Consider the following 144,179-nt stretch of genomic DNA (forward strand, 5'->3'; position numbering starts at 1 on the left):
GCCTTTGATTGGCCTGATGCCAATGGCACCCCATCTCACCTCTGGCTCTCGGCCTCTGTCTTGGCTCGGCTCCTGCTTCATCCAGGGATTTCCCTTGACCTCTATCCTGGCAGGTCCTGCCCTCTGCCTGTGGCAGGCCTGGTAGGGAATTCCCCATGGGACAGCTCCTTGCTGCCCCCTCCTGGTTCTCAGGACATTGACTGGTTGCATGGAAAATTAACCCTTTGTAGTCTGTCAGTCCCGCCCTTAATCTTACATTCTAGCTGGGGAGATAAAACCAATTCTTCACGAAAAGCCTTAAAAATTTTTTTTGCAAATCTCTAGATCAACAAACTCAAATTAGTCAATTAATTCTAGAGACAATTCACAAACGGCCGATCTGGGGCTGTGAATGGCTCCTAATACTTTAGTGTTCAGTTTGGCTCTGTTCCCAAGCAGTCAGCGATCTTCCCAAATGGGCCAAGCCAAGGTGAGACCTGGGTAAGGGAGTGTTGTGCAAACTGCGCGGTCCCCAGGCTAGCCCATTAAGGCCGACTGACCTCATCTGCCACAGGAAACCTGCAGAAGCAATGCGGTTATTCTATTAGTCATTTTAAGAGATCCAGGAAAACAGCATGGAATAAGAAATGTTTTTTGTCTGGTGCTGCTTGAGGAAAAAAAGAGTTCAATTCCTGACGGGTGAGACGGTTAGCACAGACTTGTGTGAGATTCTGAAGGGATCTCGGGGGCTTCGGGGCTGTGGCACTGAGTCTTCAGTGTGTCTCTTTTCCTCCAGGAGTTACAACTTGTATTTACCTGAGCAGGAGCGTGTCCAGGCACTGTGCCTACATTCAGCTGCTGAGACAGGAAATCTGGCATTTGCGGGTGGACCTGGGTGGGGCATGAGGGAGAGTGGGAGGGGGACCTGAAGAAGAGCTGGGGGAGAGATTAGAGAGGGGCGTGGTCTTCTCCAGTGACTCAGATGGTGAAGAAGCCGCCTGCCAATGCAGGAGACCCGGGTTTGATCACTAGGTCAGACGATCCCCTGGAGGAGGGCATGGCTACCCCTTCCAAGATTCTTGCCTGGAGAATCCCATGGACAGAGGAGCCTGGTGGGCTACAGTCCATGGAGTCAGACATGACTGAGCGACTCAACACTTAACACTTGGAGTGGTGTGTGGCTGAAAGCAAGAGGCAGAAAGAGAAAAGGAAAGTGGGGATCAGGGCCTGGGAAGGGGTCTAGAGGGAGAGGGAGGGAATGGTAATGGGGAGGATGGTGACACCCTTCCTCACCCAGGACTTACACCTGAGAAATGGGGTAATGCACTAAAAGCGTGTACCTTCTTCAGGGGGCTGCACAGAAAAAAGACTGTGGGGCAAAGATGAGGTAAAACCACTGGGATCAAATCACACTGCACATCCAAACAGCTGTGGAAACTCAGCGCCTCTGTGCTGGAGGTCCAGAGGTGGAAGTGGAAACAGGGGGGTCTCAGTTGGATTTTCTGCCTTTAGCAGCTCACAGGTTACTAAGATCCTCCCTGTCCTCCCCGCAGATAACCCCCTTTCCCAGACTCTGCACCCTCCCACCAAAAGGTATAAATCTGTGGAATTAAATTCCAGCTCAAGACAGTACCAGGAAGAAGTAAGGCTCCTACGGCCCAGTTCTAATCAAACCCACACCCTGCTGCTGCTACTGCTAAGTCGCTTCAGTTGTGTCCGACTCTGTGCAACCCCATAGATGGCAGCCCACCAGGCTCCCCCGTTCCTGGGATTCTCCAGGCAAGAACACTGGAGTGGGTTGCCATTTCCTTCTCCAATGCATGAAAGTGAAAAGTGAAAGTGAAGTCGCTCAGTCGTGTCTGACTCTTCACGACCCCATGGACTGCAGCCCACCAGGCTCCTCGGTCCATGGGATTTTCCAGGCAAGAGTACTGGAGTGGGGTGCCATCGCCTTCTCCAAAAACCCACACCCTACCCTCTTCCAAAAGCTTCTGTGGCTCCCCTGTCTGCCGAGGTAGTATGAGGGCCCCCACCTGACTCTGGGGGCTGCACAGCCCATGGACTTCTAAACTTGACTGATTTGATTCCCCACCCAGCCCCAGGGCCCACCTCTAAGCCACATTCCCACCTCCTCGTGGCTCTTCCTCCCCAAGACTGTCCTTAGACTGGGCAAGGACTCCCTGCTTCAGGGGCCAGCACTCCAGCCTCATCCAGTCATGCCTTCTCCATAGGGCATGGTTTTCACAGAGTCAAGGGAATGTGCCCACTGGAACTCCCATCCCACTTCTAAACCCGTGCTCCACTGCTATTCTTGCCCATGAGGCCCGAGCCAATTCCCAGCCCTTACTCCTGAGGGCAGACTGTACCCCCAAGCTGCGCACCCAGGCTCAGGGCACGAAAGGGCCACTGTTGCAGAAGTCTGGACAAAGCCTGCTGAGCTGGTGTTCCAGACACAGAAGGCCCCTCGCTGTGTGGGATGCAGGAGAGGGTGGGCGAGGGGGGCCACACTGGGGCCCAGGGCCAGCAGTAGATACTTCTTGTAATAACATGTTTGACGCAGAACTTCAAGAAGTAGAAAAGTTCCGGATTCACACCTGGCCTTCCAGGGCTTTCTGAAGGTTTATTTGTCAAGGCAGGAGGACAGACTGTGTTTTGTATGACAGTGAGTTAGCTGATGTTTAACTCTTGAATATGTAAGCATACGATATAAGGCCCCCTTTGACTCCTGCCCAAGCCCTGCAAATGCTGAGCGGGCCTGTCCAACTCCAAACGTTTTTTGTCAGAGAGATTTTTCTGAAGCTTTCAGAGGAACAGGGGTAAGATGACATTACATACCACAAAGCACAACTTGCTGACATTTCCATTGAATCAGGGGCTTCCCTGGTAGCTCAGGTGGTAAAGAATCTGCCTGTAATGCAGGAGACCTGGGTTCGATCCTTGGGCCAGAAAGATCCCCTGAAGAAGGGAATGGCAACCCACTCCAGTATTCTTGCCTGAAAAATTCCATGGAGAGAGGAGCCTGGTGGGAGTCAGTAGCGTTGCAAAGAGTCGGACATGACTGAGCGACTAACACACACAGCTCTTCCCGCACATGTCCTCCCCTTAACTCAGCCAGCTCATCTCTCCTTTCTCCCTAGGGCCCATCTCCTTGGCTAGCCTCTCCAGCTTGACCAGATCCACCTCCTCACTGCCCATCACCTAGATTTCTCAAGGTCCCCTCACCTCCCACTCCCCCAACTCTGATCAAAATCCCTGTGCCTGACAAATAGTTTTCAGGAAAGAGAAAATCTGTCCTCTGTTGAAACAGTCTCATCTCCCCCATTTGTCCACTTCGTGTTATCACAATCTACTCTCCACCACAGCTGTGTCTTTGAGTCATCTCTCCCACTAGACAGTGAGCAACTCGAGGCCAGAGATCGTGTCTGGTCCAGCACCATGACTCGATCAGCACCTTATATTTTGAGAGCATTTATTCAAGCTTTCATAGATGAATTTACAGAGGAGTTTAGAATCAGGGTGAGGCCTGAAGGGCAGATAGAAGGTGAAAAATGAAGTCAGGAGAGGAAAGGAGTAGAGGGAACAGGAGGAGCAGTGGATTCTTCATATCCTCTGGGCAACAGTGAGCCACTGGAGATTCTTGAACGAGGGCATGACAACATGTTAGGAGGATCCATCTGCACAGGATTTACTGAAGCCAGGGTCTGCAGAGATTCAGGGAAGAGAAAATTTTGGCTCTGGGATGCCAGAGGGCAGGAGTGCGAAGGCAGGACAAGGGGATGCAGGAAGCCATACACTGGGCTCAGCAAAACAGCTCACGGAGGCCACACAGCTCAGCCAGAACTAGAATTCAGGACCCTATTTCCAAACTGTACAATTTCCTCCATACTGAGTCTCAGAGAAGATGGGGCCAAGTCCCAAAGGCCGCTGAGAGGGAAGGTTTGCCCAGCGGGCATGGCACGAGGTACTCTAGCCAGGTGCTCCCCAGGGCTGCTGGCAACGTCCAATGTCACAGATTTGTGCGGGAGATATGGGCCTTTCCACTTGGGAGGGAGGCACAGGCCCGGCTCAGGCAAGGATGAGGGATACCCCATGTGGAAGGGATTCCTGTTAGCTACTGATTAAGCTCGCAGTGCCTCACTCTAAGGGGGTGGGCAGATGGTGATGCTTCCACCCAGCCCCCTGGAGGACTGGGTGGGGGCTGAAGGGAGACAGGAAACTCCTGACATCTGTACAGTGCTCCATGACTTCCAAAGCTTTATTCATGACCACCTCCCTTTCCGCTCTCTCTACGTAGTGAATCATATCCATCCTTCAAGGCTCTTCTTCCATGAAGACTTCAATCCTCAGATTTCCCTCCTCTGTAACCTTACAGCCCTGTGATTAGGCTCCACTTGCTTACCCTCTGCCAATAACAGCTGTGTGACTTCGACCAACTCACTTAAATTCTCTGTGCCCCAAGTTCGTCATTTGTAAAAGGAGGGTGATGAAAGAACTGTCCATAGGGATTTTTTAAAGATTTATTCATTCATTTATTGGCTGTGGTGGAGTCTTTGTTGTTACACACGGGCTTTCTCTAGTTGTGGTGCAATGGGTTTCTCATTGCCATGGCTTCTCCTGTTGCAGATTACAGGCTCTAGGCATGCAGGCTTCAGTATTTATGGCACATGGACTCCGTAGTTGAAGTACACAGGCTTAGCTGCTTCGCAGCATGTGGGATCTTCCCAGACAAGGGATTAAACCAGTGCCCCCTGCATTGCAAGGCAGAAGATTCTCAGCCCCTGGACCACCAGGGAAGCTGTGTCCATAGGAATTGTAAGATTAAATAAGATGATACACGGAAAAACTGCTCCACACCTGCTGGCTGTTATGATGACACTGATGATGCCTCATCTGTTGAGTGTGTGTCTGTCTCTACCATCCCTCTGCAAATTCCTTGAGGACAGGGACCTCACATCCAGCTTGTCTGCCTCTCCCCAGCTCTGGCTCAAGAACCAGCCCAAAGCCAGCCTATTTATCCAGTCCACCAGGACTTATTGAGCCCTTGCTATGGATGCCAAGCCCTGTGATAGAAGCTGGGTTTATAGATAAATAAGAGACTCGAGGGAGCCCCAGAGTCGAGGGGGACACAGACCTGTATACCAAGAGTGCAGTAGAGGGTCTCGGCTGAGGCTGTGAGCACAGTTAGGTACAAAGGAGGGAGCGGGCTGTCTCCATCAAGTCAAAGCTTACTGAGATGAACTGAACTGTCCCATTGACCCCCAGAGCAATAGCATTTAAGGACAAGGAGACGGCCACTCAGCTGAGACAATCTCACCACTAGTAAGTAATGGAGCTGGGCCAGGGACCCAAGTCCCTTGCTTCTCAAGGAGGGGGCTCACAGTGATCCCTGGGAAGTCCTTCCTTCCCCTGCTCCCCAACCTCAGCCTCTGCCCAGAGACTTGTAGGTTAAGGGACTTCCGGGAAACATCCATTCATTCTCTGGGCTCCAGACCAGGCCAGCCTCTGGCCTCCAGGGTATTTTTAGTTCTGGGCGGCCAGGTCTGGAGGGTGATTGGCAGCACATGGAGCCCATGTTTTCTGAGCTTTCCGTGTTGTTCCTGGCTCCGCATGAGAGGTGGCTAGGCATGGGGAGGGGGCCAGGGCATACCTGGCACTCCAGCCCACAGCTGCCTCATTGTCCCTGGGGGAGGGGTTGGCCCGCTACTGCTGCCACTGACCCAAGACTGGGAACATTCTTTCCTGTTGATTCATCACAGGGAATTCTTTGGGCCCAGTTGGGGTGGGGCAGGGCCATTGGGGGGACATCTGGGGCTGGGGTAGCCAGGGGTGAACAGTAGTCCTCCAGTGGCCAGGTTGGTGTGACCTGGATGTCACCCAGAAATCAAATAAGTCTACCTCCCCAACCTAGCCCTTATCACAATCTGCCTTATAGCAGTGTTTGTTTACACATCTGCCTCCCAGACCAGACTGGAAAGCCCCTCCCATCCACCCCCAGCAATGTCTAACACTCTGGCCCCATGTCTAGAAAGTAGGAGAAAATCAATAAAGATTTGCTGAATGAATGAGCCTTTGGAAGATAGTCAGGCAAAGTTGTAGGGTGGGGAGTTGCAGGATCAGGCTGTACTGATCTGGCCTTGGGAGGAAGCTGGGAGGTTGGAACTCTGCCTGTTTTACAGACGGGGCGACAGGGGAGGACAGACGAGGCACGGGGAGGAACCAGAACTGGGGGAAAGAAATTGGGACGAAAGGGCCTATGAGTCAGGTATCTGGGTACCCAAGGAGGCTTATGGGACTCCCCTCTGTTGACCTCTCCTACTTTTGTCTTATTTCACAGACTCCCCCGACCCCACCCTCCACACACGCTCCCCCCGTTCCCCAAGGGCCAGAACATCCTCATTCAACTCTGTAAGGGGTTGTAATGGAGAACTGAAGTTTTCTCCATTACAGTTTACTATGCTAGGGAGCAAGTCCTATCTCTTGGGGCTCAGTATTCCCAACTGTACAATGGGGAGAACAGAGGCCTCATGCCCCGGTAGTACTCAATAAACTCAGAGGGTGCAGGGCAATGAAGAGGACCGCCTGTTACTCCAAAGACAGCATACCTGCACCACACCATCCCGGACCTAATTAGCACTGAGTCGCCTGGGCCCCTTGCTGGTCCCTGCAGAAGGGAATCTGCGTTGTCCTAAGTAACCAAGCTGGCAGGACTCGGCCCTTCGAAATCCACTGAACATAATTCCCAGGTCAGCCCTGGGGTTGTGTGTACCACCCGGTTTGCAGAGAAGGAAGCTGTGAGTCCTCCGACGGGGACTCACGAGGCCACAGCGGGATTCGGCCGCCCGCTGGCGCTGCGCCACCGTCCTTCCCCGGGAACTCCGATCCTCCCACAGTCTCTCCTGCTGCAGCGTGCCAGTTCCCTCCACGGAAAACAGCTGCCCCTCGACCCCCTCAACTTTCGCGACCCCGGGCTTTCCCAGGCCAGCGGGCGCCGGGCCGCCCTGGATCGCGTCCGGGGTCGGGACTCGCCGAGCCCTCGGAGGGGCCGACCGGCCGGGCGGGGCTCCCGCAGAGCCCAGGTCCGCCCGGGGGCGGGGCCTGCGGGCCTCCTCCGCGGCGGGCGGGGTGGGGGCGCCGCGGGCCGCAGCCGGATAAAAGGGCCCCCAGGCGCCCAGGAGGCGGGTTAGCGCTGCTTGGCCGCGGAGTCCAGGTCCCAGCCCCACAACTTCGCGCTCCAGCCGGTGAGCCCCTGCCTGGTGCCTGGCCAGGTCTGTCTCTAGCTGTCCTGTCTGCCTGACTTCTGTCTCTCTGGGGGGTCTGCAAGTCTCTGAGGGTTCCTGAAAGCTGGGAATGGGAGGAATGGGGGTCCCCTGGACAGTGAGCCTAGCCCCCTAGTCGCTCACCAACCTGTTGTCAGTGGAAGTGTCCAAGTTGGGGAGCTTGGCCCAAGGCCCTCCCTGGGTGGTGCATTGCGGCCTCGGGTGCCTGCGTGTCTTGTTTGTGGACACGCTGCGTGTAGTCCAAGCATTTCTCTGGCCTTCTCTCCCCGGTTTGGGGGCGGGGCAGGAGAAGGGGCAGGTGGGCTCAGATGTCTCTCCTGTGACTTAGGGGACACAGAGGCAGAGTGCAGCCGGACTCTGGGAGGAAACAGACCAAAACTGAGTGTGCTGGGGTGGCCCAGGGGTTTGCCCAGGGCTGGAGATTGGAAGGGAGAGGTGAAAGGTAGCAGAGGGCTTCAAACTCACAGGCCCTATGCCGGAACACGTGGACATTCCTCTGCACTGTGTCAGGCTGCCACAGCCAGTGGTCCCAGGGAGGATATCAGGGCTGGGGCAGGGGAGTGGGGAGGGGGGCTCACCCCCTCCCCAGAGAGCTAGAGAAGAAGCTTCTAGTGATTCCCAAGGCTGGTTCCCACCAGGATACCACCCCAGTGCTCTCTCCTCAATACCCTCGGACACTTTCAGTCCCCCTAGCAGGGCCAGGTCAAGCCAGGTGCCAGGGGTCCCTGGCAGCACCTGGTTCAGGTGCCTGTCTCCTTCAAGCTGGCAGGATCCTGGATCTGTCACTTGGTTGCACTCAGCACTGGCAACCAGCCCAGTGCCCTCACACCACGGCTGGATCATAAATCAACCAGCAGCCGGGTGGAATTTCATTCATCTCCCTGCCTCCTTTCCCTCCTCTGCCTCCTTCCATGTTCATCCTTCTCTGAGAGCCCAGCTCTGGAACCATGATGCCTGGGTTTGAATCCTGCCTGAGCAAGTTACTTAGCATCCCAGGGTCTCATCTTCTCATCTGTCAAGTGGAGATGTGTTCAATAAATACTTTTTAATGTATAATAATCATGATAGCTTATTGTTAACCTCCTCTCCTTCTCAGCCTTCCTTCTCCTCCTTCTGACCCTCTCTCTCCTTCACTTGGGAAAAGCACTGCCACTTTGGAGGCTGCTTCCTTCTCTGAAGAGGCTTCTCAGCCTGGTCCTCTTCTCTGTGCTCAGCGCTGGGGGAACAGCTGTGGGGAGACAGTCCCTCTGGGTTGTGGGGACAGGAAGCAAAGACACCGAGTGCTAGGAAGTTTTGGGGTCTGGGCAGGGTGGGGCGCTTAATGGAGGGGTAGCCTTTGAACCGGGTATGGAAAGATGTGTAGGAATTTAACAATCGAGCTAGAGGGAAAGGGTACTCCAGGGAGAAGGAACAATGAGAGCAAAAGCTTGGAGACTGGGAAACAGAGGATGTGTTTCGGGGAACGTGAGTAGACAAGTGTGATGTGAGCAAAAGCTGCAGAGGCAACTGCAGTGGGCAGGAAGGCTGGACTCTCCCTTTTTTGACTCAGTTCCTGCTACTGCCCATCCACCTCCTGGGGGGCTTTCATGGGAGGGAGCTGCTCTAGCACCCAGGGTCCTTCAGCAGAGGCCCACCCCTTTTCCCGCAGAGGCTCCTTGGAGGGGAGGGAGCCTGTTGGCCCAGGGCTGCCCACAGCCTTTCATTCGGCCTCTAGTACTCTAGGGATGTCAGTCACACAACAGGCCTGCCCAGCCCACCGCTGGCCCACAGCATGTCCAGTGCCTCCCTGTCATTTTAGAGGGGCTGCACCTGCATCTCAGAGAGAAGAGAGCCTCTGATTCGTGTCACATGATTTGGTGGCAAAATGAGGCAATCCTGACTCCTGCTGTCGGGGAGCATGGTCATCTTTTAGGCCAGACCCAGTGTGACCTCTGGGACGTAACAGCTGGAGGGCCCGGAGCTCAATTCTCCCATGGTGATTTTGGTTTGGCTCAGTCCCTAGCTGGCCACCTCCTCCTTAGGGGTACACGGACGAGGGAGTGGGGCATCCCAGGCAGCAGAGAGCACTCTGCATGTGGTGACAGCCAATGGGGACCCCCCCCTGCTCCTGAGTGAAGAAAAAGGTGCTCAAGTCTGTGTCGGAAGACGTATGGAAAAGAAGGGTATCGGTACTGGGGACTCGCTGTGGAGTTGGGGCCACCCCCTCCAGTCCTTCTTTGTCCAGGGAGGGGCTGGGACCAACCTGGACAAGGGTTCTATAGTATAGCTGTTTCAGTTGCTGTTAATAATAGCTAACTAACCATTGAGAGTTGCTCTTCTAAGGGTTTGACATGTACTCATGCATTTGATCTTCACAAGAATCCCATCCCCATTTTACAGAGGGGGAAGTTGTGGCATGGAGGAACTAAATAATTTGCCCAGGACCACCCAGAAACCAGCCAGTGGAGGTGGGATGTGAACACAGGCACCTCACCCCCAGTCTGCTTACCTAAGCACTGTGCTATGCCGCCTACTGCTGCTGCTAAGTCGCTTCAGTCGTGTCCGACTCTGTGCAACCCCATAGACGGCAGCCCACCAGCCTCCCCCATCCCTGGGATTCTCCAGGCAAGAACACTGGAGTGGGTTGCCATTTCCTTCTCCAATGTATGAAAGTGAAAAGTGAAAGGGAAGTTGCTTAGTCGTGTCCAACTCTTAGCGATCCCATGGGCTGCAGCCTACCAGGCTCCTCTGTCCATGAGATTTTCCAGGCTAGAGTACTGGAGTGGGGTGCCATTGCCTTCTCCTTGCTATGCCACCTTGCATCCTCAAATCTGCAGATACTTACAGGGTGCCAGCTACATACCTGGCACTATTCTGGGCCCTGGGGGTGCAACACAAAGTCCCCGTTCCTGTGGAGCTTCATTCTTGAGCTCTTTTGTGCATTTCTAGGTGCCTACTGCCCCCGACACTGGGCTGGCCAAAGCAGGAGGCTTGGTGGCTAAAGGAGATGGGGCTGGGTGCAGGAAGGAATAAGGACTGATTCTCAGCCAGAAACTAGCTTGTGGGGAAGGAAGGGGCAGGAGGCCCCGTAAGACCCTCCCTACTGAGAATTCCCAGCTATGGAATTCCACCCCCAAGAAGAGCAGTGGCCATGGAAGAAGGGGGACTCTCCCCAGAAAGAGCCCCTTTAAGACTCAAGCACTAAAGAAGTGGCCAAGGACCCAAACTTTGTCCATCCGCTCCTCTGGGCCGGCCTTGGCTGCCCATCAGCGATAGAGCTGGCCGTGCAGGAGCTTCAACACTGGTGGCTGCAGACTGTGACAGCTGCAGCTGGGCATAACTGTTCTCTGTGCTCCTCCCAACCTTGCTACTAGGACCGAGGCTGCTAACATATGAGGCGGGGAGGACCAGCCCCCGATTCCTCCCCTGTGGGGACCCAAAGAACATCTGACCATAGCCTCCTGGGCATGGGGGCCCTCTCCCATGTCTGCTCACTGCCTCAAATGCTCCCATGACCCCTCACTTCCTACTGGATGAAGGGCAGATGCTCCACATGGTGCACACAGCCCTTGATCTTCTGGCCCCAGCATGTCCCTCCACCTTGGTCCCCTCCAAGTCACTGATACTGCAGTACAGGATTAAGAAAGGTCACTCCCTGCTCTTGCACAGACTCACCTCTTTCCCTCTTTCTTCCCTATTCTTTCCCCTTTCCCATGGAGGAGAACTCTTATTCATCCAGCAAGGCCCTGTTTAAATGTCCCTTCTCTGAAAGCCTTCCCTGACTCCTCATCTCTGAGCTTCATTAGGGCAGAGAGTAGTGTTTGACACGACTTCTTTGTCCCAGCACCTGGCCTGATCATTGGCCTGAAGCAAATATTCCAAAAATGTTTGTTGACTCAGTGTACAAATCATGCGCCTCCTAGAGGTGGAGCTTGCTGTGTGGTTTGGGCAAGTCTCTTAAACTCTCTAGGTCCTAATTCCTTATTTCTGGAGTCAGGAGGTTGAACCAAATATCCTATACCTCCTCCAGCTTGAATAGTCTAGCCCTTACGGACCCCCCTTGCTACATGCATATGCTCAGTCGCTCAATTGTGTCCAAGTCTTTGTGGCCCCGTGGACTGAAGCCTGCCAGGCTCCTCTGTCCCTGGGATTCTCCAGGCAAGAATACTGGAGTGGGTAGCCATTCCTTTCTCCAGGGGATCTTACCGACCCAGGGACTGAACCCACATCTCTTACATCTCCTGCACTGGTAGGCTTTACCACTAGTGCCATCTGGGAAGCCCCTTCCTCCATAGGAGACTACATCAAAAACAGCTCTTTTTTGAGTACTTACCATGTGGTAGGCTCATGATAAGCCCTTTATCAGTGTTTTATTCAACACTCAAAACAACACTGGGAGGTAAGGATTACTACCCTCACCTTACAGATGAGGAGACTGAGATTCAGGAAAACTAAATTTACAGCCAAGGAATGCTGGGTTTGAGCCAGATGGACTAATCTCAGAGCCCAGACTCAATCTGTGCCACCACACACACACACACCCCAACACCCCAACACACACACACACACACACACACACACACACATACACACACTTGGAAGGGCCCAGGCTGTCCTTTGTCTCTGCCAGCAGAAGAGGCCTGAGGTCAGAGGTGATGACTGTCATGTTTACTTGTCCCCCAGGTGCCGTGACTCCAGCTGCCCTTGAAGTCACCATAATGTGGTTCCTACCAGCCGCCCTCCCCCTGCTCCCTTTGCTCCTGCTGCTGGGCCAGGCCCCTCCCAGCAGGCCACAGTCACTGGGCACCGTGAAGCTACGGCTGGTGGGTCCTGGCAGCGGGCCGGAGGAGGGCCGCCTGGAGGTGCTGCACCAGGGCCAGTGGGGCACCGTGTGTGATGACGACTTCGCGCTTCAGGAGGCCACAGTGGCCTGCCGCCAGCTAGGCTTTGAGGGTGCCTTGACCTGGGCCCACAGCGCCAAGTATGGCTCAGGGGAGGGTGAGTAACTGCTGCTGCCCTGCAGAATGACAGGGGGATGGCCATGGGCTTCTCTCGGGGGTGGGCTCCCTTAGACTCCAACAGAGCAGATGAGACCCCCACTTATCCTTTAGTACCCAGCTCACACGACCTGCCCTACCCTGGCATTCTCATTTGCAGCGAGGCCACCACCACTGCCACCATCACTAGCACTCAACTCTAAGCTCTTTGAACATAGCGATTACATGTGTGCATGCATTCATTCCAGTCATGTTTATTGAGCACTTACCATGCGGTAGACTCATGATAAAATGTGTGCGGTCATTTCAGTCGTGTCCGACTCTCTGTGACCCTATGGACTGTAGCCCCCCAGGCCCCTCTATCCATGGGGATTCTCCAGGTAAGAATACTGAAGTGGGTTGCTATGCCCTCCTCCAGGGGATCTTCCTGACCCAGGGATGGAACCCACGTCTCCTGCGTCTCTTGCATTACAAGCAGATTCTTTACTGCTGAGCCACCAAGGAAGCCAATCACACACAATAGGTGCTCAGCAAATGCTGATGGGTGAAGACTAGATAGATGAATGAGGGAACAGATAGACCTAATTGCTAGACCTCTACCTGGCATTTTCCTAAAGCAGATTCATTGGGATCTGATTCTGAGAGGAGGCAGTAGGCAGGGTTGTAGATACCAAGCTCCCAGGAGAACTAACTCCTCTCTCCCACCCCCATTTCCCACTCAGATTTTGGGAGAGGAAAGTGGGGTCCTATCCAGGAGGCAGAGCCCATGACTTAGCTCTCTGTGCCAGTCCCCAAGCATCACTCATCCTCCCCCCACAGGACCCATCTGGCTGGACAATGTGCACTGTGTGGGCACCGAGAGCTCCCTGGACCAGTGCGGGTCTAACGGCTGGGGTGTCAGTGACTGCACTCACTCAGAGGACGTTGGGGTGGTATGCAATCCCCAGCGCCACCGTGGCTACGTTTCTGAGAGGGTCTCCAATGCCCTCGGGCCCCAGGTGAGGAGGCTGTTCAGGCCCTTGCCTGAGCTGAGGGCGTGGTCAGGGAATGGAGGGCCTCCAGGTGATGAGCCGGGAGGAGGAGGGAGAGGAAAGGGAGCAGAGGGCAGGCTGGGAAGTGCCCCTGGGGCCCCGACACCTGCTTGTGGCTTGGAGCAGGTGCACGGACAGGGCCCCAGCCTGAGGCGGGCGGGCAGGGACTCGAGGCTGGGCCTGCCGGGAATCACTGAAGCTGCTCCCCATGAGAGGGTAGGGGGTTGCCTCACCCACAAGGCCCGGCCACAATTGCTGTGTCTTCCGGGCACAAACAAACCGGAGCTAAAAACAGCTCAAGCCAAACAACAGGGGCAGGCAGGGCAGGTCTCTGACTCTTACCCTCTGCTGCCGGGTAGACTCAGCTTGAGGACAGCTGGCCCAGGCCCACTGACTGGGGCAGCCATGACAGGCGGCTCCGCACTGGTCTAAGTCATTCAGGGCTAGGGTGGGGGGGCTCAAGGACCAAAGGATCCTGCTGTGGTCTCAAGCAGCCAGTCGGTGTCCATCCTCTGTCCTCCCTAGGGTGCTATGAAGAAGGTCCCCCTGTGCCCGATGGAAGCCTCCCAAACTCCAAAGGCTCCCATCCTGAGCCCAGGGAGGGTGTGGATCTGCTTGGTCCTCTCTGGGGTTCAGGAAAGGACCCTAAACAAACCGAGCTTCTGCCTCAAACCCACTGTGTGGCCCTCGGCCCCTGCCTCCCCATCTCTGAGCCTCCGTTTCCAGCCCGTCCAATGAGGGTGCTGGGTGGCATGATCTCTAAGTGCTCCGAGCCCCAGCTTTCCCATGTGAAGACCTGCAGCAGGCTCAGCAGGAGCAGGACTCCTGGGGCCCATGGAGACTGCACATCCCACAGGACCGGCGGCTGGAGGAGGTGCGGCTCAAGCCCATCCTCGCCAGCACCAAGCGGCAGAGCCCGGTGACCGAGGGAGCCGTGGAGGTGAAGTACGAGGGCCACTGGCGGCAGGTGTGTGACCAGGGCTGGACCAGGAACAACAGCAGGGTGGTGTGCGGCATGCTGGGCTTCCCCAGCGAGGCACCTGTCGACAGCCACCACTACAGGTAGGAGGCACCACCACAGGTAGGAGGGCTGTGCAGGAGGCGGGGTTGTGGGGCAGGGGCTGAGTGTGTGTGCACATGCATGCGCATGTATGTGTATGTGCGCCCGCGTATTTCTGTGCACGTGTGTACATGCGTGTGTGTGCACATGCATGTGTGTGTGTGTGTGTGCATATGTTTGGGACCTTGCAGACTGCAGTGAGACTGGCAGGAGTGGGGTCTATAGGAGGACATTCAGTGGGTGTTGGGATTGGGAGGGAAAGAGGCCCAGCCAAGGAATGTCCCTGGATTTCTGGGATTATAGATCTCTCAATAATTAAGAGTGAAGATGAATTTTCAGCCCCTGGGAAACTCCTAGAAAAAGTCAGAAAATAAACATTGTACTTGCGAATCAGATAGAAAGAATTGACTGTAGCACAGAATACTCCCAAAATGAAATGTGCTGCTGCTGCTGCTAAGTCGCGTCAGTCGTGTCCGACTCTGTGCGACCCCATAGACGGCAGCCCACCAGGCTCCCCCGTCCCTGGGATTCTCCAGGCAAGAACACTGGAGTGGGTTGCCATTTCCTTCTCCAATGCATGAAAGTGAAAAGTGAAAGTGAAGTCACTCAGTCGTGTCCGACCCTCAGCGACCCCATGGACTGCAATCTATCAGGCTTCTCGGTCCATGGGATTCTCCAGGCAAGAGTACTGGAGTGGGGTATGTAAAACCGTGTTCCTGATTAGAAAATTAGACCTGAGTAATGGCACCCCACTCCAGTAGTCTTGCCTGGAAAATCCCATGGGTGGAGGAGCCTGGTAGGCTGCAGTCCATGGGGTCGCTAAGAGTCAGACACGACTGAGCGACTTCACTTTCACTTTTCACTTTCATGCATTGGAGAAGGAAATGGCAACCCACTCCAGTGTTCTTGCCTGGAGAATCCCAGGGACAGTGGAGCCTGGTGGGCTGCCGTCTATGGGGTTGCACAGAGTCGGACACGACTGAAGCGACTTAGCAGCAGTAAAGATACAGTGCTGCCCACAAGGACAGATGGTGCGGGTTCCAGTCTAAGCTTTGCTGATAACAGGCTTCAGGTCCTTGGTAGGGCATCCAGGCCTCAGTCATCCAATCCGCAGGGAATTCTCTGAACCCTGACCCAGCGAATTTCCTCAATTCGGATCTAAGCCAGGTTCTGATTGGGTTGCGTGTAAGCCAGGCATGGGGTGGGGAGGCATTTGGGAGAGGAGACATAAAAAAATTCTGTCAGAAATGTGACAGAGCTGTCACAAGATTGCATCAGCCTGTAAATGATTACCAGTCAGGGTTCTACCCGCTCTGATCAGTGAGCGCTTCGTATGTTTCTCATCTCCCACAGGACATGAGTCATCTACCCTTACCCATCCCCAGTCAGTTGTTCTTCTCTGTGTCTCTGGCTTAGCTGACCCTAGTTTCCAAGACCAGCCACGTGGCTCTATCCTTGGGCATGACTGGGGTCTGGGTCCCTGACTCCCTGCTGCCTGATAATTGCACATCTGGGCCTGGCTGACTTGCCTACCACCCATGAAGAAGGCAGCCCTGATTATAGCCTCAGTATCTCTGGGTGGGCAGCCCCCAGCAGAAAGGCCTTCAACTTCCACTTGTCCCCAGAGGACTATTGCCTGGGCCCCTTATCGTGGGGTTGCTCCCTAAAGGCTGCCCTTCAAATAGACTGGGGAAAGGGCAAGCTTGGAGCCTCCTGCCCTGGGCAGCCCAGTGCAGAGAGGACCCAACTTTGGGTTTAGTCAAGGGACCTTGCTGGGCCCTGCTTTCCCTCGCTAAGAAGTGGAGATTGTCTTTATCTGTGGAGCAGCCACCCTCTCAGACTGTGGCGAAGCTCAGCATTGAAATAAGATTTGTGAACAAGTGTGCCAACTGGGAAGTCTAGTGCAAAGTCAAGCACAGCTCTGAGGAGCCAGGGTGACAGGGCTGGGACTTCTGCACTCACTCCACTCCCCACCTGTTTGCTCCCCTCCAGGAAAGTCTGGGATTCAAAGATGAAGGACCCCAACTCTAGGTAAGGAGTAGTGCCCTCATGGGAGGGTGCAAACGAGGTGGCATGAAGGGCCTCCTTCCTCCCCCTTCCCCTCCTCCAGGCCCCTCTCCCCTCCCCGGTGCCTTGCCTCCCAGAGTCCTGAGCACCCCTTCTCCGCCCTCAGTCTAGCTTGTCTTCCAGACTGAAGAGCCTAACGAAGAAGAATTCCTTCTGGATCCACCGTGTCAACTGCCTGGGCACAGAGCCCCACATGGCCAACTGCCAGGTGCAGGTGGCGCCAGCCCAGGGCAAGCTGCGGCCGGCCTGCCCGGGTGGCATGCATGCTGTGGTCAGCTGTGTGGCAGGGCCCCGCTTCCGTCCTCTGAAGGCGAAGCCAGGGCGCAAGGAGTCCAGGGCAGAGGTGGGTCCCCAGGGCCCTGCCCGCAGGCCTGGAGGCCCAGGCCCCACTCACAGGACCCTGCTCCATGGGGAGGGACTGACTGGTGGGAGGGGACTCTCCAGGAGAGTCAGGGGAGAAGGGGGGTGAACCCCTCATCAAGGGGACATTGGTTCAGACCAGGAGGAGAGCAAGTCCCAGAATGGTTGAACTTTGGGATTTATTTAAAAGGGCCCATTTATAACCCTACCATAAATGGAAAGCTGACATCACTGGCCAGGAATAGAAGGTAACTATAAAAAGTGTAATTACACTGTAGCTGCATCCCATTGAGGGTCTAAGGTATTGAGCCCGAGCCTGGCCCTCGTTATAAAAAGCAAAGACCAAGAGCTCGGGAGGCGTTGCAGGCCGACGTCTGCACGTGAGAGGGTCTCCTCACGGTGCAGGAAGGGATGGGAGAGAATTAACGGAAATGACTTCCCCACCAAGCGTTTCATTAACACCACGCGCCTGCAGGTCTCTAAAATCATTTCACAGATCTGCTGGGGAAGTGTTGCTGTAGGTTCAGCCCCGAAGGACAGAGCATCAGTGAGGCTGGGTGAGAGGAAGGGACTTGTCTAGTGATTAGGTGGCAGGTTGTGAAGCCCAGGAACCCCAACTCCCGAGGCTGGAATTTGTTATTACATTTATTGTTACTGTTATTACGTAACAATTTATGAATTTGTTATTACTATTATTATTGTGGTGGTTCTTTGTTACTGAGGAAGGGGGAGAGCATTGAGGAGAACGACTTATTCAAGGCAATGGCTGCAGGAGTCAGAGATGAGACTAGGACGCCAGTCCTCGGCCTTGCCTGAACTGAAGGGGCGCAGCCCCTATGCCCGCCTCCTCCTCACCCTCCCTGAAGCCGGGTGTTCTCCCAGCAGGAGATGAAGGTGCGCCTCCGCTCGGGGGCCCAGGTGGGCGAGGGCCGGGTGGAGGTGCTCATGAACCGCCAGTGGGGCACCGTCTGTGACCACGGATGGAACCTCATCTCCGCCAGCGTCGTGTGCCGCCAACTCGGCTTCGGCTCTGCTCGGGAGGCCCTCTTTGGGGCCCAGCTGGGCCAGGGTGAGTGAGGAGGCCTGGGGTGGGGTGGGAGAGCCTGGGTGTGCCGCTGGTCCATGCCCTGGAGGTCCCAGGGTGCTGGGGGCCAGGGCAGCTGCCGTAGGGGTGAGGCTGCCAAGATGGAGCCTCACACGGCCTTTCTCCCTGCTTGTAGCGCTGGGGCCCATCCACCTGAGTGAAGTACGCTGTAGGGGATATGAGCGGACCCTCAGCGATTGCCCTTCCCTGGAAGGCTCCCAGAATGGTTGCCAACATGACAATGATGCTGCCGTGAGATGCAACATCCCTAACATGGGCTTCCAGGACCAGGTGAGCCCAGGGCTGGGCAGCCCTGAGATAGCCCCGGACACTGCATTCAGCCGGTGGGGAGGGTTTGTGAGAGGCCACTAGAGCTCTGGGCCCCAGAGCCTGCCTGGAGCCAGCCTGGACCTCCCTCTCCTCTGTGAGTCTCCCCTGGCCTGGCCTGCTTCCCCTTAGGGCCAGGCTTTGGCCTTCAGAGATGGCAGAGGCTCAAGGGGACTGACTCTTCAGGCAGATGGGCTCGCCTGCCCCACCCCCTCAGGTCCCCCATGAAGTTGAGAGAGAAGCGGCCCATGGGCAGAGGGCCGCAGGGTGTCAGCACCAGGGAGTGGTCAGAGTTCAAGCATCATGCTAACGTGGATTGCGGGCAAGTCTCTCTTGTCTCTGACCTTGTTGTCTTCTGTAAAATGGGGTCAGCTGTCCCGGAGGGTCACTGTGAATGTGACGACAGATATGAAAGCGCTTGGCAGTTGGTGAGTCGTCATCAGTGGCAGGATTGCAGGTGGATGGAAGGCAAGGCCTGGGTGCAGGCGCTCTGAGTCCACTTTCTCAAGCGGGCAGGGACTTTAGGGACTATCCAGTAAAATGTCCTCACTTTACAGAGGAGAGCAATCCAGAGAAGGGGAGTGTCATGTCCAGGGCTGCGTGGCGAGCTGGCCTGGACAGGTCTCCCAGCCAGCAGCCCCACGCTCTCCCCCTCCTAAACTGGCCCTGCTCCTCACACACCCCTGACCATTGCAGGTGCGTCTGGCTGGTGGGCGCAGCCCCGAGGAGGGGGTGGTGGAGGTGCAGGTGGAGGTGAACGGCGTCCAGCGCTGGGGGGCCGTGTGCAGTGACCACTGGGGCCTCAGCGAAGCCATGGTGGCCTGTCGACAGCTTGGCCTGGGCTTTGCCAGCCATGCCATCAAGGTAGGTCTCTGCCATGCTAAAGCTGCTGACCCTTCATTCATTCATTCAACAGTTAGTTATGAGTGGAACTATGCACCAGTGAATGCTGGGTGCTGGCGATCCTGTGGTGAACAAGACACAGTTCCTGCCTCGTGGAGCAATCCGTCCCCACACAGTCACGTGGGGGAGGCGGTTTTTCCTGAAGTGTTCATACAACGGGCACACAGCTGTATCTGCAGGAGAGATGAGCAGACATAAGCCAGATGAGGTGGGGGAGGAGTAAAGAGCCCATGTGAAGACCCTGTGGCCAGAGGACAGTTGACTTGGTTGAGGAAATCAGGGGTGGAGTGCGGCTTCTAGAGTGATCGATCGGTGTGAAGTGCGAGGGTGGAAGAGGAGGCAGGAGCAAGACCATTCAAAGCCCGCAAGGCAGATTTTTTTTAAAGATTTCTTCTTGCTATTTGGCAAACTGTTGGGGTGGGGATTACTGTGAATACAGAGGAGCACACTATTGCAGGTGCCCAGCTGAGAATGTTGCTGGCTTGGACGGGGCTAGTGGCAGTCCTGGGGGAGACAGGTGGATAGATTCAAAAGATATCAAGGAAACGAAATCAAGAGGCCTGGGGCAAGGCTGCTACGGAGAAACTGCTTCAGCTTCGCCCACAGTGGCCTGCCTGGCAGTACTGGGCACCCTTCACCTGGAGAACTGGGCTCAACCCTGAGCACAACCGGCCATGTAGGGTTGTATGAAGAACAGCTAAGGAAATGGGACAGGTCTGAGCGGACAGGCATGGACCAGCACCATCGTCTTCAAACAGCTGAGGGCTGCAGTCAGGGAGAGTGATGGGAACAAGGCCAGTGGTGGAAGCCACAGCAGTGGATTTTGCCCTCATACATGGAAGGCGTTTCTAATACCAGGGGGGTCCAAAGTGGCACCACTAAAGATTTTCAGGCCGAGGCTGAGCACAGCTGGGTGAGCGTGGTTGGCCGGGGTCCAAGCCTCAAATGGAGTCAGGTGACTCTAAGAGCACGTCTCAGCCCTGACTGGGGGATGCTGGCTGTTTTCTTAGGACACCTGGTACTGGCAGGGGACGCCGGGAGCCAGAGAAGTGGTCATGAGCGGGGTGCGTTGCTCAGGCACAGAGCTGGCCCTGCAGCAGTGTCAGAGGCACGGGCCAGTGCACTGCTCCCACGGCACGGGGCGCTTCTCAGCCGGAGTCTCCTGCACAGACAGTGAGTCACGGGAGGGGCCCGTGGATGGGTGGACGTGGCTTCTCTGGGTTGCCAAGCCTGCAACTCCCATCCCATCTCAGGGAGGGCCCTGAGAGCTGGTTCCAGTTCCAAGGCCCCAGGGTTGGGAGTGGAGGGAGGGCTGGATGTGGAGCACCAGCTCTGTCATTGCCACGTGTGGCCAGGTCACCTGCCACGTGGGGAAACAAGCTGTGCCCCGCTCATGGAGTTAATGTAAGAATTAAGACAGTACCTGCAATGTGAGGATACACAACGGTGTTTTTCAGTGTTTGTGTCATGACCAAACAACAGCAACAACATGTTACATTTAGTAAGGATAGTATTTTTCTCTTGATATTATGTCTGTGTGTCACAACCTAGGGCTTCCCAGGTGGCTCAGTGGTAAAGAATCCACCTGCCAGTACAGTGGGAGACTCGAGTCCAGTCCCTGGGTCAGGAAGATCCAGCAAGGATCTTTCTTCCTAGAGAAGGGCATGGCAACTCACCCCAGTATTTTTGCCTGGGAAATCTCATGGACAGAGGAGCCTGGCGGGCTACAGTCCAGGGGTTTCAAAGAGTCAGATGCAACTGAGCGACTAAGCATGCATGCACATCACAACATAAAATATTAACATGTTTCTTACTGTAGTTTGTAGTAAGAAAATAATTTGAAAGCTGTTGTAGAGAGTATAGAAATGTGAGGACACGTGGGCCTTACAATGAGCTGTGGGATTTACCCAAAAGGCTTTATTTTAGGTCAAGACCGTTTTGAGGCATCCATCTACCCACACCCCCAGATTCTTATGGTAGCAGCCTTTGTGTGACATATGCCAACCAGGTCTGGGCCAAGAACTCTATCCAGTCCAGAGGCTGCAGGCTGCCACCAACCCAAGTGGCCGCATGACCTTCTTCCCAGCCAGGCTGCAATGCCAAGACATCCTTCAGCTCTGTCAGCAAGCTTAGGGCTTTCACTCTGATCAGCGCCCATTGGAAGAGCACCAGCCTTTACAGCACATCCTCCCCTGCAGGGTGATGGGGTTTCCAAGTGGGCCTCCAGCCACAGCTCCCAGCATACTGGGGGCCGGCTCCCCCCTCTCTCCTCTCCTGGGACCCTGTGCCCCTCGATGGAGGGGCAGCTTTCCTTCTGAATTCACTTGATACTTCACAACGGCTGAGCACAAGCAGCCAATGCACCATCCCTGTGGTCATCCCCATCTCTCCTCTGTGATTTTTCTCATTTCTTTCTTGCCTTTACCGTCTCTTCTTCTCTCTGAAAGCACTCCTTTCCCTCAGAAATTCTAGGGTGTGCCCATGGGCATACCCTTGTCCGTCTCCAAAATATACCTCAGGCATTCCAAGAGCATTTAGTGATAGTGCAGACATCATCCAGCAAACCAGCTCCCACCCTGATGCCCATTCACTGAAAATAAACCCGTGTTCCTGTCTCACCATTGTCAGCGATGGCTCTGCCCCAAATCTAAACTGTAACCCAGTTTTTGCATGAACGAGCATTGAGAATTGGCAGTTTTCTCTCTCGATGGTACAAGGCAAAAGCTGTGGATCTCCACATTTCTGCACTCACACACAAGGGACCGCGGTGACGGCACAGTGGCTTCCCTGTGACAGGAAGGGAACTGGAGAGGCTCTGAGCAGCCTGTGGAGACGCAGGCTCCAGCACGGTGGACTCCACGCACCAGGGCATGCAGTGTCCCGGTGTGAACACCCACGGTGGCCATCAGGGTAGAAGAGGAGCCCTGGAGGAAGTACGGTCTCAGAAAATGTAGTAGAATGGCCCAGAACACCAGAGCCCAGGAGCAGGTTCAGAGATGAACTCTTGCAATCTCCAGCCCTCTCCCTCTCACACTGCAAGAACTGAGGCTCAGAAAAAGAACTGAGGTGACAAGCCTGGCATCCGCAGAGCTTCTGAGAGGTTATATGAGCCAGGCTTATAGGCAAAGGTATACTCTACAAAAGTAATGCTAGCTTACATCACTGTGTGCTTGCCACGGCCACACCATGATCTCAGCATGTTACAGGTACTATCACACTCATATTATTCATTATTTGCATCTTACACATGCGGAAAATGATAGACGAAAGGATAAGCAATTCCCCTTAGTGGTGCAGACAGAAATTAAGCCAAGACAGGAACCCAGGTAGTCTAGCTATGAAGCCAGCAAGCTCCACTGTGACGCTAGCAGCCTCCCAGCTTAACGTGATAGATCTCTCCTGTTAGGAGAACTCACATCTCCTGACTCCTAATGCGTGCTTCGTGCTAAGTCGCTTCAGTTGTGCCCAACTCTTCGAGACCCCATGAACTGTAGCCCACCAGGCTTCTCTGTCTGTGAAATTTCCCAAGCAAGAATACCACATAGGTTGCCATTCCCTTCTCCAGGGGATCTACCCAGGGATCAAACTCAGGTCTTCTGCATTGCAGACAGACACTTTACCGTCTGAGTCACCAGGGAAATCTTCTGACTCCTAAACCGCCCTACTCTCCTGGTTCCTCCAAAAGCACTCAATCTGGAGGCAAGCCTGTCCCCTAGGCCGGAGAGCAAAACCGGCTACCTCCCTCACCTTGGTGTCTCCACGGTGCCCAGGTGCCCCAGACCTCGTGATGAACGCCCAGCTGGTACAGGAGACGGCCTACCTGGAGGACCGCCCGCTCAGCCTGCTGTACTGCGCCCACGAAGAGAACTGCCTGTCTCAGTCCGCTGACCGCATGGACTGGCCCTACGGACACCGGCGTCTGCTGCGCTTCTCCTCACAGATCCACAACCTGGGCCGGGCCGACTTCCGTCCCAAGATGGGGCGCCACGGCTGGATTTGGCACCAGTGCCACAGGTGAGCGCCTGCTCGGGCCTCCGCCCTTAGGGGGCCAAAACCAGGGTGCGGAGACCCAACCAGTCTGGCCCTTCCTGGGAGGGGTGGGTGTGAGCTCAGGGAAAGAGCCTTCCTTCCTAGACACGCTGCCAGCCCTGCCTCCAGGAGGCAGTGAGGAATCCTGAGCATCACCTGGCCTTTCCATTGCTCTCTTACCTGCCCTGTGGTATCCTATGGAGTGGTCCTCACCAGCAGAGCTGGTCTCTGTTAGAAGGATATTTCTCTGGGGGCCTTAAGCCTTGTCTTTAACGGCCAGGTGAAATGGGGACTCCTAGAAACGTGGAGACCCAAAATAACCATCCCGTCCAGGATGCTAGCTCTGCAGAAAAAGCTGGTTGATTTCTGCAGCAGCAAAGCGAGGCCCCCAAGGAGGAGCAAGGAAACGCCTCTGGTGCTGGAAGGGGACAATGAGCATTCTTTCCTATCAGCAGCTTCCAGCCCGGACAGGAGAAACGTTGTCTACAACAAAGGCAGAATGGAAAAGGGTGTTTTTGTTTTTTTTTTTTCTTCATATAGCCGTGGGTGGGGAAAGCTGAGAGGAGCGGGCAGTGACTTTGGGACTCGACTTCGCTGAGATAATAAGCATCTTTCCCTGTAGCATGGACGGAGTTGTCATTAGAACTGGACTGGAAACAATGGTAGCCATCTGGGCCCAGGCTGGCAGGGAGCAGCATTAGCGTCCCTCCACGCTCCGCAGCTCCGCTCCTGGGCTAGTCTCTGGTCGTGTCCCTTCCTTCCACCTGCAGGACTCTGGCCTCGTAGTCAGGCAGCATCTCCTGGAGCTTTGACCTCTCCTCACCTGGCTGAGACCCTGCGGGATGGGGGCGCTGTGTCTGGGTGCCTGGCAGGAGTGCCAGGAGAGTAGGGTCATACTAATCTTGGGTTTGGGAGGGAGAAGGGCACTGCCCTGCTGTTATAACGCTCCTCTCTGGGTAATGATGGGGCCTGGTGCCTCCGTCCTCCCTGCCGGCTCCTCTCCTGCTGCTGCCATGCTGACAGCCCTGCCTCTTCCGCAGGCACTACCACAGCATTGAGGTCTTCACCCACTACGACCTCCTCACTCTCAACGGCTCCAAGGTGGCCGAGGGGCACAAGGCCAGCTTCTGCCTAGAGGACACAAATTGCCCCACAGGTACGTGGTCCCCTGTCTGCATATCCTCCCCTGGCCCCCCTGGGGTCAGGACCCCTCTGTCCTGCTCAACAGCCTTAGGCATCTGGAGGCTGGGGCTTGGCAACAGTCAGCACTCGAGGCAATTCAAAAAGACAAATTTCCAGGAATTCCCAAGGTGTCCAGTGGTTAGGACTCTGTACTTTCATTCCTGGCTTCAGTCCCTGGTTGGGGAACTAAGATCCTACAAGCTGCGTTGCACAGCCAAAAAACAAATAAAGATGAATTTCTTACCTTCTCTACTTCCTCTGCATTCCCAGCATATTGTATATTATTGTTTAGTCATGAAGTGGTGTCAGACTATTTCCATGGACTGTAGCCCACCAGCCTCCTCTGTCCATAGGATTTCCCAGGCAAGAATACTGGAGTGGGTTGCTGTTTCCTTCTCCAGGGGATCTTCTCCAGCCAGGAATCAAACTCACATCTTCTGTATTGGAAGGCAGATTCTTTACTACCGAGCCGCCTGGGAAGCCCAGTGTACTATGTACCACTTTTAAAATACTTAACGCTTTTTTTGGATAATAGTTGCTGACCTGTTTCACTTCAGCTGATCCTTTGAGGAGATGGATTGTTTGATTCCTATTTGCATATCCATAGTTCATAGCCCTTAGAAAGGGCATGGTGAAACACCAGGTTGGATGGACAAGTGAATTAGCATAGAGGGCTGCAATCTTCCATTCACATTTCCTAGGCCAACAGGAATTTTCACTAGAGCATCCAAATAAATGATCTCTGTCACAGATGGACTTTGGTACAGTGCTGGATTCGTGGTTAGTAGGACTCCTGGCTCTGATAGGCAGGATCTTTAGGAAGCTCAGGTCCCTAGTCTGACTGCAGTCAATTGGCAAGGCTGGTATGAGGATTAAACGTTGAAGGGTGTGAAAGACCTAACAGGTACTTTGTCCCGAGCGCCTATTGAGAGCCTCAGTCACCACCAGTACCCTCCCTTACAGGACTGCAAAGGCGCTATGCGTGTGCCAACTTTGGGGAACAGGGAGTGACCGTTGGCTGCTGGGACACCTACCGACATGACATTGATTGCCAGTGGGTGGATATCACCGATGTGGGCCCTGGGGATTACATCTTCCAGGTAAGGGGGCTTCTCCATTTCTTTCGGATGTTCTGAAAGCTCTCTGAGGTCAAATAAAGGAAGAGCTTTATAAATAGAATCTCTGACATGTCTGGCACTTGAAGGGGCTACGCTGTAGAGGAAAAAAAATCAGGATCCAGGACCTAGGTTTGAGTCCTGAGTCAAGGAACAATGGGCAAGTCAAAACTCAGTCCCCATCTGTAAAAAAAAAAAAAAAAAGACATTAATGCCTACTTCCTGGAGTGATTATAAGGATTAATGAGGAATACCAACACACCTCGCCAAGACTGCATGAAATGTAAAGGTTATCATCACAGAAGCCAAATTGCCTGTTTTTAGCCCATGCTTCTCTCACTCCAGGTGGTCGTGAACCCCAAGTTCGAGGTGGCAGAGTCAGATTTCTCAAACAACATGATGCGGTGCCGCTGCAAGTACGACGGGCAACGGGTCTGGCTGCACAACTGCCACACAGGTACCTGCGGGCCACTGTGTGGCCATCCCCACAAGAGCCTGGGGTGCTGGAACACCCTCAGCATCCCTGCGTGCAAGCAGAGTGTGCGTGTATGTGGCCATCCCCACTCGAGCCTGGGTGCTGGAACACCCTCAGCATCCCTGCGTGCAAGCAGAGTGTGCATGTACAGGTTGGGGATGGAACAGAGATGAATGTCCTTTGATAGCTTCATAGAAGGTAGATTTCCAGAACAGACTTCACCCACCTCACCCACTAACTACTTCCACGACCCTCTTTATCCTAAAGGTTGTTCAGATTGAAAATGCAGTCTCCCGTCTGTTCTGGAATCTCGTTACTTCAAGCCGAGTCAGGATTTCCCTTTTCCAGTCTGTTACTATTCCCTTTCCTTTCATAGGATCTTAGTTGTCTCCATCACAGGCTGGCTGCCTCACAGGCAAATGTAAAAGTCCCCTAGATCTGTGCTGCTACCTCCAGCTGTGATCCCTGCTTACATGGACAATAGGGCTCTGGACGCTTGCAGAACTGGTAGTTTCAGACAAAGATGCAATGATCCAGTGGGGGCAGATACACCCCAGAGCAAGGAGGTGGTTGCCCCGCTTGCCCATAAAGAAAGGTAGCAGTTCCTCTGTCTTCAACCTTTAAATGCTTGCATTTGCTGTGGGGCTGTGCATTCACACCCACATTTTGCACACAGGGGGAGGAGCAGACTCATTCATTTAGTCGACAAACGTGGGTTAAGACCTATCTCTGTGTCGAACACTGTGCCAGGCTCTGGGAAATTAAATAGGAGTAAAATGCAGAGCTGAGTGTCAAGTAGGGTAAGCAAACATGCAGATGGATACCCCAGTCCTACTGAGCACCCCAAACCACTGTGAACTGAGGCTGAGCAAGCAGAGAGCTTTCTGAGTAGCAGCCTGGGGGCCAGTCAGGATTCCCCAGTGCTAAGTTGTTTCAGTCGTGTCTGACTCTTTGCAAGCCTATGGACAATAACCTGCCAGGCTCCTCTGTCCATAGGATTCTCCAGGGAAGAATACTGGAATGAGTTGTCATTTCCTCCTCCAGGGGATCTTCCCAACCCAGGGATCGAACCCACATCTCTTACGTCTCCTGCATTGGCAGGCGGGTTCTTGACCACTAGCTCCACCTGGGAAGCCCAAGGTTCCCCAGAGGAAGGGACATTTGTGCTGATATCAGAGAGGAGACTGAAGTCAGAGGGGAGGAGCAGGAGAAAGAGCATAGCATTTGGCCTCAGGTTTCACTGGGCACCAAATCCAGTTCCACCACATTCCAGCTTTAAGACGGTGAAGAAATTTCCACTCAGAAGTCCTCTCTATTGTAAAATAGGGCTGTGTACCCAAGCCCACTAGTGTTCTTTGCAGGGAGGGTTATGATGGTTCCTGCTAAGAGAATGGACTTTATCCTGTGGACTTCTGGAAACCAATAACAAATTTCAGTCAAGGATGCAAGAAAATCAGATTTATGTTTTCAAAAGATAACTCTGACAGTGGATGAAGACAGTGAGGAGTAAGGATTTGAAAACTGTGGCTGGAATAGATTCTGCTGCCATTAAGCAAGACAGGAACAGGAGAGGAATTAGGAGTTGGAGCCCAGAGACCTAAGGCTGCCGGCGTGCAGGCAGAGGCTCCGTAACACTGGTGGCAGGCTGCACAGGGTCCAGGGGAGCGAGGAAGGAAGGAAACAACGTAGCTCCGACCCCCCAGGGTCCTTGCTGGGAAACAGAGGACGCACTCAAGTGCAAGTGTGAGGTTACTTAATGAGAGGACTATCCAAAGGTGTGAGCAGGACTAGGGAGAGGAGGATGTTGAGATATCCAGGGATAAGGAAGACGGAAATGTTGCTATCACTTTGGGCTTAAGTGGGCAAAGGCTGCCCTGGAGCCAGGTGAACCCTTGTGCTGAGGAGGGAGGAGCTGGTGGGGCTGGAGTCGCAGGAGACCATTGCTGCAGGACAGGGGAGGAAATGGCCCAACCTCTCCCTCCTTCCATCCTCTAGTCTCTTGTTGCTTCCCACTGAGCTAAACCAACCAGAAGCCAGAAGAGGAGGGAGCCAGGGTGAGGCAGTCTCCAGGGCTCTGGTCTCCAGGGCTCCTAGAGAACAAAGGAGGATAGAGAATGAATGTGGGGAGGGAGCAAGGAGAGTGACCAGCACAACCCTTCCCACTCGATAGCCTCTTCTTTCCCATGTTCCTGCAGCTAGGCACCTGTCGGCATCTATTTCTCTAAAACGGGTCGTTGTCCGTGCCCATGATTAACCCAATGGAAAGGCCAAGCCAGACAGGATGTATTGGTGTTTGTGAAGTTGTCAGTGAGGGGATGGGACTCTGGTGAGGTCAGCTACTTACCTGTCGTCCTTCGGTCCACAGGGGACTCATACCGAGCTAACACAGAGCTGTCCCAGGAGCAGGAACAGCGTCTCAGGAACAACCTCATCTGAAGCCGTCACCGCACGCTCCCAGCTGCTGCCCACACACCAGATACCTCAGCTTACTGGAGCCATGCCCTTCACCGAGCCCTGACACAGAGGGAAAGGGGCCAGCGCCAAGAAGCACCGGGAACCCGCTCAGGAAGCCTTTAGATGGCAAGATCACCAAACCAGAATGGCACCGCTCCCTCAGGATGGCTCTGGGTCTGATCCCTGGGGGCCTCTGGTCTCTAGACTATGGCCTCCAGGCTTTGTTCAGCTGAGCTCCTCTCCTCTAAGGAGACCTGGTCTTCCCGGGATCTTGCCCCTGAGCTCCTGGTTCAGGAGGTACCAGTTCCTTAGGAATGGACTATGGCCTGGCTCCCCATCTAAATGGTGCTTTGCAGATGTCTCAGAGGAGGGCCAAAATACAGGAGGAGTCAGCTCTCTGCTAGGAGCTCTGAGTGACACAGCTTGTGTCAAAGTCACACCTGGCAGAGAATCTGGTGAACTGAGTGCCTTGCTTGATCTGTCCACACTTAGAACTCAGCTGCTCTTCAAGTCTGTTCTTCAGTGTCCTTACCTTTATCCTCCTGCTCTTCAAGTCTGTTCTTCAGTGTCCTTACCTTTATCCTCCTGCACATATGGGCTGTTTCTAATGTCCTTGGAGGCTTAGGCCTTAGGCATCCCCTTATCTCCTGATGGGCCCAAACCACCAGTTCCTGAGTGCTTGAGACAGGGCAGGATTCACAGAAGTGGCCAGATACAGCCTTCCTGCAGAGCAGCAAGAGAAGGCCCAAAAGAAAGGTGACTGGGGCAATGTAGACCCCAGCTGCTGCCAGGGTCTCTGCCAGGGAAAAATACTTGTCATAAATCCAGCAGGCGAGATCACTGTGCATCTCAGGACTGGCCTAAATGTCGAGTCCCCCAGGTTTCTGGACTGAACTTTCCATTGAATAAATTTTTGAAGTGGAAAGAGCATCAGTCCAACAGGCCACTCATCTCTGCAGGAAAAAGAAGACAGGTCTAGTAGAGTGAAGACTAGGCTATGGAGAAGTCAGAAGGGGGAAGATTTAATTTAGTTAAGGATTAAACCTAGGAAAGGCCACCATCTCTGCTCGATGTGGCTGTGATATGCTCTTGCTCAGGTGAGGTTAAGATCTATGATCTTCTTGGACGTGATTCTTAATCCTGTCTCCACTTGGACACACTGCAGAGATGATCTTCACAGGTCTGACGCTCTCATGCCAATAAAGGTTGCTCACTATGGACTGCTACAAAGCAAGGCTGGCTGTGATTCTTGGCAGTTCTCAGCACATGAACTCTACCCCTTTTCACTCCCAGTGACCTGGTTTCTTAAGACGTGTGGGGCGCACATGCTACTCACGCATCCCCTGGAGGAGGGCATGGCAACCCACCCCAGCATTCGTGCCTGGAGAGTCCCACGGATAGAGGAGCCTGGAGGGCTACAGTCCCTAGGGTCGCAAGGAGTCAGACATGATTGAGCGACTTAGCACACACTGCTTCCCAATTCCCTCCCTAGCCTCCATGGTAAATCGTGGGCTGGAAAGGTTAACGGATGAGCAGGAGGAGGAAAGAAGGAAAAGCCCAAAGATGGTAAACTTCTACAACCAAGGCTGCAAGGCTGAAGTGAATGGTGGTAGATGGGGCAGAATTACTATAGTAACCCCAACCCCACAAGAGAGCTGCCCCTCCTCAGGGAGTAGAAAAGGATATCTGCCCTGGGGTATCCTCTGTGAATACAAAGAAGAGCTTTCTTCCTTCTTTTCCTTTACCTCCCCTCTTCTTAACTTCCTCATCTCCTTCCTTAGGCAGAGGGAGCGTGATACTTTAGCATGGCAGTTTAGGTAAACAACGGAAGGACTGATTTCCTGTTGGATCCAGCAAACATCTCCCAAACAGTAACAACATTATAGTCACACATGCAGCTAATGGTCTGTCAAAGAATGTGTGGCTGGTGGGGGAGCGTGTGGTGACTGATGACTAGATTCCAGCACGGAGGTTACCCACAGCTTCTGGCTGGATCCGGTTTCCAAGAAGGCCAGAAAAAAGCAGGCCAGGCGGCCAGCCACTGGCTCTGCTCTGTCTCAGTGCCCACATCACACGTGTGATCGGTGCAGCCAGTTCTAATTCTTGGAAAAAGCTATATAAGGGTTGTGCTGTTATGCCTCTGAGTTGAAAGGGAAGGACATGGGAAGATGTAGCTGGCATGAGTTGTAACTAAATGAGGAATGTTAACAGAATACCAACCACCAAATTCCAGACAGCACCAAAAATGTCTGAAGATTTTTCACCTTGGCATTCTTCAGTCTTACAGAAATTCAAGTATTAGGAACTCAGCTTACCGTGCAGATGCCTAATTTATTCCTATTCCATAAAGACTTCTATTCTATGAGGAGTATACTGGAAATCAAAGGGGAATGTATCTTTCTACTATAAATTCCAGGTAGTACTGGGATTCACAAATTCAACATATCGGAAGCAATATACATGCATAGCAGAGTGCATTAGCTATCTATCTTATCGAATCTCTAATAGAGTCAGTGGCAGTTATAAGGAGCTCTCCAGTTAGCTCTGTGTGTGAAGGCATGGTGTGGATACAGCCAAAGATTTGGTCCCCTCTGGACAAGCTCACCATAGTCTGTGCTGGGCCTGGACAGGCCCTCTTATCTCCAGCCAATGTATATTAATTTCCTCTACTGGAGAAACTACAACTAAAACACACATTTTCTACTAATGGTAGAAACAAGGGCACCGCCATACCTTGCAGTATTAGTTAACAAAATCCTTTCTCTGGATCTACTTATAAGGATAAATCAAAGTTAGAGGTGGCTGATTATTTGGAAAAAACGTTTAAGTTACGGGCCACCAAGTACATAGCATTAGAATGAGGATAAAAGTAATGTCTTGAAATTATGAGTTCTGTAAGAAAACTGAGTAATAAATATGGGACTATACGTTACCATTAACAATGCCCTTAAAAGCCAAAATGCTGCCAGAAAGGGGAAGCACCTCAAAGGCAAGTGGCAGGAATGATCACTTTTTTTTTTAACCATCCAAGGTCACCCTCAGCCTTGAAGGATCAAAACAGAGCAAAGACATACCTTAGAGGTACACTGTCTCAGTATAAACCTGGCTAGTTCCCTGCATCTTCTTTCAAATGCAGCCATAGTGTTCAAATAGACATGCCTCTGTTCTCTGAAGACAGAAAGCACAAGCTGTATGGCCACACCAAAGAGAAGGGCCCTGGCCTAAGCAGTACTGGGGCAGAGGGTCAGGAGAAGCACGTAATGACTCCCCCAAACTTGGAATGGAGGTACTGAATGTGAACAAGGGGCAGGTTCAGAACAGACCACGAATGAGAAAAACAATGCTGAGGAACTGTAAGAGGGCTCTCAGACCGGAATAGCAGCAGGATCGAGACCCCAAGGCCAGTGTCATTTGAGGAACGTCTGGACAGAGCTCCAGTCCACCATCTTCGAGGCAATGCTAATAATCCATCATTGTCACAGGCACTGAATCATACAAAAATGAGGCTGCTGCCCTCATTGAAAGCACAATGAGACACTGTTTCTTGCTCCCTCAGCATCTTACCCTTTAGCACTACCGTCTCTTCAGTGTAGAACTACTTTCCTAAAACACTGAGGATGCAGATATGAGAAGGATAAAGCCTGAGCTGACTTGTCCGTGTCTTTTAGGAAATCTCTCAGTGCCCAGAGGTGTGTGTTTGATTCTGGCTGCTCTTCACTGTAATGCACGGTCTGGTGTGGCTTGCCAAATGCCTCTGGCATGGGCAGAGAAGACCATACCAGAAACACACTGTGTGCCAGATGGCTTCTGCAGGATGTCAGACTGGACGAAATGGCAAAGGGTGGGGTGGGGATGTGTGAAGAGGACAGGAAGGGGAGAGAAGCTGCCATAAACCAATCCCAGGGGAGTATTTTTGTAGTGTACTCTCGGGCACCAGATGATCAACAGTCTACTCAGCAGGGTTCAGTTAAACCAACAGGCCCACCGAATCCCCTACACAGCGTTATCGGGGTGAAAATAAGGGGAGAACTGCTCTCCCATTTCTTTGTGGGAACGACAAAACCGACCAACAGCTGAGTGATGTATACCACAAAATGGGCTTTAATGTCTCCCTCTTATAACATGATAGTGCTGTTTAAACCGGAACTGGCACCCAGCTCCCAAGACTAGCTTCCTATGAGGAATGAAGCTGGCAAGCCCCTGGCTGCCATGCAGCTGGAGCAGCCCCAGGCACTCGGCTCAGTACAAGATCTGGAGTCCAAATGCCTACACCTGCTGCAGTTCACCCACTTTGGGGTTCTGGAACCGGCAGTGTAGATTCTGTGAATACCAACTACACCAGATACCGGTCCACCTCTTTGTACTAGCAGCTCCCTCCCCTCTGTCCCCCACCTGCCTCATCTGCCCCTCACAATATTGCTGGTCTCAGCTTTGTGAGGTAGTAAGAACACCCTGCCTTTGCAGGGCCTAAATCTCCCATCGTCACAGGTTTGAATCCTCTGTTTTGCTTTCACTTAAAACATCTTGGAAGCATGGCTTGCCCTGTCCAGAGGATTCCTGGAAGTCACATCCTCCAAGTTTCTCCCAAGCTGACGGCTTCCTTCCACATGCAACACAGTAAGGCGATTCCAAAGAACTGCACGTAGGAGTGAAGACAAACAGGAGTTGCTCTTCTTCTTATACCCAGTCAGCCCTTGTCTTGATCGCTTTATCTCTTTCTTTCATTAACACGCACATCTGCATGTACACAGAGGTCTGGAAAAATCCTCTGAAAACTGGAAGTACTTTCTGAATTCCTGGAATTATCCCTTTCATCAAGTGATGTTCAAACTGCAGACTGGTCTCTGCCTTCCCAGATGGCTTCCCGTTGCCTGGCTTCCAATCGTTTTCTCTCTGTAAATAAAAGCAGTGTTAAAAATAGTAGTATAAGTTCACATAACCAGTAGCTTTCCCTTAATCTGAATTACACAGCTAATTTTAATCATGAAATGGGTGGATTCTCTGGTTTTCTCTTACCTGATTCCAAGAGTTAATATTTTTCACTTTCCAAGTGCTTTGTAAGTTGAAACAGTGTTAGCATTACTATACAACAAAAAGAGAAAGGGCTGGGCTAACAGAAATTAAAAGCATATGGAATAAAAGTCAGAACCAAGGAGGATCCAGATTCTTATCTTGCTATTAAGGTATTTATTTTAGTTCTCTTTCTCAACTGCATTAGTGCTTCAGTGAAACTGGCCGTTATTCCCAGTCTACTGATTTTTAATAAACTGTGGAAAATTCTGAAAGAGATGGGAATACCAGACCACCTGACCTGCCTCTTGAGAAACCTGTATACAGGTCAGGAAGCAACAGTTAGAACTGGACATAGAACAACAGACTGGTTCCAAATAGGAAAAGGAGTACGTCAAGGCTGTATATTGTCACCCTGCTGATTTAACTTATATGCAGAGTACATCATGAGAAACGCTGGGCTGGAAGAAGCACAAGCTGGAATCAAGACTGCCGGGAGAAATATCAATAATCTCAGTTATGCAGATGACACCACCCTTATGGCAGAAAGTGAAGAGAAACTAAAAAGCCTCTTGATGAAAGTGAAAGAGGAGAGTGAAAAAGTTGGCTTAAAGCTCAACATTCAGAAAACGAAGATCATGGAATCCGGTCCCATCACTTCATGGCAAATAGATGGGGAAACAGTGGAAACAGTGTCAGACTTTATTTTTCTGGGCTACAAAATCACTGCAGATGGTGACTGCAGCCATGAAATTAAAAGACATTTACTCCTTAGAAGGAAAGTTATAACCAACCTAGATAGCATATTAAAAAGCAGATACATTACTTTGTCAACAAAGGTCCATCTAGTCAAGGCTATGGTTTTTCCAGTGGTCATGTATGGATGTTAGAGTTGGACTATAAAGAAAGCTGAGCGCAGAAGAACTGATGTTTTTGAACTGTGGTGTTGGAAAAGACTCTTGAGAGTCCCTTGGACTGCAAGGAGATCCAACCAGTCCATCCTAAAGGAAATCAGTCCTGGGTGTTCACTGGAAGAACTGATGTTGAAGCTGAAACTCCAATCCTTTGGTCACCTGATGCAAAGAGCTAACTCATTTGAAAAGACCCTGACGCTGGGAAAGATTGAGGGTAGGAGGAGAAGGGAACGACAGAGGATGAGACGGTTGGATGGCATCACCGACTCGATGGACATGGGTTTGGGTGAACTCTGGGAGTTGGTGGTGGACAGGGAGGCCTGGTGTGCTGCGGTTCATGGGGTTGCAAAGAGTCGGACATGACTGAGCAACTGAACTGACTGACTGATCTTTATAAATATTTCAAAAGGGATCAAGAATATGTTTTAATATTTTTCTTCTACTTTCTTGCTCAAATGGAAATAGTAGCCACTGGGCTTTAGTAATACCTCTCTACTACAATCCTACAAAAAAAAATACTTCACAGGAAAATCAAATTTTAGTATTTTCAGAGTACTTTCAGGAGCCAGAAATCTTCTGGAATGTCAATTCCAACATGGAAAAAAGACCACATATAATGAAGGGAAAATAAAAACTATTTCTAAAAACAAAAAAATGCACAAATCTGGGCAAACCATCTTCAAATTTTAACACATAAGCTTGGTTTCCATTTAACACTTTCATCAAGACCTGAGACAGCACATACCATACACGGTTTGGTGACCCGAGTGCTTCACTAGGTGCCACAATACCAGTTCTAATTTCATGGCTAGTCAGTCATTGATCCTGACACTATAAAATGTAGATAATTAAGCCTAAGTGCTTCCTTCCAAGGGCAATTATTTCAGATAATGTCTGTAAAAGATTTTGCAAGTCATGAACCAAGGGGAATTATAGAAATCAAAGTGAGTTTAGAGTTAATATCAATACTTGCTATTTTGATGTTATCTTTCCAAATTAACAGAATATCTTACAAAAATTCTTATATTTGACTCAACTTTAAAGGCAAAGAACTTGATAAGGAAGCTGACTGGCACTTGGAAATGTGAGAAAGAGAAATTTGCTGCTATCTGGGCACCCTCTGGTGGCACTATCTGAAAATAGCAGCAAAGTTACAAGAGGCAAACAACGAGGGTAGGCAACTTCCCAGCTGAAGGCTAGTTCGAATTCAGAGCCTGGACTCAGCTTCAAGGCAGGCTTAAACTGGGTTGGGATTCTCCAGGGAGACAGTACTAAGGATAACTGGCCGATGCTGGTTCTGATCCTTAAAAACAGGGAAAAGTTAGGAGAGGATCTAAAGGCAAAGGCAACCTTGGACAAAAACAAAAACTGGTCTGGGTTCCAAGAAAAAGTGAAGAAACCAGACAAGTGAATTATTAGAACTTAGATATTTTAATAAGCTCAGAGAGGTAAACCAGACAATGTGGGATGTTTTAAGAAAGGAAATCCAGGAGCAGTAGAAAAACAGAATTTTGGCCCATAATTCACAATTTCAAAATCAAAGTAGCACTGAAAAAAAAATTGTTTTTTAAAAAGCTTGAGACCAAAGTTCCTTTAACTACAGTATAACCTGAAAGGTCATGAGGCTGCTTTATAGCCTTTATATGCCATTTAATGTGACTAGTGAGTCTGTTACAGAAATATTAATGCTAGTGGATTTGATTTTGGTGTTAGGAAAGAGATATTAAGATAAACATACTATCTTTCTAAAATTAGAATAGTTTAGATTTCTGAAACATTTCCTATCCTAACACTTTCTAACAAAAGACCGTACATCTGTTTACCAAATATATGTAAATATAAGAGGAAATTCTGGTGGTAAACCATATGATAAAATCAGCAAGAATAGAGAGACAAATTGAGAAGCACAAAGAAACAGTGAAAATGTGAGGCTTAAATTTAGAAATACAGAACATGAACAGAATACATAAATACAGGTTAGGATAAGACCTAAATATATTTTCTTCATTTTAAAGAAATGGAAGCTTGGAGGAGTCAAGTGACTTGCCTAAGGTTATATAATCAGTGAAAACCTGAAGCTGGAACCCATGTCCTTAGTTCTTAAATCAGAAAACTTTCCACTACCCTGACATCTGAAGACAAGATCTGAAAATATTTACACAGAAAAGGAAAATATGTAGGAAAAAAAAATATGGTCAGAATAGTAAAGAATAAACATGTTGCCTTTTACTAAAGAAAAGAGGTAATAGCTGATAGACAGCATTTTTTTAAAAAGCTCCTATTAACTCCACCAATTAAAAAAGTAAACTAAGAGAAAGCCCAACAGCAGCCATGAGGGCATGGAACCAAAGAAGAAGAGAATATTAGTATGAAATGATTAACCTAAAGCCCTGAAGACTTTTATTTCTCAGTATAATAAATAAATTGGCAGAAACAATTATATTAAATGAGTTGAGTTCTCACTGAGGAAATGGAAAGTGCTGAAGATGAAAAAGAGGCCAGTTTGGTGTCATGTTTAAAACAATAAAGAAAAGAGATGGAAACTAAAACCTTCAAAATGTACTTCTACACCTAAGAAAACAATGAAAAATCATCACAAAATCTACTTGTAGCCACCTACAGAGCAAAAATCAACATCAAGACTTGAAATACAAGTCTAGTCAAACTAATCTAATTGCCTTCTTTTATGGATTGACAGACCTGGGAGATCAAGGAGGGCTGATATAAGTAACCTCTGCATTTTAGCAAGTTTTAGATTTCAGGCTTACCAAGTATGTGTATGATCATTAATACATGGGGAAATGGAGTCTACCTCACATAAATGTTAAGTGAGCATTTAACTCTAGAGGGTGGAATGGTTATCAATGCATTAAGTATATACATGCTATTTACTTGGCAATAATTGGTAAACCAGTCTGCTGCTGCTGCTGCTGCTGATGCTAAATCGCTTCAGTCGTGTCCGACTCTGTGCGACCCCACAGACGGCAGCCCACCAGGCTCCCCCGTCCCTGGGATTCTCCAGGCAAGAACACTGGAGTGGGTTGCCATTTCCTTCTCCAACCCATGAAAGTGAAAAAATAAAGTGAAGTCGCTCAGTTGTGTCCGACTCCCAGCGACCCCATGGACTGCAGCCCACCAGGCCCCTCCATCCATGGGATTTTCCATGCAAGAGTACTGGAGTGGGTCAGTCAGTCTGTAAACATTTTCATCTCTGATCAGGGCCACAGACGTAAGTTTATTAAAAGGCAGGTGACTCCAAAAATATGGGTAAATGCTGCATCCCAAAGAAAAAGACAGGAAATGAAGGGAACTTTACAAAGAGGAGAAAGGACACCAAGAAAATGCCATAAGACCTAGCCTACGAGTCAGCAATGCAGTGCTGTCCTTGAAGGCAGAATAACGGAATTCCTAAAAAGGATTTCAGAAGGCAGCGACTGTGATTAGATTTTTATTACAGTTGACTAGGTATCCTACAGAGATGATTTTACTTTTAAGTTCTTAGTGATTTCATTAATCAAACTAAGGGATCAAATTATTGTTTACTTACTCTGCCTCTCCGGCCTGTGCCCCAAAAGATGGCCTTTCAGAACCAGCCAATTAATCATCCTCCCCCAAGAGTAAAATGACACACAGTTATGAAACAAAATTATAGCCAGCTTTTAAAATGAGAGTAGCTTATTCTGAGAACTCTGATTCCAACTTTACGTGGAAATTAAGTGTTCTGACAGGTGGAACATGGGGAAATTTTACATATATTCCTGAGTTTGGACTTTAAAATGTGGTTTAATCACTTACTGTCAATGATAAAAGATCACTGACAGAGATCATTCTGTCGTTTTTGAGATTGCATCCAAATACTGCATTTCGGACTCTTTTGTTGACTATGATGGCTACTTCATTTCTTCTAAGGGATTCTTGCCCACAGAAGTAGATATAATGGTCATCTGAGTTAAATTCACCCATTGCAGTCCATTTTAGTTCACCAATTCCTAAAATGTCGATGTTCACTCTTGCCATCTCCTGTTTGATCACTTCCAATTTGCCTTGATTCATGGACCTAACATTCCAGGTTCCTATGCAATATTGCTCTTTAGAACATCGGACTTAACTTCCATCACCAGTCACATCCACAACTGGATGCTGTTTTTGCTTTGGCTCTGTCTCTTCATTCTTTCTGGAGTTATTTCTCCACTGATCTCTAGTAGCATATTGGGCACCTACTGACCTGGGGAGTTCATCTTTCATTGTCCTAACTTTTTGCCTTTTCATACTGTTCATGGGGTTCTCAAGGCAAGAATACTGAAGTGGTTTGCCGTTCCCTTTCTCCAAGATTACTTTCTTAATCTCTTTTTTAAGGATTAAGACAAAGACTCCTCAATAAAATGGTAAGAAGACCAAAGTAGGGTAAAGGAAATTATCAGGAAAGTATTTATACTTCAAAATTCCAAATTCCAAACTCATTAATTAGAAAAGTTCCATATGCAATGTTTAACTCTGGGTTTTATAAAGAAAATCATGGAGGACTTGAAAGGGTTCAGAGTAGAATCATGAGTGAAATAATATTTAACGAAGAAAAACTAAAGTAACCAATGTCATTCATGTTAATGAGTATGTAGCTGAGTATCTCTTTACAAACTAAGCGCTGTGCCAGACAGCAGAACTCTTGAAGTGGGAAAAAGAGAGGCTATGGGATTTTTTCCATAGTATCATTAATGTGTGTGTGTGTGTGCACACACACACGCACATGCACGCATGCACTCAGTCATGTCTGACTCTTTGCAACACCATGGACTGTAGCTGGTTCCTCTGTCCACGGAAGTTTTCAGGCAAGAATACTGGAGTAGGTTGTCATTTCCTGCTCTAGGGGATCTTCCCAACCCAGAGACTGAACCCTCGTCTTGTGTCTGCTGCACTGGCAGGCCGAGTCTTTACCACGGCACCACCACCTGGGAAGCCCCAGTATTAATAACAGAAGTACCTGTATCAGGATGGCACACAGATTTCCATTTCATACTGATTCTGATCGACTAGCAAATGGTCAAGTCCAAAGTCACCAAGAAGGAGTATCATGACTGATGAGCACTGTCTGTCAAGGATAACGAATGGGGCAATAGCACACAGTACATATTCGTCATTACTGGCATGTGTTATTATAATGAATATTAACTTCCCAAGAGTCACACAAACAATAGTATTCTAAATACATAAAGCACCTTTCTAAACGTGTTTATATATGTTAACTTATGTTGCTCAAAGAATTCTCCAAGGTTGGTCAAGTCAAGCATTGCTTTCACTGTGTTGGAAACTGGGGCACAGGGAGGTATAAGAGACCTGCCACAGCTACCTAGCTAGTTAACGGCAAAAACTCTATTAGTACTCCAGATCCTCTCATTCCTAATTGATCTGCCCTTGATCTTTATAGTTAAAAGCTGTTAGAACAGAATGGTGTCCAGATGCTTCTGATTTCCAGTAAATACCTACGAAAAAACTTTTAAACTATTGTATAGATTTCAGTTAGACCTAAGGAAGAATTTTCTGATAGTAAAAGCTCTTAACCACTGGAACAGATAACTAAAAAGAAGCTTGTCATATTTTATTTTCTGAAGACCTTAAAAATTTTTTTTACTGGGAAAAAAAAATGTTAATTACCCCCAAAACTCCTTCAAAAGGGAATACAGTGTTGTAGAAGGAACATGGGTTTTAATTAGAGAGGCCTAGGTTCCAATACCACCTCTCAGTTTACCAGTTGGGTAACCTTAGTCCAGTTATTGATACTTTACCTCTAAAATGGAGATAATATCATTCCCATCAAGAGTTAGCATACTGCCAGGAACTTCCTTCAATCCTTTTAATTGCAAAAACCTTTTCGTGGCTTTTAATCTTAAAATCTTCGGAAGTGAAGAGAAGAAAAAACTGCTTAAAATATCAGGTTCATATTTTCTTTCTTACTCAAGGCAGATATCTCTACCAGATTGTACATCTTAAAAAGAGGAACAAAATCCTGCTCTCTCGCTAGTCTTCCTAATTAGGGAGCACAATGCTGTGCACAGGGGCAACGCCAAACGTAGTTGATAAGAGTATCAGAGGCAACTGAAAACAAAAAGATTAGTGACAAGAAAAAAATATGTACTGGAATCTGTGCTGGACTCACTATAAAGTGATATTGCTACTATTACTAAAAAAGGAAGCAGCTAACATTTATCTATCATGGGCCTGTTTCTCTGTACCTGTTATGGGCCTAGAGAAACAGGAAGGAGAGCGTTCCTATGGGTTTTGAAAACGACTAAGTACATTTTGTGGATTGTCTCACTTGATTTCCATTTTATGGATGAGGAAACAGAGGCCTCCAGAGAGCAAGTAATTTGCCCAAGGTGACACCGCCAGTAAATGGAAGAGATTAGATACAGACCCAGGCAGTCTGATTCCATAGCTTATAATGTTATTTCTTGTGCTGTACTGACCCCCTTCCCTCCAGTGGGAGATCTGGAACAAAAATATCTGTTCTATTTAATATCTAAACAGTACTTTTCATTTTCACAGAAAAAAAAATCTTTTAAGTGAGCAGTTTTAGGTTCCATGCAGGCAATTATTAGAGTATATGCTTAATGCCTAAGCAGCCAGAAAGCTATATTGGAATTTTCCATAGGCATCTTCTCAGATATAAAGAATGAGAGAGTTCTGAGACACAATAAAGGAAGAGCCCTCTATAACCTGTATAGTTTTAGCACCAATGGATAGGAGAAATTTATCACAGTGGCCTCTATTCACAACTAAAAGGCTTCTTCAAAAACGTATGTACCAGGGTACCCACTTAGCCAAGAGCCTCATTTTTAACTGCATCACTGAAATGTCCTTGTACAGCTGGGCACTTAAATTCAAGTGCACCTGTATGATGATGGCCCTACAGAGAAACAGTGGGGTACTCAGGTGATATCCACACAAAACTATTGTTGCAATACCTGTTGAAATACAGGTGACATTACACTCATAGGGAGGCATGATACACTGCAAAAAGAATCACATCTCCTTTTATACATACCACAGTTATTACCTGCCACTGACTTTCTGAGATGACTGTGGTTATGACAGAGAAATTATTTTCCTCAGAGATAACCAATTAATAAAGGGTTAAGGACACTGAACGTTCCACTTTATCTAGTTCTGACAGTGCCACATATAAAAACCAGAGGGATCCTCCCCTGTTTCTATAATCTCAAGGAACCCTTTGAGTCAAGAAAGCATGAGAAAAATCAAAACTGCCTCATTATAATCATTAAGGTTTCAAAAAATTAGTTGGTTCAACTCTGAAACTCTAGCACCTGCCATGACACACTCTGTCACTGGTTATCTGGCCAGTGCAGCTGAGAGTCTGCAAGCTGCCTGCTATCACCAAAGCAGAGTGGACAGGAAGTATTAATGGCCTTGTTAGACCGGTAATAAACAAGGAGTTTGAAACTTCAATTCGTTTAATGGAAAAATGAAGCTACTTTTCAGTAAGTGGAATTTTCAGAATAAACTGCCTTCAGATTCCAAAGATCGTGGACTAAGGCAATCAGACTGTTTATAGTCTGAAGTTTGATAAAAAGTACTGAAGTGCAATCGGAGTCCCAAGCCTTTACATACAAGTCAATAGCCTATAAAGAGGAGAGAAACATTTAACCTCAACTACAAACTATAGGGAAAGAAAAACCCTGCTTGTGGATCAGTTGAAATATTTTCTGAGAAGTCTTAAGTCCTGGAAAATAATAAGATTAGGCTAACCTAGATGTGCTCTAATGGAGCCACTCCGGACTGTCTTTAAAGAAAAAAATTACATCCTAGAGTTATCATCACCAATGTCAATTGCTGGCTTTTCCTTAATTTTTCTTCTACCTAAGATCTAAACCATTTGATAAAATCATGGCAATCATGGCCCAGTAAAACCACAGCAAATACCATTTTCTGCCTGGGAGATTACTATGTCTTCATAGGAAAATTTTTCTGAGTCAGGAGCAAGAACTATAGAAACAGCCATGGATGAGCTAAAAAGACGGAACCTATCTTTTGAAAAACAACAAAGGAGCATGGATTAGGATACCTTGGTGTGTGGAACAGGCAGACATATTCCAACATGTCTTCCTCCTAAATATAAGTCATGAACACAATTTCAATATATGTGGGAGGCTTCTAGGAAATGGAGATGACAATATGGAATGAGCTTCATTTTTTTTTTTTTAAACACATGCTTTATAGTGAGCTCTAAAGGAACTAAAGAAGAATGCCATCAGCTTCAACTCACCTCGGGCTTCTCGCAGTTTTTTAAGCTCTGCTTCCCGTTCAGTTTTGCTCTGCTTACTTCGAACCCCAAGGGCACTGATGACTAGCCTTCTGGCTAGGGCTGCTGAAGTCTCAGGACGCTCCTTTGCTGGCTGGAGAAACTCTGAATGGGAGAAAAGGAGGGAGCAGGAGGGAGTAAGGAAGAGAAAGCATTCTAGCTCCAAGAGATTTAACTCAGTAATTAACATACAAAATAGACTAACAAGGGCTGCATCAGCAGTAATTAATACAAGCCTGATAGATGAAGATCAGAGGAAATTAACATGGCAAAGCACAAACAACCCTGCCTTCATTATCTGTATTAACACAATTTCCTACAGTGACTATCAAACTGCTAACCACAGAGGTAAACTGGATAAGGCTGCCATCAGAAAATGGTGACTGCAGCGCCTGCAGTTCGCATCTCCCACTCTCTCCAAGTGGCTTCTCCAACGCTGTATTTCCAACAGAGCCTTTTCTCTTTTCCTTTTTCCTTAAAAATATTTCTTTTAACACTAAAAATAAAAGTGTTATGTCTTTAGAACTCTGAATGCTATACAAGTGCTAGGAAAAAAAACGAGAACACGACTATCAGTAAGAAAAAGCTCCTGAGGTTACAGGCTTACCAGCATAAGCTCTAGCTTTGGCCTTGGCTGCTCTTGTGGCCTGTGACAAGGGCCGGATCTTCACCATGGTATGTTTACTACCAAGAGCATCACGAGCTGTAAAGAGAATAAATATATATAAAGAGGTAGAAGACATGAAGATGAGTGATGCAAAATATATATATAGTTAAGGCTAGTTCTCAGAAAGTATTTCCTAGATGTTGTGCTTTATTTTTTCATCACCGGCAAAAGAAATGGTAAGCTCTAGAAAATCCATAAGGAACAACTCAGCAGTGATTATTTTAAAATGGGGATTAGAAAACTATGGCTTTGGGACCCAATCCAGCCAACCACCGTGTTTTTGTAAAGTTTTACCGCAACAGAGCCGTGCTTCTTCATTTGCACAATGTCGAGGGATGCTGTCTTTCCTCAATAGCAGAGTTAGGTAACAACAGAAACCTTATATCCTGAAATATCCACTATATGGCTTTTTATAGAATAAGTTTGCAGACCCTTATTTTAGAAGAATTGGACAGGAATCAACATCTCTAATTTGTCTGAAAGTCTCTGCATTAGATCTATCCTGATGCCGATGAAGAGGCCAAATCATACACTCAGAAAGTATGTATTAAAAATGATCACTGGACAGGTTAAAAGGCTACTGCAAATTCATCTGTCAGTGGGGCTGGGGGCGGAATCACAAACATATTAACATTTACTCACACTGGCTTCTTAAATCTCTACCTGTTTATGCACTATCATAACTGCCAGTTACGCAGCAAATAACCTTGAAAAGCTGACTATCTCCCCAGATACCACTGGATTAGGGTAAAAAGGGAGGGGGGGGAGCACATGGGTACCAAAGTAACTTGCCTCAAAAACCTCTACCTGTCATTTATCTATAGTGACTGAATAAAATGCCAGGTGGCTGGAACAGAAAGCAAATAAGGAAAAGAAGCAGAAGAAAATGGACAATAAACACAGTGAAATCCACTGGGTGAATACCTGTAATCGGACTGGAGAATACTCCTAGGGCATGTGTATCGTCCACCCATTTAATATCAAATCCTTTCTTTCTGCAACAAAATAAAAGAATTTTATTCCTTAAAATAAAACTTACTTTTAAAAAACATCTTTCAAATAGTATCTTGTAAGGCATTCCATGATGAGAGAAACACTCAACAAGTGCATGGGGGGAGTGGGGATAATGACACACAGAGCGGCCTGGAGAGCAGAAGCCATTAAAAGCAATCACCCATCATAACGAACTACCTGGGCGGATTTTACCTTGTCAGCCACTTTATAGACATCAACTAATTAACCCACACATGTTCCCTGGGGAGGTAAAGTATTTATCACACTATTTACAAGAGATGTTTTTAGGGGACTGGAGAAAGGAAGCATAAGAAGAAAACAAGAACCAGAGGAGGAGGAGGTAGGCAGGGAAGGTCACTGGGATTTAATGTAAATGTAGGCTCAAGGGCAGAGACAAGAGACAGAGAGGGACAGGGAGATGGGTCATTCAAAACAAAATCAATCAAATAAGAGAAAAAAAGAGACACCTATAATCAGGGAGGCTGACCTATTCTTTCTTCCCAGTTGTAGAAGGGAAGTAAGAAAGTAAAATTCAGGTTCTGCCACCTTGAGGCCATGGGCTGGTTTAATCTCTCTGTAAACCAGGTTTGCTCATCTGTAAAAAATGGGTTGAATTCCTTCCTAACAGAGTTGCTGTGAAAATGGAAATGAGATAATCCACGACAAGGCAAAGGGCACGATGTTGAGCATTTAGTGGACATTTAATAAATCAATGGTGCCCATTATTTTTTATTAATAACAATATTCATCAGGAAGATGATTAATATTAATGAAGACGTGATTAAAATATGAAGTTGACTCTGGTGTTTGACTCACAGGCTTTTGCACCATGACCTTTTTTTTTTTTTTTTCTTAAATAAAGCACTATAAAGAACAAAAAAAAAGACAACTGCTAAAGTATCTTTTCCTTTTAACAACTAGTCAAGAAAAAATTTCCTTTGAAGGAAAAAGGAATAAAGAGGCTTTGAAGGTTAGTTAGACAATTTCCTGATGTAAAACTAAGCTCAATCATGGTATAAAATGACCACAGGAGTTGAAGACTATGAGAAAGTTCCACAGTAGAAGTCTATGTTATACAATAGTTGACAAAAGATGGTAAAAAACTTAGATGGGCTCTAGAGAACCTTTTAGACTTCAGAATTTTATAACCCTTTAAAATGCTTCTCCCCTTTTGAAAATATTTTTGGGTTTAATAGAAAAAATGGTCTTGCAGGTAAAATTAGGAAGAAATAGAGCAAAAGGACGGAGAAGGCAATGGCACCCTACTCCCGTACTCTTGCCTGGAAAATCCCATGGACGGAGGAGCCTGGTAGGCTCCAGTCCATGGGGTCACTAAGAGTCGGACACAACTGAGCGACTTCACTTTCACTTTTCACTTTCATGCATTGGAGAAGGAAATGGCAACCCACTCCAGTGTTCCTGCCTGGAGAATCCCAGGACGGGGGAGCCTGGTGGGCTGCCGTCTATGGGGTTGCACAGAGTCGGACATGACTGAAGCGACTTAGCAGCAGCAGCAGCAGAGCAAAAGGAAGTTAATAGTTCTTAACAGTTAACTAATGTTCAGAAAATTCCAGACATCAAGAAAATTAATCCTTGGTTTTAAAAATCATCATTATTAGTGACAACTTCAGGTAGTTCTAATTTTGGATTTAATCTCACCAACTGCTTTTTAAAATCTACTATGCACTTCACCTGGTACAGACCTGATACTGGGTCTTATCATAACTGTAATGAATTAGACTGACTGACCCAGACTACGTGTTTAGAGTAAGATCTATGGCAGACTGTTAACTGTCCTCCAGGACCCAGTCACTACTCCTTTCTTTTAGTTACATAACTGATAAGTGAGGTACCTAGCTGCTAGTTTTGCCTGTTCTAGAACTTTACAGAAAAACGGGGTTCTTGTTTTTGTACACAGAATTTCAAGGAATACAGTCACACTCATTCATTTACCTATTGTTACTATTTATGTACAATGATGGCAGGAAAATTGGAGAAGGCAATGGCACCCCACTCCAGTACTCTTGCCTGGAAAATCCCATGGATGGAGGAGCCTAGTAGGCTCCAGTCCATGGGGTCACTAAGAGTCGGGCACGACTGAGTGACTTCACTTTCACTTTTCACTTTCATGCACTGGAGAAGGAAATGGCAACCCACTCCAGTGTTCTTGCCTGAAGAATCCCAGGGATGGGGGAGCCTGGTGGGCTGCCGTCTACGGGATCGCACAGAGTCGGACATGACTGAAGCGACTTAGCAGCAGCAGCATGGCAGGAAAATACCATCTGACCCTAAAGGAAAAGTTGGGAGCTATACCCTAATTCAAGATGTACATGAACTGAATTTTAAGTTTAAATCTGTATATCAGACAATAGACCTGGTTTATTGTTAACTGCAGGATTACAGCATTAAAGCATTAATCCCTTCTTGGTAATGACTTTCTTGAAGATCCTGAAAAATGTTTTTCTTAATAACTTACTTTTGGGATTATTTCTTTTATTCCCAAAGCTTATGTTTCCTTATAAGCTAAAGATACAGAGATATACTTCTGACTCCACGTATGTATGAAGTATATACATATATAAAAGGTAGTGCAACTATTCTCAAACCCATTTACATCAGTTTTAATTTATGTGTACTACATAATTTATTAAATAAAATTGAAACAATGAACTATGAGTATGAAACATAAGAGTTGTGTCTATAAAAACTTAAAGCTTTGAAAGACTTGAGAAAGATAAAGTCACTAAAAAACCCAAAAAACTATCATCAATTATGTTTGGGCAAAACAGTTTTTTAAAAAAAGGGCGAGGGGATGGGGAATTCCCTGGTGGTCCAGTGGATAAGGACTCAGCACTTTCACTGCTGTCACCTGGGTTCAATCCCTGGTCAAGGAACTAAGGCCCTGCACTCAGACCCTGCAAGCTATGTGGTGCAGCCAAAAAATATATATATTTTAAAAGACAGAAAACATTTTTATCTATAAGGAATTTGCACTCAGGTGACTTTGAATGGATATTAGTTGTTGCTGGAAGTTGTAGGTGATATCAGGGTGACATTAAGAACTCTTCTATCAACAGACTAGTAATTTAAAAACAACAAAAAAAGGCCTTGGCACCACATTAAACTCAATGGACACGAGTTTGAGCAAACTCCAGGAGACAGTGAAGGACAGGGAAGTCTGGTGTGCTGTAGTCCATGGGGTTGCAGAGAGTCAGCCACAACTGATAACCAAACAACAACCACGCCAAAGACTGGCAAGTAAATGGACGTCTCAGCCACAGCTGAGCGCCTGAACCACCGCCACACTGAAGAGTGGCAAGTAAGCGGCCATGCATATGTACTGTTAAAATAAGCTGGTTGAGATGTAACAATCACATTTTATCATTCTCTACTTTATCTCAGTGGTCAGAATAACCTCAAATAAATAATTTAATTTACAGCCTTTTGGACTGTTAGGACCCTTGGTGCCTGGCAGAAGAAAACACATATCTTCTCAGAAGATAGTCTCTTCTTTTATTGCAGACCTCAATTCTCATAAATAAAATTCCAAAGGAAATGGCCAGCTTTACAGTTAAAATAAATAAATAAATAAACCTCCAAAAAAAACCAAGGCACTATGAGTGAGAATTTGTTAAGAACAGAATTAAAAGGACTTCATGTAAAGGAATAACTAGACATAGACTATAAAAGGTCTATGTTCACTATACTTATAAAGAAATTTTTTTAATCTTGAAAATAGAGGGAAAAAATGCAGATTTGAAAATTAGAGAACTTTGAAATATAAGAAACATAAAATGAAATTTAAAAATTCAATGGATAAATTTAAAAGCAAATTAACCAAAGTTGAAGAGATTAGAACTAAAGAAATTACTCAGCATATAAAGTAGACAAAGAAATGGAAAATATGATAGAGATAACATGAGGATTAAGTTAGGTCTAATCCACTTTCAACTGGCAGCATCATAGAGAATATAAAAGAGACTAGTACAGAGGCAACATCTGAAGAAATAATGTCTAGTGTTCTCTAAAACCAATGAAAAATATTTAGGAAGCCCAAATAATCTCAATAATGATAACAAAAGAAACACAAAGTCACATCATGCTGAAAATGTACAATACCAAAGACAGAAAACATTAAGAGCACCCAAAGAGAAAAGACAGATTACACTCAGAAGCAATAGTCAGACTTTCAGTGGGCTTCTCATCCTACCCTAAGAAAGCCATGAGAAAGCAGAATAAAATCTTCAAGTTGCTGAGAAAAATAATTGTCAACCTAGGATTCTATACCCAGCAAAAATGTCTTTCAAGAATGAAGTTGAAATAAAGCCATTAAGAAACAACAGCGACAATGACAACAAAATCCAACTGAGTGTGTTACCAGCAGACTGTTATTAATTAAATTCTAAAGAACCTGTTCCATGCAGGAGGAAAAAGATTTCAAATGAAAGATATGAGACACAAAAAGAATACAGAAAGCAGATGAATCTGAATGCTGACTATATAAAAAAAATGCAACATCAAATGGAGTTTAAAAAGAAAAAAATTAAATCAAAAAGACTCAAACTAGTAAATCTCAATAGTGTATTAGTTGGAGGTTAGGGAGACACTGGAATGGAATTGGGGAATGGAGTTTAAAACCCTTAAGTGTTTGGAAACAGTGTAAAAGTATTAACCTTAGTCACTGGTAAATTAAGCATGCATTTTATAATTTCTAAAGTAACTACCAAATAACAGAAACAGTATCATTCCCCAAAAATATGGAGTGAGAAAAAAATACCTCATCAATCCAAAAGAAGGCAAGATAGAAGAGAAAAAGATGGGACAAGTAAACACACAAAAAAAGATGGCAGGCAATACATCCAAATATATCAATAATTACAATAAATATAAATGGACTAAATGTACCGTGGAGACAGACTTCAAAGTCATTATTGATGATATTCTTCTTAAATGCTAAATTGGGATCTAGGAAGACTTAAGCATTTTTTAAAGGAACTTAGAAGAAGAGTGGTTTGATACAGATTTCCAATGGGCTTGGAAAACACAATAAACAAACTTGATGCTAAAGTAAATGACAGGGAATAGGAAAGCAAAAGAGGTGATTTTTAAAGGACATTTTAAGAAAATTTCATCCCACCTTCCCTAACATCCCCAATCAATTGCAAATACTTACTGGTAAGTGCAGAAAATCCGTAGGAGATCTTCAGTACGAAATTCTTGGGGGAAGTCATAAATTTCAATGACATGTGGGAACTCACAATCACTGAGGTCAATATCAGGAACTTCATGGTTGTAATAATCAAATCTAGGTTCTTGGATACTTTCTCTGTTCTTCATATTCCCTGATAACTAGAGAGGAGGAAGCATACATGTGACTGTTATACCAAGCCAGAGCATAAAATATCCTCCCATATATAAACAATTCTCCCTTTTATCTCCATGTTCCTATTCCTTAACCTTTACCATTTGTCTCTGTTCCAAACACAGTAATATCACCCAGTTTATATTATACAGGTGGAATACTTGAAAAAGTGCTGAAATTCCAGAAAAGACAAGCAATGAATGAAACTTAGCTTGCATCTATCAACAAGGTGTGAGAAAATGTAGAATGATCAATGCAGTGAGTTACAAACAACACATCTTAGAAACTGAACTGCAGAAAATAGTTCAAGAGATGAATTAATAACATTTGTTTTATTTGAGCTTATTGATCAGACCCCTAGTTTCCTTTCTGAAAGTGAGCAAAAACAAAACAAAATGTTGAAGAATGAAAACACTTTGCTAGTCTACCTATTGTTGATGGTAGCTTACAAAGAAATTTGTTATGACAAACGTTAAGTGGCACAGGTAATTAAAGCTCCCCAGCCTTAGAGCTACCTAAAGGAATTCCCACACAGGTTAATAAAGAAAGTAACAGTAATGAAGAACACTTAAAATTTTACTCTATGATTAAAAACTGAATGCTGTTAACTATTTCACACTGGAAGCAGGAGAACGGAAAGGGAAAAATAAAAAGTGACAGCAAAGTAGCCATGACAGTCATTTTGTCATTCACCTAGACACTAGTACTCAACACCCAGAACCTTCAGGCTCAAAAGTGTGTTCTGTTAATCAAAAGTCCAACCAGAGACCTTCAAGCACTCCTTCTTTCACACTGTACCTCCTTTCCCATCAAATGAGAAAGTAAGAATCTGCAATGCCAAGGATGCATCTCCTTTCCTCAGAGAAGTGAAAAATGGATTTAAGAATTTTATTTGGGAGGCAGGAAAGGAAAAAGGTGATTTAGGTAAAAATCGATGAAAATGTTTATCTATTGCTGTGTCTCTAGTTCCTTTTCTCCACTAAGCTTCAGTTTTACATCTTAAAAAAGGATATAATAATAGCACCAACACCTTACAAGTAAGGGTGCAGACTAAATGAGATGATGCAGTAAGTATTTAGCACACTACTTAGCATCTACGTATGAATTCAACCCAATTTCAACAAATTTTAATGAGGTGTTGAATCTATTGAGCTTCCCTGGTGGCTCAGACAGCAAAGAATCTGCCTACAATGCAGGAGACCTGGGTTTGATCCCTGGGTTGGGAAGATCTCCTAGAGGAGGGCATGGCAACCCACTCCAGTATTCTTGCCTGAATCTATTATAGGCCAAGTACCATGTTATTTCCACCCTGTTTAGGATACACAAAGCAGGAAAAGAATATCCCTCACACCATAACAATGAGGAAAGACCAAGTGATTATATATATCATAGCTTTTCTTGAGTTTAGCATAGAGCTGACTGAGTATGCAAGGAAACTGAAGTCCACATGATGACATGTCCCCCCTAGAGAGAGAGAATACCTAAACTTTTTTCCCTCTGGCAGATCATGAGAAGAAGTGGCCACCAAACAAGTGGGCAAGAAGATATCAGCTAAATGTTTAACAAGTTCTTAAAAGCCTAGAGTTGACAGTTTAGAATAACTCAGAGCCCCAGAAAGGGGGCTCCAGAAAGGAGGGGAGCCTGCAATTACTTGCAAGACCATCCTTATGCTAATGCCACACTGTCTTGATTACCACTGTTTCATAAGTTCTGAAATTAGGAGGCTTCAGTCTTTCTACTTTGATCATTTTCAAAATCATTTTGGCTGTTTTGAGTCCCTTGCATTTCCATATGATTTTGAGGATCAGTTGGCAGACAGAAGTGGGCCACAAGCCAAGGAAGGAGGACAGAAGTATCTAAGAGAAGCTGAAAAGGGCAAGAAAACGGATTCTACTCTAGTCTCAAGAAAGGACACAATCCTACCAATATCCTAATTTTAGTCCAGTGAGACCCATTTTGGAATTCTGACCATAAGAACTGTAAGGCAATAAATCTGTGCTAAGACACTAGTTTGTGGTAATTGAAAACATCAGTAATAGTGTGTGTGTGTGTGTATATATACACACACACACACATTATATATATACACACACACATATATATACACACACACATATATATATACACACACACACATATATATATAAAACCTTTCTAGCTTTATGTCATGTCATCCCTTAAAATATGCTACATTCCAACCAAAAAGTAATACTATGCCTGCTGCTGCTGCTGCTAAGTCACTTCAGTCGTGTCTGACACTGTGCAACCCCATAGACGCAGCCCATCAGGCTCCCCCATCCCTGGGATTCTCCAGGCAAGAATACTGGAGTGGGTTGCCATTTCCTTCTCCAATGTGTGAAAGTGAAGTCGCTCAGTCGTGTCCGACTCTTAGCAACCCCATGGACTGCAGCCTGCAGCCTACCAGGCTCCCCCATCCCTGGGATTCTCCAGGCAAGAACACTGGAGTGGGTTGCCATTTCCTTCTCCAATGTATGAAAGTGAAAAGTGAAAGTGAAGTCGCTCAGTCATGTCCGACTCTTAGCAACCCCATGGACTGCAGCCTGCAGCCTACCAGGCTCCTCCGTCCATGGGATTCTCCAGGCAAGAGTACTGGAGTGGGGTGCCATTGCCTTCCTACACAGGCATAAATACTATGCCTATGAGTGCACAACTGCACTCATTTCACACGCTAGCAAAGTAATGCTCAAAATTTTCCAAGCTACACTTCAACAGTATGTGAACTAAGAACTTCCAGATGTTCAAGCTGGATTTAAAAAAGGCAGAGGAACCAGAGATCAAATTGCCAACATCCTCTGGATCATAGAAAAAGCAAGAGAATTCCAGAAAAACATCTATTTCTGCTTCATTGACTACACTAAAGCTTTTGACTGTGTGGATCACAACAAACTGTGGAAAATTCTGAAAGAGACTGGGAATACCAGACCACCTTACCTACCTCCTGAGAAACCTGGATACAGGTCAAGGAGCAACAGTTAGAACCACCCATGGAACAACAAACTGGTTCAAAATTGGGAAAGAAGTATGTCAAGGCTGTGTATTGTCACCCTGCTTATTTAACTGATATGCAGAGTACATCATGCGAAATGCCAGGCTGAATGAAGCACAAGCCAGAATCAAGACTGCTGGGAGAAATATCAATAACCTGAGATACGCAGATGACACCACCCTTATGGCAGAAAGCAAAGAGGAACTAAAGAGACTCTTGAAAAACTGAAAGAGGAGAGTAAAAAGGCTGGCTTCAAACTCAACATTCAAAAAACGAAGATATGGCATCTGGTCCCATCACTTCATGGCAAAGAGATGGGAAACACTGGAAACAGTGACAGACTTTATTTTCTTGGGCTCCAAAATCACTGCAGATGGTGACTGCAGCCATGAAAGTAAAAGATGCCTGCTCCTTGGAAGAAAAGACATGAGAAACCTACATGGCATACTAAAGAGCAGAGACACTGCTTTGCCAACAAAGGTCCTATCGTCAAAGCTATTGTTTTTAAAGTAGTCATGTGTGGATGTGAGAGTTGGACCATAAAGAAGGCTAAGTGCCAAAGAATTGATGCTTTTGAATTGTGGTGTTGGAGAAGACTCTTAAGAGTCCCTTGGACTGCAAGATCAAACAGTCAACCCTAAAGGAAATCAACCCTGAATGTTCACTGGAAGGACTGATGCTAAAGCTAAAGCTCCAATATTTTGGCCACCTGATGTGAAGAACTGACTCACTGGAAAAGACCCTGATGCTGGGAAAGATTGAAGGCAGGAGAAGGGGACGACAGAGGATGAGATGGCTGGATGGCATCACTGACTCAATAGACATGAGTTTGAGCAAGCTCCAGGAGATGGTAAAGGACAAGGAAGCCTGGCGTGCTGCAGTCCATGGGGTTGCAAAGAACTGGACATGACTGAGCGACTGAACAACAATATGCCTAAACACATGTTGCTTCTTTCTGCCTGTGGATTTGATCACATTATTTTTGATCACATGAATAATCTGACTCTTCCTCTATACTTCTATAGCATTTACCTCATCTACACTTTTTTTTTTTGCTGTGCCATGCAGCATGTGGGATCTTAGCTTCCCAACCAGGGACTGAACCTGTGCCCCCTTAATCACTAGACCATCAGGGAAGTCCCACCCTCTGCACTACTTTTATAGTACTCACTGCATAACACCTAATATTAATTAGACCTCTCTCTTCCTCTAGCTTTAACCTCACTACCTAACCACCTATCCAACAAACATTTAATGTATGTTTAACATCACATTAGAGAAAGAAACTGGACAAAGAATGTTAATATGTAATAAAGAAGGTATTACCAGTGGGTAGAGGAGAATGAACTTTACTTACTCTTGTTCACTACCCAAGTAAAGAAATTATACAGAGAAAAGTATCATAGACAGAAGTGTGCAAAGGCATGCAAGGAGCGTTAGCATTCACTAAACAGTTTGGTGTGGCCACGGTGAATAATGTGAGGACTTCAGAGAGTGCTATGGGCTTCACTGTGTTCTCCCAAAATTCATGAGTTAAAATCATAAATCCTAATATCAGACTACAACTGTATTTAGAGATCATGTCTTTAAAATGGTATTAAGTTAAAATAAGGTAGATCCTAATCTGAGTGATGTCCTTATGAAAGGAAATGTGGACACAGATGGAAGATCATGTAAACACAGCCATCTACAAACCAAGGAGGGGCCTCAGAAGGATCCAACCCATGCTGACACCTTGATCTTAGACTTCTAGCCTCTAGAATTGTGAGAGAACAAATTTCTATGGTACTCTGTCACAGGCTCCATTCCTTCATTCTTTCTGGAGTTATTTCTCCACCTATCTCCAGTAGCATATTGGGCACCTACTGACCTGGGGAGTTCATCTCTCAATGTCGTATCTTTTTGCCTTTTCATACTGTTCATGGGGTTCTCGAGGCAAGAATACTGAAGTGGTTTGCCATTCCCTTCTCCAGTGGACCACATTCTGTCAGACCTCTCCACTATGACCCATCCATCTTGGGTGGCCCCACACAGCATGGCTTAGTTTCACTGAGTTAGACAAGGCTGTGGTCTGTGTGATCAGATTGGCTAGTTGTCTGTTGGTGTAAAGAGCAATATTGCATAGGAATCTGGAATGTTAAGTCCATGAATCAAGGCAAATTGGAAGTGGTCAAACAGGAGATGGCAAGAGTGAACATCGACATTCTAGGAATCAGCAAACTAAGATGGACTAGCATGGGTGAGTTTAACTCAGATGACCATTGTATCGACTACTGTGGGCAGGAATCCCTTAGGAGAAATGGAGTGCCCATCATGGTCAACAGAAGAGTCCAAAATGCAGTACCTGGATGCAATCTCAAAAATGACAGAATGATCTCTGTTTGTTTCCAAGGCAAACCATTCAATATCACGGTAATCCAAGCCTATGCCCCAACCAGTAGCGCTAAAGAAGCTGAAGTTGAACGGTTCTATGAAGACCTACAAGACCTGTTAGAACACCCAAAAAAGATGTCCTTTTCATTATAGGGGACTGGAATGCAAAAGTAGGAAGTCAAGAAACACCTGGAGTAACAGGAAAATTTGGCCTTGGAGTACAGAATGAAGCAGGGCAAAGGTTAACAGAGTTCTGCCAAGAGAACGCACTGGTCATAGCAAATACCCTCTACCAACAACACAGGAGGAGACTCTACACATGGACATCACCAGATGGTCAACAGCGAAATCAGATTGATTATATTCTTTGCAGCCAAAGATGGAGAAGTTCTACACAGTCAGCAAAAACAAGACTGGGAATGGACGGTGGCTCAGATCATGAACTCCTTATTGTCAAATTCAGACTTAAATTGAAGAAAGTGGGGAAAACACTATTCAGGTATGACCTAAATCAAATCACTTATGACTATACAGTGGAAGTGAGAAATAGATTTAAGGGACTAGATCTGATAGACAGAGTGCCTGATGAACTATGGACGGAGGTTCGTGACATCGTACAGGAGACCTTCCCCAAGAAAAAGAAATGCAAAAAAGCAAAATGGCTGTCTGAGGAGGCCTTACAAATAGCTGTGAAAAGAAGAGAAGTGAAAAGCAAAGGAGAAAAGGAAAGATATAAGCATCTGAATGCAGAGTTCCAAAGAATAGCAAGGAGAGATAAGAGAGAGCCTTCCTCAGCAATCAATGCAAAGAAACAGAGGAAAACAACAGAATAGGAAAGACTAGAGATCTCTTCAAGAAAATCAAGATACCAAGGGAACATTTCATGCAAAGATGGCCTCAATAAAGGACAGAAATGGTATGGACCTAATAGAAGCAGAAGATATTAAGAAGAGGTGGCAAGAATACACAGAAGAACTGCATAAAAAAGATCTTCACGACCCAGATAATCACAAAGGTATGATCACTCCCACTTACCTCAAGCCAGACATCCTGGAATGTGAAGTCAGGTGGGCCTTAGGAAGTATCACTACGAACAAAGCTAGTGGAGGTGATGGAATTCCAGTTGAGCTATTGCAAATTCTAAAAGATGATGCTGTGAAAGTGCTGCACTCAATATGTCGGCAAATTTGGAAAACTCAGCAGTGGCCACAGGACTGGAAAAGGTCCGTTTTCATTTCAATCCCAAAGAAAGGCAATCTCAAAGAATGCTCAAACTATTGCATAATTGCACTCATCTCACACGCTAGTAAAGTAATGCTCAAAATTCTCCAAGCCAGGCTTCAGCAATACGTGAACCGTGAATTTCCAGATGCTCAAGCTGGTTTTAGAAAAGGCAGAAGAACCAGAGGTCAAATTGCCAACATCCGCTGGATCATGGAAAAGGCAAGAGAGTTCCAGAAAAACATCTATTTTTGCTTTATTGACTATGCCAAAGCCCTTGACTGTGTGGATCACAATAAACTGTGGAAAATTCTGAAAGAGATGGGAATACCAGACCACCTGACCTGCCTCTTGAGAAACCTGTATACAGGTCAGGAAGCAACAGTTAGAACTGGACATGGACCAACAGACTGGTTCCAAATAGGAAAAGGAGTACGTCAAGGCTACATATTGTCACCCTGCTTATTTAACTTATATGCAGAGTACATCATGAGAAATGCTGGGCTGGAGGAAGCACAAGCTGGAATCAAGACTGCTGGGAGAAATATCAATAACCTCAGATATGCAGATGACACCACCCTTATGGCAGAAAGTGAAGAGGAACTAAAAAGCCTCTCGATGAAAGTGAAAGAAGAAAGTGAAAAAGTTGGCTTAAAGCTCAACATTCAGAAAACTAAGATCATGGCATCCAGTCCCATCACTTCATGGGAAATAAATGGGGAAATAGTGGAAACGGAGGCTGACTTTATTTTTCTGGGTTCCAAAATCACTGCAGATGGTGATTGCAGCCATGAAATTAAAAGACGCTTGCTCCTTGGAAGGAAAGTTACGACCAACCTAGATAGCATATTCAAAAGCAGAGACATTACTTTGTCAACAAAGGTCCGTCTAGTCAAGGCTATGGTTTTTCCAGTAGTCATGTATGGATGTGAGAGTTGGACTATAAAGAAAGCTGAGTGCCGAAGAACTGATGCTTTTGAACTGTGGTGTTGGAGAAGACTCTTGCGAGTCCCTTGGACTGCAAGGAGAGCCAACCAGTCCATGCTAAGGGAGATCAATCCTGGATGTTCATTGGAGGGACTGATGTTGAAGCTGAAACTCCAGTCCTTTGGCCACCTGATGCAAAAAGCTGACTCATTTGAAAAGACCCTGACACTGGGAAAGATTGAGGGCAGGAGGAGAAGGGGACAATAGAGGATGAGATGGTTGGATGGCATCACCAACACAATGGACATGGATTTGAGTAGACTCCGGGAATTGGTGATGGACAGGGAGACCTGGTTACTGCTGTTCATGGGGTCTCAAAGAGTCGGACATGACTAAGCGACTGAACTGAACTTGTCACAGCCAGTCTAGGGTTCTGTGCTCTGGCAGCCTTAACAAATTAATACAGGGAGTAAAGCTGGAGTTTCAGCTTCCTCATCAATATTCTGATTCTATAATACAACTACAAGGGATATGTCATATTCACCTCTATATATTCCCACAGCACACATTAACTTGCACAAACTAGGCATTCAAAAAATACTTGGGGAATGAATACTCGAGGCACATGCCTCAAATTAATTACTTTGTCCAAATGCCTGCTTATCGAGACTGATTTTACATGGAGCCCTCATCAATAAGAATTTGATTTATGCAACATATATTTTTTAAATGATTTTGGATGGCATTTTTAAATTTGGGATAAAATGGTACTTTTTTTCCTTCCCTTTACCAATAAACTTTAAATGTTCTGGTTATATAAATCATGCAAACAATTCAACAAATTATAAAAGGAAGGCAACAACAACATTTCTAAATAGATCTAAATTTCTGATAGTGACAAACTGAGGACCTAAATCTGGGAACATGCCATATTTTTTTATAAGCTGCTCCCACAGCCTGGAATGCCTTATCTGCTTCTGATCCTTCTTCTTCTAAGACCCAGCTTCAGTCTTTATCTCCTCTTGAAGCTGTTCCCATTGACCCCATTTTGATGGTTTCTCCACTCTTTATACTACTGTATCATTACACTTAGAAGCTGGATATATATCATATTTCATCAATTCTAGGATGCACATTTTTACATCTCCAATATCAGTATGCATCTTAATCATACATGTTGTCACTGCTTGCCTGCATATGCATGAGACCCAAAAGCACCAGTACCAAAATCTGCAGGCATTCCACACAGGTCCAGCCGTGTGGAAGAAAATCTCAATGTAAGAATACTTCTATGTAAATGCAAAGATGGCTTAGGAATCCAGCAACAATGATTTTTGCTTTTTTTATGTATTCTTATAAGAAATGCTGTATCATCGATTCTTGTCGGCACAGAAAATGAAGAGGATGGAAAGGCATCAATATCAATGACTAAGTCAAGAAATTATTAGAAAGAGTTGGGCTATAACACAAAGTTTTAGGAAACTAACCAATTTATTTCACCTACATTTCACCTACAAGATATTTCACATATCTATAAGATACAATACATGATAAAAATTTATGTCTAAGTCTGTGTGCGACTATGCTGTGCTCAGTCATATCTGACTCTTTGTAACCCCATGAGCTGTAGCCCGCCAGGTTCCTTTGTTCATGGGATTTCCCAGGCAAGAATACTGGAGTGGATTGCCATTTCCTACTCCAAGGGATCTTCCCGATCCAGCGATTGAACTTGCATCTCATGCATTAGGAGGCAGATTCTTTATTACTGCACCACAAGGTACACCCTCTATTAATAATTAAGCCTAAAGAAGCTTTTTTGATAGATATAAAATAAAATTCCAAAGGGTAAGCAATGTGATTTCTTTCTTAGTGATACATAAAATAATGATATATTTCACAATCAATAGCATTTTCAATTTAATCAAATAGAATATTTTTTCCAGACATCTCTGAAAGTCTCATCAGCTCTACAAGACTATAAACTCCTTAACACTGTTATCCTTCTCTTTCACAGCTCACATCACCAGTATCCGAGCTGGGCACAGAATAGCTGTACAGTGTCTGTTGACTGGCTGAGACCTTTAGGTAGAGGCAAAGGCTGACTGTCATGGAAAGAGCCCAGAGTTAGAAAATCAGGAGACTGGACCAACTCTGGCAGTAACCTTAGCTAGGTCAGTAATAACCTTTCTGGGGCTTAGCTGCCTTACCTATAAAGCAAGAGGTAAACATAAAATATTATGTTACAGGTCCCTTTCAATGCTAACATTCCACTTAAAAAAAAAAAAAAAAAAAAAGACACATACAGTTCTCTTAGGTGAAAGTTCCAGTTCCTAGATCTTATTTTTCAAGGCCTATATTGTAATACTGCCTCTGATACTAGAAGGTAGGAAAAAAAAAATTTCTGTAGATACCTGTAATCACAATTAAACATAATACACCACTTTAAACTATAGTTGCAGCTGTAACAAATTTAAATATTGGGCATATCAGGAGATTACAGGGACATGGACAACAGAGACTTGACCAGGAGTTGATGGTATAACATTACTGCAGTTGCTTCAATGTCACTGTATCTATTTTCATAATTATTCACAGAATTAAACCATGCAGTCAATTCTTATTATTTAGGTTACGTTATTCAAGCCCTTTGTTTCTATTTTTCTCTTCTACTCTTACCCTGTAGCTAATTAACTGCTTATTAACTCACTTTCTACTGAAGAAAATAAAATTTACAATTTATTATTTACTATAAACTTTGACAAATTAAAAGGTTTTGGATTTGGCTGAAGAACAGGCTTAAGCTATATACAAAAAATAACATCTTTGGATTATCTGGATTTGATTCTATCGCTGGTATTCCATTACCACGGAAAATTGAGAGTAACAGCCAAGAATTTTTCATGTTGGTCCACAGCAATGTGAACAAATCAAAAGCTAGAATTAAAATGTTTTATCCATTTAACTTCCCGTATTTGGCAAACAGGGAAATAACACTATTTTTAAAGTATTTTCAAACATTTTGTAAAATTTCTCATGACCTACAGTCCAAACACATCCAAAACGAGTTCCCTAAAAAGATAATAAAACTACAATGTATAATATACAGCATAAGTTATGGCTTCCATCCCTTTTCTATACTGCTTTGGGCATAAATCCTTTACAACAGTAGAAGGATAAATTTAGACTTTTAAACTTTTTAACATTTTACACATTAAGAGTAGCTAATGTTTTCAGTGGTGTTCTCCACCTGCAAATAAAATTATATAATATATCTAGGGCTATGCCTCCAATGACCTTATCAAGAAACCAAGACTAGAAATACAAACTTTGACCTCATAAAATGTATAACAGAATAGGCAGAATGGCATTCAAGGTGCCATCTAAAGATTTCTCTAGAATAGGCATCAGCAACATTTCAGTATAACTGATAATCATCAGTGAGAGAAAGCCATGGCTATCGCCTTGGATTAAGGCATAGTAAGAGAGAAGAAAGGGTGAAAGTGAGTAAGAATACAGAAAAGAAGAACAAAAGGAAATAAAAAAGAAAGCTACAATAATAGGCATGTCAGATGAATACTTACTGATCCAGTGCCAGAGGACAAATGTGAGAGCTCTAGTTGCCTCTAATGAACAGTAATATGTGGCACATAAATATTGGCCGGGACCAAGTCAATACACTGAACCAACAGGGACCTGGATCCTATTCAGACAGTACAGAAAGGTTAATATGGCAAACCGATGCTGGCATTCTTGGGAAGATGCTATCCAAACCCACTGGACAGTGAAAACACTGTAGTAGATTAAACTTACAGTCAAGAGGAAGACTGAGAAAATAGGGAGACATCTCTGGATTCCCTCATCTTCCCAGCATGACTGGAACAACTAGATGGAAAGGTACCACTGATGAAGTATGAACATGAGTAGGCACACACAGAAAGATGATTTGGAAATGAATGGCGTTCCTTTTCTCTTTTCCATGGTTATACATTGTTAGTAACTGTATATAACAAAAGGAAACTCCTACCTAAATATTTACCCCTATCTAAAAACATACCTCAAACCAGAAATGGCCAGTGAAGGGACCAGGTGCTAGCATCTAGCAATATCAATGTTATGCAGCTGACATCTCACTAACCCTCCTACTAATAAGTCTGCTGATTGATACTGGAGGCAGAAAAGGAAATTTTATCTACACAATAATTCCTATGTTCTGGTACCAAGATCTTAAAGGTTAAAAGAAGTCATGTCAATATCCTTTTCTTTATCAGTTAAAAATCTCAATTTCTGGGTATCCCATACCATGGCTTTAGGAGATCATGTAATCTTTAGAGACTCATCAAGAGCTGAAGTTCTGGGAGCTAATGACTCAGGCAGATTTAGAAGTTCAAAAGGTCAGGAAATTGCTTTACATGCCAATGATGACCACACCCTGCTTCGGAGCATACTTCCCTGCCTACCAGAAGTATTAGGCACACCTCTATGGCTAGCCATTGTCATCAAAGAAAACAGGCCAGGTGGGAAAAGAGCCAAAAATCTTTGGTTGGAAAGTTTTCAAGGTAAGCAGACACTTACTTTAATAAAGTACATTTGGAACAATGTAAATAATAAATGAGGAGTAATAGTCACCAAAAGGCTATTAATTTTCTTGGGTTTGTGACATCTTTTAATAACATTATCATTATTACACGTTTTAAAACTCAAAGCACAGGAGACAACAGCTGGGAGTTGGATCCACTACTTGCACTCTCAATCCAACTTCTTTCCTGCTCTCATCTATCTTCGTGCCTCAACAGAGATCCCAAATGTTACCAAGCACCTCAAAAGATACCCAAACACAATGCCCAGGCACTGGCTATCTTCAGCTTAAAACACCACCAGCTCTGATTTCCAGCTGTTCCCAACTTTAGTTCAAGCCAGTGTTTTCTTTGGCAATATTACTATGCCCCTCTAGAGACTTGGCTGCCTAAATTCTTTCTCACCTGAACAGTGTTAAGATCTAACACCAGAGTTGCACACCTGAACCTCCCTCCTCCCAACACAGAAGCCATAGCCCTAAGCTACCACACAGAATCAAAGTTCAAGCAGCTGTGATGTCTGAAAGCTCCTGGAGGCTACCCAGAAAGGCAGAGACAACTCTGCCCTACTGACTCACATTCATTCAGTAAATATTTATGGAGTCCTACCATGTATAAACAAGGTCTGTGTTCTATGCCCTCCTTTTACAAGAAGCTTTGTTTTGTTCTCACCTACGCACACCTGTGGTCCCTCACCTCCTTAAGCAGTCCCTTTGCCAACTAAGAACACTGCTTCCTTCCCAAGACTAAGGCCTTCTCCCAATGCTTGGGTCCTTAATAACTTCTCTATAATCACCTAACTCACCATATTATTAGTATATTTTAACCTGATTTGGGTCTAAAATCTCTGCCTGACCAGTGTTTTTCTTTTTCATTATGAGCTGACAGCCCGCTTATGTTACCACACTCACATCTTGATATAATTTAAGCTTGCGTGTTGCCTGTGAGCAGTGGTTCTCACTTGATGTGCATGTGATCTCGCTACAGAGTTTGCATGTCTAGTAAGTTCCCTAGTGATGCTTATGCTGCTGGTCCAGGGACCATACTTTGGAAATGATCACCTTGGAGAATCTGATGAAAGTTATCAAAGACTGCACTCACGTACAAAATTTTGCATGCAATTTCAAAGGGTTCGTGAACATTAATATGTAGATTCCCTTCTGCTCTATATTCTAAGAAATGTTTAAGATCTACTGTTTCCTGACTTCACAATAACAAGTATTAATTGGTACAAATGTGTATGCAAACACCTCCCAAGAGCAAGGAGGAAGTGCTTGATATTGGAAACTCAATTCTGTCCAATGGGTTGCCCTCTTCAGTTTCACGTGTCTCTTTTATACGGGCTTGTAAACATTTTTCTGTACTTCTGGTTCAACTATCGGAAACAACAGACTCATCACTTAGCATTTAAAACGCTCTGTGGAGTCACTCATACAAAACTATCTTATACTTGAGGAAGTGGTCTGGTAGAAAGAACGTAAATACAGGATTAAGACAGTAGACTGAAATCCTGAATCTTCCTTTCTTAAAAATACAACCATTAACCTTCAATTTTCCCATGTATAAAACTGGAGATTTTATAAGGAAATGATTTTTTTCCCCTTCTGGGCAAAGGTAATATGAACTCACTATAAGGAATAAAAGGGGAAATGATTCTACTATTCAAAACCAACGATTCTTATTCATGGTAAGGAATTTAAATGCTGGATAGAGAGGGAATGTCTAAATCAAGAAAATGAAAAGACTGAACTAAATAATTTCTAAAATGCCTTCAAATCCAACATTTTGCATTTATGAACTCTACCTCAGTTCAGTTCAGTTCAGTCGCTCAGTCGTGTCCGACTCTTTGCGATGATATTCAACAATCACTTACTCTTTAACTCAGCACAAACTTCTTAAAAAAACCACCATACATTCCTTTATCACACCCTTCCTTCCCTCCAGAGTGTCTAACAACATTCCAACATCTGTTGGAAGAATAAAATAAGTATGAATAATAAATTATTCTTCTCTTCAAATAGGCTGGTGTAAAATACATCTTGTCAACACAGAAAAGCCTTTTCAAACAAGTTTCCCTATGTATTTTCTCAACAGTTAGCCAGAAGCCATTAAACTCATCTTTAATCTATTCAGTAAGCTCTCTCAGGATTCCACTATTAGAGATATAGTTTACCAGGAGACGTTTTGTTTCTTAAAGGTCAGACATTCTTTCTGCAATCTACAATCCTATTAGTTTGTTACATTGGATGTAATATGAGTGAATGTGTGACTGTACAAAAATGTCTGCTAAAATTATTCTCCAAATCCTAGGTTCTACGAATTGATAAACTACCTAAGTGGCAAGCAATTTCTACTAAAACATACCTCTTGTAGAAGACGCGGGTCCAGGCACTCACCATCGTCATTGAACATAGACTCCCAGCTCTCCTCAGTAGCAGCACTTCTTTCTGTGTGAGATATATCTGTTGCTTTAGGCTCCACGGATGTTTCATTAGATACTGATTCTATATCAGGAAAGGATACACCAAATTCCACATTCTCTGAGTCGCCATCTTCTTTTGTTTTGAACTCTTCAGCAGTCTTAAGTTCATGCAATGCCTCTGTTATATCACCAGTACCATCAAGATCACTGCCCAAGGCACCATCTGAAAACACGTTTGTCCCATTTAACATACTGGGTTCAGAGTCCAAAAAAGTGTTACAATTACTACCAGTTATCTTCTTTATAGGTAAGGAGGAAGCACAATCTGACAAGCTCTCTATCAACTTTCCTGTTGACTCTGTGAAACTAGATGAAATACTCTCAGCATAGACATCTGAGCAAGCAGTCAGGTCACTGAAATTTTCAGTGTCATTCCCACTTTTAGCTGCATGAAGAAGGGCTGTATCTGCATTCATTTCTAAACAGTCTGAGAAACTCCCTGTGTTGCTACAAGCCTCATCAGCTACTCTAACTACACAAGGGCTGCCTACAGTTATCTGATCAGATATGGTATGTGTAATGTCCATTGTACATGTCTTACTGGTAATGTCACATACACTCTCGGACTCATTATCTGTACATGTTTCATGAGCAAGGGCAGCTGTGTCAGAAGATTCGTGCTTTACACATAACTCATCGGCAGTGTTGTCATTCTCCTCACACTCTCTAATCGTTGTTGGATCAGAAATGTCATTTGCGCTCTCTAATTTGCTGCTCATAGTCATTTGATGAGAGAGGTGACCCACAGTCTCAGGAATGGAATCCATACCTTTCTGACTAGAGACGGAATCTGTCCTGTTGGCTGTATCACCAACATTCTCAGCATCCAAGTCTATGTGAGTCTGACCAATGATACCATCTGAACTTCCAGGAACAGAATCAGTAGTGATGGCACCATTGCTGTGCTTCAGCATTCCACCTAAGGTTTGCATGCCTCGTTGTACAATTCCAGAATCAGAGTTTTGTTTTACTGGTGAGATCACACTCTCAGGTTTCACCACAGAATTAAAATCTCCAGGAAACTGGGACAGTATCTTCATAATCTTGGCATCAGTTTCCATTCTGTTTTCCAAATTTGTATCTTCAAATATTTCCCCATTTAGTTCATTTCTCTTGATATCAGAGATTTCCACGTTTGTGGATGGCTTGTTTGGAACCCAAGCCTTACTGATTTCTGAACAAGACTGAGACAGAAGCAACCCATCGTGTCCTACCACATCTCTGGTTTCAACCTCCAAACACTCTACCTTCTTTGGTTTAAAATGTCTTTGTAAAGGTATGCTAGGTACAACCCCAGTGTTCAAGACTCTTTGCTGATGTCCTTGGGACAATACTTCTTTGGATTCTGCAGTTGCCCTCTTAGTACAAACCCTATCTTTCTTTCTTTCTTGAAGGCATGTATCTTTTTTAAATTTTGTTGAAGATTTCTTTCCTTCTCTACGACTGTGCTCCTTTTTATCAGAATTAATACTTAGTCTTGGAGTCTCGCATTTGTCTCGAAAGATCTCCTTTTGGGAGAGAGAATCTTCCCTTTGTTCTCCTTTCGCCACGGAGTTAGGTGGACCACAGCTTCTTCCCTCATCACCTGATGTGAGGAGTACTATACCCCTTCGAGCTTTGGGTACATAAAGTGCCATGTCAGGCCTCCTGGCTCGAACTCTGCATCTCTCTGCTTCTTGCTGCATGGCACCACCTCAATCTGAAAGAGAAAAAGACAAAATGATTCAATTACCAAAAACTAATTACAATGTATTGAACCGAGAGATTTTAAAGACAGGGCCTACTAATCCATCCTATAGAAATTCTCAAGTTCAAAGAGAGTAAAACCTGCCATAAACTAATTAATGCAATCAGGTGAGCAACTAAGGAAAGTAAATTCCAAAATAACTCAGGAACCCATGGATTTTATCTTTATAGCCTCTTTCCTCTATCTTGCTGATTTTAAGAGTAACATATGAATAAGAGTAGCCTGAATGTGGGCTAGAAAATGAGACAACTAATCAGACTGTTTTCTAGATGCTGCTTGTAAACTATGATTTTTAGGAAAGAAATAGGTTGTGGGAAAGAGAAAGTCATCATTCTATTAACACTATTTAACCAAGTGACCTACTATATATTTTTCTTCCTTCCAGTAGCAAATAAATCGGTCTGGGTACAATAAAGGAAGGTGGAGGTCAAGGAATATGATGAGACAACCTACTGGTTAACTCCTTGACAAGCTCTACTATGGCTGGCCAATGGAATTTAACAAGCGGAAAAATTTAACAAAGGTTAAATATAACTTTATCTACTATCTACAAAATACAGAGGAATGTACTAGACAATTTCACAGTGAGTTATTCTTTCAATCCTCAAAATAATACTCTGAAGTATGTACTAGTTTGTCCAGAGCAAAGAGAATAAGAAGATCCTACACATAGCAAAGAAACACCCATACACACTCAGAAAAGTGAAAGTGAAAGTCACTCAGTTGCATCCAGCTCTTTTGCAACCCCATGGACTGTACAGTCCATGGAATTCTGCAGGCCAATCTACTGGAATAGGTAGCCTTTTCCTTCTCCAGGGGATCTTCCCAACCCAGGGATTGAACCCAGGTCTCCTGCATTGCAGGTGGATTCTTAGAAGCACCATGTTAATATTTTACCACATACCTTTCAAAGGAAAAAGGTAATAGGAGGGAAAGACTAACAAATCCTGTTGACTCTATTAGAGATCCCTACCATTTCACCCAATCAGAATACTTCCTCACTGAATAAGCTCCACTTTCATGGCTCAGGCTATTTTCTTTTTTAGCCCAGTGACCCACCTGTCCCTTTTCTCTTCTAATGTCTTAACTATCTAGCTCATCATTCTCCATGGATTTTCTATCTTTCCATTTGTGGAAGAATGTGACTTCAACATTTAACCATGCCAGGATCTTTTGAAAATGCCTACTTTTCAAAAACAGAAGTACTGAAGTATATTTCACTGGAGAGGACACCAGAGACATAGTGTGGTAACCCAGTCTCAGTTGAGCCAAGCATCTGACAAACACATCATGATGGACTGTAAGACAGTGAAATACGGGTGACTAAGAACTGGTAGGTAGACTCATAGCAAAAAGTAATGGTAAGACAGAAGTAAATTCAGAGAGGGCTATTTAATGGAGAACTGTACTACTGATACCTTTTAAAGTTCAACATTTTAAACAAAAATTTCAATGCAAACAATAAACACTGTGTTTATCAAATGTGCAACTGATACAAAATTGACAGGATTAATAAATACCAAAAATGATAAAATTATAATTTAATATCATTTCTATAATTGGGAATGCTGTGTTGAAAACAATATTAAGACTAAGAATGAATAAATACAAAGACTTGCTTTGGGTTAAAAAAAATTCAAGCAACATAGAATAAAATGTATTAACAGGCACACACACAAAAAAGGTCTAAAGGCTTTTACTTCATCTACAAAGTTAATAAAAGTCAAAAGACAGTGACGTGGATGTTTAGAAAGGCAACATGGTCTAAAATACAGAGTCCAGAAAATACATGACACAAGCGGTTGCAGAAACTAAAGGTATACTCTGCCCAAGAAGGTCTAAACGGAGACAGTCCAGCTACCTTCATACCTGAAGGATTGTTGCTTTACACGGCTGGTTGGTCTACAAGGTTGGCTACTTCTGTGTTTCTCCAGAAGTCAATTACCAGAACTAGCTGGAAAAAATTAAAAGAAAACAAAGTATACCTCAAGATAAAAAAGAACTCTACTTTTAGAATTCTCCAGCACTATTATCAGGTAAATGGGCTCTGCCTCTAGAATAATTTAAATACAACCTAGACAATGGATTAACATTAGAGAAAGAATTTCTATCTGTAAGGCAGATTCGCCTGTATTAATTTTAAGTGTTCTTCAAACTCTAAATATGATTCTATTTGTCATCCACAATAGACATATATCAAAGGCTTCAAATTTTAAATTATTTTATGCTACAGCAAATGGCTTTTGAAACTTAACCTTTTTTTTCTTAGTTAATGCCTATATGTTACCATGATGATTCTGAAAGCTGAATAACAGTATAATAAATTTACAATATTGTCTATTTTCTACCAAAGCACTGAATTTGATTATGCCCTGACCAGCACTGTGCTGGTAAATGTTTAGCAACCGGCTTTCCAAGTGTAGTTTGGGGTACTGGGTAATATGATTTACATCAATGATGTCACCAACGTAAGTGGTGTGACTTCTTTGCTGAAGTGGATAATCATTTTTGAATGAAAGAATATATTCCCAGTTTTCTGAATTATGCACAATACAATAAATAGCTAAAGACACAGCACTTTTGTAAGTCAGCATTATCAGCACTGCTCCATCATTTTAAGCCTAGATAATCAATAAGCAATAAATCAAACCCTGATTTAGGGCATTTGCTGATCTCTGTGGTGTAAATATGCCTATCGTGGTTAATTTCAAGCTACCAATGTGTTATCAGTGAACACTGTTTTTGTTTTCCTATCTTGCCATTCATTTCTTAAAGAAAGTGGGTTAGATGTTCTTTTAGAATTTACCACATTCTGGAGTTTGCTGCTTGTACTCTTTAGCACTAATAAGTTCTTATATATAATCTCTAAACTTCCTAAAAAATGGTGGCTGACCTACTGACTTGATAGAATTGGGATTTAATCCTTGTTTAGCAAGTATATGGCATACATGGTGTTATGAACTTCCTACTGCATCACATCAGAGAGCAATAATGTCTGATTATCTCCTTTCCCGTAATGTTGCACATTGATCATTATTGTATGTCTCTGAGACAACTGTATGAAGCTTTTATTTTACAACATATTTATTGTCTGAAGATATCTTTACATTGCTCCCATGCTGTAATGTATTCTGACTTCTACTGTTACTGTTCAGAAGTCTGTCATCAGTCTGTCACTGCTTTTAAGGATCTCTCCTTCCTCTCCGATGATTCTCAATCTCTTACTCGTTGTGCTTTCTCAGGTGTCCACTCAGTGTTCTGGTTGTATTTACAATTGCTTTTCTACTGGGATAACACTATGCTTTTGAATTCTACCAGTTCTATTTATTCAGGGCAGTACCTATGCACCCGTCTTCTGTATCACTAGTTTTCTCTTCACATTCTCTATTAACATTACATGCTATCCAATCAGCTTTTTTTTAATGACTAAAGTTTTATTGTGAAGTGCTATTTATCACACACCCTGGCCCTGATCTCCATGGCCTTTATGGTTTTTAATAGTTTTGTTTTTCTTCTTCTATCTTTAATCATTTTTAATATTTCTATTTTATTAATGTTAAGGGCTTCCCTAGTAGCTCAGCTGGTAAAGAATCCGCCTGCAATGTGGGAGACCTGGGTTCGATCCCTGAGTTGGGACGATCCCCTGGCGAAGGGAACAGCTACGCATTCCAGTATTCTGGCCGAGAATTCCATGTACTTTATAGTCCATGGGGTCACAACAGTCAGACATGACTGAGTGATGTTCACTTTCACTATAATTGTAGTATTTACTTTTAAATGAACTGTGCAAGTAATTTCAATTATTTAATAGTTCTACTTTGTGAAATTCCTGAGGATTTAATTCTGTTGTCTCTGTGTCTCTGCCTTTTGTCTAAAGTATTGCTTTCTTTTGTTGTTGTTGTAATTTTGAGCTCAACATCAGGGGGGCTTTACCAATGGGAACTCCAAACAGCCAGACTATATGCATTTCTCTATTATAGAATGGTTCTACATTAATGTTAATTTTTAAGTTTGAAGTGTTCTTAATGATGCAGTAAACACAAATATAAAACACAAACCCAGATGAGAATAAAATAGTAGGTACACAATCTTAGGAAACTTTCCCCCCTCACTCAGAACCCAGGTGAAAACAGGCAAGCATCCTTACTTTCTTTCTGTAACCCTAAGTAAATTTTTTTTTTCCTAGTCTACCCTTTGAGTGAGGGTTAACACTTTGAGAAATCAAGGCTTTAGGAGGTGAGCTCAGTTCCACCTCATCTCTCCCAGGCCCAATACCTCCACTCATTTCTCACAGGGCTATTAAAATCTAAGCCCCTTAGTTACCAAGGACATCAACATTACTAAAATGAAAAATAAACAAAAACTGTACGCAAAATCTAAACAGGGAAGTTTTCTTAAAATTACAGCCTATTCACAGCCCAAATGAAACATATTTGGATATGTTTTCATATCCAAAACATAATACTAAGTGAAACAAGAAAATTACAATCCTTTTTTTTTTTCTTTTTTCGTACAGAAGTGTGTGCGTGTACACATTAGTACAATCAAGTATAGACTGTGGTTCCCAGCCCCATGCTTGACTAGCCCTTATATCAGACAAATTACTTAGCTTCATTGTGGCAAAAGTTACTACTTTAAGCCTTTGTTTACTCAAAGTATAAAATGAAGAAAACAGAAGACTTATTCTCAGACACACTGAACAAATTACATGATGCATATATGGAAATTTGCCAGTCATGTTAAAAGTCTCAATAAAAATTAGCTATTATTTAAATAGGCAGTTGAGTTCTTTAAGTTACAAGTTTACACAAGAATCAAAAGTGCCTTGATCACTTATAAAATCCATTTCTAAAGTCTCAATAAAAATTAGCTATTATTTAAATAGGCAGTTGAGTTCTTCAAGTTACAAGTTTACACAGGAATCAAAAGTGCCTTGACCACTTATAAAACCCACTCTATGTGGCACTAACATCTATTGCAGCTGGGTGCTCTGGCTCTGCCCCACCACTCACTCACTCACTCACTAATGGCCTCATGTTGCAAGCATCCAATAAGACAGAGTAAACACAACGCAATTCAATTGTAAAGTGAAAATACAAACACTGAAAACAATGCAGGATTTCATGAAGTCTATAAAATAATATTGAAGGAGTACTCATCTCAGAGCAAAACCCTTGGGGAATGAAGATGCAGCAAAATCAAACCAGTGAACAACTGAAGAAGAGAAAAATCTAACAAGGATGATGACAGGACAGAAATCAAGAAAAGAAATGTCAAGGGCTTAAGAAAAATCTCTTGAGAAATTGCTAACACTCTCAACAGTTTTGGTAAAACTGAAGCTCGTCTAATCTATAGGATTGTTGCTGTTGTTTAGTTGCTAAGTTGTATACGACTCTGTGGAGAAGGAAATGGCAACCCACTCCAGTGTTCTTGCCTGGAGAATCCCATGGACGGAGGAGCCTGCTGGGCTGCAGTCCATGGGGCTGCGAAGAGTCGGACACGACTTCGTGACTTCACTTTCCCTTTTCACTTTCATGCATTGGAGAAGGAAATGGCAACCCACTCCAGTGTTCTTGCCTGGAGAGTCCCAGGGACGGGGGAGCCTGGTGGGCTGCCATCTATGGGGTCGCACAGAGTCAGACATGACTGAAGCGACTTAGCAGTAGCAGCAGCATACGACTCTGAGACCCAAGGGACTGCAGCCTGCCAGTATCCTCTGTCCATGGGATTTCCCAGACAAAAATACTAGAGTGTGCTGCCATTTCCTTCTCCCAGGGGATGTTCCTGACACAGGGATCGAACCGCATCTCCTGCACTGCAGGTGGACTCTTTACCACTGAGACACTGGGGAAGCCCAAATCTATTTGATAAATACCAAGAAAATCAAAGTAAAAGGATGCTATCAGACTATCACACAATTTCAGCGAAAAAAATTGTAACAACAAAGTACTAATACTTATTCTTTGTTAATTCTAAGAATAGCACAGCTGCAATTATAACTTAAATTTTATTAAATACATGGTAAAATGTTTTCATGCCAGAAAATTGCCCCTAGCAATTATTTTCATTAATAATTATGAACTTTAGTCACCATTTTAAACAGGTCCACTTTAAGATATATTTTCAAAGTACCGATTTTCTCATTTAACAAAGTTTTCTCAAAAATATACATTCCTTATAAGGGGAGAAAGGCTATTATCTAAACTGTTAACAGTGGTTACATCTGGGAGAGCAGAACATGAGGAGAAAGGAATTAAGAATTTCTCTTTATACATTTAGCACAGAATTGGTCAAATTTGTTACAATAAATGTAGTTATCTTTATAATTAAAAACAAAATTACTAAAACTTAAAGATATTCTGTTGCTTTAGTATAACAGGCCATTACCATAAATTGGTGTAGGAGAAAGCAAAGGCAATGAAAATTTTTTTGTTTGTTTTTGGCAATGAAAATTGACAAACAGATTTTTATTGGACAAAATAAGTAGGAAAATGATGAATGGAGAAAAGGGCAACCTCTTCAATATATGTCACAGGATAATAAGACAGCACAGAAAATATTTGATGTTGGGAAGATAACTTCACCAATGTTGCAGAATGCTGAGAAACCTCTATTTTTTGGCCTAAGAAGAACCTAGGGCTACATTGTCCAATACACTAGCCAATAGCCAAATGTTACTGAGCACTTGAAAAGTGGCCAGTCTAAGATGTGTTGTGCTTATAAAATGTCTCTGGATTTCAAAGACTTAGTACAGAAAATAAAAGTAAAATGTCTCATTAATATTCTTATATTGATTATATGTTTGATACTATTTTGTATATAACTGGTTAAATAAAAGACATTAAAGTGATTCTGTTTATTTTTGTATTTTTTAATGTAACTACTAGAGAATTTAAAGTTGCACTTGTGGCTCACTTTTGTGGTCTGTATTTTATTTCTAATGGGACCTTAATGCCAGAAGAACAAACAGGGTCTTGCTTTTCCTCTTGTGTCTTGTCTATTTCAGATTTTTTTTCACTTTCAGCAAGGGAATATAATAAACCAAGGAGTCAACTAACCCATGAATCTACAGATAAGTTAATCTCTGCACAATTTAATTTCCCAAATTTCATAATGATCAAAAAATAGAGCCTCAAAAGAAGTAAAGTCTACTTATTATTCATAAATTAAGACTGAATGGACAACAGTCCTATGTGGTGAAATTTACCCTCAACACATTTGGGAGCATTTTTTCATATATGTCTAAAACTATGAAGGGCCTAGATTTAGAATCACTTCTTTGCTTATTAATAAAACAACTGCCTTTGTTTTACTGGACTATCAAGAGCATTCTTATTCTCACTGGTCTACTTAGAAGCAGACAAAACTAAGAAATGCCAGTATCCTTCAGCTCAGTAGCATATATGTGTATCTTGTAAAGGAATAAAAGAATCCTAAGAGTAGATTTAGAACGTTTATAATTAAACGTAATATACAAAATATATTAAGTGACACAAGTAAACAAACAGATTTCTGAGTAGTAAAATATAATTACATACTTTTAACTCCTAGCCATCCCCTCTGAAAGATTCACTGTCTTTCTCGCTCTAATTTAATAGTTTGGTGAATGGTATCGCTCTCAATCTAGTAGTTCAGGCCAGAAATCTGGAAGTCGTTATCTCTGATATTTCAATTACCTACTTCTATACTGTTCATTCTATTTCTATACTGCTTCCTGTGATTTTCTAAAATACAAGTCAGATTTGGTTATTTCTTTGTTCAAACCCTTCAGTGGCTCTTTATCATGCACATCCTTTGAAGTACCGTGCACAGCAGACATGGCCCTACATGATCTGGCTCCACTGCCACCCTAAAACTGCCCAGCTGCCCAGGGCCATCTGCAGCCACTCCTAACATCAGACTTACAGTCCATCAATTGAGTCAACTCTGGTAGGACTAGAAACATGCCCAGCTGCATTCTCACACCTCTGTGATTTAAGATGCATTATTTTCTCAGTCAGATGACAGCCTGATAATCTCCTACATGTCCTTCACATCTCACCTAAAAGGTTAACTCCTTTATAATTACATCACTGACTCCTTGATATGCTACAGCCCTACCCATAAGTTCTCACTATAATACAAATACTTTCATTAAAACAGTTATCATATTGCTTTAGAGTTACGTATTTGCATGTCTGGCTCTCTTCTAAACAGTAATTAAGTTCCTTCAGTGTAGGGTTAGTGTCTTTTTGTCTCATAGCACTGTATCTGGCACCAAATAAATACTACCTGTTAAATCATGGCAAGTGAAATTTCTCAATAGGTGATGTTCTCCCAACCCCTAGGTGAGACTTAGGGCCCCATTCACTTCACAAACATTTACTGAACATGTAGTATGTGCTAAGTCCCATCTTAGACACTGGGAACACAGCAATAAGCAAAACAAAGTCTGGCCTCAAGGAGCTTATACGGTAATGGTAGAGAGAAAAAATAAACATTTAAATATATAATATTTGACCGTGGTAAATGTGATGGAAGAGGGACAGGAATACAGAGTGATGGGGGTGTGGCTATTTTAGAAGGCAAGACCATATAGTAAAGTGGGGAAGAACACTTTGAGGATTTAATACCTGAGCTGATACTTGAGTTGAGTTACAGAGTCACAAAAATTACCTAGAAAAGAGAATTCCAGGAAAAAAAGAAAAGCAAGTGCAAACGTTATGAGGCAGGCCCAATTTGAAAAACAGGAATAACAGGAACCAAGTGTGGCAACAGCAGAGTGAAAGGAGGCACACGAGTCAGTAAGACAGTGAAGGGCCGGAACAGAGAGACCTGCAGGCCAAGACAAGGTGTTTAGACTTTATTTTGAATGTGTTGGGAAATCACGGGAAGGTTTCAGCAAGAGAATGACATGATCTGACTTACCTTTGCTAAAGATTATTCTAGCAAAAATGTGAGGAACTGACAATAGGAGACAGGAATTGGGGAAGAAAATCTCTATGTCTAAAAATAGACATGCAGCATAGGTTACTAACAGAGGAGGTCACAAGAAAAGGTTATTAATGATATATTCTCAAGGCAAAGCCAACAAAAACTTGATGATATGGTTGTATGGGATGTGATGGGAAGAGAGGAGCCACTAAAGAGTTTTGGTCTGATCAACCTGGATGATGACAGTTAAATTTACTAAGATAGGAAGGAAATAAGAAAAGAGGAATCAAGAGCTGTGATTTGGATACTTTAAATGTGAATGCCTGCTGGACACTGTATAGCTATTAAGGAAGCAACTGGAAATATAAGTCTGATGCTCAGAAGGGGCATAAGAATTGAAGATAAAAATTTGGAAATCATCATCATCAAGATTCAAGCCAAGAACAGGAATAAGACTGCTCAGGGAGTGACAGAGATAGTAGACCAGGGGAACTGAACCATGGGGGACCTACAACTTTAGAGGTCAGGAGGAAGAGATGCAGCCAAGCTTAGGACGTGGAGGAAAAAAAACAGAAGCGTGCAATTCTCTAAAAAGGAAGAGTAATCATTTGCATTAAATGTTGAAAAGTCAAGTAGTAAGAACTGAGAATTTTCCACTGGATTTGGCAGGATAGAGATTGGTGGTGACACTGGAATAGTTTCAGTGGAGGTGGAGAGATAAATACCTAACTGGAATGAGGTGAGGAAGAATGATCCAATAGGAAAGGAGAAACAAATGATACAAATAGGGAATAGGGAGTTTAAGGTAATAAAGGCATATTTATAATAGTTTTTAAATCCTCTAACAAAAAAGTTAGCAATCATAAGATTAGAAATTCTATCAATACCTGCTTTGTTATACTATTAAAAACATAAGTAGAACATGATATTCTGAATTGCTCAAATATTTACCTCAGGACAGATAAGGTATCTTGAGCCTCACTATTTCATATATAAATTAAACTTACATAATCAACAGCTTTTTTTAGTTATTTTTGCCTTAGAAAGGTTTAGGATTCATTAAAGCCTATGCCAGTTCCTCAGTCACTTCAATTTAACCTACGGAACACAAACAAATGAATTCTACTTCTTTAGCAATGGCCAGTATACACATACATCCATTTTTGGAGTTATTTCATAATCTTGTGAATGTAGCAGTAAATTGTCATTTACAAACTTTTAATGAAGTGCTGCCTTTGTAGCTGTTTTAGTCGCTAAGCCATGTCCGACTCTTCTGTGCCCCCATGGACTGTATGTAGCCTGCCAGGCCTCTCTGTCCACGGGGGTTTCCCAGGCAAGAAAACTGGAGCGGGTTGACATTTCCTACTCCAGAAGATCTTGACCCAGGCATCAAACCTGTATCTCCTGCATTGGCAGGCAGATTCCTTATCACTGCACCACTAGGGAAGCCCCAAGAAGTCTAAAGTTAACCAAAAAAGAAATTTTTTCCCTAAACACAAAAGCATTATGCAATAAACCTAAAAAAAGGTTTTTTTTTTAATCTGTGTTCTCACCTTACAGAGATAAGTACTCTAAATATCACTTGAATGACTGAAAAACCATTCCAAAACAGCATATTCAATGTCAGAAATTTTCACAGCAGGGATAGAAAACATACTCTGTTTCAACTGATTTGGAATTTTGTTTGTGGAGCAAAAGAAAAAGTAAAACATGAGTAAAAAATTAGAAGATTATATCACCTGGCCAGAAGTCTTTAGTAAAATAATAAAATAAGGGATATACCCAATCTTTCCTCACTTTCAAGTTCCTTCACTTCCAGTGTCAAGCACATTTTTACAAACAAGAAACCAAGAAATGTTCTCCCTCTGCGAACAAGCTTCATTTAAAAAAACCCAAAAAACCTTGATCCAAACACAACAAAGAGGCACTTGCTCATAATATAATAACATGAAAAATTATACTTGGACAGCAAAGAAATGGTTTCATACTTTAAAAACTATGAAGTCTGTTAATGAACCACAACTGATTCTGCTGTAATTTTCTTAATGCATCCTTCTATAAACGCACTTGCACTAGTTAAAACAGGGACATATTTCACACTTGAAAACAAAATAATTTCTATATTCACTTGGAGGTTTATTCTTACTTCTATTCAAATCAGGTTTACAAAATGTATGCTGGAATTTAAATTAAGAGAATAAAGACGATAATTTGTGACATTAGTGAATCATGGCCTGCTCTTTTAACATACCTGAACTGAAGAGAAAAAAAAGGTTTTAAACCAAGTAGACACTCATTTCAGAGAAGGCAGTGGCAACCCACTCCAGTACTCTTGCCTGGAAAATCCCATGGGCGGAGGAGCCTGGTAGGCTGCAGTCCATGGGGTCACTAGGAGTCAGACACAACTGAGCCACTTCACTTTCACTTTCCTGCATTGGAGAAGGAAATGGCAACCCACTCCAGTGTTCTTGCCTGGAGAATCCCAGGGACGGGGGAGCCTGGTGGGCTGCCATCTATGGGGTCGCACAGAGTCGGACACAACTGAAGTGACTTAGCAGCAGAAGCAGCAGACACTCATTTAGAGGCCCTTACTCAGAAGGTAAACAGATTCATGAACTGGAAGCAAACGAGGAGTCAAACAGCTCTATTCAAACGGCTACACTGGCCACTTGCTGAGTGATACATCTTTTCATTGTGAAAGAATGTGGATTCTTTATTGGATTTTTATTGTTCCAAAAACAGTAATTTTTTACAGGATTTTTATTGTTCCTATCTCTTCCCCACCTGTCACTTCTTGCCACTCTAAGCATTTTTATTTCTTTGAGTCTAATGGATACTGTAAATTTCAGCATGCTCAAATTATATACGGAATAAGAATAAAAAGGCTTGTAAGTAAGGGTCTGAGATGCTTCATATTTGAGCAAAGTTTATGAACTTTAATATATGAACTTTATGATATCTATTTTGGCCACTTATCAGATCTTATGTAGCTTACTTGATCATGTTCAAAACAGTGACACCCTCATTAAAAGCTTCCCAACAACCCTACAATGTGAAATCATTACCAAATTCTACAGATGAGAAAATGAAGCTCAGGATGTTAAACAATATTATCGAAGGCCAAGGACCTAGAACGTGCCAGATTCTAATCTAGATAATATAGCTCCAGTGTTTGTGCTCTTAACTGCCTTATGGCAAAATGAATATACCAGTGTTAAATGCCCTCCAATTTAATATCTTATAATCCTCTGGGGAAGAAAAATATTAGGAATAACTACATCCATTAGTTGATGTCGTAGAAATTAGAGGCCTTAACCATTCTCCTTTCTTTTCAAAAGCTGCTCCAAAAGATATAATGGGGCCCTGGAACTGAAAAGCCAGAGGAACACCAGTGGGTCAGCAAAACTGACCAGGAAGCTTTCAGAGGTCTAACTGGTCTAACCGTGTCTAGGATGACCCTATGCCTGTCCTGTAGTGAATCCAAACCCAAGACAGTCCATTGCCATTTGAAGACCTACTTGCCAAGGATGGCTTCAGACTGTTCCTTCTGAGACCCAGCCCTAAAGGATTTCTGAACGCCTGCTGCATGTTGTACATTTCAATGAATACTTTCTGAGAAAAGTTAGGTATTTTCAACCCCTGCTGCCATATCAAACTATTAGTTTGTCTGACTCCAATTATACCTTGAGTTCCTTGAAAGTAAGAAACACCTTACCATTTTTAAATCCTCAAAGCACAACACCATAACTGGCATATGGATGGCATTCAGTAAATGTCTGGTAAGAAATCAGAATTAAAAACCAACGTTCCTAACATGAAGTACTATCAATTCAAAATTTCTGCTTAACTTGAGACTGTGAATAGAGGAAAAGCATGTGTATTCTTGGTCAAAATTAAGAATTCTTTACCAATGTGCTTTTTAATTCAATTCATTCGCTATTTTCCTACTAACATAGACTCTTCTTAACTTGTATATATGACACATGATATAAATATATTTACAGAAAGAGGCCTTATGTGCAAACTAATGGTGAGACCAAAATCAAACTACAGCCAGATTAAAGGCCTGTCCCCTGTACTTGGTTCATTCTTAAAAACCACAATGTCCTTCCACCATTAAAGAAATGATGCTCTATGTTTTTAAGTATTATCTATTTTTACAGATATATACATATATATATACACACACACATACATCCCAATCACAAGAAATACTGAAAAGCACTAAGACTATGAATATTTCTGAGATTATAAAAACCTTACAATATGTTGGATTTTTAAAACCACTGAGCAGCATCTGTCCTGCACTAAAGAAGTCAGTGAGTGGAAAGCACTGTGCTAAGTGCTCATATACTAACTATCTCATTTAACAGCACCGTGAGGTATATATAGTTATTATTACCATTTCACAGATAAGGTAACTAAATCTCTAGGTCACACAGCTAGCTGCTAAGTAGAGGAGCCGTAACTGAAACCAAGTTTTGACTGCTTACAACTGTCTCCCATTGTATATCCTCAACAAAACAACTCTGAATTTTCTGAATCATAGATGCCTAACTTTAATATTGTGCTAACATGCCATGTTTATTGTTAACTTCATCACTTCAAGAAGTAAAATTACCAATATGACTCCATACATATCTGCCCACCTAACCCCTGAAATCTCAACATAGCGTGGGCTGTTTACCACTAACTTCCCCTTTTCTGGAAATCAGACTTCACCCCTCCTAATACCAGGAAAACCCTGTTGGCACCCACCACTCTGTTCTGTATAAAACTTACCACAGCTATCAGGGATAGTGGTTACTGCCTTAGGTAACTCTGGAGTCTTAAAAGACTTGAACTCTCTAACAGAGTTCTAAAATATCCACCACACTAAATGCTGAGTAAAACCACCTGGGGAATACAAGGGAAGTATGTGAGTAAATACAGTAAGTTTCTCTCTACAAGGACTAGCTCTTTGAGAAGAGCTGCTAAGTCACTTCGTGTCCGACTCTGTGCGACCCCATAGCCGGCAGCCCACCAGGCTCCGCCGTCCCTGGGATTCTCCAGGCAAGAACACTGGAGTGGGGTGCCATTTCCTTCTCCAATGCATGAAGGTGAAAAGTGAAAGTGAAGTTGCTCAGTTGTGTCCGACTCTTTGCGACCCCACGGACTGCAGCCTACCAGGCTCCTCCGCCCATGGGATTTTCCAGGCAAGAGTACTGGAGTGGGGTGCCACTGCCTCCTCCTTAAGAAGATCAATTGTATGCTATTTTTTGTTTCCAAAGAAACAAAGCCAGTTTGCAGATTTTATTTATACACAACAGGTTAAACATCAAAATTGAAGGTATCAAACTTTGCTCCCTAAGATCTGCTGCTATACCACATTCATCTTCATATTTCCAGAGTTAAATACAATGTCTGACCCATGGAAAACACTGAAATATTGAACTAAATTTTACTTTCAAAGACTAAAAAATAGAAAATTGTAAGAAATAGAAACTTGAAGCGGTCCATTTTCAAGGCAAACTAAGTAGCTCTGAGTGGAAAAATTACTAGCAGTTGAACTTGCAAACAGGACAAAGGCTGAGGCCTGAACTCTTCAGATAAAGTCGGGGTTGGGGGAGGGAGGTCAGACTGGATCCTAAAGAGACAGGACTCCACCCATTACCTGTGCCCCAGCTCTAACCACGCCTAAGGATTTGTGGACGTGACATAGTTCATCAACCTGGAGGGTCCCTAAGCAAACGGGATGTTGGGGGAAGGGATAAACTAACAAGAAAGTCTTTGTTGAAAAATGCGGATGTAAATTGGGAAGGGAGAAAGGATAGCCTAATAAGGAAATAACGAAACTTAGGTGACATCCAGAAAGATTGTACATCTCACAATACTGGGCCAGTCAGGAACAGGGAGAAGGGACCTGCATGTCAGGGAACAAACTGCTTGAAATGGCCCTGGGTTTGCCTGCCCACAGGACACCAGATCTTGCAAGACTGTCGTTAACAGCCTCGCTTTCCTTGCGCTTTGTGTCTCTGAGTCCATCCCTTGGTTTTGGGCTGGTGAGCGTGATTCTCACAGAAATGGAACCCTAGAGTTCTATCCCAATCCTCTCAAGATTATACTAGTGCCACGAAATGTTCTCTAATTTCTCATATGTCTTCAGATTCTCCCTGGACAGACTACAGATACTGAAAAGACAACTGCTTTCTCTACTCTTTAAAGCTTGCAGAGCGATTACCACAGTGTTCAGGACATGCACAGTAGGTAGGCAGTATTTCCATCAGATTTCTTAAAAAGTAACAGAAAGGCACCTTATATATACTTCTCTGCCCCATGAGAAAACATACTAGTTACTCTTCCTACTAGGAAGATTTATTTTTCATCATCTTTGGCACAAATTCTAGAATGCTATCTGCCAGGTCCCATGCCCCAGTAAATATGCATCCTCAAGCAATTATGGAGATAGATAGCTTATGGGGAGGGGGCACTCTCTGGTCAGGTCCCAGTGCTGGCCTGTGGTTAGGGGGAAGGCTAAGTGGGGGGAGGGTGTGGTCCTGTGATAAATCACTGCCCACTCTGCTTACGGGTATTTATCACAGCCCGCTGTCAGGTAAATCACTGGAAAAACACCTCTTCAGTAATTAATGTGAAGTGACGGATGGACAGCCCCTGGGCCCATTAATCAGGAACATCAGCAACCTACTGAGATTATGAATGTCAGGATGCATAAACTGCCGGTGGATCAATAGGCCCAGGAATTCATCCAAGGCTCTCATTTCCGAGGTATCTCCGGTACATTAGGCTCCCTCGACCCTTCCCCCAATCTAAAATGAAGAGCTAAGGCTTCAGAACAAAGAGCAGGAGCAGAGGTCTGAACTGACCACTGCAAGAAAACAGTCAAGAAATCTGGCCACGGCTAGGGAAGCACCAGGACAGGCAAAGTGAGCACAGAGCCATACTGAGCAAGAGGCTCTCAGAAGGCTCGGTGCCCTGGAAAAGCAGGAGAACCAGGAAGACAACAGGTAACAGTCAATACTCAGAGCCTCATAATCCACTTCAGGGGTAGTCCCCTTCTTGCTTCTTATCTTTGACCCATTTTCCTGCCCACATTTACTTTCCTTCCATGTTGGCACCACTAATACAGAGTAGAGAGAAATAAGCAATTTCTGCTCTATAACAACCTAGGTTAAAAAATGCCAATTTTAGAGAAAAAAGAATCTAGATAAAATAAAATCACTGAATTATCCTTGAATTTAATTTAGCCTCATCCTTCACTGCCATGACAAATGGGGACTTGCCAGCAGAAGTTCCCACAGTGTTTGCTGCCAAGTCGCTTCAGTCATGCCCAACTCTGTGCGACCCCATAGACGGCAGCCCACCAGGCTCCTCCGTCCCTGGGATTCTCCAGGCAAGAACACTGCAGTGGGGTGCCATTTCCTTCTCCAATGCAGGAAAGTGAAAAGTGAAAGTGAAGTCGCTCAGTTGTGTCTGATTCTTAGCGACCCCGTGGACTGCAGCCCACCAGGCTCCTCCGCCCATGGGAGTTTCCAGGCAAGAGCACTGGAGTGGGGTGCCGTTGCCTCCTCCGCCCACAGTGTTTACAACTGAGAAAAAGGTGGTCCTCCTGATTCATTGGCATTTACAAAGCCTTCTGCCAACATACAATATGGGTTAAAGACTAAACTGTGTGGTCAGATTCTAGAGTAATTAAATCAGCTCCTAATTCTATTTCTTCTCCAAGTCAAACAAAAAATTCTCCATCAAAAGAGTCTGCTCAACTTGTAAAACAATACTGGACCTGAAAGAGAATTACTGCTTGCTCATCACCCGAAGTTTAGCCGAATTATGTACAAGAGATTCGGCTGGGCTTCAGCCTCATATTGAATACACTCTAGGCTGGTACTGACGGGAATGAGACTGCTGTGCTTGCCGCCACATCCCGCCAAACCCCAGTGCTGTGCTTTGTGGTCAGACTAAGGCCAGGGCTGCAATTGTTGGTTAGAAAGTGTCTCAGAGTTACAGCTGCCTGTTCCGCTAAATCTCATTTCATCCTACTGATGGATGGATGGACAGATGGCTGCTTGGTGAAAGCAGCATTATCAGGCAGCTTCTATGGAGCCTCTGAATGATGGATAGCCCTCCTTCTACTTTCTCCAAACCACCATCGATCCAAGCCATATTTCAGCGGTCAGAAGCCCAGTAATATTAAGACACACAATCAGGTTAAGTTACTTGCAGTGTAAACCTCTAGAACAGAAATTCTAACACCTTTGCTTTGCTGTCAGGAACCAGGCTGAAAATGTTACAGTCCATTCTTTCTAGCTGCTAACTCAATGAATTCCAACACTGCAAAGCCCAAAGGGAACAGCTGGGCTCCGTTCCTAGGAGCACTTGAAAAGCTAGCTTGCCTGCCAAATTTTTTACTAGCCAGTTCTGTGAAATGAACTCTGCAGTTATAGTGAGCAGATCTGTGGATTTGTGTATCCAGTGGAATGTGAAGTTATTAGAATCATATAAACTATATAGAGTGTGTCAGTGATATCCTCACTAGACTCAAGTATGGGCACCTTGGATATGCCAGGGAGACATGACTACCAACATCAAGGACAGTGATTAAAACCAGGATGGACTGAAATTTTGTATTTGCACATAATCCTAAAATGCTGTTTCTATCTGGTTTTCCTGGCTGGCTTCTACTCTCTTGTATACATATCAAATCATAAGTACTAATCCTTGCCTGTTTTCACAAGCACACTTCTGCATCCACTTGTCTGTCACCTTCTAGGCACTCATTTCTGCTTGTTTATTTGGACTACATGCCCCCTTTGTTATTTCCATGTTATCATGTGCTCTCAGACTCATACAACTGGACTCTATCAAAGTTATTTCCACTTGTGTGATTAAAGAAATGGACTCTGAATCCAGCTTTATAATACAGATTCCTAGATCCCACGTGCCCTCTATTCTAAGCTCACGTGTTCCCAGATGACTTCTCTAAATGCTTTACTATCAACTATACCCCAAATCAGCTTGGCCTGGCTCCTGGTCCCACCTCTTTTGACTGACTCGCTGCTGCTGTGAGCCAATGCTCAGAGAATTTGTTTGTATTTGTTTTGGGGGTTAGAAAAATGTCTCAATGGAAAGGCAACTGTCATTCTTCTTGCCATAATGGTAGTTTACTTTAAAATTTTAATATTTATGCCTTAACAACACCTATAATTCTATTTCAAGCAAAAAATAGGAAAAATTCTGTGCTATTTTTATAAAAATTAATGTCTTATCAAGAATAGCACTGCCCTTCACATAAACATTGAATAATTTTTACATAATTTTAGAATTACATTATTGAAAGAGACTGTATAGGTAATAATTCAATATCCTAATTTTTCAAATACAGAAACTGAGGATCTGAGGTTGTAATGTACCTGGTTAGATAGATATTAAGCAGTAAAGCAAGGCTGAAACCTAGACTTCAATTAAAAGTATTGTGCTTATTACATTTCTCAGATATCCCACTTTCATCCTTGGGATTTCAGAAGAAATGAGAGAAATGAGGATTGACTGTTATTTGTATGTATGCCTATGTGTTTGCCTATGTGTTTGGGGAGGAAGGAAGCCACAAGTAATTTAAATTTAGCCACTAATACTATTGTGCTCCCCATCAAAGTTGCCAATGGGTCACCTGAGAGTCATTTGCTATCTTAGAGAACAAAATTTGATGAATCCCTGACAATAAGAAACCTCTATCCTTCTCTTCTCCCTTCTTTATCTAGAAGTTTGAAAAGAAAAAAGCAGAAAGATGTCTAATGCAAGTAGAATCAGAAAAGTCAGAGGCTCCATAACTTAAATTAAATGGACAGAGGAGCAATGCGTCCTCTTCATTTCCAAGGACACCACATTCTGGTCAAATACAGAGCACTAGCTAACTGATTGGACTCCACCCTCTGGTGGTCAAAATGGGTCACTGTTGCATTTCCTGATTGTCAAGTTACCTCCATACAAACCTTACAGCCTTACAGATAGCTGAAAAAGACCTTGGAAAATCATGTCATATAAACTCATTTTTAAAATGAGCAAACTGAGGAATTTACTTAAGACTTGGAACTATTTGAGTGGTAACTGAGACAACAACCCCAGATCTCCCATCAACTAAACTAAACTAGTTAGTTAAGCTAACCATCATACCTGCCTTTAACCAATTTTCTACCCAGTATATATATGCAGGATATACTAGCTGAGTAAAGTTTAATCAGGAAGTTAATTGTGCTGCAAAAATAACCACATAATACACATCAAAACCAAACATATTATCCACCCTAAGGCATATCTCCATTAGTGTAAATGATCAGGATGACTTTTCCATCCCATTCCCACAAAAATGTCCTCATACATTAGATGAGAATTCTGCTACAACTACTCTTAGGACCAGACAAAACATTTCTCCTAGGAATTAAAAATAAGGTACCTCCTAAGAAAAAATTATCAGTACTAGGTGAATAATAAGGAATGACAGTGCTTTAAACTCTTTCTTATTTCTATATACTCCTTAAGTTCATAGAAAAGCTGTTTTATTTGCATTAAACAAATACATTTTAGAATAATCAATTTTTTTACAAGGCAATCTCAAGTCAACACAAAGATCCTTTCCTTTCGCTAAAAAGTCTTTTTATGGTGTTTCTATTTGGTTAAGAAAGATCTATTAAGAAATAGATGAAGCCAGGGAACAATGACATATTTTTCAAAATCTGCTGCAATGAACCATGTCTAATTATGTTTTCTGTTCCATTAAGGTTTAGGCCCCACAAGCAAAACTGAAGTAGTAGCAGAGCAGTAGAGGAAGAGAAAGAAAAAAATAAACAGCTAACCACTTGATGAGTGCTCATGATGTGACAGGGACTGTGCTCAATATTTTATGTATCGTATTTTCTCATTTGATTCCAGCTACAGTACTATGAGATAGGTATTATGACCTCAGTTTTACCGATAAGAAATCAGAAGCAACTCAAGGTCACATAGCTGTTAAGTGCTGGTTAGGATTTCAAAGTCCCTGCATTTAACCAGTACACTAGACTGCCTGATGATACTCAGCAAGATGGTCTCTCACAATCATCTATTAATTTCATAAATATTAGCAATTTGCTTAGAATCTGTATAAATGCAAAGCAACCAAAAGAGAGTTCAAAGACTGCTGCAGTAAAACAAGAAAATCAACTAGGGTAAGAATGAAAGATTAATGCTTTCATGGCATGACTATTTCCAATAACCTTCCAGACTTAAAAGTGCTGACAATAATAATCTACTACTATCTCTGAAACTTCCTCATTCACCTTGCCTCACCCTCAAAGCCATATGGTTGAAGAACCTAACCAGGTGTCAGGAGAGGAACTCCCTCTCTTCTATTCCCCATAAGAATAATCTCTGTACTTCTTCCTATCTACTCCCACGACCATTTGAAAACATTATCCTTCCCCACCTTTCTCCAGAGGCACATGGGAACAACGAGCAGTGAAACTGATGGCACAGCTCCTAGACTAGAGGAACCTTCAAAGCAGAATGAAGAGCGCACTTTCAAATCTGAATCTAAAGAGAGAAGAAACTTGTACAATAAATACCTCCTGCAAATGGCATTTTCAGATGTAATCTTAAACAGAATATAACAGTCAGTATTTTAATATTAGTCTGCTCCAGACATTTATAGCCTTTGCTTCTGTGCATGCAGCTGAACAAAGATTATAGGCTGCAGAACTGGAAGAAATATTTCATAAAAAAATCTGAGTATCCAGACGATGAAAGATACAGGAGAGATGATTCCAGCAGGGGTCTTGAGGGCCCCAAAATATGCAAACAAACTATGGCATGAAAAGGTTTTTCTCATAACATAACACAATTCACGCTCCCAACTTATTTTATACTCCACTGGCTACAGCCGCCATGCATCGGCACCAACTGATTTCACGCTTTAGAGGCTGGGAAACAGTCCGCAGCTTAGTCTCTTTCACACTCCACTGATGTGGTAACCCCATCGTTCACCAACTTAGCTGTTCCGAGTCTAATATTTGCACCTACAACTGACCACCGCAGATCAAAGCTTTAATATAACTGAACAATAGCAATATGTAACATAAAGGTATAGCAAGCAGTCTGCTTCCTACTCTGTGTATCTATCTGGTGGTAGAGAGGAGAGAAGAAAACACCTTCCTAAAATTTCTTTCCCTCATTACACATCTGGAGGTTGGTCTGTGTTTCTACACTTCTTTGAAATTAGTTCCTTTCCTGGGTCTATCCTGGGTTGCACTGATATCCTATTGAGAATAAGAGTCAGAACGAATAAGGCTTTCAGGGCTGTGCCTTAAATCTGACATGCATTAAGCTTGATCATTTTTCCCCTTTGAAAGTCACTCAGTCGTGTCTGACTCTCTGTGACCCCATGGACTGTAGCCCTCCAGGCTCCTCTATCCATGGAGTCCTCCAGGCAAGAATACTAGAGTGGGTTGCCATTCCCTTCTCCAGGAGATCCTCCTGACTCAGGGATCAAACCCAGGTCTCTTGCATTGCGGGCGGATTCTTTACCATCTAAGCCACCACAGAAACCCAAGATTCACAAACTAAAGCTAATAAACCACTGAGTAAGTTTTGAAAGCAGAGGCTAATGGGCTTAATCTGTGTCTTATTCATATTGTCTCATTTGACCCCAAGTACATACCAAGAGGTAGGTGCTATTATCTCAATTTTACAGATGAGAAATCTAAAACCAAGTTACTGAAGATCACACAGCTTCCAAGTGTTGGTTAGGATTCCAAAGTCCCTACACTTCACTACTACAGTAGACCAGAATACATGCGTTCTAAAAAAATGGGGTAAACAAAGCATAGTATACTTTCAAAAAAGCAAAAATACCAAAGTGCAATAATAACCAAAGAGAATAATTGTAAAGGTATGTTACAGATATAGTTACAACTCTTATCTCCTTCCTCCTTGTAGCTGTACTAGCGAGTGTGAAGACCAAATGTGGCTGATCAGAAACTGAGACATCAAAAGAAGCAAGCTTCACTTTAAAACAGGCAAAGAAAAAACATCAGATAATTAATAAATAAAAGACTCTCTTATATGCAGACTGAAAGTTTACTAATTAAGTTTCAAGAACAGCAAACAATTACCTTACAATACATAAACATCTTCAGAGAACTGCTCCTTTAAGGATCAGGAAACCTGTCGAGAGTGTTACAAAAGGCTTTCAAAGCAGAATAATCTACTGAACAAACATGGTTTGGGTACTAAACTGTATTTTAATCTAATATTTTTATGATAAAAAAAGCAAGACAAATGTTAAAGGTTAGTAATAGCTAGCAATAGGTAATGGCATTTTCTTGTAGCCAAACATTTTTTAAGTGCACATATTGTACTGAGATTTACGCTGGGACAGTGGAAACCATAAAGCTGGACCACAGGTAAGGACACAGTTTGAAGCCCATGAATAACACAGCCTCCTCTTTAAGTTGTCTCTACCTAATTGGGAAGGTAAGAAGTTTTTTTAAAAGGTGTTTTAAGGTAATATAAAATTGACAAATAAAAAGTTGTAAATATTAAAAATCAGAAAAGAGAGCTACCACTTAGGTCTTGGAACAGTTGAAGAAGATAGCATCAAAGGGGAATTGGAAGCTAGTATGTAGACCAGGGACTGAAGGGAGATATTCCAAGTAGAAGGAATGGTCTGAACAATCTGAAGAGGCAGTAATTCAAAAAACCTTATTTTGGAGACAGCTATAGAAACTACTAGAGCCAAAGGGTCAATATAGCAAAGTGTGGAATATTCTGCCAGAAAGAATATTCTGTTTTCAGCCTGGAGGGCCCTCAACACTAGGTTCAGGCATTCAATACCATAAGCAATGGAGAGTCAAGTCTAGACCCTCTAGGCAATTGCTGAGAAGTGATACTATTACTGTTGTGTCTAGGTCTCCAAACTCCCTTACACCATCTGTTCTTTCATTTACCCTGGCTTTTTTTATTATTACTATTATGTACCATCAGGTAAAGGTGTTGCAATAGCACACAATCTTAATACTGACATTGCTCAACATTACACTTGCTTAACCCAATGGCATCAATGAGCAAGCAATAACATTTAACCAAAACCCAGAAACAGGATCAACAGGAGGAATGGGCTCCATAACAGTGTGTCCCAAGTCTAATCCCATACTCATAAACAGACATTACATCTAGGGGAGCAATCAGATACACTTACTTTGTATAACCATTCTCACGATCAGAGAAAGAACTGAACCAAAGTTTGCCCCACGTCACATTCCACTCCACAGTCCAAATATCCAGAAACTTGTGCCTTGCTACCTGGTGAAGATTCCCATAGTTGGCCAAGTGTTTCTGAAACAAATAGCTGGTGATACCTTAGTATGTTGTTTAGTCGCTAAGTCATGTCCAACTCTTCTGCAACCTCATGGGCTGTAGCTTACCAGCCTCCTCTGTCCATGGGATTCCCCAGGCAAGAATACAGGAATGGGTTGCCATTTCCTTCTCCAGGGGATCTTCCCAATCCAGGGATTGAACCAGTGTCTCCTGCACTGCAGGTGGATTCTTTACCACTGAGCCACCAGAGGTATCTAATAAACTAACAAATATCAGGATATACATTTGTCTGAGATAAGAGCCCAATTGTTTTGGATCTAGATATGGTAACTGGCCTTACTACCATTGCAACAGTCTCTGGAAAAGGCAAGACCCATCCCCATTCCTTTGATTTTTATAGTTTCATTTCCTAGTATGAAGTGATATTTCTAGTCTCTTCGAAACTTTCCAATCTATCCAACTTCTGCTTTTCTCAACAGAACATCTAACCTTACAGTTTTTAAGACAAAATGAAACCATAACTCCTTGAAAGGAAAAGTGAAACACATTTCTACCCCACCGAAACCAATTCCAGCTGTTCATTTCAGTGGTATCAGCAGAGCTCACAAGGAGAATAGCTACTGTTCAAACTGCCCACAGAACCTGAGCTGCTCTGCTCTTCTCTCATTTCTCCCCCTCCCCATCTCCTCTGTAACTTATACACAACTGCCTCACTCCGCTGTCCATCCTCCCAAAATGCTGCCCAACAATTCGCAGGCTGTCACAGATTGTCAGCACTGTGTTTGGGGACCTGAGAAGTGCCCCCGTGGGACAGCGCAGTGTTAGTACAGCATTTTCCAGGACACAATGTCAGTCTTTATAGCCAGTCGCAAATTAGTTTCTTCTTAAAAAAAAATAATACTCCTAATAAGACAGGTACAAGGAGATTTTAAATAACCAAGATTAAAACTCACTTGGTTTACTCTCAGACGTGGCCCTTTCAATCAAGCACAATGAAATCCCATGTCTCTCTCTACTGACACGAGACGTGCACATCATCTAGGAACACCTGAAGTCACCTTTCTGATGCTAACAGAAGCCAAGAGGCTACCAAAAAAAACATATCAAAGGAGGATCTTCCTTCCCCTTTTTCCTGTGCCCATGGCTCCTCATTCTTAAATTTTATTTGATAGTACTCTGTTGTGAACTCAGTTCTCAACATCAACATTTGCTTCTATGTCTTGCTGTGCAAACCCATTTAAAAGGAAATTCTGCAAATCAGCAATATCATTTCTTTAAAGCTTTAATCCAATTCTTTGCATGTGCTTCAGCAGCACACAAGTACAATTATCTCCTGACAGTGCTATGAGTGACCCTCTGAACAAGCCTTCATCCTATATATCCGTCATCCTCTATATCCGTTTCCTGGTTGCCAATGGCTACACATGAGCGTCAGAAGCTGGAACAGACTGAAAAGATTATCACAGGATGTGGGGAAGAGAAACCTCTCACAAAACAGCAGGTCATAGCAACTTAAGTCTTCTTAGAAAAAAAATTTAATTAACAATAAACATCTATAGAGTAACATTTTAAAAATTAAAATCAGTTTCACTAGCTATCAATTAGTTTTCATCCATAATTTCTTTGATAGCCTTATTCATTCTGCTTTATTATGGTTTCCTGAGGATTTCACTAATCATATAGTCTTCCCAGTTCATCAAACTCCTCCCCTAACACTGCATCTTTGCTGCTCCCTATGTGAACTACAGGGAAGCTAGAGCTGGACAGGAAGGATGTTAATTCTCAGTTCTATAGTAGAAAGAGACTGAAAAGAGCAAAGCTAGTAATCCAACTTTGAGAATTAATTCCAATATTTAACAAGCCCCTATTCTCTCTACAACAAACACCAAAATTTAAGAAAGACACATGAACAGAAGCAAGAAGATCCTCAAAAGACCCTGCAAGTCTTTCAGGATACTGCCACTTTCAAACCTGTTACCTAGGAGAGTTACCAAGTAAAATGGCACTAAGAACATACAAAACATAAGCAAACAGAGTAAACAGTATTTCTAGTTAACTGACTTACCAAATACGTGGCATTTAATAAAACTCTAGAACATGCAGACAGGCTGCATCTGAGGCAAATGGTACAAAAGTTCCCTCTGATAGACAGCAGCCTCTCCTGGAAAATAATAATGATGAAAGTTAGTTTTACAAAAATCAGTACTTATCACTTCTTTGATACCTGTTTGTGCCTTTAACTTTTATGATCTCATTTCATGAACACTCTAAGAGTTTCACACAGTGATTTGCCACAGAATGGGCAATAAAAATAAACACACACACAAAAATACTTTTTAGAAGTTCAACAACAGAACAGAATAAGGAAATGTCATTTTCTCTCATTCTCAGTCCTCTGAGAACTAGTCTGAGGAGACAAAACATCTATTAAATGCCATTAAAAACAGAAAGAGAGATGGAGATAAGAAACAAAATAATACAAATGACTGAAACACAAAAAGATGTTCAACTTCTGGTCATTACTATAGTTCTAACTTTTAGGATGGTACATGGTGGCTGTTCAGTAAGAATATGTTGAATGGACAGCTAGCTGGACAAATAAAAAATAAACATCATCAGTTAACAAAGAAAAAATAAATCACATCAGTTAGCAAAGAAATCCACAATAAATCTACTATTTTATCCATCAGACAAGCAAAGATTAAAAAAGTAAGGTCTGTTTTGGTCAGTAAAGACTGAATAGGGCTCCACATTGTTAATGGAGATACATATTTTATTAATATAGAAAGCATTTTAACAATATTTCAAAATCTTTTATATATCAAAGGACCTTTAGATCCAGCAATTCTCCTTCAAAGAATTTATCATAAGGAAATAACTGGACTTCTACAGGACTCTTAAAAACTGAGGGAGAAAAAAAAAGTCTGATAGAAAAATGAACTTAAAAATATAATTCACACAGAAAGATATTAAAATGACTTTTATATATTCTATGAAAAGATTATTAACTGCAAAGTGACTATTAAAACTACATTGAGATACTTTGTTTCTAACTACAAATAGGATAGGAAAAACTAAAAAGCATACCAACATACTCGGATAATTAGTTTATGGGAAAAACTCTCATACATTGCTGGTGCAAATTCAAACTTGTACAACCTCTCACAGAAAGGGACTGAGAAATATTTAAGAAAACTTATATTTGCTTTTGGAGAAGGCAATGGCAACCCACTCCAGTAAACTTTTGACCTAACTATCCTATTTTAGGTATTTACCCAAACATACACTTCCAACATACAAAAATATATATCAACAAGGTTAGTTACTGCAGCACTGCTTATAAATTCAAAACACTGGAAATGCCATGAGAGAATGGTTAAGGTTACCACAACAGAGTAACCAAAAGAGGGAGGAAAAGACAAAGGGAGGATGGGACAGTGAGTGCTATGAATTGATATGGAATGGAGTCCAAAACATATTGAAGTGAAATGTTTAATTTAAAAAAGCAAAGAACAAAAGAGTATCTACAGTATGCTAAATTTTGTGTAAAAAGTTAAGAAATAAGAAAAAAATAAATGTGTTATCTCCTCATACCTGGGGGGAAAAAACCACCAAAAGGGTAATCCAGAGACTGATGGGATTGATTACCTATAAAGGCTGGGTGAAAACAGGGTGAAAAGGAAAGAAGAAATGGGTGACACTGCTTTGAGTGTATATATATATATTTAATATAATTCTGACTTTTGGAACCATATTAATGCTTCACATGCTCAAAGATAAGTAAGATCAATTAGGATGGGGAGAAAAACTTAGAATACAACAGAAGTGAATTGTATTGCAAATGACTAACATAACTATGCTACAGAAAGAAAGTTGGGGAGAAAACTAACCCAAGTAACTTTTGAATGTGGTTTCTTGCTCAGTGATATCCAACAGAAAGATAATGGATGCCACATATGTAATTTAAAATCTTCTAGCAGCCATGTTAAAATGGTTAAAATTAACTTTATTTACTTTATCTAATATATCTAAAATATTTCAACATATTATTTAAATATCATTGGGATATTTCACATTTCTTATTTCATATTAAGTTTACAAAATCAAGTACATCTCAATTCATGCAGTTAGTGGCTACTTTATTGACCAGTGGATATTTAGACTATATGGCCATAGGATAAGGAAAACAAATATTGAACTCTACTTCAGTTCAGTTCAGTTCAGTCGCTCAGTCGTGTCCGACTCTTTGCAACCCCATGAATCACAGCACGCCAGGCCTCCCTGTCCATAGGAGATGTCTTTTAAGCAGTGGTATGAAACTATTCTCTGGTATTCTAAGACTAGGCCAATAAGTAAAAACGCAAACCATAGGGACAAGTTTCTCACTTTTGGAAGAGGGGGTTATAAATACAGAATGAATAAACCCTGTAGTGTTGGACTGGAATCAGAAGTATCAATATAAACTCATTGCTTTCAGAAGACAAAAAAAGATGTATATGAATGTGTATATGAGTGACAAGGGCAAGGCAATAGGAAACAGCAATCAGCTTGAATGGGCTCCCACTGACCAAATCAGTAACAGCATCAAAATAAATAATGAAATAAAGTATTATAAGTAAGTATAATAGACATGACAGAATTAGAAAATCACCATTTAGGAACCATCATGAAAATGATTCAGGCAGATATACAAAAGTTAGTAAAGGTTCGAGGAGAAGTAGGAAATTTATAAAATCTCAAAGTACCTTTTCAAAGATACCTCAAAATTAAAAACATAATGTCAATGTACTTAATCACTTAACTATACACTTTGGTTAAAATGGTTAAAATGATAAATTTTATGTATATTTTACCACCAAAGTAATTATAAAAGGAAAAACAGTAACTTTGCACTGGAAAACCTGGCAAATACTACCTTTAAAGGAGTTATCCAAGACCACATTACTAATATTTCAATATCCTGTGCCTCCTGACACAATGCCCTGAGAAGCATAACATTACTTCTGCGGTATTCCTGCCAGAAATGGGTAATCTGAAGCCAGTAATGAGAAAACAGCAGATAAACCCAATTTATAAGCATTCTACAAAAGAACTGATGCCTTTGAATTGTGGTGCTGGAGAAGACTCTTGAGAGTCCCCTGGACTTCAATGAGATCAAACCAGTCAATTCTAAAGGAAATTAACCCTGAATATTCATTGGAAGGACTGATGCTAAAGCTGAAGCGCCAATACTTTAGCCACTTGATGTGAAAAGCTGACTCATGGAAAAGACCCTGATACTGGGAAAGATCGAAGGCAAAAGGAGAAGAGGACCACAGAGGATGAGATGGTTAGACAGTATCACTGACTCAATGGACATGAAACTGACCAAACTCCAGGAGACAGTGAAGGACAGGGATGCCTGGCAAGCTGCAGTCCATGGGATGGCAGAGTTGGACACGACTTGGCGACTCAACAATAATAACAGCAAAACAACTGGCCTGGACTCTTCAAAAATGTTAATGTCCTGCAAAAGCAAAGACCGAGGAAACGCTCCAGATTAAAGGAAACTAAAGAGACATGACAATTGAATACACTCCAAGAGCCAGAATTTTCTTTTGCTACAAAACAGTACATTATTGGGATAATGAGTGAAATCTGAATAAGTCTGTGGACTACAGTGTAATATTAAATCAATGTTAATTTCTTGATTTTGATAACTGTAGTATGCTTTCATAAAAGAACGTCCTTGCCTTTAGAAAATATACTCTCAAGTATTTAGGTAAATAGGGATAGGTCTGTATCTTACTCTCAAACAGGGAAAACACTCTCCCTTTATTGTTAGAAGACCTTCATATTTCCAACATTAAAAGAACATAAACATACAAAATATGGAAGCTTTAAGAATAAAAAACTCTAAAGCAAATACTTCTCCATTTAGTGGACAGAGAAAATTCAGTCATTATAATACCAGGAAGATTGTAGGCCTGACCTTACATACAAACTCATTAATGATCAGGAGAGTGCAAATAACACATTTAATTAAATTTGCTCATTTATCTATTTTGGGAAGTACTATTAACAGCATTAACAGCACTGAGAGAGAGTAGTAATATAAAAGGACAGAGATTAAAAACAATGGCCCAAAACAACCAAACTGGAGAGTGAATAGAAGGCTAGGTAAAATTAGAAGCTTAAAAGAATGAAAGAAAGATATCAGACACTTAAATACTATCAATTTTAAGGCAGACTGTTGCTATATGAAGCAATTTTGGCAAACACCAATGCTAAATGAGGAAATATATATATATATATAAATGTGTATTATGTATCTATACACATAGCACATACATGCATACATATACATACATACCCATCACCTTTTTCCCTGTAAGAGACTGGTAATCCTAACTAAGTAAGGATTCATGAAGGGAGAACACCCTAAAAACAGAGGACTACTGATGCAGTTTGATAAGAGTAGTTTCATACTCATAGTTTCACAAATACAGAAACTCGATCAAGGATCACCAATGAAGAATTAAACTATCCTAAGCATGGCAACCCACTCCAGTATTTTTGCCTGGAAAATTCATTCCATGGACAAAGAAGCCTGGAGAGCTGCAGTCCATGGGTCGCAGAATCGAACATGACTGAAGCAGCCTGGCACACACACACAGACTATTAGTTCTGTTATCTACCCTAGATTCTTCAACTAGCTACCCTTGGGTTATCCTTATTTTCCCTCATTTTTCTCTCCAGGCACTGAGCGTTCAAAATAGTCTACATTTCCCAACCTCTCCTGCAGGAAGATGTGGCTCTGTGACCAACAGAACATGAGCAAAAGTGGCACATCTAACTTTCAGGAAGTACCCTCAAAGGGAAGAAGATGTGTCCTCTCCCTCCTTTCTGCTGGTTCATATGTGGATGAAGAGGCTGGAACTCCAACAGCCACCTCAGACCAGCAGGCAACTTTGGAAAAGAACAGAATCCACGCACAGTGGTGCAACGCCGTGACGCCGTGCCAACCACGACTGTCCCAGGCTGCTTCTGGAAGTCGTGACAGTGACAGAAATGAACTTTCATCACGCTGAAGTCTCTATTATTTGACTGCAACCAAATCTTATCCTAATTAATATAACCTCTATACTAATGTACACTCCAGAGTTTTTCTTTCTCTAAACAGTCTTCCACTGGTCCTTTGCTGGTTTCCTTTTCTGCTTCACACTCTCTTACCATGAATATTCCCCAATATTCTATCCTTGGTCAAACTTCACAGTGAGGAAAATTTGTCTTTTCTGCTCTTCTCCCACTAAATTCACACATTCTAAAAAGCTTCATTCCTACGTGTCTGATCATTTATTTGAGCTCTAATTTTAACTCTAGCTGTCCATTGTTCCATTTGTACAAGATGTAATTAAACAGGAACATAAGTGATTTTTAAAACTAAAAAGATAAATAGACAAAACGGTGATGGCAGCAATAGTAGTTGCTGTGATGGTAATAAACAGCTAACACCGAGCTTTTAAAATATGCCAGGCACCGTTCTAGTAGCTAATCCTCATGATAATCCTATGAAGCAGGAAGTATTATCACCATCCTCCTTTTAAAAATGAGGAAATGGAGGCAAGTTAAGGCAAGTTAAGAAACTTATTCAAGATACAGAATTAATGTACTAAAGAGATCATTCAAACCTAGTCTTCCAGAACCCACCCTCTTAACCAGCATGCACTAGCATCTCTTCTCGGAATGTTATCACAGCTTAAGGTTGTTCTCAGCAGTGATGACAGTTATTTAAATATCCAGCACGGTAATAAATTTAAGGCCTCTGCAGATTAACTTTTAGGGACCGTCAAATATCACTTAGAAATAAATATGGTAAATAAGATGAGTGATCAAGCAAGATAATATTCTTGGGCACAAAAGATATGACCATAAAGTAATGAGACTGGTTTTCTTGTATGGCTCTATTGGTTCTGAAAGCAGTTCCAAAAGACAAATCCAAAGAATATTTATTTGCTAGAATAAATGCATAGTCTTAAGAATGATGACTTTAAAAGGGACAGTATTCATTTATAATAAATTTAATAATGAAGATCTTTACTTTTAAAGTACCAGATTTTTCAACTACCACTCAAACCTACAACTTGTAAAAGCACCTGAACTCAGTATCTTTCTCCCTAGACCTCTCGCAGATCCTTCCTCAATGTCACTATCAAAATACAATACACCTATCTGTCAAACTCAAAACTTTGAGGTATTCCAACTTTCAGCTTTTCTAACCCTACACTTCTTGCTCTTCCTCCACAAGAGCTTTACACCTTCTATGTCTACATTATTCCATGACTGTCCTATTGCCTACCCTAAAGCCACTCCCTACTTGGGGTTACCCCTCTAAGCCACCACAACAATCTTTCTCAAATACTGTTTTCATCATCACTTTCAACAAAAATATCATCTTTAAGGATCAAATCTAAGTTCTTAAGCCCAGCCTTCAGAGCTTTCCATTAATTCTTCATTATCCTTATACACATGTAAACCTAGCAAATCATATCTCTTTACTATGCATCATCTTGCATTTGTGAAATATTAAAATACCCCTTCTGTCTCATACAGTTCACACACTGCACTTCTTGCTTCTAGCTTCTCATCACTCTATGTGGAATTTTCCTCTGTCCTCTCAATTTGTCATTCTATCACTTCCTTCAAGATCCTCCTCTTCCATGGAGTCCTAATAACCTCAAATAGATACTGCTCTATTTTACATTTAGTAGAATGGGGTGAACTGCAAAGACTGACCAGACTACGTAAGAAAACAGGCATCCCAGAAATAAACCCACACTTAGAGGGTCCGTTAATCCACAATGCTGGAGGCGAGACTACGCAGTGGGGAAAGCGGTCTCTTCAATACATGGTGGTGGGAAAACTGGACACCCACGTGTAAAAGAATATAACTACACCACTTTCTTACACCAAGTAAAAAATAAACTCAAAATGGATGAAAGACTTAAACGTAAGACCTAAAACCATAAAACTGCTAGAAGAAAACACAGGCAGCGCACTCTTTGTCATCAGTCTCAGCAATATTTTTTGGAATCTGTTTCCTTGGGAAGGGGAACAAAACCAAAAATAAACAAATGGAACTACATCAAGCTCAAAAACTGCTGCAAAGCAAAGGAAACCATCAACAAAATGAAAGGGCAGGCCTCGTTATGTACTGCTTAGGTTGTGAGATTATGGGTTTTGTTGTTCTTTAAACTTTTCTGTATTTTCCAAGTTTTCCACAGTAAGCATGTATTTGATTTTTTTTTTTTAAGAAAAAGTATTTCTAAAAAAGAAACTAATCATTTTATTTAATTTTTTAAAATGAGTTTACCTATGAGGGCTTCCCTGGTGGCTCAGCAGTAAAGAATCCGCCTGCAAAGCAGGAGACACGCAGAAGCCGCAGGTTCAATCCCTGAGGCAGGAAGATCCCCTGGAAGAGAAATGGCAACCCACTCCAGGATTTTTGCCTGGGAAATCTCATGGACAGAGAAGCCTGGCAGGCTACAGGCCACAGGGTTGCAAAAGTGTTGGACACGACTTAGCGACTGAACAACCACCATAGGAAGGCAGTTAACAGGCCTGCGGCAAAAGCTGGCTTGGTGTTTGTATTCTGAATATGCAAAATAAAACGAGTGCTTAAGGGAAAATTTTAGTGTAATAAAAACTGTATAAACATGTTACTTGATTTACTACTAATATCTGCAGTTCTTCCCTCTCGGCTAATTACAAACGTCTACAAGAACTCCCCAAATAACAGACAAAAACTCAAAAAACTCACTCAACAAGCTCTTGGCCATGCCCTCCTGGTTCCCTCCTGCAGTCTTTCGCAGTTCCCTCCCTGAATCCACCTGGCATTTCTAAGTCAGCCCTTTGCTCTGCATCTGTTTACCCCTCTTTCTAACTGCCTCAGTCTGACTGTCCCTCCTAAGGGTTTCTGATGTCCCCTCTCTGTCTCTGACTAACCCTCACTCTCTGCTTTTTGTTGGGTACCCTCTTTCTGTCTCAGGGACAAGTTACGCACCCCAGTGTGAGACTTTTCCTCTCTGTCTCTGCCCTTCCGTCAGCCTTTCCCCTAGTCACCTCATTTCCAAGACATTCTTGTTAACTTTTCCCTCTGCTCTTTATAAACAAACAGGGTTGGTATTATTAACCCTATTTTACAGATGATAAGAAAAAAACAAACAGGGCTACTGGTATAAACTTCAGAGGGGAATGTTTAAATCCAAGGGCTTCCCTTCTCTAATACTCATCTGGCATTCCATGGCAAAGAACCTGAAACAGCCCATATGCAAGCCAGTATTAACACTACACCTATTTTTTCCTAAGAGGCAAATCTCATAATAAGAATACCACACACCATTTGCCCATATTTTTGCCTTAGCACCAAGTTAAACAGTCATGAATTTGTCCATTCTAGAAATTCATATTACCGTATGTACAGGTTAACTCGTGTTATTTGGGAACCTCAGAATATTAGACACCAGAATCTGCCGTTTCTAACACTGCTTCTCTGTTGTTATCCCTAGTCTAAACCAGCCATGTTTGACATAAAAATAAATAATAACAAAAAATTTTTTAAAAGGGCACAAGGGACAATAGATTAAATAAAACCGAAGAACAAATTTGAAGAATTAAAAAACTAGACCGAAGGCTAGCATGAGACTGCGAAAAGGCACAGCACAGACTGTGAGCAATGGGTCCATGTTCTACTGAGAGGAAATATTCTCTCAACACGCAGGTTTTCTGCTGCACAGCAACAGCCTGTAACTGCTCTTCTATCGAAACCTCTGACAACTGGAATCCCCTGTAATTCAATAAACTCTCAGGAGCTCAGGAGTTACCCAGGCTTCATTCATCCTACCGGGCTCATTAACAGAAAACTCTTCATGTTTCCCCCACTAGCTAAGAGCACATTTTCTGGTGGGTGGCATAGTAGAAGTAGGTTCTCTTTTAAGACATGAACATCCTCGTTCCATTTCTTCTCACTTCTCCTGTGGGTGGGATGCCTGCAACCAATACAATTCAACCAAGAGAAACGTCTAAAATATAGTTCAGGTTCAGTTCAGTTCAGTCGCTCAGTCGTGTCCGACTCTTTGCGACCCCATGAATCGCAGCACGCCAGGCCTCCCTGTCCATCACCGACTCCCGGAGTTCACTCAGACTCACGTCCATCGAGTCAGTGATGCCATCCAGCCATCTCATCCTCTGTCGTCCCCTTCTCCTCCTGCCCACAATCCCTCCCAGCATCAGAGTCTTTTCCAATGAGTCAACTCTTCACATGAGGTGGCCAAAGTACTGGAGTTTCAGCTTTAGCACAGGTCACCAGCTTTATACACAGTGTGAGTGCTAGTCTTGTACTGCAGGTTATATAATTAAAGATCTACACTTTTACTTTTGGCACCAGTTCATTTACTTCTGTCATGTCTAAAGAGTGCACAAGTTCCAAATCAACAATACACTAGTCTTATCGCTCATTCTGGTGAGAAATTTTGTAAATGGTGAGCTAATAAGGACAGGGTCACAGACTGAAACACATTAGACAATTAGTTTTGCTATTTTTCAGGGCTCAGTGGGCACAGTCAACAAACTTAACCTTGGCTAAAAAAATTACAGTGATCATGTGAAGCTTTATGAGAGTGAATATATATGTATCACCTAAATTCATGACTATAAGAAAATATAATAACTAAACACAGTAACAATAATACTGTCTTTCACTAACCCTGAAAATGGGTCTATCTTCCAAAAATTTCTTTTAAAGAAAAAAGAACAAAAATGTTTAAAACATAAAGGAAAAAAATAATATGTTACAGCACACAAATCAGATTTTAATGGAAATGACTATTGTTATAGTTTATACACAAGTCTGTAGTAAAAAAAAATAATAATTGTCATCTTGCTGATTCTTAACTACAGGTCAGGGTGAAACTGGTAAAGTGGAGCCAGGGGAAAACACATCAAAAAAGAGAGTAAAGGAAACAGTTCCTAGACATTTGCATCTTCAGACATCAGTCAACACAGCATGTGAAGGAATGAAAAGTAAACATTTCAATTCTTAACTCTAAGACTCTGCTTGGACCAACAAATCGGTTTTCTCTACTAGACATTCCCTCTTGGTTTCTCTAAACTCTCACTCCTTGTAGATACACACACCCCAGTGCCCCCATAAGCACCTGTCACTAAGTTACCACTTTCAGAAACTGAGAGTCACCAAATCTTCTGGCCCCTACCCACTACATGGAACTTTTAGAGTCAAATAGTCTGGCTTAAAAAAAAAAAAAAAAAAAAGGCAGGGAGGGTGGGAAGCCAATAAAAAATTCTCTATAAAACTCTATCCTAGTCAATAGTCTATATCTAAGTCATTAACATAGATAACTGTTCTGCTACAAGCTATAATGTGCAGAAAGACACAAAACTAAATTCTTACTATGGGTTATCAATGAAGCACTAGCCCAATAACACACCCCAACAACAAGAGCATTCTGGAAATTTCTAAACATAAAAAATAGCCTAATATAATCTTTATATAAAATGCAACTGCTTTAAAAAAAAAAAGCCTGCAATCTGAGCACTTCTTACTGCTTCTTTAAGTTTATGGGTTAAGGATAACTATCCTCACTTACCAACAACAACAAAAAAATTGAATCTTAAGAAAATACGTTACCTAAAATTTCATGACTTTTTACCATCATCATAGTCATCAATTAGAATAGCAACAAAATAATGAGCAAATACTCACTCCAGCACTACTTTATATTCACATCTCATTTAATCCGTATAGACACCTTATCAGGTAAATGCTATCATCTTCATTTCAGAAATTAGTAGACAAGCTTAAAGAGGTGAAATAATTCGCCACAACTCATGAACTGGAAGTCACAGCACCAGGATTTCAACTCAAATTTGTTCAGCTTTATACATTCAACAATTGTACTGCCATCCTTTGGTTTTAGAACCACATTCAAGTATTTTCCAAACAATGATTTCAGAAATAATACAAGACTACCTACTTACTATACTGCCAAACCCACAAAAAGTTGACTGTAAAATCCTCACTCTTTACAAGGGGAAAGAGAAACAAAGTCACCTGCGGAGTCTCAGACTTACTATACTGCCAAACCCACAAAAAGCTGACTGTAAAATCCTCACTCTTTACAAGGGGAAAGAGAAACAAAGTCACCTGCGGAGTCTCAGACTGAACTGCCGGAATAAAAACTACACAAGAATCCTGGCTGTTTATATTCTGAATTCTAACTATAAGGTAACACAGACTCCTAACACATGTAGCAGGACAGGTAAAAATAACGCCAATATTTCTCATTTCAGCTAGTATACATTCAAGTTAGTGACACTGTGATACAATCAGAGCTAGGTTTAGAACAAGTAGTACCTCAAAAGGGCCAACCAGCTGGAGACAAGCTTAGCACTACACATGAGGAGCATGAAGTACTTTCTGGGATTCTTGTACACTGTGTAGCACTGAAGAAAGGATGGCTGTAACAAAGCAAGACGCGAGCAAGGCTGCTCCTAAGTGCGTGCACGCAGCGCTGGTGGGACAGAACAAGCCAAATTCTGGTGGACCTTAAAATCCAGACGAAGTTTAAAACTGACTCCACAGGTGATAGGGCCCTAATGTTACCTCTTCCCCAGGAACACGACATAAGAACATCTGTATGGTTCACACTCGTTTCCAAAGACATTTTTCCCCTATGTATTTATTAACTCATTTGATCTTCATAGGGTTCACGATCACGTTTATGATCAAGTTCATAAACACATAAACACGATTTGAAAATTCAACTGACCTGGGCTGGAGACAGAGAGACCGTGAGATTGTTATATGTGAAACATGCTTTCTCACACATGTCACTTCTAATAAACTGCTCGACACTGGAAGGCAGGAAGGCCAAAGACGATCACCCCCATTTTTCAGATTGGGAAACCCGGGAGGCAATAAACGGGCTACAAAAGATAATAGATCCAGCAAGTGGCAGACCCGAGGCTCTACCCAGGACATCAGATTCCAAATCCTGTGCTTCTTCCCTGCTCAACTCTGAGAAGAGGCTTTTATTGATAAAGAAAACTTTAAAAAGCGGACTTGGAGTTTTCCGAGGGTGGCCCAAGAAAACCAGGAAGTATACCCTCCCTGGCGAACAGACAGTTCACTCCCAGCTCATAGCCCGGGGGCTCCCAGCCAGCCCAGCGGACTCGCTCCAGAGGCTCAGGGCTCGCGCCCCGAAATCGACCGAAGCCCCGGGTGGCCCCCACTGTCCACAGCCTCCTAACCACTGGGGAGAAAAAGGGGTGTCCAAGTCCCCACTCAGTACCTGTTGAAACACAGGAAAGGAACTGCCCCTTCGCAGAGAGTATCTGAGGAGAGCACCCAAAGCAAGCACGGAGCCCAGAGAAGGAAAAAGGGTTCTGAGACCGTCCCCCGCAACCCAGGGCCCGCAAGGGTCGAAGGGCGGGAGCCGGCCACGCGTCACGTGAGAAGAAAAATACCGGTAACGAAAGGGGAAAGCAAGCTTGTCCCAAGACTTGAGGGAGACGTGGAAGCCACGAGCCCCAGGCTGGAGTGCGGAGGGAGGGAGGGACAGGTACGCGAAGCAACTCGTTACCCGGGGCGCCTTAGCTGTCCGCATCCGCCGCCTCCTCCAAGCTCTAGCTCTTCCGCTCGAGCCTCCGAGACGTGCGCCAGGCCTCGGCTCCGCCCCCCCAGCGCAGCGCGGCCTTCTGGGGACTGTAGTCTCCTTGAGGCCGGCCTGCGTAGGCGGCCTCCGGGTCACGTGGCGGGGAAGGGTAGGCAGAAGAGCGCAGCCCCCGCGATGTGTGGGGTGCTGTCCGCTCACTCTTCCCCTTCCCTCTCAGCTATAAAGGGGTCAGAGCTCCTAACGTCCCTCACAGACGTACCATCCCTCCTCTTCACAGCAAAGCTTCTTGAAAAAGGTAGTCTGAACTCGCTGTCGCCACTTCCTCCTTCTCCTCTGCCCGGCGGCTTCTGCCCCGAAAGAAAGTGCCCTTGTCACCATCATTCACTGAAGGTAGTTTCAAGTTACTGCTGCTAAGTCGCTTCAGTCGTGTCCGACTCTGTGAGACCCCATAGACTGCAGCCCACCAGGCCCCCCCGTCCCTGGGATTCTCCAGGCAAGAACACTGGAGTGGGTTGCCATTTCCTTCTCCAGTGCATGAAAGTGAAAAGTGAAAGTGAAGTCGCTCAGTCATGTCTGACTCTTCGCGACCCCATGGACTGCAGCCTACCAGGCTCCTCCATCCATGGGATTTTCCAGGCAAGAGTACTGGAGTGGGGTGCCATTGCCTTCTAGCTTTAAGCACCATTTGATGCTGTTGGACATTATCACTTATTTTATAACTATCTTCAGGTTTTCCTTCTTCCTCTCTGGTCATTCTTCTCCGTCTCCTTCAAGAATTCTTTTTCTAACCTGCTTCTTAAATATCAGAGTTCTTGGAGAACACTAATATTTAAGTCTCCCTTTGGGCTTCCCTGGTGACTCAGATGGTAGAGCCTGCCTGCAATACAGAAGACTGAGGTGCAATCCCTGGGTTGAGAAGATCCGCCGGAGAAGGAAATGGCCACCCACTCCAGTATTCTTGACCTGGGAAATCCCGCGGACAGAAAAGCTTGGCGGGCTCCATTGGGTCGCAAAGAGTTGGACACAATTGAGCAACTAATATTTTCACGTCCAACAAGCACCTCAAATGTAGCAACTTTAAAAGTGACTCTTCCTCCTCCCTGTTCACTAACACTCACTTCAACCTTCAACTTAGATTCCTCTGTCTCACTTCTTCCACTGGGTCCAAATGGGCACCAGATTGTGTAGATTCTATGTCCTGAGCATCTCTTGAATCTGTTTCCTCTTCACACCCACCGCCAGAGATTTAAATCAGACCCGTCTCATTTTTTACCTGGTTACAGCGTGGGCTTCCTTACTGGGCCCAGCACTTCAGCACCTCTGCAAATTCCTCCCAACTGCCATCAGCACCTCTGTGGGTTCCTCCCCACTGCCATCAGGCCTATTTATATAACCAGAAAAATGTAATCACATCACACTTTTGGTTAAACCAATTAAAGGATCCACTTGATTGGCTTTGAGAAGAGAAAAGGAAGGGTATCTCTTGAGTGATTTTTACAAAACATGGAGGCCAGGCCCACTAAGTCTCTATCCTTATACCAGTAAAATTAAATCATGTCACACTTGGGAGCTTCCTTGGTGGCTTAGATGGTAAAGCGTCTGCCTACAACGCGGGAGACCCGGGTTCAATCCCTGGGTTGGGAAGATCCTCTGGAGAAGGAAATGGCAACGCACTCCAGTATTCTTGCCTGGAGAATCCCATGGACGGAGGAGCCTGATAGGCTACAGTCCATGGGGTCACAAAGAGTGACGCGACTGAGCGACTTCACTTTCACTTCCACACTTGGTTAAACCATTTAAAGGATCCACTTGATTGGTTTTGGAAGGAGAAATGGAAGTGAATTTCTTGAGTGGTTTTTACAAAACATGGACACCTGCCTTACTACTTTCTCTACATCCTTGTGGTTCAGAGGTTCAGGGAAGAGAGACTTATAGATCTTATTTCAGGGTAAGTGGACATAAGCATGTTTTAAACGTTCCCCAGGTGATGCAGTCTTTCAACAAGATTGTATTTTGTTGACTGCTCTGTAGGAGGCTTTGTGCCGGATACTAAGAAAATAATAGTAAACAAGATAGTCCCTGCCCTTGTGGAGTTTACAGTCTCTAGGAAGAGACAGACGTTAATCAAATGATTCCATACCAGAAAAAAATGAAACCCACAAAAACAAAACCCCACAATTACTGGTTGTGAATTATGCAGGAATTATTATTCAGGGAAAGTGATCAATTCCTTTCTCTTTCCCTCTGCCCCCTATTCTATGCTGTGAATCAGCGTAGCTCCTCAGCCTATCAAACACGGCCTGGCAGAAGCTAATCTTCCTCCACGCCCTCCTACATACTTTTAGACTTATGGAACTGCTGAGTTGCATAAATTGTTCCTCTGTTTGCAAAACTCTTACCTTTCTCCCTTGACTAACTTCTACCCAGTCTTACTCTACTTCGCTGCATTCAAAGCAAACCCAGTAGAATTCTGGCCACAAGGAAACCCTTTCTGAGGCTTGAACTAATCAAGTGGTAACTCCTGGACAACCAGAAATGAGCTGAGTTAGAGAAACCAGGAACAGTTGAACATGGGCTACTGGGAACAGGGCTCTGTTAGCTATTTTTGGAGTTAAAAGGCCTGAACCAACATACCCAGCCTTCAATATACAAATCAAGTGTCACCTCCTCCGGAAGCCTTTGCTGAGCTCCCCAGCATGAACTAATGGGTTCTCGTTGCACCCATGCAGACCTCTCGACCAGTGACAGGCTAGAGGCAGCTCATAACAGCTTTCATATCCGACTCTTTGCGACCCAATGGACTGTAGCCTGCCAGGCTCCTCTGTCCTTGTAATTTTCCGGGCAAGAATATTGGAGTAGGTATCTGATCTCTTCTCCAGGGGATCTTCCCAACACAGGGATCAAATCCAGGTCTCCCACATTGAAGGTAGATTCTTTACCGTCTGAGCCGCCAGGGAAGCCCTTTGAAAAACTGTTTTACGAGTCAGTTTTTAAACCATTGGTAACTTGAAATCAGCTCAGATGGGAGTATTTACACCACCATGGAAATCAACAAATGACAAATCACGTTCTTTTTTTGAAAGTCAGTTTACCAGCATATCACTACCTTTGTCACAAAATGTATCTCTACATTATGTTGTGATGATTACTCTCCTTTGAGAGACAAATTCTCTGTAACAACTTCATTTAGCAAATATTTGGTATTTATTACTGTGCACCAGAGACTAGCAAAATTCTGAAGGGATTTATAGTGGAGAACAAACATGTTACAAGGCTCACAATCTAGCAGATATGACAGATTGTAAACAAAGAACTGTGTACTTACAAATTGAGCTGGGATGCTTTGTTGTGGAACATCCTAGCAAAGAGTGGTTGGTGGGCATAGAATACTACGCTACTTTAACAAGGTGGTCCAGATCGCCTCTCTGAGGTTCAGAGTGACCTTTCCCCTGAGCACTGAAGGATGAGAAAGAGATGGTCAAGGGGAGAACCAGGGAATTGATGTTCCAGCCAAAGGGATGAGACCACACAGAGAACAAGCTAGGTTGTGTGAAGGACAGAATGGTGAGGTTTGTGGAATAGTATGAAAGGTAATTGTGTGTCGCCTTGACTGTGTCACTGAGTAACCAGATCAGACATAATTTGTGGGTGTGTCTGTGAGGATGTTTCCAGATGAGACTAGCATTTGAGTGGGTGGACTGAGATAAGTAGCTCATTTTCCCTCCCTTATGTGGGTGCCTGCTTGCTAGGTCACTTCAGTCTTGTCTCACTCTTTGTGACCCTATGGACTGCAGCCCACCAGGCTCCTCTGTCCATAGAACTCTCCAGGCAAGAATACGGGAGCGGATTGCCATTTCCTTCTCTAGGGGATCTTCCCAAACCAGGGATCAAACACCCGTCTCTTATGTCTCCTACGTTGACAGGCAGGTTCTTTACCACTGGGAAGCGGGCATCACTCAATTTGCTGAGGGTGTGAACAAAAGAAAAAATTGGGAAAGCGGGGAGTCATTCTGGTCCTCTATCCTTCTACTCTCTCTGGTTCTCAGGCCAGGACTGGAATTACACCACTGGCTTTCTTGGGTCCACAACTTGCAGACAGCAATTGTGGGACTTCTCAGCCACAATAAAATCACACAAACTAATTCTTCACAATAAACCTTGTTTTATATATGCATATATACATGTGTGTGTTCAGTTGCTTCAGTTGTGTCCACCTCTTTGCAACCCTGTGGACTTCAGCCCACCAGGCTCCTCTGTCCATGGGATTCTCCAGGCAAGAATACTGGAGTAGGTTGCCATGCCCTCCTCCAGAGGATCTTCCCGACCCAGGGATCCAACTCGGGTCTCCGGCATTGCAGGTGGATTCTTTACTGCTAAGACACCAGGGAAGCCCCACATATATACACACACATACATATACATAGGATATAAATATATATATATATATATATACACATACACCTATACATACAGGAGATACACATATATCCTATTGGTTCCTATTTCTGTGAAGAACCTCTTCTCATACAGATGGGGAGAAGTGGGGGTTGAGTGATTCAGATGACATGACAAGATGATTGGAATCATGTGTGCACAGCCTTGAGGCCATGGTGAGGACCCTGGACTAAATTATAGCCACTGAAAAGCTATAATTAACAAGGGGTTAATGTTATCGGATTGACTTTTTTTTTTTTTGCCTTGTCTTGGGGCATGTGGGACCTTAATTCCCCAACCAGGGACTGAACCATACCCGCTGCAGTGAAAGTGTGGTGTCTTAACTACTGGACCCAGGGAAATCCCCTGATGCTGCTGCTGCTGCTGCTGCTAAGTCGCTTCAGTCGTGTCCGACTCTGTGCGACCCCATAGACAGCAGCCCACCAGGCTCCCCCATCCCTGGGATTCTCCAGGCAAGAACACTGGAGTGGGGTGCCATTTCCTTCTCCAATGCATGAAAGTGAAAAGTGAAAGTGAAGTCGCTCAGTCATGTCCGACTCTTAGTGACCCCATGGACTGCAGCCCACCAGGTTCCTCCATCCATGGGATTTTCCAGGCAAGAGTACTGGAGTGGGGTGCCACTGCCTTCTCTGGGGAAGTCCCCTGATTGACATTTTTATATAGTCAGTCTTGTTTCTGTTTGGAGGACGGGAGTAGAAGTAGCAGCCCATTTGCTGCAGTAATCTAGGAAAGAAATAATAAAAACAAAGTGCTGGCAGTGAAACAAGGTGGGTGCACCTGACGTATATTTTGCATCTCGAGTCTACAGGACTTGCTGACGACTGAACGTTAGGGGAGGATGGGCTGGTGACGGAAAGAGGACCCAAGGGCAGAAATTATTTACACTCCTCTCCATATCCTCAGTCCCTAGATCAGGGTCTGGCACATAGTAGGTGTTCAAGAACTGTGTGCTGAAAAAATGTATCCACTCTAAGTGCTAAGCTCTGTGACTCATGGCTATCACCGTTGCTTCACACAGGGCCTCTACTAGCCCATATACTACTTTTATGCAAATTAGAAAGAAGGGTCCCTTCCCCCATGTGGACCAGGGAGCATAGGTTGATGAGTATGAGCTATGTTTCAGCTCCCACTTACCCCCTCAGCTGGCACCCGTGTGCAGTACACAGCCTGTACAACCACATATGGCAGTCCTGGCTTCACATCCCTGGGAGACTGTTCTGTGGCATTAATCCTAGTATTGATGGGGAGAATTTGAGGTCTGCGGGGGAAGAAGCTGACTGCCTGGGGTCACCATAACTGCTGCCGTGACTGCGCCTCAAGCCTTTGCCCTCTGAATCCCTGGGGGCTCTTTAACTTTGGAGCCACATTGTCGCTCCCAAATCACTCAGCCCATCAATAAAGAGCTGAGCTTAAAATGGTGACTTTGCTTCCTTGAGTTTCTCATCTGTCTCAGTTACTATTGTTAGAGTATTTCGCATTTACATAGTATCCAATATGTGCCTTACAAAATACAATAAAGGAACATGAAACCAAAGGACCTTGATTTTTTTTTAACCGAATAAATAAGGAATGGCTGGTTTAAAGGGCCCTTAGCTCTTGGATTAAAATGAACTGTGTATATTGGTTTGAGGTGATGCTATAAGTAATACAGAAGAAAGTACTCCCATGCACAAGCTGTTTTTTCTTTGTATCCCTGACCAAAAGAGGAGGGGATATTTAAGCAGCTGGCTTTAGAAATATAAACCAGAGGGTAGGGGGTCAAGGACATAAGGAAGGAAAGAAACACCCTAGAACAGGAAAAGAATTCTCCCTTTAATAAATAATAGCGTTTAACATTTAACAAATGCATATTGTGTGCAGGAGCTGTGCTAAGCCCTTGATGTACCTGATCTAAGTCAGTCGTCACACAACCCTACAAGGTACAATCTATTGTTACCATCATTTCACAGTGGAGGGAGCCCAAGGCTGTGCAGCTAATAACTGACAAACCTGAGATTTGAGCCAAGGCAATCTGACTCTCGAGTCTGGACTAAGTTACACTGCCTCTAACTCAAATGTTCCTGATGCCAGCTCCCCTCTTTCAGACCCTTCAGAGTCCTCGGGTAACTATTAATAGAGGATATCTGGTCCTCAGACTTTTAGAGATTCCATGTTGCCTCGCTGTTCAATGATTTGGGCTTGATCATCTCCAGCCTAGTTTCAAAACGGACAATTTGAACAAGGCATATATAAGAGAACTCTGGTGGGGGACATTTCACAACTCCTTGGAATTTCAATATCCTCCTAATATAATACCATAATTACCTAGATGACATGGAAGATGGAGGAGGAAAAGTTATCAGGAGAGAGGGACTAAATGAACCTGCCCCTTGGAAATGTGAGCCCTTATTGGTGCCACCTAACTTAAGAATTCTTTCCTTTAGTGACCTTCATCAATAAATGCAGAAAGATCCAGATTTTATTGGGCTTTTGGGTACTTGGATCCTTCCCTCATGACTAGCATCAGTAAGTGTTATTATCTAGAATTTTATCTGTCTTAGGTATCAACTGGAGGAAAAATAAGACTTTTTAGGACAATAGGAGGGCAAAATATCAACTGGAAGAACTCCTATTTAATTCATGAGGAAAATAGGATCGAGGACTCTGATGAGCAGCAATGACCTCAGACTCCACACCTAAGATAGGAGCCCAGAAAACTCTCCCAACTCTAATTGAAACCACCTTTAAAAGGGCATGGCAGTAACTATTGTTTTGGTTGACTCTCTGGACAGTGAGGTCACACATCTGATGCTCTTATCCAACTGTGAGCTGTGCTGGTACCTCCAACACACACACACACACACACACACACACACACACACACACTCAATCTCTCTCTGTCTCTCTCTCTCTCTCTCTCACACACACACACGTATACACAATTAGCTTTCCTGCACCAAGTCTAATCTATCCACCTCTTGACCTCAAGGCTTGTCTGGCTAAAATATCCAACACCACAAAGCTTCTTAGAGGAAAGGGCTAGGTGATATTATGTCCATATTCATCTTGATCTGAGGACAACTTGACTCCTTCGAGCTATAACTGAGAAAATATTCTAATAACGTCTACCACTTAGAATTTCCTGGCTCAGCTCCGACTGAGTCAACTATTTAGAGCTGGGCTTTGAGTTCCAATACAGCAGCATCCATGCCTTGGTTTTAACATTCTCAATACCTACCTCCAGATGTGCAGCAAGACACCTCCCACCCCAGGGGGCCACTGGGAGCCCCTGGTGCACATAGCACAGAAGCTGTAGTTAAGCACTGATTTAGAAGGCAAGGCAGTGTGCGTAATGGGACAAATTTGAGACCACTGTGGGGAAACTTTCTATTGCTATAAAACATAATCTTGACTATTCACTAAACCTCAGTTTCATCATCTGTAAAATGGAGACCCACCAAGGCCACCTGTTTCACTGGGTTATCATGAGGATTAAGTCATACAGTGGATGGGAAATGGTTTGGTAAATTATAAAGTGACAACAAGGAAAGGGGGCGTATACATGACACAGGGTTTTGCTCTTAAGGGACAGGGATGACTAAGGAATAAACAGATTTTTTAAATTGCAACATTAATTCTTTTCCCTTAGAAGAGTAGTAGGGGCACTTTTACCAAGTTTCCTTCCCGGCACACAATCCCCAGTCCCAGACTCTTTCCCATGGCTCCACAGCGCTCAGTTACGATTCCTTATCCACAGCACCCAGCACCGTGCCTTGCACACAGCAGAACTTGCTAAATTTAAACAATCATCTTTTTTCCTCAGCAATAGAATATCAAGAATTTGGCTCAACATGTCACAAGGGGTTACATTCTCAGGGATAGTCTAGAATTGGTAACCCAGCCCCTTATCTAGGGCAGTGGCCCCTCACTGAACTCAAGAATGCAAGCAGCCTGTTTCCACATAAACAGAACTTGTTACGCTCCACACTGCCATGTTATTTCACAACTCCTTTCCTTTCTACGTGCTATTCCCTTTGCCTGGAATGCCCTTGCTCTCCTTCCTCCATCTCCACCAGGACTTAACTCATGGCACCGCCGAGAAATTTCCCCAACTTCCCCAGGCTAGCAAGTCACTTCCGCCTCCTCCTTCCCGTGAGCTCTCATACTCTATGGTTATAGTGCTCCCGACCAAGTCATAATGACTTTTGTGTGTCTCAGCCCCACCAGAACACAACGCACGGCACGTGGGCCCCACACTTGTTTATTGGATAAACTAGTCCTCTCTCTGTTCTTTTAAGCAGGGCTGGGAATGAGGAGCCAAGAGTAAAAGCCAGAGGAAATCAAGTAACCACCAACTTTTGTTTACACTCTCATTTCTCAAGAACCCTTTCGCAGACAGCCCCTCACCCCTACCTAATTCCTTTACCTCCAGAAAGAATCTTGCAAGGCATATGATGAATTGCCTGGAAGTAGGCAGAACTTCAAGAGTAATTCCACTTGACTTGGTACCTCTATCCACCTTTAACCTGGTTCAAAATGGTTCAAAGTCTCTGAAGCTGAGTAGCTTGGGTTTAAATCCTGGCTCTAACCAATTCCTGTTCAACTTTAAGTAAGTTACTTTATCTTTCAGTGCCTGTTTTCTGGTGTACAAAATAATAGTAGTAACAACATTGCAGAGGTGGGCAAGGGTTATAAGAACTAAATGATACATTCTATGTCAAGCACCCAGCTCTTGGCACAAAGTAAGCACTCTCTAAACAATAGCTGGTTTGTAACAGTCCAACTGTCTGTAACAGACCAATCTTAAGGATGACAAGCTCATTCTATTTAAAACTTCAGAAGGCTGGATTTGTTCCAATATGTCCTGGTCAGGGAGGGGGCACTGGGCCCACTCTGGAGTTCTGTCTGGAGGCTCATACAACGGGTCTCATCGACCTTTGGTTCTAATCTGGATCCATCCCTTCCCAGCTGTGGCCCTCGCCTAAGTAGCTTATCTTCGCAAAGCCTGATGTCCCCAGTAGGGCTAGCAGTACTGAACTATCTCACAAGGGGGTGCCGAAAAGATCAATTCGTGTTAGTAAAGTGCTTTGGAAATATAACATGCTAAATATTAATGGGTCTCTCTGAGTGTCGGGAAATGTGCAATCTGAACTCTGCTCAGGGCAACTGAAGGTGGGGAGAGCAATTCTGGGCAGCCCGATTGCCACATCCTTGGTCTAATCGGGAGGTGGTGCTGATGAAGGAGTGAGTACAGCGAGCATCTGGGGGCTGGGCACAGCGCGGGGTGACCGCTCTGGGAGGATGTTCTGAGGAAGCACCTAATCCACAAATAGACAGAAACCCAGGGTAGGTTTGGGGCAAACCCAGAAACGTCCGCAGGCTCTCTTTACAGAGCAGACACAGGCTCACTGCTTGCTGTTCTGACTCTCCTGACTCAGTTCTGAAAAGGACAGCACTATGAGGGGGTCAGCCATCTGAGTTCTTGCCCTGCTCTCAACCTCCCAAACCCCACAAGCAGAATGATAAGCAGCACTTTTGTCCATCTTAGCCAGACATCTCAGTGCAAAATCTTTAGTGTGACCAGACAGCAAGGACTCTGCCCCAGACACTGCTGAATAGCTCTGGAGTAAGGCTTCTTTAGGGCACTGCTCAACTGTCACCTCTTCCAGGAAGACTTCTTATATCTCACCAGATTGAGCTGGAAGCTCCTCCCTGGGGCGTCTGTGGGGGGTTCTGGGCTGGTTCCTATAAATGCATGCAGCAGACACGGTCAGTGCTCTGCCCACACAGACTTGGCGCCATCATTTCTACACACACATGGCTTTCTGCCGATAGCCAAGCATGTACCTAATCAGAGGCCAGGGCAGACGAGAGGGCGGGAGTCGGTGGGCCAATACATCAGATCCTCACCCTCAGAGGGGGCAACACTGAGACAGTTTCTGCACTAGCTCTGAGACATCCCCCCTGGAACTGAGCCCCTGTTACCCACAGCAGAAACCTGTTCATTAACACACCTGGTATTGGCTTCCTTTTCTTCCCTGTTTCAGCTTCAACTCCTCCATGGGTGTTTCCTGAGATTGCTGCCTGGGATGGTTTGGGTGGCAGCTGACCTGACACACTGCACTCACCCTGCGTAAGGACATTATGTTAGTGCTTCTCTTTCTCACTAGATATAACCTGAGGGAAGAGACTGTGTCTACTTCATTTTTCACCCTCAATGTTTTGCTTCATGCCTGGTACATAAGTACTCAGTAAGTATTTGTTGAATGAGTGAATGAGTCAAGCTCTGGGCCACAGGATGATATTAATAATAATATCTGGCCCTCATGAGTTTCCTTGTTATTCTCAGGACCAGCCCAGGACCAAGGAATCCTGTCCCAGGGCTTGGAAGGAAAGAAAATACCTGTAATAACTGAGGACGAGATGGTGGGATGGCATCACTGACTCAAGGGACATGAGTTTGAGCAAATTCCAGGAAATAATGAAGGACAGGGAAGCCTGGCATACTGCAGTCCATGGGGTCATAAAGAGTCTAAAGAGACTTAGCCACTGAACAACAGTAATAACTGAACTTTCCAGATATGGTCAAAACTTGCTTGCATGCCTGGTAGGAGTGCCCCAAGAGCCTTGCATGATCCTGCGGCTCTGGCCTCAAGGGGTCCATCACACGCCGAACAGCACCTTCTGTGTATGCAGCAGCAAATGGTTCTTTCTCCTCATGCCAGCTCCTCAGGCTACTCTCTTTTCTGTTCTTCACATTAAAAACAAAAACAAAAATGGAAAACCAAAAAAAAAAAAGACAGGCTTGCTATTTTTAATGAATTTTCTGCAGTGGTGTTTCTGATTTTTTTTTTTACTTTCTCAATGCTAAAAGAAAGGGAGACACATGAATCTGTGAGAATAATGTCCAAAAACTAAAGCTAGAGAAGGATCCCAATGCTCTAGGAAAAGCTAAAAGCAGCCAAAGGGACTCAGTAGCCATGCTGGCAAGAGAACATTAAGAGAATGAAGGCCACTGTTGGCAGAAAGTGTGGGAATATTCAGGTGATAGAGACAAGGAGGTCAAACTAGTCCACATTTGTTTTTTCTCACCTTCTCCAGTCTTTACAAAGGTGTTCAAACTAGAACGGTACGATGATCAATCTAAAAATATAGAATTCCCGCAGAAGGAAAGTGCCTAAGCAATTTACAGCGAGGGCACATCATAGAAATTCAATTATTGGCATTTGTGGAAAGAGAGAAACAGAGACAAAGAAAGTGAGAGAGAACTAGCAAGAGTGCAATTTAGTCTAGCACATTCTGCTTGCCTTTCCACCTACTAAGCACATGCCCCAGTATGAACATGAGATGGGAGATAATAAAATAATCACTAACATCGATTGTAGTACTATGTGCCAGGTGCTCATCTAAAGACCTCATATGCGTTAATGTATCTGGTCCTCAATGTAACCCTATGAGGCAGGTATGCACTGTTATTACCCCCACTTTGCAGATAAAGAAACTGGTGCATAGACAGGTTGAGTAACTTGCCTGTGGTCACATAGCAAGTGGTGGGGCCAGGATTCAAAATTAGACAGTCTGGCTCCAACACTCACTAGACTCAGTTCCCAAATACCTCTTATAAGAAAAGCATCCAAGGGGCTGAGAGAGATTCAGGTAGTCAGAGATCCATGTTTTTCATACTACTGGGCTTTTAATGCAAACAAGCCAGTTCCTTGGGTGCACAGCTACAGAATCAGTGATTTGTTGCAGTGCTAACGATATTCAAGGAAAGTTCCAATATGTCACTTTTCGCTTTCTATGCTAACTTGAGAATGTAACCTTCATGCTAGATGTGCATTCTTTGTGCATGCAATTTGTCTAGGTCCCTAAGCCTGGGAGAAAAATCTCCCAGACAGCTGAAAGAATTTGCAAATCTGAGAACCACCGTCTAAATCTTTGAGAAATCTTAAAAACTAGGAAATGCCACAGAATTTCAAGTGAGAAACCTTTTGGGCCCCTTTCAAAAATATGGGACTTGTTTTGAGAATCAATAGGCAAGAACACTGGCTGTTACTAAGAATGACTGCTAAAATAGGTCTTCAGGATTAACTCGTTCGCTCACTTCATACATATTTACCTGGTACCTGTTGTGTGCCAGGCCCTATTCTTGGCACTGAGAAGATAACAGGAACAAAACAGATAAAATCCACGCCTTTGTAGAGTTTATGTTCTACTGGGAGACTGTCGGTAATAAATATAAAGATAATTTCAGGTAGTTATAAATGTCATTAAGTAAAGACGGCAGGAGAGGAGAATGGAAAGGTCTTGCTGTGCAAGTGACGATGGGGCTGAGACTGTGTAAGTGAGGGATCAAGCCATGGGGAGACCCATGAGGAGACCCATGAGAGGGAACACCCAGTATTGAAGCCCTAAGATAGCAACTAGCAAGTTCAAGTACAGCAAGATGGCCTGTGTGACCAAAGTGGAAAAGTATGTGTTTATGTGGGCGAAGAGAGGTGGCCAGTGCCAGGCCACACACAATTCCATAGGCCACTGTGAGGACCTCGGGTCCATTTCTAGGTGTGTTGGGAAACTTGGAGGGTTTTGAGCAGGTTTTGAGCACATTACTTAACGTGATCTGATTTTGTTCTATAGAGAGAACTGGCTGCCATATAGACACAGAATAATCTGCATTCTCCTCACTGGAAGTAACTACCTTTCCCTCTGTATTTGCATACCATTTAACTATTTAGCCCATGTCCCAATGATAGTATTTGTTTTACTCTTTAGGGTGTTTCCCCACCAGACTATAATTTCCCAGGAGACAAAAATCGGAGGTTATTTGTCCTTGTCCTTCCACCTCAATTACCCCTGTGGAGTGCTCATGTTCCCCGGCACACATGTGGCCCTGCACACACAATGCCTAGGACTGTGTTGAGCAAATGAAATGCTCAATAACCCTGAAAAATGACTAGCATTACAATCAGGAAGGTTTCACTGAAAAGGAGGAACTTTTGAACAGGGAAGTCATAAAACTGAAAGGTCTGCCTTCAAAAATAAAATTCCCCATTAGAGAAGATGCTCAAGACCTTCCATCTTTTGCAGGGAATGTGGTAGCCTGGTGATTTCATCATAAGATGGGTGATTGTGACTTTTAAGAATTTGTGGAGCTCTGAGCTTTTGTAATTCTAACAATGATGGTTAAGTCATAAAAAATAAAGGATTTGGTCCAAGAGTTTGCATGATCTACCCCAAATAAGTCGTGGTCACACTTTCACAGGGGTTCTTGCCTTGATAAGCCTTGTCAATTGGTGAACCCCTTTTCACCCATCCATGTTGGCTTGTGCTCTGATTTAGTTAGATGACAAATGAAGTGCTATGTGTATCTGGACACCACAATTTAAGAGGAATATAGGCAAATTGGAGCATGACCGTGGGAGGCTAACCAGAGAGTGAGGGATCTGAAAAACCAAATGCTGTAAGAAATGACTAGAAGCACTTAGAAGATTTCCTCTAGTAAAAATAAAGACTAAGGTGGGATGGGGACAGTAGGATGGAGGCATGACAGCCTCTTCAAATAGTGAAAGAAATGTCATAGGATGTGGGGACAGCCTTACTGGGGTTGTCCAGAAGGCAGGTATAGGACCAAGTGACAAAATTAGAGCGAGGCAGACTTCTGTCCTTCTAAACACTCTCCCAGCACCCAGCCCCAGGCCTTTCCTGTAGAAGCAACACAATGTGTTTTAATTGGATTGGAGTTCAACAACTAAACAGGCTGAAAAGCCTCTGAAGCAGCCGTCTAGAAAGCCATGCAAAGGAGTCCTACTGGAATGATGTTAGATTGGATTAGATTGGAAAAGGCAAAAAACATTCACATTAAGTCCCAGCCATGAACTGTTGGCAGTAGCTGCCTGAAACACTGGTGAGAACATTTTGAGGCTGCATCTCTGCCTGGCAAACAAGTGTGTGGATGCCAATGGCAATGTCTGTTGTGGGTAGAGGAGTAGGGAACAGAGCGAGAATGCCAGCCCCAGCGTTGAAGGACACTTTCAACCCTTCGATCGTGTGTTCCTCTGTTGCTGTCACTTTATATATTGGGCTTTTGGTGACCTGGGATACAATCACAGGTGTGAAATTCAATATAGTGTCGTTCAGTCTGCCAAATGGGTACACGCTGTCGTAGTCTGCAAGACCAGCATGGAGCCTCCATCCGTGGGCTCTGTGGCTTTCAGATCTGCTCAGAGACCTGGGGCAGCCAGCACTGATCCTGTTTGTTTCCCTAGAAGGAACAGTATTGATCTATTGCACCATGAAACCTGGGCCTAGTTCCAACAAGCAATTCCCTTGTCTTCAGTGGCCATTTCAAAGTCCCCTAGACCCTCTACTTCTATTCGGCTCAGCCTCCAGCTAACAGTCCACTGACGCTGGGCATCACTGAGCAAACCCCATTTAATCAATGTGACCCTCCTTTTTCACCTTCAAACAAAGCCAGATTGAACACCTACTTCTTAAGTGCCAGGAACAGAACTGGGCACTTGGTACCAGGCTGGCTTCAAATCTCAGTTTGGTATAGACAGCTGAAACATGGACAAATTACCATGTTTGATATAGCCAATACTGGCAAAGAAAAGTGAAGTTGGGGCTAGGTGATGGCAGAGGAGGGGGGCCGAACTCTTCTGGTGAGCTGCTCGTAGCTGCTGGGGGTGCCTTGAGAGAAGGCTCGGTGAAGGTGAGTCTTGAAGAATGAGTAAAGACCACTCCTAAAGCAATTTGTACAATGTTGTAGTTTGTAAGTCACCTCCAGTGACCTAATAAGAGTTCCAAAGTTTGATCAACAAAGTGTACAATCAGGGTCTGGGCTGGACAAAGCATGAGGAAGATAAAGTCTGGCATTTCCCTTCCTTCTGGACCCTCTCTTTCAAACATGGACACACCACCTCAGGCCCAGGAGACTGTCCCTTCCTCTCACCCCAGCCCACCCCAGAAGAGGGCACTCTGAATGCTCACACTGCCCCTTCAAACGCAGGGCTCGTCCATGTAGGGTTCTTGGGCCCTACCTTTACTAAGCTCCAGAACACTTGGGCTCCTGCCGTCAAAACTGATCTTCCCCACCATGTCTGTAGATGCATTATTTACAAAAGGTGGAAGCACCGCAGTGTTCATCGATGGATGAAGGGATAAACAAAATGTGTAGATGTACAACCTGGTATTATTCAGCCTTAGAAAGGGATAAAAACTGGATACGTGATACAGCATGGGTGAGCCTTGAGGACATAGTGCTAAGTGAAATAAGCCAGTCGCAAAAGGACAAAAGCTGTATGATTCCATTTCACGAGGTACTTAGAGTGGTTAGGGCCTCCCTGATAGCTCAGTTGGTAAAGAATCTGCCTGCAATGCAGGGGACCCCAGTTCAATTCCTGAGCCAGGAAGATCCGCTGGAGAAGGAATAGGCTGCCCACTCCAGTACTGTTGGGCTTCCCTGGTGGCTCAGCTGGTAAAGAGTCCACCTGCAATGCAGGAGGCCTGGCTTCGATCCCTGGGTTGGGAAGATCTCCTGGAGAAGGGAACAGCTACCCACTCCAGTATTCTGGCCTAGAGACCAGTACTCTTGCCTGGAAAACCCCATGTACAGAGGAGCCTGGTAGGCTACAGTCCATGGGGTCGCAACGAGTCGGACATGACTGAGTGACTTCACTTTTCACTCACTTAGACTGGTTAAATTCACAAAGACAAAGTAGAATGGTGGCTGCCTAGGGCTGGGGGAGGGGACAATGCAGAGTTGTTGTTTAATGAGTACAGGGTTTCAGTTTTGCAAGAAAAAAAGTTCTGGATATTGGTTTCACAAGAATATGTGTGCTTATAGATGAAAGTGAAAGTGTAAATCTCTCAGTCGTGTCCGATTCTTTGCGACCCCATGGACTCTAGTCCATGGAATTCTCCAGGCCAGAATACTGAAGTGGGTAGCCTTTCCCTTCTTCAGGAGATCTTCCCAACCCAGGGATTGAACCCAGGTCTCTTGGACTGCAGGCAGATTCTTTACTAGCTGAGACACGAGGGAAGCCCAAGAATACTGGGGTGGGTAGCCTATCCCTTCTAGCTGAAATTTATACTTAAAAATAGTTAAGATGATAAAGTTTATGCTTATATATTTTGTATGGGCAAGCATGCTCTCAAGTCCGACTCTGCAACCCTATGGACTGTAGCCCACCAGGTTCCTCTGTCCAAGGGATTTCCCAGGCAAGAATACTGGAGTGGGTTGCCATTTCCTCCTCCAGGGGGTCTTCCTGACTCAGGGATCAAACCCATGTCTCTCATAGCTCCTGTACTGGCAGGCAGATTCTTTACCACTGAGCCACTGGGGAAGCTTATATATTTTACCACAATTAAAAAACTTTTTATTACAAAAACAGGGCCTTCCCTGGTGGTCCAATGGTTAAGAATCTGTGCTCCCAATGCAGGTTTAATCCTTGGTCAGAGAAGTAAGATTCTACATGCCTCACAGTGCAGCTAAAAAAATAAAAACAAAAACAAACTGTATAGTACAAAAACAAACAGAAAGAAAACAAACAAAAAAGCCTGCTCTTCGGAACTGAGTACACGTTCTTTCATCCTTCATCCTAGAGCCTCTCATTCCATGACCTCTGCCAAGAGAGGCCGGTCCAGCCAGCAAACTGACTGTGCTAAGAGGGTGATAACCGGATAAAGCAATTCCCCTCCCAGTTAAAACACTGTAACCCAGTTCTGAAAATCAGAACTGGAACCCAAGGGTCACAGTTAGCAGAGAAGCTTGAGGAACTGTGACAGCCCACTCAGGGAGAGGTTCAAAGCTCCATCCAAGGAAACCCGTGTTTGCCTTCATCCCTGCTTTACCTCTACCCTTGGCACTGAGCCTGGGGATTAGGACACTCTCAAAATGATTATGTTTTCCTCAATAACAGTGAATGAATAAATTAATGAGTAAATGAAGCCAGGTCCTTTAAATGACACAAAGTAGGCGGTCTTGAGCACAAGGCATCCTGTGGGAAAATGGTGTATTTTCTACTTGTGTGCTGAACGAGTTGGCCTTGTCTGCTGACAGCCCCTCTTTTGGAGGCGTGACCTCTCCCTCATTCCTGTGGTCCGAGGGACTGTCAATCACTGCGTCCTCCCCCATGGACCACAGGAGTTGGCGTGTGACCCAGGCTGAGCCAACCATTATCCTGAAGCTTTGAACTCACTGACTAGTCCAGATGTGGAAATAGGACCCAACCAGAGTGAGTGAGAATCCTTCCAGGAGATCTGTAAGCTTCACGCAGATAAAAAGGGCCTCTCTCCCTTTCAGCTTTGCAAGCCAGTAGTCATCCTTCCCACCAACTGCAGAGATCCTGCCTGAGAATGAAGCCATCGAAGCAGGGTCCGAAGCTGAAGAAAAAGACAGAATCCCGATTTCAGTATTTTAACCCCTGGATACAGCTATGCTTAACGTCAGATGCCCTTCGGAACTTCCTAATTATGGGAGTCAATAAAAAAATTTTTTTTCCCTTAAGATTGTTTGAGTTGGGCTTACAGACCTCGCAACAAAAAATCTTGACAATACAGTCTGCTCATTTCTAGTTTGAGTGCTTTCCATATGTGACATTGACTATTTTTAAGAGTTCACAAAATTTATTCTGCACATCTTTGTATGCAGCACACCAAGACACAGAATACAAACGCAGAGAGAAAGAATTAGAAAAGCCAGTGTTTGTCCTAAGAGACATTCTAATGGACGAAAAGGGTTGGGGAAGGGAAGAAATTCATTTAACTAGCATTTTTAAATTATCTGCCATGTGCCATGATTGTGGCACGTACTTATTTCACAAGTAATTGCAGCTCATCATCACCAACCCTGAATATAAGGCATTATTCTACTTTACAGATAAAATCAGGGTTCAGGAGGTTAAACAATTGTCCAAGACTACCCAACTATTAAGCGATAGAACAAGGTTTCAGCCTCAAGCTTCTTACTCCAAGGTCAATGACCTTGTCACTGTGCAAACCTGCCTCTTGGACAGGAGATAAGACAAGCTCAAGAAAAGGGTAAGGAAAGTAGAGGCGTTTGTTCATTGGTCCATTCAGTAAATATCCATTCAGGGTCTGCCATTGGTTAGTGTCTGTGCAAATACTTATTAAACTAATGTACACCACATAAGTGTAAAGTATCATCAACATGTGCAAGGCGCCGGGCTGGGTGTAGTAGAAGGGGCGGTGTGTGTATAAAACAGCCTTTTCCCTAATAGAGTACACCTAGAGATATTGCATGGCAAAACATGATTAATGGCTTAAGATTGGTTCAAAGTGCTGTGAGGTTCTGAGCAGGAAGTGCTCATACCTGATTGAGGGAGCCGGAAAGACTTCATCACAAAAAGTATATTGATTAAGTGCAAATAAATGTATTGCTAATGATGTGTTTACCCAGGTGCTGGTGGGATTTTAGAAGAAATGAAAAAGAAAAGGAAAGAAGAAGGAAGAAAGGGAGGGGAGATGGAGAAGCAAGAAGAGAGGAGGAAAGAGAAGAAAGGAAAGAATGAAAAAGAAGACAAGAAAGGGAGAGAGAGAGGGAGAGATAAGAAAGGAGGCAGGTGGGCAGACGGGCATCAGCTGCAGCATATTCCCAGGGCTGTGGCCTGGCTGGCATGTCAGAGAATAGGGGTTTTCTAAGCTTTCTTTCATAGACACTGTGAGGGCAAGATGCCTTCTTGATTATTCACTCGGCCATTCTACTGATCTCTGAAAAAAAACTCAGATTATTACTTAATTCAGTAACCCCCACATTTTATTTTCTATTTTTTTAACTTTTTTTTTTTTGATGTGGACAATTTTTAAAGTTTTTATTGAGTTTGGTACAATAGTGCTTTTATGTTTTGATTTTTTGACCACAAGGCATGCAGGATCTTAGTTCCCAGACCAGGGATCGAACTCATAACCCCTGCATTGGAAGATGAAGTCTTAACCACTGGACAACCAGGGAAGTCCCATCCCCACATTTTAGAATAGGAGGAACCTTGTAATTCAAAAATTCTGGAGGTGCTTAACTTGAGTTGAATGAGAATCACCTGGCAGCTTGTTCCAGTGCAGACCCCTAGGCCTTGACCCCAAAGATTTAGTTTCAACATGCTGGTTTGAGTCCAGGGATTTGCATTTTTAAAAGCCATTCACTTGGGTGAATCTGAAGAAAGTGTTCTGAGGGCCACACTTTGAGAAACACTGCAGCTTAACCCTATTGTTTCACAGGTAAAGAAGTCTTAAAGTCCCAGAGAGGTTTAGAAGACTAGTGCAAGATGACACAGCTAATTATCGAAAGATCCAGCCCCAGATCAGGTCTATGGACTCTTGGTCCATTGTTTTTTTTCCCATTAACCTTAATAGTTCTCCAGCTCAGAATCTGTCCTAACTATTGATACTGTAGGAGGGTTTATCAGCCCTCAGTTGCCAGGAATGTCCATATGGACTATACTCTGAGAATCACAGCTCGAGTCATCCCAGGGTACAAGATTTCAAAGCTAGCTTCTCTCAGATTCCAGCGTTAACTTGCACATCAGATCAGATCAGATCAGTCGCTCAGTCGTGTCCGACTCTTTGCGACCCCATGAATCGCAGCATGCCAGGCCTCCCTGTCCATCACCAACTCCCGGAGTTCACTCAGACTCACGTCCATCGAGTCAGTGATGCCATCCAGCCATCTCATCCTCTGTCGTCCCCTTCTCCTCTTGCCCCCAATCCCTTCCAGCATCAGAGTCTTTTCCAACGAGTCAACTCTTCACATGAGGTGGCCAAAGTACTGGAGTTTCAGCTTTAGCATCATTCCTTCCAAAGAAATCCCAGGGCTGATCTCCTTCAGAATGGACTGGTTGGATCTCCTTGCAGTCCAAGGGACTCTCAAGAGTCTTCTCCAACACCACAGCTCAAAAGCATCAATTCTTTGGCGCTCAGCCTTCTTCACAGTCCAACTCTCACATCCATACATGACCACAGGAAAAACCATAGCCTTGACTAGACGAACCTTTGTTGGCAAAGTAATGTCTCTGCTTTTGAATATGCTATCTAGGTTGGTCATAACTTTCCTTTAGCACTAAATGAGTATTTGTTGACTTGATAAATCCCTAGCTGGAATACAAAAAAGGAAAAAGAGGTTCTAATGCAGGTAAAGACTCCTTCTCAATCACCCTACTGTGGTTTCTTGTTCTCACAGGGATGCCCTTGATTCAAGTTAATTTAACAAGTATTTATTGAGCACCTATTATTTTTAAGGTCCCGTGCCTAGGGGAAACAAAAATAAAGGTCAGTTTTTCTATTCTGATGTGTGGCACAAAAGAGATGGGTTGGAGGGGTTCAAAAAAGGAGATACCTATTTAGGAAAATCAGAGTATACTTTATTGAGATTTCTTTCAAGAGGAATCTTAAAGGATGAGTAGGATTTCCATAGATGAAATATGAAGGGAAGATGGTCCTGGTGGGATTCATCTCATTGGCAGCAAGATATGGAGAAAATCGAAAACAACCGATTTTAGCTGTAGCTTGGGCACCAATGAGACAGTAAAGAGATTATAAGACCGAAAAGATAATGGAAAGATCCTGAAGTGGATGAATTAGATTTTGGTCAAAAAAAAAGGTGGACTAAATCCAAAACATATTGGGAAATCATTGAAAATATTTGATTGCTTTGAAGTTTAAGATGTTTTTGATAAAGGTATGTAGGGTGATCAGAAGCTGGGGTATGCAGGAAGTAAGGAGACCAACCGGGAAGAGAGTCAGTTTGAGAGTGAGGTAATAATGAATGTCAGGAAGCAGCCAGAGCCAAAAGTGCCAAGTCATGGCAGCTGACTGCCTATTATGGGGTGTAAAGGAGAGAACTCTATGGATGACGCTAAAGTCTTAAGCTTAGCCAGTCGAATAATCAGATATCGGGAAGTGAGGTTGGGTGATGAATTTGGTGTTAATGTGTTAAGATTAAAGCTTCACATACAGCCATCTAGCAAAAAGCTGGTGCTGGAATCAGAGGTGAGGAGACAGGTGTTAGGTAGGGGTGTAGAGGAATCATCCACATAGATGTGATCATAGAAGGTACCGGAATGGATGAGAAAAATGAGATATAAAGTATAAAGGGAGAATAGTGAAAAGGGATATAATGGCTGTATCTTTCAATTAACAGAAAGCCTTACACTTTTTGATATAAATAATACAAAGCGTTTATTGACTTATAGAACTGAAAAATCCAGTGGAGTGGGATTCAGACATGGTTCAGTCAAGGATCTGGATCTGTTATGCTTTGGTTTTCTACATCCTGCTCTATTCTGTGTTTTGGCTTCACCTTTACACAAGATTCTCTCCAGGTTGTAAGTTGGTGGCCAACAGCAATTAGGCTTAATGCATCTATCACTTATACCCAAGAGGAGAGAAAGAACTGGCTTTCCTCAACTGTGAAACTGAAGTCTTGGGCTTTGTTCTAGTTGAATCCACCATAGGTCACGTGTAAATCTCACATGTTGATTGCTCTGGTTTTCTTTTCCCTGAGCAGTCACTGTGGAAAGAAGAACAGGGGCTTCCCTGGTGGCTCAGTGGTAGAGAATCGACCTGCCAATGCAGGAGACACAGGTTCTATCCTTGATTCAGAAAGACCCCACGTGCTGCAAAGTGACTAAGCCTGTGGGCCGGGACAACTGGGCCTGTGCTCTAGAGCCCTGCTCCACTTCAAGAGAAACTGCTGCAGTGAGAAGCCCATCCAAGGCAACTAGATAGTCGCTCCCGCTCACTACAACTACAGCAAAGCTCAGGCAGCAACGAAGACCTAGCACAGCCAAAAATAAATTGATAAATAAAATTATTTTTAAAAGTAAACAAACAAAAAAACTTAAAAAAATAAAAAGGAATGGGTTTATACTAAAAGGTTTAGATCTGTCATAGCTCACCACAAGAGCTGGGAATGAAAGCAATTCTACCCCATTCTCCTGGCAATGGTACAATGGGAGGTAGGCATAAAATAATTTAAAGTTCACTAAAAGGTCCCAGAACCGATCCTTCTAGAGTTATGACATTGGTAAGATCCAAGGAGCACTAAGGAAATTTCTCTGCCATGCAACCCCAGACAGGAGAAAGTCTCAGTGAGGAGGCAATAGCCAACAAGGTAGTGGGGACAATGACTGATAAAAGGTCATCTGTTTGGGTGATTAAGAAAATGAATGATGGCCTTGAGATGGCTGCTTTGGTTGAGGGTTGGGCATCAGTTCAAAAGAACAAGCGGCTGAGAAGGAACTGGAAGATGAGAAGGTGACTCGCAGACTCTTCTTTCAGCCAGGTGGATGGTGATGGAAGAGAGCCGTTCAGGGGGAGGAGGGAAAAGCTTATCGCTTTTAGGCAAAGGGAGACTTGAGGACACATGAAAGGAGCATGAGAAGGGGGAGGGATGAATGAGTGAGAAGAGCAGAGTAACTAATGAGGCACGGTTTTTAAGAGACAAGAGGTGATGATGGTGGTTTAGTTGCTAAGTTGTGTCCAACTCTTGCGACTGCAGGGACTAGAGAGGAGGGAATGAGGTCAAATATGTAGACAGGGAGGTTTATTTGAAGAGGAAATTGGAAACCTCTTCCTCGGAGATCAGCCCAGGCAGGGAAGCCAGTGTAAAAATAGAAATGTTGCTCTGCAAGGAAGTTGAGGAAACTTGGGGACACATGCCTGTAACTTTCTCAGTACTAACCACCTCTGGAGGGTGAGGGTAGCTGAATGCCCCAGGCAGGCCCTGAAGATTTGAAACAACCCCTGGACGAATACAGCAGGAGGCTACAAAACAAGAATAAAAAGACTGGAGAATTGCAAATTAGTACAGTCTTTCTGGAGAACAGTCTGGCCCCTTGGAACAAAAGTCATTTAAGTGTTCCCAGCCTTTGACCCCATAATACCTCTTCTGGGAATATACACCAAGAAAACAACCGGAAAGGAAATGGATGCTATTTGCAAAAAGATGTTTATTGCTGCCCTTTTCATCACTGGAAAACCTTGGAAAACACCCAAATGCTCCACAACTGGGGAATGGTTAAGCAAACTATGAAACATTAATATGATGGAATATTATATAACAATTTCAAATGATAAATACGAGTTCTCTGTCAATATGTGAGAAAGCGTATACAGAAAAACGTTAGGTGAATAAGGCAGAGTACGAAACACGATGCATAAGTTGATTTCTATCCTGGAAAATGATGCTTATACAATGATGGCTCATAAAAGGTCACTGAATTATGCAAACAGTTGGTGTGTGGAGGCGAAGAGATTTTTTTTTCCCCTTTAGAAAATCGTTTAAATACACATTTTTAAAAGAGTTGCCAAGCAATTGAAGCTAGTCAGCATGCCTTTGCAGTGATGCTGATCTGCAGGGCTCGCTGGCAATCTCCCTTCACAGGGAAAGGAAGTGAGCATGGGGGACATTCGGAGTGCTTGGAGGCGAGGTCCTCGGGGCTGCTCACCTGCCCGGAGCAGCCAGAGAGCTGCTGTCCTAGGAGGTGGGCACAGTAGAGAGGGGGTCAGATCTGGAGAGGAGAGGAGACATCATCTGTTCTAGAACCAGAGGGAGTGATGAGATGATTGATGCAGGGATGGGCTATTTCACTATGAAGAGTATATTCATGGGATGTTCTTGGTGTTCTCTGTGGAGTCACTCACTCACCGTTTACCGGGCTTCACCTGGTTGCACAGCCTTGGACTATGGATGGTGGCACCTGCAGAGATGAAAACAATTCTGCTATTCTCAGAAAGCTTGTGTTTGCATGTGTGTGTGTGTGTTGTGTGTGTGTGTGTGCACACGCACTTAGTCATGTCTGACTCTCTGCGGCCCCATGGATTGTGACCTACCAGGCTTGTCTGTCCATGCGGTTTCCCAGACAAGAATACTGGAGTGGGTTGCTATTTCCTCCTTCAGGGGATCTTCCTGACCCAGTGATCAAATTCACGTCTCCTGCATTGGCAGGAGGATTCTTTACCACTAACGCCACTTGGGAAGCTCAGAGAGCTTTGTTGTCGTTCAGCAGCTCAGTCGTGTCCGACTCTGCAAACCCATGCCAGGCTTCCCTGTCCTTCACCCTCTCCCGGAGTTTGCTCAAATTCATGTCCATTGTGTCACTGATGCCATCCAACCATCTCATCCTCTGTTGCCGCCATCTCCTCCTACCCTCAATCTTTCAAGCATCAGGGTCTTTTTCCAATGAGTCGGCTCTTTGCATCAGATAGCCAAAGTACTGGAGCTTCAGCCTCAGTCCTTCCAATGAATATTCAGGGTTGATTTCCTTTAGGACTGACTGGTTTGATCTCCTTGCTGTCCAAGGGACTCCCAATGAGCTTACAAGTTGTAAAATCAGAGCTTGTCCTAAAAACTGCGGCCAAAGAAGAGAGGCACTCCTCCTGAATCCCCCAGTGAAAGAAGAAGCTGTGAGATGGCTAGGCTCTATCCCCTCCACAAGTACCTGAAATCTGGGGCAGAAACCAGAACACCAGCCTGGGCAGGTTTTCCAGGGCTTAGCCTAAGGTCAGAGGAGCACTGGGGCCTGGGATACAGGAAAGAGAAGCTGAAATACTGACTGAGGAGCTGGGGATGGGGAGAGTGAGAGTGGTGGGGTGATGGGGGATCCTTCAGGGGAGATGACAGAACTTTCTCTAGAGCCCTACCCTGTCCAGGGGAAAATGGATAGAAGACTTCAGAGCAAGTGGTAGGATGCCCTGGAGGCAGAGAAGCCTGAGCTCACAGAGATAAGGAAGTGGATGGATGGATGGTCTCTGACTTGGGACCTGGACACGACCACAGGTCCCTCTGCCAGTCTACCTAAGGGGCTACTGGCACCAGAGGTGGGGAGAGGGAAGGAGGGGTCATTCAGTCAACAAACATTTGTTGAGATCAGGCGGTCCTGGTTTTTAATCCCTGTTCTGCCACAAACTAGTCATGTGTCCTTGGACAGGTCTCTTTACATCTCTAAGCCTCAGTTTCCTCATCTGTGAAATGGGTTTAATAAGCCAAAGTATCACATGAAATAGTGTATATGAAGGACCTTCAGAGTGCTGAATAAGCCATCAGTAGATGCCAGCTAATGCATGTTTTTATTAAGAATTACAGCTTGTTCCGTGGGAGGGACAAAGAGAAGCAGGATACAGTCCTCCTCTCCTTGGTTCGGGAACTCCCTGTAAGGAGAGACAGATATAAACAAGGGATTACAGCCACCTAGAATACAGTGGGATCATTGTTAAAACAATAGCGTGCCTGCAGTGGGAATCTGGAGGAGGAAATCATTAGTTCTGCCCAGAGAGGTCAGGGAGGACTTCCCAGAGGAGGGGACATTTGAGCTGGGTCATTAAGCAGATCACCTAGTAGAGAAGAAGGAGAAGGGCATTACAGGCAAAGCAACTGCCTTGAGCAAAAGCAGGGAAGCAGCAAAAGCAGCATGGGCTGGGGGAAGAGCCTGTGGCCCAGCAGGGGAGATGGGTAGAGGGCTGGAGGGTCATTTGAGGCCAGTCTAGAAAGAGCCTTCTGGAGCTCAGGCTCTGGGCTACAGTGCGTGGATGAGTTCCTGCCGCAGTGGGCTACTGCTGAGCATTTGTCAGCAAAGGAGTGACTGCTCAGGAGAGACGCCCCCAGGGGGATGGGGCACTGGAGGAGGGAGGTGAGAGCAGGGGCAGGGACTCGAGCCAGGAGGCTGCGGCTCAGATCCCGCCCTGCCCCCAGGCCGCGCAGCAGAGCGCCTCCAGGTTTAGGGATCCAGGGCCCCTCTGCAGCAGTGTCATCCCTGGCGCCACAGCCTCCAGGTGCTGCAGACACTGCCACCCACGTGTTCCCTGCAGCAGGGGAGCCATCCTCCTCGTGAACACAGAGGTCCCGAGCCCTCTCCTGCCGTGCTGGGGGTGCCCTGGGAGCCCCCACACCAGTTTTGAGGCTGCCAGGAGGCAGCCTTGGACTCTTTTGCAGGAGGAGTGAAAAGACAGTCCCCACCTGTTAAGTTGATTTTCCTTTACAAAAAAAGAGCGTGTTGCTGATGAAGAGCGATAAGTGTCTTTCACTGGGGAGGAGAGGATTTTAATAACGGCGGCTGATGAGTTCTGCCCTGCTCCGCTGAGATACAGAGGCTCATTCTTCTTCCCTTTAATAACCCAGCACGACTGCACCGGGGAGGGAGCCAGAGCTGGCCGCTTCTCGCCCCGGTGGTGCCCGCCCTCCACCGCCAGCCCAGGTACCTCCCTCCGTCTCCCACTCTTCCCTGCTCCTTTCTTCTCCCTTGCCTCTCACTTTTCTCAGGGGGTCATGAGGCTGGGAAGGACCTTATGAACAAGACCCTCACTCCAGTGAGATGGATGGGCTGGCCTGTGGGGAAGTGAGCGCCCCGTCCCCTTGGTGTCACAGAGGCCAGAGATCTTGCCAAGGAGATTCACAACAGTAAATAGTATGTGGTTATTAAAAACATAGCTCCTGCCCTGCCCCAGAGCCTCAGCTTCTCAGATCTGCAAAGGGCCAGGGAATTGCTCTTTCCCTTAGCCTCTCGGGAGACCCAAGCAGGAGGCAGTCAGCCACTCTTCAAGAAACTCAGGGGTGAGCTTTGACAGCTTGCCACCTCGGACTCTCCTGCTAACCCCAGCCAATAGCTTTTTTTTTTTTTTTTTTCCAATTCCACTTTTTTCTCATTATCTCCATATTTAAGCCCTGAGCCATTTTGTGGTTTGGGAACTTGAACCGTATGATATGTGAAAGTTGGTCTTATCCTTACAGTGAAGTGAAAGTAGCTTAGTCCTGTCCGACTTTTTACAACTCCCTGGACTATGCAGTCCATGGAATTCTCCAGGCCAGAATACTGGAGTGGGTAGCCGTTCCCTTCTCCAGGGGATCTTCCCAACACAGGGGTCAAACCCAGGCCTCCCGCATTGCAGGCGGATTCTTTACCAACTGAGCCACCAGGGAAGCCCAGTGACTCACATATATTGAGCAAGTGTGGAAGGGATCAGGCAAGCACTTGGTAAGCCTATCATGAATCCCCAGCCTAACGTCTGCAGTGACAGTGTTAATCGGTCAGTTGTGTCCGACTCTTTGCAACCCCATGAACCAACCAGATTCCCCTGTTCATAGAATTCTCCAGGCAAGAACACTGGAGTGGGTGCCATTCCCTTCTCCAGGGGATCTTCCAGACCCAAGGATCAAACCTGGGTCTCTTAGAGCACTGCAGGTGGATTCTTTACCACCTGAGCCACCAGGGAAGCCTGCCTACTCTTTGAGGTGGGTCTTCTTCCTTCACTGCTGTTATGTAACTGGTCCAGGGCTCCAGGTCAGTCAAAGCAGAGCAGGGGCCAGGCCTAAACTGACAGTCTCCCTATCTCAGGCCCCAAACTCAGCTCCACAAGCTCCACTTGGGAAGTTTCTTTTATGGAAGCTTCTTTTCCCATAAGCGGTTCAAAGGCCCACTTTCCCAGTTGTTTCCCTTCCCCTAGGTCTTCCTGCGCTTGGCCCAAGAGCCCTCATCCCAAATAACTCTCTCCTTTCTGCACCCTACACCCCGGACTCAATTCCAAAGCTACCCAGTTTGCCCCCATCCTCCAGGCCTGTACACGGATTCCAGTTGATGCCCTCCTTCCTTTGGCCCTCACACCAAACCCTGGTGCCCCCTTCACCACAGCCCTCTCTGGCCTTCATCCCTTAATTATTTTCTGGCCTCCACACCAGCCCCCACTCCCACCACCACTCCGTGTCTGGAAAGACTGCCTTTGTTTCTTCCTCTCTAGAATTCAGCCCTCCAGACTTCCAACATTCCTGGATGGCTGGCATCATATCTTCCTAAACCCATTGCTGTATTTTGCATTATACCTTACTTAACCGTCTACCTTGGCTCTGCATTGCTTTCCACACTGAGACTAAAATCCCTTGCCACTCCAGTTCACATCTCTTGACTTCAACAGTATGACTTCTGTTTCCTATAGGTCCGACATATTACACCACGTTCTTTCCACCCACCAGGCCTTTGCCTCTATGGTTTCTGCCATCAATCAAGACCTCCCTCTTGTTTTCTCTAATCTCAAACCTTCCTTCCTTTAACTATCCGGTTCCAAGCTCCTCACCTCTACAAAGCCTCCTCTTTTACTCTTAATTCCCTGATGCTCAGTGTGCACAGTCGGCATCGCGCACTCTCACATTCATCTGTCGTTTTAGAACTGGTCTAAGGTCGTTTCAGGTCTGCGTGTTTTTCTCTCCCCAGGCAGATGTGACAGCTGTTGAAGAACAATATCCAGATCCCTTGCTCTGAGCACCTCCTCCCCGAGAATGCAGTGAGGGGCTTTAGGAACTTTGCCCTGAATGGAAATAATTCCGAAATGACCATCCCTTTAATTACAATGAATGACTCTGAAGTCCAAAGCCAGTGGACTGTGTGCTTTGTGGATGGAAATGATCAGATGATATAATGGGGACAAAGAACACGGATCTAAAAGGTGGGACACCTGCTTTGTAATTGCACATTTTCTGCTGAGTAGCTCTGTGAATCAGGGTAAGTCACTGGACTTCTCTGTCCTGAGGGGTCGGTCCAGATGTCCTGTGGGACCCTTTTTAGCTGTCACATCCTAGGATCTGTGCTGATCCCCCCACTTCCTGCCCAGCAGATGATCAAGGGCACATGTGTCTCTCTGGACCTTACTTTACTTACATATGGAATGGAAACTACAGCGATAGTAGCTAATTTATAGAGTTGTTGTAAGGATTAAATGCAACAATTCAGAAAGCTCTTAGCCTCGAGCCTTGGCCCATAGAAAGTGATCAATAAATGGTAGCTATTATTAAGTCACTTGGCCAGGGTGAAGAGAGCAGGGTGTGCCCATTGGAGAGAAGGTCATCCCCCAGTGTTCTGATCCAAGTGGGAAGTCCCAGAGTCCAGGAAGCCATCTGAGCCCTGAAGAGGTCAGGCCAGGGCCCTGGTTCTGGGCCTTGCCCAGCAGCCTTGCAGTGGCTGGAGCACCAACTATCCCATTAATGACAGCACTGCTGGCAGTTGGGGTGACCCTGTTGTATAGTCCCATCGATTTTCCCATTACCCTTTAATGCTGTGTATTAAAGGCTTTGCAGATCCACTCTGTTACCTTCTTTCTTTATTATCTCCAGGGCCTGCCCAGCTGCTTGGGAGGATTAAATTGCCTGAATGCAGTAAACCTCTCCTCCAGTTAAGACACCTCTTCCTGGGCAGAGCGTGGAAGCCATGAGCCTTGGAGTCCCTCCTGGCCCTCCCCTCATGTCACATGCACTGACAAGGACCGCGCAGAGAACACCGGCTGTGCCCCTGGAGCGACACACAACCCACAGTCAGCCGGAGGAAGAGATGCCAACAGAGCCAGATCCTCAACCCTCTGCTGGGTGTCTCCCTTGCTCTTACTTGGCCTCAGCCTGTTTCTGATGAGTCATTGCCATTGCTTGATCCTCCCCACCCATATCCATCATCCTGCTTCCTGTTAGCCCCACCTGTCCCTGCTCAGAACCCAAGATTCATCTTCTGGCCCTGCCTCATGGAGATTCCATTTAGTGTTCTGAATACTAATACATCCATGGTTTCACCTCATTCTGAACTGAAGTTCGCCTTCATTTTCTTATGCATGAATGGGACTGTAAGTCCTCTCATCAGGACAAGGGCAAGATGGAAACCATGTGGTTCTCAGAGAAGAGAGGTCAGGGAAACAAGCACTGTTCTTATTTTGAGGTATGACCAAAGATAATGAGGTTGATATTTCAGACAACAATGCATGTACACAAATTAATCTTCCCCCATTCACCTTGAAAAGCAAAACACCAATTCAAAGATGTACTTCCAACACATTTTCAGCTGGCATCCTAGTCAGCAAGTCTCATCTGAGGGTAGATTTGGTGGCTCAGAGGTTAAAGTGTCTGCCTCTAATGCGGGAGGCCTGGGTTCGAACCCTGGGTCAGGAAGATCCCCTGGAGAAGGAAATGGCACCCACTCCAGTATTCTTGCCTGGAGAATCCCATGGACGGAGGAGCCTGGTGGGCTACAGTCCATGGGGTCGCAAAGAGTTGGACACGACTGAGCGACTTAACTAACTAACTAATCAGAATTAAGTTTGGTGAACAAACTAAGTGATCAAACAGACAACTTTTCTCCTCTCTCACAATGATATAAAGTAAGATGACTTTATTGTCATATTGATACAAGGGTTGTCTCAATGAGAAGTTCTAAAAGATACTTTGGAATAAGTGTTGCTTCTCAAGGTGACAGCTTTGAAAGGAAATTCACTTAACATAATTAAGCTTTGATCTACTTATATATTAATCAGGACTTTTTGGTGGCAGGTGAAAGAAATCCTTGAGGGGGAAGAAATAATTTATTGTCTCAGTGATTGAAAGATCTATGGTTAGGTCTTGTTTCAGGCATAGCTGGATCCAGGGACTGAAATAATATCTTCAGAATTTGATCTTTCTTGATCTCTCAGGCCTTTTCCTGTGCTTTCTCTTCATTCTTGAGAAGGTCTTCCAAATTTGGTGGCCCCCAGCCACTCAATCTTCAAATCCAGTGGAAAAGAGAGCTTCACTTTCCCATCAGTTTCAACAAAAGGCCCTGGACTGTCACTGGCCTATTTGTGTGATACCCTTCCCTAAACCATCACCATGGTCAAGGGGCTGGAACTCCTGAGTGACCAGTTCTGGGTCATATGTGCATTCTTGGACTCAGATTTATCCCACAAAAACCATGAATGGTAAAGAAATGGTTCCACCAAGGGAAAAATGAGATTCTGGTACCAGAAGAGGAGTAAATGCTTTCTTGTCAGATGAAAACAGCAGATACTCACTATGTTCTTAAATGAATTTCATAGCTGCCATATTAAAGTGATAGCATCTTAAAGGCTTTTCTTTTAAAATTTGACTTGATTCTTATATCACAGCTCATAAAATAAATAGGTATGTAGATATCCCTTGAAAGTAATTTATACTTGAGCAAAATAAAAATGAAACTGCTCTGTTCACTTCTGGGGCATCTTTTGGTGTTTTTGAACTGAGATGTAGTACATTTGTCTGGACAGGTTTTCGGGAAGGTCTAACCAATTAGCATGGCTAGGTTCCCATTTGTTCTCCCATGTATACAACATCTGGCTGGCATGATGGGCAGTGCTCCGGGCTATAGAAGATGATAGTGGTTTTCAAACTTTCTTTAGAAGCAGAACATAGTTTGCAAATGCTATCCCCCAACTTACCAAACAGATGAGGGCAGAGCTGCTCTGATTGACCTGGGGTAGAAAACCCCAACCCCATCTGCTGAGCTTCCTCCCTGCCCTGTTCTCCTCCTCCTTACCCTCAGCCTCTGATTCATGACCGCAGAGTGCTGAGGCTCCAAGAAATGCGATTTGAAAACCACTGGAACGTAGCAAAGAACCCCACTCTCTATAACAGTCTGAACAGGCTTCTGAGCAGGCTTCAGAACCACAGCTGGGAGGAGCACAAACTGGACCTTAATTGGGCACTTACTGTTCAGGTTCCACACCTTCTCTACCTCAGTTAATGACTATGACAACTCTGTGAGGAAGCAACTATTATCCCTTTTGACAGACGGAAAAACTGAGGCTCAGAATGTCACAAAGCTGGCAAGGTATGGAGCTGGTTTCCAAGCCAAGTCTTTCGGATTCAAACCATCTCATCTCCTTGGATATTCATGAAGTCCTTGATATCTGTTGGTAAAGAATCTGCCTGCAATGCAGGAGACCCCAGTTTGATTCCTGGATCAGGAAGATCCACTAAAGAAGGGATAAGCTACCCACTCTAGTATTCTTGGGCTTCCCTTGTGGCTCAGCTGATAAAGAATCTGCCTGCAGTACAGGAGACCTGGGTTCGATCCCTGGGTTGGGAAGATCCCCTGGAGAAGGGAAAGGCTATCCACTCCAGTATTCTGGCCCAGGGAATTCTAAGTCACAAAGAGTTGGACACGTCTGAGCAACTTCCACTTTCACTTTTCACAAGATGCCATGTACCATCCTAGGCACTTAGATATGGACTGTTTCATTTGATTCTTACAAGATGCTTTCCACAAGGGAAAGAATCTAGACACCAAAGAGCACATGTTGTATGATTTTATGCAAATTTTAAAAATATATCTACCTAACCTATGATGGAACTTCCCACAGTGGCTCAGCAGTAAAGAATCCACCAGCAATGCTGGAGATTCATGAGCTGTGGGTTCGATCCCTAGGTTGGGAAGAATCCCTGGGGGAGGGTGTGGCAACCCACTCCAGTATTCTTGCCTGAAGAATCCCATGGACAGAGGAGCCTGGCGGGCTACAGCCTATAGGGTCCCACAGAGTCGGACACGACTGAAGTGACTTAAGCAGGCAACCTATGATGACAGAAATCAGAAATAGTGGTTCCCCTTGGTGGAGCAGAGGGGCCTGGGTGAGTGGCAACGACTGGGAAGGAGCTGGAGGGAGCCCTGTGGAGTGCTGGCAATGTTCTGTGTCTTGATCTAGGTAATAGTTACATGAGTGTGTGCATATATAAAAACTCGTCCATTGTACACTCAAGATTTGTGTGATTTATTATATATGAGTTACACTTCAGTTGCTTTTTTTTTTTAAATCAAAACCCTACTATTTAAAAAATTATCATTGTACACATGAGGAAACTATGGTTCAGGAAGACAACTTGTCTAGAATCATGTTGTAGAACTTCTCAATAGAAACCTTTCAATAGAACTCAAGGCCTTTGTGGTTCATCCCTTCTGGTCCAGGGCCTATCTAGGTATGGCATTTTCAGTGAACTGTGGTGAAAGCAGTGATCTCCTTAGATCGTCATCCAGAAAGAGCTGTGTGCTGCTTGAGACGGTGGTCGGTCAGACTTCAGACACCCAGGGCCATGTCTTCATCCCACCCTCCTTTGCCCACCCCATCCTCTCGTCCCCTGCTTGGCTTGCATTTGGTGGCTCCTTAGCTCGCCCTGATGTCCGTATGTTGGTCTGATGGCTATGCGAGCCCTCCCTGAGGATGAGAATAGAGCACTGGGCAAGGCCCGGGCTCAGAGCCAGGAGAAGCGAAGGGAGGGGGTTATGAGCAGGTGAGGGAAAGGAAGCCAGGCCTGCCCACATGCCACCAGGGACACTGCATCTCCTGCCAGAAGGCCTGGCCTCTGCTCCCTCTTTCACTCAGCACCTCCAGGGCTACATCCCCATGTTCCCCAGAGAGCCCTGGAGGGGTCATGTCTATCTATTCACGTCCTGCCTGGTCCTTTGCCTCTTCCCTTATGCTATAGAAGCGGCTTCTATTTTTAGGTTCCGTTGTAAGGGAGACCCTGGGATTCAGGCCAGGGATCCAGGGAGCTGGGAAACCACAGTCCCAGGGGCTGGATCAGCAGTATAACTGAGTGGATAGAATGGCAGCAGCCTTGGCATCAACTGAGTATAAATCTAAGTCTGGTAATGAATCACTGTAAGGCCCTTAGCAGGCCCCTGGCTCCCTGGATCTGAGGTGCTTGGCTAGGGTCAGGATCAGAGTGAAAGGCTTGCCTCCCTTCGGTCCCCTCTGCTTAGATCCATCCCCTGTGAAGCTTTTGGAACAATCAACCCCAAACTCAGATCTGCCCACATCTCTCTTCCACTTAAAACTCGATTCCTCCCCTCCCATCCAGTAGCAAAGTGAAGCTTTTAAGCAAAGAAACAAGTGCCAAACTAGTGTTGGCATCTGAGCCAAGTCATGAAGGATGAGTGTATTTCAGGAAGTGAACAGAGAGCCCACTGAGAGGACTCACGAGACAGGAAGCTGGAATGACCAAGGAGGACAGGTTGCTGCCATCAGGGCCAGGCTGGGATATTTGGACGTCACACACAGGCGCTGGCAATGGGTGAGAATTCCTGAACAGAAAAATCTGGCCATAATGCTCACACACAAAAAATTATTCTATTTAGGATGATCCAGAGAGGAAATAGGCTAGAGGCAGGAATATCATTTATTCATTCAACAAGCTTTTACTCAAGTGCCTCCTATGTGCCACGAACTAGTCTACATCCTGAGGAAACGGTGGCAAACAGAGAAAATGTGGATCTTGGTCTCATGAACTTGATCACCAACAGAAAAGAAACATATTGAACAAGTTTCCAATGTCACAGGTGGCATGAAGGAGATGTGCCAGGGATGAAGGCAGGGGTGCTCATCGGGGACCTCTTACCCAGGCTGAGGCAAGCATGATATTTCAGCAGGGACCTAAAGGATGGGAGAGGAGGTGCAGGAGTGGGGAGCAAAAGAGCACTCCAGAGGGCACCCATGGAAAAGGTCTGAGGCTACAAAGAGGAACACGCCACCCCTGGAGGTTTTTTACAAGATGACTCTAGTGTGAGCTCAGAGAGGAAAGAGTCCTGGTAGACGAGGCTGGAGAGGCTGGGGGTGGAGGGCCTGTGGGAAGCCCACCCATCATGTTAAAGATGGCTCTAGCCACAGGAGAATGGATGGAGGCAGGGGGCAAGGGGATGGAGGGCAGCCATTGAGGAGGTCACTGTGATGCCAGGAGAAAGATGGCAGAGCCCTGACTGAGGCTGTAGTGGGGAAAGGCCGGGAGCAGTTGGATTCCAGGGCCCACTGGGGAGGAAGAGGGAGCCAGATACTTGTGGAGGACTCCAGGGTTCCTGGCTTGGAGATGATCACAACAGAACTCTTTTCCCTGAATTCAGTCCCTCCTGAACACCAAATTATGTTCTGTGCTTTGCCCTTTAACCCAATTATAACCTCCTTGAAGCCAAATACCAGGTCTTGCTTCGCCCTGAACAACACCTGCCCAGGACTGTCTGGATAACAGATATTCAGTATGTTGCTAGTAAATGAATAGCCATTGAGGAAACGCTTGATTTGATCCTGTCTATGGTCAGTCATGGCCAGACCTGGCCTTCCCTCCCCCCCTGGCCCTCTCCCCCTTCTTCCACTCCCTGCTAGTGACAGGTAGAACCCAGGGGCAAGGGTCAGAAGTGGCTTGTGGGCCTGGTGCCACCTGGAATACTTAAAACATGAATTGCGAGTCAAGTGGCCCCTCTCACAGTTAATCGATGGCAGCATATCCTGATCGCTTTCATTATTATTATTTTCTTATGCATGTGTGATCGGGAGATTTATTGTTGAGGCTACAGAGGCAAAATCAATTATTCATGTTATAAATTAGAAAATGATTTATGTCTACAGGAGACGGGGCCTCAGCGAGCCGAGCCCATTACAGATAAGCTTTGCTGAAAGGACTAAGATTTATCTGTAAACTTCACAAATTGCAGCTCACCAATTCAGTCCTGTTCCCAACCCCTCCCCAGGGCACCCATCCCTCTTCCTCAGTCATTCTGTCTCTCTCTGTTGTCCACCACCTCCTTGACTCCGGTTTCCTCTTCCTCCTTCCCACTGACTTCTCCTTGTTCTTCTCTCCTTTTTTCCCTTTGACAAATGCCCCATTGCTTGCTCCTATCTCTTTGAGGGGCAGACACTCTTAAGATTCTAAATAAACTTTCTGGTCTCTGGGTACAGCCTGCCCTGTATAGGAAGAGACAGGTAACAGCTAGGCAAAGATCCTCCTCATTCAGTTCATCTGCAAATCTGTCGAGGGGATCTGAAGGGTCAAGTCACATCTCTCAGAGCAGCTGACTCCTGCCTCTGGTAAAAGACCACTGGCACGCAACATCTGCACCCCGTCTTTTTTGGAGATGCAAAGTGAGGGTGTGGAAAGCCCATGGGCTTTGGAGTCCAACGGACAGGGAACTGAATCCTAGCTATGCTATGGATAGTGTGACCTTGGATAAGTTACGCACTGTCTCTGATCCTCAATTTTCTCCTCTGCAAAATTGTTTCCCAGCATTTCCCCTACCTCACGGGATTGTTGAAGGAGAAACAAAATGCAGACAGGAAGAAATACAAGGATGGCAGCGGCAGCGTTGTGCCTGACACACAAGATGTTAGTTTCATTTGGGTGGACAAAAAAATTGCAAATAGAATATCCCTCTCCTTTCTCTCTTCTGTCAAACAACATCTGCTCTGGATTCAAAGAGGAATTGAGCTGGGAGCCCGAGGACTGGGAGAGGTATGTCCTGATGATGACTACCTCCAAGGAAAGCATCATGGGCTCTGTCCCAGGAGTCAGAAGACCAAGGTTCCAGCCCTGCTCTCTGATATGAACCTGTGACCAGGGCAAGTCACATCACTGTCTGAGTCTCATTTTCCCCTCCTGTCAAATGGGGATGAAATACTTGCCCTTCCGACCTCATAGATCTTTGTATCGAATACAAGGAAGGCTCTAGAGTTGTTTGGAAAACTCTGAACTTCTCAATAATCTTGATAATAATCACAGCAGGATCTTAAAGCATTCTTATTGGATGATGTTACAGGAGAAAATTGGCAAAAAAAGAGATTTTGGTTGATTGGAGAGCAACTGTGGCAGAAATGTGCTTAAGAAGAATTAGTCTCTTAAGTGATTGCGTAACCGCACCTAGAATGCTCTGAACTGGCCCCAAAGCCCTTCTGAGGGATCTTCACACTTCATTAGGGGCTGTGGTAGCCCTGCTGACCCACTGATGCCTGAGCCCCTGGCCCCATCAGACTCCCAGGTCCAAGGCTAGTAAATACGATGAGGCAGTGCAGTCTCGTAGCTGACTTAGTGCAATGGCAGGGAGCGCCGACCCCAGAGAGCACCACACTTCTGAGTGCCCGTATGTGCCAGGCACAGAGGATAGTAGAGAGCACACCAGGCCCAGCAGCTGCCCTCAGGAAGCCTGTAGTCCAGAAGCAGAGGAGAGAGGCATGATATAAAACCACACAAACATCATATACATAAACCTGTAAACTGCAGACTGTGAGAAGGTGCTATGATACGGACATACAAAGTGCCATGAGATCCAGGCAGGGGGCCTAGCGCCAGTCTGGAGAGTCAAACAATTTCCCATGAAAAAGCAGGTCTAAGCCAAGACCCAGATGATCACAAACAAGTAGGAGTAATGAGAGAAAAGGGACAGGTAGGGGAGACTGTGTGAACACCCCTGAAGGAAGGGGAACAGGAAGGAAAGCAGCGGTTGTGGCCAGAGGGAGTGAGCCAGGAGGCAGTGATTGGAGGCGGGGTGGGGAGGAGGTATGGGGTAACTTTTAGAGAGAATCCAAAACTGCCTCCAGCTCCCCAGCCAGGAAGCTGCCTGCATTTGGGTAACTGTCTAACTGAAACCCAGGAGCCTAAGCCCAGGCACGTCATCCTGGCCTGAGAGACTCAGCCACATTCTCTTCCAAGGGGCTAGAACCCTGGGATCTGTTGAGAATTCTCCTACAAGGGATCTCATGGTGAAAGACAGAGCTCCTCCTCCTGTTCCTCAGAAGGTCACAGGATACCAGGCCCTAGGCTTCCAGGGGAGGTTCCATAGAGTCCATTCAGCACTGCCCCAGAGCCTCAGACCCTGTCCCCAAATCCATGGGTGCCTGCCCCATGGGACCTTTTGCCTGAACGTAATTTCTCTCACCCCTATGACTCTTTCCTGAAGTCCTAACACCTGGTCTTTCAACTGATGGGAACCCAGAGAACCCATCTTCTCCCTTATTGCGTGAGACAGCCCCTAAGCTTCCTGCCCCCAGCCCAGGGAACAACCACATCCCCATTGACCAAGAAGCCTCAGACTGATCCTAGCTACAGTGATATTCTCATGGACAAAACCACTAGATTCAACGGTAGGTCTTTCATCTGATTCTCTAGGGACTGGTGCCAGCTGTGTTCTTGGAGTGTCGGCTATTTCCCCCAGAAATTCTATCTACCTGAAAGCCCAGATCAGATGATTCTACTCCCCACTTTCAAATTCCAGTGGCTCCCCATTGGCCATATCTGTAATGAGGTTCAAAGTCATTAATATGGTAGGAAAGACCCTCAGAGTGGATGTTCCCATAGCCCTCGCCCTGTCTGTCCTCCATGTGTGCTGGCCATGCACTGTCCCACCTTCATGCCTTTCACACACACAACCTCACCATCAAAATCCTTTTGTGGCCCAGTTAAATGTTACCCACCCCCCAGGGGAAGAGGCCTGCAGACATGGAGGGAGCACCCCAGGCTTGCCTCTTGGCTTCTCTAATAGCTGTGTACCCTCACTCAAGACACAATCTCTTTAGGCCTAAGTCTCTCTGTATCTTAAACACAGGTCATACCATTTCCCTCCCACATAATAGGCTCTATGTACTTTGGGGCAGGAGCTAAGATATGGGATTCAAACCTGGCTAAGGAGACAGAGGAAGACTTGAATCCAGGCAAAGAGATGGGGAACAGCATTTCAGAATGTAGCCTACGCCTTTCGGGCTCCCCTGTTAGCTCAGCTGGTAAAGAATCCACCTGCAATGCAGGAAACCCCTGTTTGATTCATGGGTCAGGAAGAACCCCTGGAGAAGGGATAGGCTACCTATTCCAATATTCTTGGAATATCTTGGTGTTTCAGATGGTAAAGAATCTGCCTGCAATGTGGGAGACCTGGGTTCGATCCCTGGGTTGGGAAGATCCTCTGGAGGAGGGCATGGCAACCCATTCCAGTACTCTTGCCCGGAGAATCCCCATGGACAGAGGAGCCTGGTGGGCTACAGTCCATGGAGTCGCAAAGAGTCGGACACAACTAAGTGACTAAGCACACAGGCACAAGGCCCTTCGGGGGTCACAAAGCACTCCTGGAACAGGGCCTTGTTACCGAGGTGGAGACGAGATGATGCCTGGGAAAATGCATCCTGAGTGTTAGATGGCTGTGCATACTGTAGTTATCATCATCTCCAATTATCAAACAAGGAAATCGAGAGCTTTAGAGGGAGAGGAGGCCGTAGCCTCAAGACAGGAGCCAGCAGCTGCCCCTGGGATGCCAACCAGCTCAGATCAGGATGGAAGCTTCACCTCCTGCCGGAGAGGAAAGTGCGGGAGCTTGATGAACTAGCTTTGGCAACGCTTTGGTTACCTTGTCCTGCCAATAAAGTCACCAGGATTGAAAAATGGAACCAACTCCCTCCCTTGCCCTTGTCCTCGGGTGTTCTATGTGTCTGAGCTCTGTCCTTTTGCTGCCAAATTACCTTTGTTCCCCTCACTCTGAAAAACTAGTGGTGAAATGACCACCCCACCCCCCACCCCGTGTAGATGGTACCGATACGCTGGATGCACCAGGGTGCGGACGGTGCCGGAACTAAAGATGCCTGACTCATAGGGGAGGGGAGCTGGGTCTTAAGGCAAGGGGCCAGGGGTGCTCTCTCATCCCAGGTGAGACACAAAGCCTATGAGGCTTTGTTTACAGATTAAAGGGGTAGGCCTAAAGTGGGATTTCTTAGCATAGGTTCAGAATCAGGTCAACCTGGAATGGAATATGAACTCTACCACTGAGTAGCTGTGTGACCTTGAACAAGTTAACTTAACCTCTCTGAGCCTTGGTGTGCTCGTCTGAAAAATGGGGGGAATGATATCTCCCTTACCAACTTGCTGTAAAGATTAAATATAATTACTTGTTTAACTTAATGCCTGACTTTATTATAACTGTTATTATTATTAATAAGCCTCCCAGGTGAACCCTCCAGCTTTCTCTGAGAACTATGTGAGAAGGCCAGAAAGTAAAGAGCCTGGGAGAAAAAAGGTAAGATTGGTATTAGGGAGATAATTATGGCTGAGAAGATAACATGTTTGTGGAGAAGATTTTGCCCAAGAACTTGAGAGCCCTACCTAGAATCCCCTCTGGCATGCTGTCAACTGAGGGAGTGGGCAGAAGAATAGAGCAGCCAACAGGGTTTGCCCTGCCCCGCTATGCAGGGTACAGGCAGGGTCTTTCAGAGACTCTGGGCTGGGAGCCAGGCTAGTGTAAGTATAACTGAGTCTGGGGGGTTCCTCTTTAAAAGGATCGCTAAGCCTCCATGCAGAAAAAAGCTTAGTGCAAATGTAATAAA

The 144,179-nt window shown here is 44.4% G+C and overlaps 2 protein-coding genes across 12 annotated transcripts; one reads left to right on the top strand and one right to left on the bottom strand.

The window, feature by feature from the left end:
- The first annotated feature begins 6,927 nt into the window (after nucleotides 1–6,927).
- LOXL4 (lysyl oxidase like 4) lies at nucleotides 6,928–32,438 on the top strand. 2 transcript variants are annotated; one of them, XM_070363947.1, is made up of 15 exons: nucleotides 6,928–7,244; nucleotides 11,919–12,233; nucleotides 13,052–13,230; nucleotides 14,120–14,325; nucleotides 16,316–16,354; nucleotides 16,514–16,733; nucleotides 17,636–17,819; nucleotides 17,971–18,125; nucleotides 18,858–19,025; nucleotides 20,075–20,237; nucleotides 22,835–23,078; nucleotides 24,134–24,249; nucleotides 25,239–25,375; nucleotides 25,736–25,847; nucleotides 28,231–32,438. In XM_070363947.1, exons 2-15 carry the CDS (start codon nucleotides 11,954–11,956, stop codon nucleotides 28,299–28,301), a joined length of 2,274 nt encoding a protein of 757 aa, XP_070220048.1. In that variant the 5' UTR covers nucleotides 6,928–7,244; nucleotides 11,919–11,953; the 3' UTR covers nucleotides 28,302–32,438. The 2 variants fall into 2 exon arrangements, with proteins under 2 accessions (XP_070220048.1, XP_070220049.1); XM_070363948.1 differs by having other exon boundaries at nucleotides 6,929–7,217.
- R3HCC1L (R3H domain and coiled-coil containing 1 like) lies at nucleotides 32,398–104,411 on the bottom strand. Of its 10 annotated transcripts, none has more exons than XM_070363942.1 (9): nucleotides 104,119–104,411; nucleotides 91,253–91,348; nucleotides 67,801–67,885; nucleotides 64,067–65,883; nucleotides 49,412–49,587; nucleotides 44,149–44,219; nucleotides 43,165–43,260; nucleotides 42,522–42,662; nucleotides 32,398–33,212 (listed from the first exon to the last, which is right to left on the bottom strand). In XM_070363942.1, the coding sequence occupies exons 4-9, from the start codon at nucleotides 65,867–65,869 to the stop codon at nucleotides 33,145–33,147; spliced, it is 2,355 nt and encodes a 784-aa protein (XP_070220043.1). In that variant the 5' UTR covers nucleotides 65,870–65,883; nucleotides 67,801–67,885; nucleotides 91,253–91,348; nucleotides 104,119–104,411; the 3' UTR covers nucleotides 32,398–33,144. The 10 variants fall into 10 exon arrangements, with proteins under 10 accessions (XP_070220043.1, XP_070220039.1, XP_070220041.1 ...); XM_070363938.1 differs by lacking the exon at nucleotides 104,119–104,411 and adding an exon at nucleotides 103,827–103,967; XM_070363940.1 differs by lacking the exon at nucleotides 104,119–104,411 and adding an exon at nucleotides 103,711–103,846.
- Between the last annotated feature and the right edge of the window lie 39,768 nt (nucleotides 104,412–144,179).

This window comes from Bos mutus, chromosome 26, assembly GCF_027580195.1.
Source record: "Bos mutus isolate GX-2022 chromosome 26, NWIPB_WYAK_1.1, whole genome shotgun sequence".
Classification (NCBI taxonomy): Eukaryota; Metazoa; Chordata; class Mammalia; order Artiodactyla; family Bovidae; genus Bos; species Bos mutus.

What these genes read in the sequence shown, in the direction of transcription:
- R3HCC1L (XM_070363945.1), bottom strand. Translation starts at nt 65,869, where the DNA reads ATGCAGCAAGAAGCAGAGAGATGCAGAGTTCGAGCCAGGAGGCCTGAC. An exon ending in CGGATTTTCTGCACTTACCA is followed by an intron (nt 44,220 to 49,411) that starts GTAAGTATTTGC and finishes ATTTTGTTGCAG; the next exon opens with AAAGAAAGGATTTGATATTA. An exon ending in AAAACTGCGAGAAGCCCGAG is followed by an intron (nt 33,213 to 42,521) that starts GTGAGTTGAAGC and finishes TTTTATTTACAG; the next exon opens with AGAGAAAACGATTGGAAGCC.
- LOXL4 (XM_070363947.1), top strand. Translation starts at nt 11,954, where the DNA reads ATGTGGTTCCTACCAGCCGCCCTCCCCCTGCTCCCTTTGCTCCTGCTG. An exon ending in GGACACAAATTGCCCCACAG is followed by an intron (nt 24,250 to 25,238) that starts GTACGTGGTCCC and finishes CCTCCCTTACAG; the next exon opens with GACTGCAAAGGCGCTATGCG. An exon ending in GCTGCACAACTGCCACACAG is followed by an intron (nt 25,848 to 28,230) that starts GTACCTGCGGGC and finishes TTCGGTCCACAG; the next exon opens with GGGACTCATACCGAGCTAAC.